At 39.7% G+C, this 120,836-nt stretch overlaps 20 protein-coding genes and 1 long non-coding RNA gene across 42 annotated transcripts in view; 11 read left to right on the top strand and 10 right to left on the bottom strand.

Annotated features, from left to right (window-relative positions):
* Positions 1–31,871: 31,871 nt before the first annotated feature.
* Positions 31,872–35,602, top strand: LOC100114871 (prostaglandin E synthase 3). 2 transcript variants are annotated; one of them, XM_031930397.2, is made up of 4 exons: positions 32,713–32,907; positions 34,391–34,423; positions 34,649–35,027; positions 35,107–35,602. In XM_031930397.2, the coding sequence occupies exons 2-4, from the start codon at positions 34,404–34,406 to the stop codon at positions 35,245–35,247; spliced, it is 540 nt and encodes a 179-aa protein (XP_031786257.1). In that variant the 5' UTR covers positions 32,713–32,907; positions 34,391–34,403; the 3' UTR covers positions 35,248–35,602. The 2 variants fall into 2 exon arrangements, with proteins under 2 accessions (XP_001600168.1, XP_031786257.1); XM_001600118.4 differs by lacking the exons at positions 32,713–32,907; positions 34,391–34,423 and adding an exon at positions 31,872–32,057.
* LOC116417415 lies at positions 32,691–34,446 on the bottom strand. The gene is made up of 2 exons (XR_004227676.2): positions 34,359–34,446; positions 32,691–32,873 (listed from the first exon to the last, which is right to left on the bottom strand). It is a non-coding gene; the product is annotated as an uncharacterized LOC116417415 (long non-coding RNA).
* LOC107982012 (INO80 complex subunit C) lies at positions 35,387–37,352 on the bottom strand. 9 transcript variants are annotated; one of them, XM_032595980.1, is made up of 5 exons: positions 37,201–37,352; positions 36,669–36,814; positions 36,182–36,375; positions 36,033–36,100; positions 35,387–35,919 (listed from the first exon to the last, which is right to left on the bottom strand). In XM_032595980.1, the coding sequence occupies exons 3-5, from the start codon at positions 36,357–36,359 to the stop codon at positions 35,791–35,793; spliced, it is 375 nt and encodes a 124-aa protein (XP_032451871.1). In that variant the 5' UTR covers positions 36,360–36,375; positions 36,669–36,814; positions 37,201–37,352; the 3' UTR covers positions 35,387–35,790. The 9 variants fall into 9 exon arrangements, with proteins under 9 accessions (XP_032451871.1, XP_032451872.1, XP_032451876.1 ...); XM_032595981.1 differs by having other exon boundaries at positions 37,238–37,289; XM_032595985.1 differs by lacking the exon at positions 37,201–37,352 and adding an exon at positions 36,961–37,151 and having other exon boundaries at positions 36,753–36,814.
* LOC100114064 (triosephosphate isomerase) lies at positions 36,758–39,489 on the top strand. The gene is made up of 3 exons (XM_016989095.3): positions 36,758–37,822; positions 38,479–38,732; positions 38,827–39,489. Exons 1-3 carry the CDS (start codon positions 37,714–37,716, stop codon positions 39,205–39,207), a joined length of 744 nt encoding a protein of 247 aa, XP_016844584.1. The 5' UTR covers positions 36,758–37,713; the 3' UTR covers positions 39,208–39,489.
* LOC100114752 (39S ribosomal protein L20, mitochondrial) lies at positions 39,280–40,348 on the bottom strand. The gene is made up of 3 exons (XM_001598979.6): positions 40,045–40,348; positions 39,859–39,969; positions 39,280–39,782 (listed from the first exon to the last, which is right to left on the bottom strand). The coding sequence occupies exons 1-3, from the start codon at positions 40,129–40,131 to the stop codon at positions 39,537–39,539; spliced, it is 444 nt and encodes a 147-aa protein (XP_001599029.1). The 5' UTR covers positions 40,132–40,348; the 3' UTR covers positions 39,280–39,536.
* LOC100114831 (something about silencing protein 10) lies at positions 40,291–42,997 on the top strand. Its single transcript, XM_031930369.2, has 4 exons — positions 40,291–40,474; positions 40,880–41,463; positions 41,540–42,204; positions 42,293–42,997. The coding sequence occupies exons 1-4, from the start codon at positions 40,458–40,460 to the stop codon at positions 42,380–42,382; spliced, it is 1,356 nt and encodes a 451-aa protein (XP_031786229.1). The 5' UTR covers positions 40,291–40,457; the 3' UTR covers positions 42,383–42,997.
* Positions 42,473–44,136, bottom strand: LOC100114790 (10 kDa heat shock protein, mitochondrial). The gene is made up of 3 exons (XM_001599942.6): positions 43,783–44,136; positions 42,928–43,095; positions 42,473–42,841 (listed from the first exon to the last, which is right to left on the bottom strand). Exons 1-3 carry the CDS (start codon positions 43,783–43,785, stop codon positions 42,698–42,700), a joined length of 315 nt encoding a protein of 104 aa, XP_001599992.1. The 5' UTR covers positions 43,786–44,136; the 3' UTR covers positions 42,473–42,697.
* A 1,196-nt stretch (positions 44,137–45,332) lies between these two features.
* On the top strand, positions 45,333–49,103 carry LOC100114031 (heat shock protein 60A). 2 transcript variants are annotated; one of them, XM_003427885.5, is made up of 5 exons: positions 45,333–45,495; positions 46,186–46,603; positions 46,695–47,281; positions 47,362–47,665; positions 47,745–49,103. In XM_003427885.5, exons 2-5 carry the CDS (start codon positions 46,186–46,188, stop codon positions 48,152–48,154), a joined length of 1,719 nt encoding a protein of 572 aa, XP_003427933.1. In that variant the 5' UTR covers positions 45,333–45,495; the 3' UTR covers positions 48,155–49,103. The 2 variants fall into 2 exon arrangements, with proteins under 2 accessions (XP_003427933.1, XP_001600045.1); XM_001599995.6 differs by lacking the exon at positions 45,333–45,495 and adding an exon at positions 45,635–45,766.
* A 1,254-nt stretch (positions 49,104–50,357) lies between these two features.
* Positions 50,358–61,075, bottom strand: LOC100114755 (RNA-binding protein 33). Of its 2 annotated transcripts, XM_008215650.4 has the most exons (12): positions 60,977–61,075; positions 60,376–60,475; positions 57,257–57,960; positions 55,633–56,365; positions 55,365–55,515; positions 55,180–55,286; positions 54,915–55,094; positions 54,217–54,540; positions 53,986–54,139; positions 53,784–53,899; positions 52,405–52,872; positions 50,358–51,009 (listed from the first exon to the last, which is right to left on the bottom strand). In XM_008215650.4, exons 1-12 carry the CDS (start codon positions 60,985–60,987, stop codon positions 50,827–50,829), a joined length of 3,231 nt encoding a protein of 1,076 aa, XP_008213872.1. In that variant the 5' UTR covers positions 60,988–61,075; the 3' UTR covers positions 50,358–50,826. The 2 variants fall into 2 exon arrangements, with proteins under 2 accessions (XP_008213872.1, XP_001599677.2); XM_001599627.6 differs by having other exon boundaries at positions 55,365–56,365.
* A 1,333-nt stretch (positions 61,076–62,408) lies between these two features.
* LOC100113998 (protein SGT1 homolog) lies at positions 62,409–63,841 on the top strand. 2 transcript variants are annotated; one of them, XM_008215648.3, is made up of 5 exons: positions 62,409–62,655; positions 62,766–62,876; positions 63,090–63,288; positions 63,363–63,562; positions 63,637–63,841. In XM_008215648.3, exons 1-5 carry the CDS (start codon positions 62,629–62,631, stop codon positions 63,742–63,744), a joined length of 645 nt encoding a protein of 214 aa, XP_008213870.1. In that variant the 5' UTR covers positions 62,409–62,628; the 3' UTR covers positions 63,745–63,841. The 2 variants fall into 2 exon arrangements, with proteins under 2 accessions (XP_008213870.1, XP_008213869.1); XM_008215647.4 differs by having other exon boundaries at positions 62,432–62,670.
* Positions 63,808–66,266, bottom strand: LOC100678603. The gene is made up of 2 exons (XM_008215649.4): positions 64,986–66,266; positions 63,808–64,907 (listed from the first exon to the last, which is right to left on the bottom strand). The coding sequence occupies exons 1-2, from the start codon at positions 65,151–65,153 to the stop codon at positions 64,092–64,094; spliced, it is 984 nt and encodes a 327-aa protein (XP_008213871.1). The 5' UTR covers positions 65,154–66,266; the 3' UTR covers positions 63,808–64,091.
* On the top strand, positions 65,397–71,327 carry LOC100114643 (serine/threonine-protein phosphatase 6 regulatory subunit 3). Of its 2 annotated transcripts, none has more exons than XM_032595974.1 (17): positions 65,397–65,602; positions 65,984–66,112; positions 66,519–66,598; positions 66,691–66,842; positions 66,923–67,044; positions 67,108–67,278; positions 67,362–67,525; positions 67,607–67,853; positions 67,936–68,088; positions 68,162–68,275; positions 68,361–68,428; positions 68,508–68,706; positions 68,784–68,870; positions 68,953–69,056; positions 69,141–69,376; positions 69,462–69,861; positions 69,933–71,327. In XM_032595974.1, exons 1-17 carry the CDS (start codon positions 65,570–65,572, stop codon positions 70,081–70,083), a joined length of 2,610 nt encoding a protein of 869 aa, XP_032451865.1. In that variant the 5' UTR covers positions 65,397–65,569; the 3' UTR covers positions 70,084–71,327. The 2 variants fall into 2 exon arrangements, with proteins under 2 accessions (XP_032451865.1, XP_016844579.1); XM_016989090.3 differs by lacking the exon at positions 65,397–65,602 and adding an exon at positions 65,685–65,885 and having other exon boundaries at positions 69,933–71,322.
* Positions 71,328–71,578: 251 nt separating this feature from the next.
* LOC100113961 (small ubiquitin-related modifier 3) lies at positions 71,579–72,642 on the top strand. The gene is made up of 3 exons (XM_001599597.6): positions 71,579–72,032; positions 72,125–72,247; positions 72,355–72,642. Exons 1-3 carry the CDS (start codon positions 72,015–72,017, stop codon positions 72,487–72,489), a joined length of 276 nt encoding a protein of 91 aa, XP_001599647.1. The 5' UTR covers positions 71,579–72,014; the 3' UTR covers positions 72,490–72,642.
* Positions 72,643–72,703: 61 nt separating this feature from the next.
* LOC100114606 (tumor susceptibility gene 101 protein) lies at positions 72,704–75,132 on the bottom strand. Its single transcript, XM_016989093.2, has 8 exons — positions 74,724–75,132; positions 74,494–74,578; positions 74,368–74,433; positions 74,120–74,283; positions 73,904–74,039; positions 73,651–73,832; positions 73,078–73,436; positions 72,704–73,003 (listed from the first exon to the last, which is right to left on the bottom strand). The coding sequence occupies exons 1-8, from the start codon at positions 74,775–74,777 to the stop codon at positions 72,817–72,819; spliced, it is 1,233 nt and encodes a 410-aa protein (XP_016844582.1). The 5' UTR covers positions 74,778–75,132; the 3' UTR covers positions 72,704–72,816.
* An 862-nt stretch (positions 75,133–75,994) lies between these two features.
* LOC100114569 (PHD finger protein rhinoceros) lies at positions 75,995–87,908 on the top strand. 4 transcript variants are annotated; one of them, XM_032595973.1, is made up of 13 exons: positions 75,995–76,667; positions 77,694–77,782; positions 77,980–78,156; positions 78,239–78,355; positions 78,427–78,777; positions 78,898–79,457; positions 79,560–79,705; positions 79,787–81,159; positions 81,904–82,604; positions 83,170–83,833; positions 83,971–84,394; positions 84,492–85,195; positions 85,344–87,908. In XM_032595973.1, exons 3-13 carry the CDS (start codon positions 78,121–78,123, stop codon positions 86,649–86,651), a joined length of 6,384 nt encoding a protein of 2,127 aa, XP_032451864.1. In that variant the 5' UTR covers positions 75,995–76,667; positions 77,694–77,782; positions 77,980–78,120; the 3' UTR covers positions 86,652–87,908. The 4 variants fall into 4 exon arrangements, with proteins under 4 accessions (XP_032451864.1, XP_001599540.1, XP_031786284.1 ...); XM_001599490.6 differs by having other exon boundaries at positions 75,995–77,024; XM_031930424.2 differs by lacking the exon at positions 77,694–77,782.
* Positions 87,909–88,094: 186 nt separating this feature from the next.
* On the top strand, positions 88,095–94,103 carry LOC103317487 (protein artichoke). Of its 3 annotated transcripts, none has more exons than XM_032595979.1 (4): positions 88,095–88,185; positions 89,128–92,269; positions 92,343–92,530; positions 92,588–94,103. In XM_032595979.1, exons 2-4 carry the CDS (start codon positions 91,325–91,327, stop codon positions 92,865–92,867), a joined length of 1,413 nt encoding a protein of 470 aa, XP_032451870.1. In that variant the 5' UTR covers positions 88,095–88,185; positions 89,128–91,324; the 3' UTR covers positions 92,868–94,103. The 3 variants fall into 3 exon arrangements, with proteins under 3 accessions (XP_032451870.1, XP_031786345.1, XP_001599516.2); XM_031930485.2 differs by lacking the exon at positions 88,095–88,185 and adding an exon at positions 88,435–88,896; XM_001599466.5 differs by lacking the exons at positions 88,095–88,185; positions 92,343–92,530; positions 92,588–94,103 and adding an exon at positions 88,481–88,896 and having other exon boundaries at positions 89,128–91,056.
* LOC100114462 (protein ABHD13) lies at positions 92,882–96,312 on the bottom strand. 3 transcript variants are annotated; one of them, XM_001599422.6, is made up of 6 exons: positions 95,859–96,312; positions 95,125–95,488; positions 94,810–95,041; positions 94,528–94,721; positions 94,222–94,382; positions 92,882–94,137 (listed from the first exon to the last, which is right to left on the bottom strand). In XM_001599422.6, exons 2-6 carry the CDS (start codon positions 95,294–95,296, stop codon positions 93,865–93,867), a joined length of 1,032 nt encoding a protein of 343 aa, XP_001599472.2. In that variant the 5' UTR covers positions 95,297–95,488; positions 95,859–96,312; the 3' UTR covers positions 92,882–93,864. The 3 variants fall into 3 exon arrangements, with proteins under 3 accessions (XP_001599472.2, XP_008213860.1, XP_008213859.1); XM_008215638.4 differs by having other exon boundaries at positions 95,125–95,428; positions 95,867–96,285; XM_008215637.4 differs by having other exon boundaries at positions 95,867–96,237.
* Positions 95,929–99,108, top strand: LOC100114421 (palmitoyltransferase ZDHHC3). 2 transcript variants are annotated; one of them, XM_008215639.4, is made up of 7 exons: positions 95,962–96,515; positions 96,742–96,916; positions 97,008–97,193; positions 97,273–97,494; positions 97,589–97,801; positions 97,881–97,960; positions 98,381–99,108. In XM_008215639.4, exons 2-7 carry the CDS (start codon positions 96,836–96,838, stop codon positions 98,466–98,468), a joined length of 870 nt encoding a protein of 289 aa, XP_008213861.1. In that variant the 5' UTR covers positions 95,962–96,515; positions 96,742–96,835; the 3' UTR covers positions 98,469–99,108. The 2 variants fall into 2 exon arrangements, with proteins under 2 accessions (XP_008213862.1, XP_008213861.1); XM_008215640.4 differs by having other exon boundaries at positions 95,929–96,515; positions 97,881–99,108.
* Positions 98,821–101,153, bottom strand: LOC103317482. The gene is made up of 4 exons (XM_008215635.4): positions 100,490–101,153; positions 99,805–100,076; positions 99,517–99,694; positions 98,821–99,446 (listed from the first exon to the last, which is right to left on the bottom strand). Exons 1-4 carry the CDS (start codon positions 100,713–100,715, stop codon positions 99,352–99,354), a joined length of 771 nt encoding a protein of 256 aa, XP_008213857.1. The 5' UTR covers positions 100,716–101,153; the 3' UTR covers positions 98,821–99,351.
* Positions 101,154–107,803: 6,650 nt separating this feature from the next.
* Positions 107,804–120,836, bottom strand: part of LOC100114347 (synapsin) — a 43,592-nt gene continuing 30,559 nt past the window's right edge. The window contains exons 8-11 of the mRNA XM_032595978.1: positions 109,888–110,093; positions 109,478–109,742; positions 109,125–109,398; positions 107,804–109,026 (exon numbers count right to left, since the gene is read on the bottom strand). Of these exons, the coding sequence (XP_032451869.1) occupies positions 108,833–109,026; positions 109,125–109,398; positions 109,478–109,742; positions 109,888–110,093 (939 nt within the window). The 3' untranslated portion in view covers positions 107,804–108,832. The remainder of the gene's footprint in view (positions 109,027–109,124; positions 109,399–109,477; positions 109,743–109,887; positions 110,094–120,836) is intronic.
* LOC100678225 (tissue inhibitor of metalloproteinase) overlaps positions 111,932–120,836 on the top strand; it is a 20,550-nt gene continuing 11,645 nt past the window's right edge. Inside the window, exon 1 of the mRNA XM_008215631.4 lies at positions 111,932–112,419. The gene's annotated coding sequence lies outside the window, so the exon portion shown is untranslated. The remainder of the gene's footprint in view (positions 112,420–120,836) is intronic.

The following is a 120,836-nucleotide window of genomic DNA, read 5'->3' as shown; positions in this document are numbered from 1 at the left end:
CGCGCTAGTATACGTTTTACCATCAGAGGATTGTTTCAAAATAGCAATGGTTCTATAATTGCAGAGTGGCAAAACTCCTTCGTGTATGAAGATATGCAAATGATAACTTACCAAGGAATTCTCTCATTGTGTAAAGTAAAGCGGAAACGGACTCACCTAGAACATAAAATATTTTCAGTTATTACATTGTACCAGAATTTGAAAACGACATAAAATAAAAGTTTGGTCAACAGAAAAGAAACCAACGGTTCTTTCAACTGATTAAACGCACGGATGAAAAGGTAATTTTCGTTAAACTCTTCGTACATTCATAGCTTTTCATCGCAGAAGTGCACATCTTTCGCGATTTAGTGCTCGATTTACATTCAATAGAAATTCCATTGCATAGAAAATTTTCGCGCAATAAACATAAAGTTTGAAGCATCATCTCCATAAACAAGCTTCTTCACTGCTCATGCAAACTAACGATTATTCAAGGCCGAAGGGGGAAAAAATCAGACGCAACCTGCTATAGGCCGGCGCATTATAAGAGTTTTTGAGCGCCGGTAAGACGGTGCGCAGCCCATTGACACCAGCACAGCCATAAGCACACAATCGCGTAACGGTCGAGCATGCTGAAAATACGAATTAGAATATACCGTTCTACCGTTCGCCTCGAGTCGCTCCTGCAGCTACTGCTCCGCGCGGTATGCACGCGCATCCCATTATTCGATTAATAGCATCCAGCTGCATGATCGACCTTCCGAACTCTTTTACTGGCTTTACACCGCAAGATTTTGCTCGTTAGCCGAGCATTTTAAATTTACGCGAGAAATCGCACAACGAAGGCCATTAGCGCGTTGAAATTACAATCGGCGCAGCGGGCGATTATGATCGACTCGGGCAAAAAAAGAAGCAGCTGCAGCGGATAAACGACGAAAAAGGATGCTACGACCCGCGCAGCATAGCGCGGATATAGAAGCGCGCACGGGCCGTAAATCCGCGCGAGCCGCAACGGAAGAGCATCAACCGGCATAAATCATATCCATCTCGAGCGGCGCCTGACCCCGATACTTTGACATTTTCCTTTCTCCCCGCGATGCAGGCGTATGAAACATGCGCACACACGTACACACGGGCTATTGGTCAATAACGGCTTGCCGCTCTGCACTGCTCCGATTACGCGGCGCGCGATTCTCGCATCCGCGCGAGCGTACGTAGCGGCCGAAATCGATTTTGCATATTACCCGGGCCCTCTCGCCGTGTAAGCCATTATGGCACGTAGCGGCGTGTGTGTGCGGTGTTGCGAGACTTTTTGCCGGGGATTTCAAAAAAGCAGCAGCTTGCGAGGGAATTGCGCGAGGGATTTTTTCATGATTGAGAGAAGCTATAGGCAATGTGTACCGGTTATTATGTACCTACTCGTGCATCCAACATTTCGTACGTTCGAGAGCTATGGCGAGGGGAAGGCTGTGCACGCGTGTGTTGCAACGAGTTATTTGCCGCGGAAAAATCTTTTAATTGTCCTGTTTATCCTTTCTCTCATTGCGAGCGTCGAGCGGCAGGTGTTGGAGCGACGTTGCGCAAAGCCCGTTAATTCGAATGGTTATTTTGGCGCTGCCGTCCGAATTTTCAAAGCCTCGATGGTCCCCCGATTTTACGGCCTCTTTACTTTAATTTTTGCCGACTTTTAATCGCCGCTCCTGCGCTTTAGATAATTGCACGCGCATGTAGCCGTGGTTTATGCTAAAGCGTTAAACTTTGCATTATGTCAAGCGAAAGTTTTGCACGGCTGCTTCGTCGGGGATAGGTTCAACCGAAAACGCATAAAAAGCATATGATTCTTCGCGATTATGAAGTTCCGCTATAAATGCGAGATGCTGTAAAGTTAGCAGGAATTCGGCGGCTGTAATGCTCAGCAATATAATTTGAGTTTTTTTTAGATAAATACTGCTCGTTAGCCGTGATTAATAATCGTGCATACAGCGCCATATTCATGCATCGTCGAAAGAAATTTCCGCAATTTCAGTCTTATACGCAAAATTTGAAAATAGCACTTATTGGAGCACGTAACTATTGAAACGAGACATTCTTGTTCATTGTCGTTGCCTAAATAACCACGAATCGTGCCCCCGTTTTCTCCGAGCGCATTAGCCAAGAAACTCTTTGACTTTTTGGCAATAGATTCAATCGCTTCATCCGGCAGAGTTGCGGACATGTAGCTCCCGTATAGTAATGTTTGACTTTTTGCTAAATTTTGAGCTTCATAATGCAGTGAACGTCTCCTCAACCAGACTTTCATTTTATTTATTAATCATTAAGATTACACTCCCCCTTGTTCAATTGCACAAGTGCGCTTCCTGATTCTTTGTACGAACGCGTCGGTGTAAAAACATACCACAATTCATTTTAATCTTCGCGTATACCTGCGCACATTGCAGGGAGACCGTCGCACAACTAGTCATTTTCGAATAACTGATTTATCGACTGCTTTGCGTAAGTGCAACGATTTGGTGCAATCATCTCTTTCGAAAATCGCTCGTGCTCTATCGGCTCCCGAGCTATCCTTCGCGGTATTATTTTTATGCGCAGCTATCGGCAGACGCATGCGTTTCGAAAAAGGGGAAAATATAATGAGTGAGTTTTGTTGCTCGCTTGACAAGCAGACCAAAAGAAGTCTGCACAGAATGTTAATATCTGGCACCGCCTCGTCATAAATATGCAATTTTAGTTGATTTTAGTTGATATCGTAACGGTTGCACGACCTGCCATTATTTCTCAACAAACGCATTACTTCTAAAAAGTGCGATAGTTTAAATAAATTACTATTTTGGCGTGCGTGAGAGCTGTGTGGGATAAAAAACGAATTTTCTAAAATTTACAAATATTGGCGGTCTGCAAAGCGGAATGAAAATCAAATCGTGATTAAACGCGCTTTCGAGCTGCAAAGCCAATGATCTCCCGAAGTGTAAAAATGCGTATATTATGCGAACAGCCGAGACTGCATAATAATTTTGCATAATGATGCTTTCCGCACATTCGCCCATAAATATGTTATTATGACACTCGGCAGCGTGTAAGCGAAAAGTTGGTCGAACCGCTTCGACCTATAGAGTATAAGCATCGGCTTATCTCGCGTTATTGATGAGCTTTTCGACTACGTGTAAGACGGCGACGACGCCGAGCCGCCGTAATCCGCGCCGCGGAGCGTTAAACGGCTTTGATTTATAACGCAGATAAGCCTGAATTGTGCGCGCCGAGCGACGCGCGAAACTGCACTCGTTTTGCATGCGTGTACCTATGATTACTCGGCTCTCATGAGATACTCTAGATCCTGTCGCTTGGCTTAATCAGCGCGCGCGCGGGAGTAATGATAACAATTCGCCCGATCGATGCGAGCATTAGTCAAGAACTGGCTCGCGAGATGCATGCAGAAATCTTGAAATGGTTTCATTAGCATCAGAGCTCACGAAAAGGCCACTTGGCTGACTCGCGAGGGCGACATAACATTCGGCATCGCGCGCACCGGCTGCAGTTTGAAAATTTGTAACTCAAACGAGCTAACGATGAAGCGCAAGCTTTCCCAGAGCTCCCCCTCGATACGCAGCAGCCGCGAGATGGATCGCCGGCCGAAAAAGCGGAAGCGAATCACAGGCGTTACGCAGCACAGCGCATCGGACGAACAATCGCGGCAGCGGAGCCGCTCGCCCGTCTGGAAACGCTCGTCGACGCGGTGTACATTTATAGAGAGTCGGCGTGTCAAAGGTCTCAGCGCTACTCGCGCCTGGCAGAACCAGAACACAGGGGATAATCGAGCGGCCGACGGATGGGAAAGCCGAAGAAGCCAGACAGCGCCAGGTCAATGAAACCCGCTGCCGCGCCGACAAAGGTGCTCCCGTACAGAGCGGAGCCGAGCTGGAAAGCCGGCGGCAGACGAGAGGCATTCAAATAAGAGCTAGATCGAAATCCCGCGCTCGCGCATTTTCCGAATTCGCTGAATTCAACGGGGCCGCCGTCTGCGTGCCGCACACTTTACCGAGGGCTCACTTCGCGCGCCTAAGATATTTGAGATGGATCGAATGATGCCTGGATTGCGGATTGAAAATTATAACAATTTTCAGAAAGTTATATTTTGTTTACCAAGCAGGTGCACCAAACCTTACTGCAAATAAAAATTATAACATCATAGTTTGGCATCCGACAGCAACTCGATCCTATACACGTATAGGTATCCCAGTTACTAATCTATTTTTGGTCCACATCGTATTCCAGGACACAGAGTGCATTGTCTTGAGTAGAAAAAGGCAAGCGCGGCAAGACTACCATCCAGGAAGCACGTCAAGAGCCTCGCGCGTACATCAGCGCATCTTGCGGAGAACGGCTTACGTATCCCATAACGATATATCAGAGCCGGTCAGAAACAATTAACTTTCACATCCCGACAGACGCAATATTTCAATTATCAAAGGCGACGTGTACGCGAGCGCGCCGTTACATGCCTGCCGATGCCGCCCGTATCGCTAATTTGATTTATGAATATTAAAAAGGAGGCGGCCGTGAAATCGGCTCGGATCGGCCGAAAGAAGGGCGGCGAGACGAAGAGCGAGAAATCTCTCGCGGACAATACGACTGAGAGAAGAGATCGCGTGGGACAGTAAGTAAATTATATCGCGCTCTCGCCGAGCACTTGGTCTTCCAACCTGTCGAACTGTTTGCGGCTCTCGACTTCTATATCCACAGCGCCGTATTAACCTACTGCCAGCTAAGTTGTTTCACTCAACCGCGAGAACTCGCCTCTCGCTCTTGTTTTATCCGTCGAGAGCTAAACCCGCGACTCGGACTCGTAAAGCATAAAGTCAACGACTCGCGCTGCGCTTTTTTGCTCTTAGCTCCGCTGCAGCAGGCTGTGGGAATCGGCCGATGGAGAAACGCCGTTGACGCTGCTGCCGCTGCCCTGAAATCGGCGGCTGTTAATTTTCCGTTTGCGCTATTATCCGCACTGGATATGCAGACTTCTACCGATCGTCGACGCTGGACTCGACGATTTTTGCACACGTTTTAGGATCACGATTTTCCGGATCCTGATAATTTTTCAATGATTACTTTTAGAAAGGACATAAAACGATTTTGACATTACTATATTAGAAAGTCACCCTGGTGTATGAGGCTCAGCGGCCAAACACGTTACGATCACTTGTCAGACTCAGTTCGAGAAAGGCATAAATCTAAATCGCTTCACTCCGCCGCACGTGAATGTCTGCGGTTAATGATTTTCTCGGACGACCTTTTCAATTGTCATTTAGCGACGATGGATTGGTAACTGCATCGTCTCCAGCATCGACTCATTAGAACGACGCGGCAAAACAATAGCCCCGTTGTGTACAAACAAACCTGGTCCGTTTCAATTAATCTCGCTCACTACGTTGTCGCGCAGATGATTTCGAAACAAAAGTTTACTGTACGCATCGAGTCTCGCGAAAACTGGGCGTTTATGGCCAGCCCGATAATTCCCCGAAAGCCATAAAAAGTATACGCGGGTACCATTGATTCTCAAATGCAAACCAATGGTAATTCCAGCCGCAATTGAATTCACAGAACTGCGCACGCACCGTAGATCATTAAATCTGTACTAGCATTTTTCCCTCAACTGTTGCCACAGCGAGAATATTGCGCGTTTCAAAAAATGAAATTCAAATGGGCAAATTCGATTATGACGTTCACAGCGTCGACGACAAGTGCGCCTGACGTCAGATTTTTTCCACCGCTTCTCTCAAATTAGCTTTGACGTCCGCGACTCGAAAATACGGATCTTCTTGGAGAGCAGATTCCAGGCGCACGTGTCCTGCATCCGGTTCGTATAAAGAACTCGCGAGCAGCCGCGAGTGCGCTCTCGTGACGCGTTCAAAGTGCTAAGGCATGTTGCTCACCTTGCATTTCCGAGCGATTCCGTGCGACCGAGAGAGAGAGAGAGAGAGAGAGGCGGCTTTCGTTCGCTTCGTATAAATCAAGATAGAGCAACGAGTTATGTTTCAGTAGAGACGCTCTTCAGTAGAGTCGAACGATTTTTCCTCGTAACGCTAAAAAGTTGGTAATAACGATTTTCTCGTTTCCCCGCGGCGGCGATCGATAAGAGCAGCAGCAGGCGGCGTCTAAAAACGGCAAGAATAATTGTTCTTTCCTGCGTATCGGCGGCCGAATCTTTCTCAGGAGTAATTGCGGGCCCCCCATCCGACACCGTCGCGTCGGATTTTCTCAGGCTCTAGGTCATGGAATCGCGAGGGGCAGATGCAGCCGGCGTTCTCGAATATTTGCATTTTTCAAGAGAAACACCTTTGATTTATCTGCGCGCTCGCGAGAGGTGCAACTTTCTTCTGCTCTCTGCGATGTGAAAATGCGAAAAAGTTATCTGTCGCCGTCTCGTTAGAAAAGTCGCATCGGAAATATAACTTTCATTTCAGGATTTTCCATTTTCAGGTAATTCCATTTTTGACGGACATCGCGCGAGCAGTACATGGAGCAAACGGAGCTTTCAAGTTTTCAAGCGGAGTTACGCAAACGGAATTAATGTTTCGCGATAAGACGTTTGTAGGTAGGTACGGCGAATGAATGCATGGCGGCCTGTGAACTTTGATTTTTGCGCTGCGTTATGCCTCGCTAATCAGTATAGGCCGGTGCAGGGAAAAGTGCCGAACAAGCTTATAGCGCCGATTCGGCGAGATAGCTCCCGCGCGCTGCTCAGGAAAATTTTCGATTCGAGTATGTGTAAAGTTCAGCCCTCGGCAACTTTCGCTGTAAACGTGCATGTGTGTATGCTCTTCGGATGAAAAATCGCGGCTGAACGCGTTACGTAAAAGCTGTACACCTCGCTGCGGAAAGCGAAATGTATTCATCGCGAGGGAGCTGTATCTTGCAGACTCTCGCTGAATTCTATCTCTGGATCGGAAGACAGCCTCGCAGCCTTTTATATATTAAGTAATATATCGCAAAGAAGGAAGCTCGAATATCGTGTACGGCGGCGGTGGAAAAATAATGAATCCCATAACGGGATATAGGAGCAGCGTCTATCTTTGCTCTTCTTATCTCTGGTACGAGGTACGAGCATTCGACGAAGCAAGTCGCGGAGTGCCAGAATTTCCCAAGTCGAGAGGCGTGCTGTATAAAAACAATATCATAGATATGAGGTATCCGATGCGTGAGCGAACATCTGTACTACACGACGTCGGGCATGTGCGCGCGAGCAGCTATATCGAGAACGAGAGAGCGCCGCTGCTCTCCCGCGGCTCGAGTACGCATCTCCAGGCCGCCGAAAAGAGGCACCCGCGGGGAAAGAGAGAGAGAGAGAGAGATCGGGTCGCGGATCCTCGTTCGGCTTTGGTACGGCAAGATCGTGTAAACAGTGTAAATGTCGCGAGATAAGAGGCCGCCGCGGAGCGAAGCACGTAACACGTGTTAGATTGCCGATATATCGCATAAATCGCGAGCGCGGGCCTTATACGGGCGACTCCGCGTGTATACATAAACGCGCCATACACCTTAAACCTTATATTTCGAGGATTATCCGCGCGGCTATGCGGACGTCGTCGCTCAATCAGATGCTACTTGCTCTGTTTAAAAAATTGACTGATTTACTGACTTTCTTCGGGCGATTGGAAAAACCCGTACTATTGTACTGTCCTAGCGAGATTCGGCGAGTCATTCCCCTCTCGTAACATCGTGATAAATTTAATGCATCGACAATTCATTACTCAGCAGAACCTTCTCTCCCGCTCGCTCGCACAATGGTCTCGCTGCTCCACCACGCTCCACTAATAGCCCGCCGATCAATGCCGGCAATTAATCGCCGCGATAGACGACCGCGCTGTTTCCAGAAAAGAAAAGCGCTGAGACGCGCGTACGCGTATTACTCTCGCGATCGGCAGGATAAACCGCCCGCTGCGACAGCCGGAGCCAGGTTAGATAAGGCGCAGACTGCATCGGATGATAAAAAGCAGCGGCAGCTGCTGCGTCGAGGTAAAAACGGACCGCTGACACTCGAAACACGAAAAGCCAATCGGAAAAAGCAAAGCTTATACAACTGCAGCGCACTTTCGCAGCGCACTCTAAGATAATAATTAGACATGAAGAAAATCGAAAGTCGGCTAACTGATGCCACTTTTTCCCCGAGAAAGTCGCGAATCGCAGCGAACGCATATTGTACATTGTGCGCTTTTCCGGCATTAATCCACGCCCGTGCGGACCGGCGACGAACGCTTCGCTGAAGAGAGTGGCATCATCGCGCAGGAGCCGCGCACGCCTGCGACGCGCGCCTACACTTTATACAAGTTCGCCGCGCTGCCTTGCCCTTTCGCGCAGGCCGCAAGCCTTGATTTTGCAGACGGCGATCGGTACTGTGTGCGTCACTGCGAAACGCACAATAACGCTGCGTGTGAGAAGCGAGAAGCTGCTGATTTTCGAGCTTCCAAAAGTCCCGCATGCATGATGCAAGCCGAGAGTCGAGTATAAAGATAAGGTGTATTAGAGCGCATTTAGCACTCGATCGTACGTGGCAGCGGCCGAATGCTCTTTTTAGCGTCCAAATGCATTTTACCTTTCACTTGTGTAAACAGAGAGGGCTGCTCTCCATAAAAAAAGTTTGCATTATGCTATTCGGCACGCGTCACTCCCACGCACTCTGTGCACTTATTACAGTGGTAATTAGCCCCAAATCAAGGCTCGCGTCAGAGATGTGGAGCTAAAAATATAATAGCGCGAGATATAAATCTAAAATTAAACAAGCGCAGCTCCCGCGGAAAAAGTTCAATTTACTATCGCGCAGAAAGTCGCGGTGCGGCAGTGCTCGGTAGCGGCGGCCAAGAATTCTATAACAACAACAACTTGCGCTGCGTTCAATAAGAGCGGGACATTAACCTTGTTTCGGAATTCCTCTCATTACTCGCCACAACTGCCGCCGCTTCTCCAGCTCGAGCCTCGGGACTCTCGGGAGCCGCGGCCACGTAGGCGGCGCTCGTCGTTAGTCGAGAACGCGAGCTTATATACGCTCTGCCTATAAGGACTGCACGCGAATCACTCGATCGATCCTTTTGCTCCGCTTTTCAAATCATCTCGCGCAACATTTTCATACTGGTTTTCGTTTTTTTTTTTCGATCGAGTCTCGGAACACAGCAAAATTCTCCGGAAGCTGTCGGTTCTTATTAGCGAGACGAGCCTGCATCGACGGGACGTCCATCTCTGACTCGCCTGATGCGCGCGATGTCGGACGGCGACGAGAGGATTAAACGGGATCGGTGCAGGAAAAGCCTTGGAGCAGCGGCCGTTCCAATTGCTTACAGCTACAACAGGTATGGTTACACAAGAGCCAGATGTATCTCTCTGTTACGGTGCAGGTCTGCTGTATACGTATATGTAAGTCTTATAGCCCCGGCAGCAGGCGTGGGCTGTGTAAGACCGACGCGCTAGAGCGAGATTGAAAGATGAGATCGATCGGATGGGAAATCAAAGGCCCTCTGAGCGAGCGAGAGAGAAAGAAAAAACGTCCCACTGCGTGTGTACGTATCGTGTTTATTATCTCGCACGTTCTAGCCGGGCTACCGGCATTTGCATGCACGGCCGCGAACGAGTGTTTGCGCCTAACTGTTTGTAACTGTCTCCGCTGAAAGGTATTCCAAGCATTTGCTCTCGCTGTGTAACCCGGTGCGGCGCGTGAATGACATCTCGATGAGACTTTTTTTCCGCTCGTCTCACGCAGCGATGACGTGCGCCTGTCAGATGGTGTAGAATTTTGAGTTCTCTGCGTTTCACCGACGCGAAGTACAGATTATACCGCGAGAATGATCGATTCTTGAAAATGCCTTACAGGAAATGAACTTGAACGGGGCCACGGGAAAGATGTTGGTTTTCTGCTGCTTGAAAATGAAAGGAACCCGCCCTTTTCAAAAGTCTTGGTTCTTTGTCTATTATGTAATTAATCGTGTACGTAAGTAAACATACGAGAATCAACTGAGACTTGAGAGTGGTTTCCTTCATTTTTCGCAGTTGAGCCACTCTCCTGGTAAGCGATGAGAGGACTTGGGTTTTCATGTAATGTATAGGAAAACATCGCATTAACCCAAAAACGTATCTTCATTAAAGTCAGGAGATACGGCGATGGTCGTTATTCACTTTCATGATTCCTCGTATATTTTAATCGCATTATGCTCGCGCTCTTTACATAACCGTCTATCGCTACATTCACTTCTGTACGATTTTTTAAATTCAAAATTCCTAGTGACATGCAACTATTTGATGGACAAAAATAGTTCGACGAGCTAAGAAAATATTTGTAAAGACGCGCAAGCCAAGTTTCGGGAAAAGCACAACAAACATGCTTCTATTTCCGTCGGGCAGTCATGGAGCTCTAGACACCCCACTTGCTCCATCCCGATTCCCGCTAGGCTGCGACGACAGATTTCATAAGTTCTCCAGTAGTGCTCTCGTAATCCACGATGATTATAACGCAGTGCGCGACTTGCAAAAACAAACTCGAAAAACACCGGCTTGATTACGTTCGGCAAAGACTGTGTTTAAACGTTGAGCGCGCGCAAACACCCCGAAGCAACGTAAACAAAGCGTCGAAGCCGAGCAGAAGTAAAAAGGTAGAGGTACGGAGCGAGGGAAAAAACAAAAGTGGCATGAAAAATCGGCGATAGAAAGTTCACGGGTAACGCACGGGTGAGCGCAGGAGCTGGGAGGGCCCGAGGCGTATGCGCGAGACCGCGACGGGCGGAGTATATGAGATAGGCGTGTAGCTGGGTTCCGGCGAGCTATTTCCGGTCCGGCCTTGTCGTCATACCTCGCGCCGCTGTTTAATAGCCTGTCGTGAATTACTCTAGCCTTACGTTTATATCATACGCAACGAGCTCTCAACTACCTCTCCACCGCCAGGCAGCTTCTTTGTTCGCTCGGCTCGCTCGCCTTTCATTGCTTTATCAATGCTTTACGAAAGTTTTATTGGATATGCTGAAAAAAGAGCATGAAAGAAGTTTCATTTGTTGTCGTGGTTCAGTGCGAAGAAAAGAATTCTCACAATTGAACTAGGATATTACAAAACTTAAACAACCGTTCATTCGAAATTGGTGCAGACTGTGTTCAGAGCTCCGGGTCACGATTACTCTCGGGTTCGTAGCACTCTCTGCGCCTTAATGGACCTTAATTACCGAGATGACACGGAAAAACAGTTGTTTTTTTTTGTTTTTTTTTTTTTTTTCTGCGTGAACGCAGGTTGCCGTCCTTGTTTTTAAGAAGATTATAACGGGGAGCTAATTCACGGCGTTCATACGAACGTAGTGCACTTATTTCATAATTGATGCAAGGTGGAACTTTTTCTAATCTTCAACGCGGAACTGATACACGATTACGACGCTTTTTTACTTCTCTGTGTTGATCCTCTTAATCACTCGTTGATCGAGTACTCCTAAATATGCTTTTCTTCCGAAATCTCGATACACTTTCGAACTTGTGAACAAATTTCAATCAATTAAAAGGACTGGTCTTACACACAGCGCTGCAATAATCGTGCTCAGACACTGCTCAGCTCCCAAGCGCGCGAGAGGAGGAGGAGCATGCAGGCATGGGAGCGCGCGAGCAAATAGCTTTCCGCGAGCCGCGCTTGTTCCAGAGTAATGAGATGCATGCACGCCGAGAGAAACTTTCACCCCTGGGGCGCCCCTTGGCCGGCTTATCCCGACCGCCGCTCAAAAAAGGGCGCGCAAGTTCGATTCTCACACCTGACGCTGCTGCCCACGAGCTGAGGGATCGGCATCCGTAAACGATTTAATTCTCTCCACAGGCGAGCGATTCGGATCATTTCGAAATAAGGACTGATGCGTAATTGGATATCACACGCCGTCGCCAGTTGTTGTGACGTTTATCGACCTACTGATCCAGAGCGCACGAATGCCAGGACGACTCGATGTATCCAGTGATTAAAATAGGCGATTCTTAGGCGTTTTCCATACGATTCCTAGAACGCAGCACGCCACACCAATCGAAGATCGGCATGCTGCGCTGAATAAGGTCTCGAGCGATGGGAGGATAACTGCATGCCTGCCACCGGCTGCAATTTCGATCGGCGCGATTTTTCAGGCTCCTTTTGCCGCGCGAGGTTTCGCAACTATGCAGACATCGCGAGAGAGAGAGAGAGAGAGAGAGAGAGGGACATTTATTATTTTTATCCAAAGTAGAGCGTCAACGGTTCGTAGCAGCAGCAGCGGTGAACCGCGAGCGAGCTCTTTAGGAATCGCCGTAAAAAATCAATTCGCGCATATAACACATATAACATCGTAAAAGTGTTCACGTTTGTGTTCGCGCGGAAAAATCGACTTTCCTTTTGGACTGGCTATACATATATACAGCAGCTTTGTTTGTACGCTGCATCTGATGACGGCCCGCTTGACGTTTGCTTGCGCACCGTTTGTTTACTTTGTGCAAGTCAATCGCAGTCGTTGCGCAACCAGCACTTAACGACTTGGATTTATAATTCAGACTGTGCATCGGTATAAATTAGCGCGCGAAAACGAAAATTGGAACATTGTGCCCTGGATGTCGAGACGAGGCGCACGTTGCCCAATGTTCGCTGCAGCAAATCCTAGAATAGATTGTTTTATCATCTGGCCCCCGCGGCCATCCTCCAATGGAAGAAATTACAAAATTCGATCTTCCACCGCGGCGGATAAGGAGCGAGAAGTGATTGCAGCCTCTGCAGGATAGTCGAATGCGCGCGCAGCTTACGCAACGCGGCGAAGCTTTTACGGAGAGCCAAAAAATGAAATTGCTGCGAGATCATCGTCCGCAGGTCATTCGCACAATTACGCAACGCGTAAGTGTATAACGAATCGTCCGTCGAAAGTTCAAAGAGCGCGCAAGCAATTAACAAGTCCGCGCGCTCATATTGAGACCCAAAAAAGGGTCGCTCTCACCTCGACCGTTGCGCAATCGAACTTTACTTAAATAAAGCATCTCGCGGAGGTGGCCGCACGTAACCATATAATACATAATAATACTCGCCGTAGTTGGAAATCGCTCTTCGCGCGTGAGAATTTATCAGCTTATTTTCGTCTCCTCCTAATGCGCGATCGCGCGAGCAGGAAAGAAACTGCTGCAGCCTGCAATAAATTCGAGTCGATAGCCAAAGATGAGGATCGATAAGAGCGCCTGTTTGCTCGTACGCGAATGTGCATTACCCTTCTGCGCATACACACTCGCCGTCGGTTCGCGGGCATCCTTCTATCCGGCTAATGGTGAGTTATGAGCGGTGCCACTTTTCGCTTCTTACGGCCGATTTTGATGTGCGATTACCTTCTATCGAGTGGCTGGGAAATTTATAAACGACCGCACGCTCTGATCGATCCTTTCATTCACTTCGCTTCCTGATTCGCGAGTCGACTCTGTCGGATATGCTATTGGACTTTCTACGCGTTTTCCTGAAAATTTGATACTCAATTGTACGGCAAAAATTTTATAGCGGAATTCAGGGGTTTCGACAACGTCTGGATCGCAGAAGCTCGCCATTTACGGGCCTGGCGCACATTAAAGGAAATAGAGGCTGGCCGTTGAAATCAATCATTCGTATTGCGCGAGGCAGTAAAGTGATCTTTTTCGAAAACAAATTCCGAGAAGTGCGGCACACGGACACTTCGTGGGAAAAAGCCGCGATAATTCGAGCCGATTTTTATAGACCAGCCGTACGAACAATATGGAAAACCGCGCTCGCTTTATATAAGCCGTAATTATAAACAGTATAATAGTGCCAAGCGTAATGCGTATAATTACACGGAGGTGTCGGAAAAAATGTAAATCGGCGCTTATATACGGCGCGGCGGTTTTGACGTGAAGGTAATTAACGGCTTCTATATATATTTTGTTTTTACTCTATGCGGGTCCCGCTTATTGGCGCACGACGTGTCGCGCAATGCATAGGAGCTGGCACTTTCTATGGACTGTAAAATCTGCGAAATGCGCAATAAACTGTAATTGGCTCTCGTAATTTTCACTTGGATCCGATTGTAATTTTTGCACGCGCGTATAATTTTCATTTTTATTGTAAACCCGTACTACAGCAACTTTCTTCGTTGGATATCCGCGCGAAATAATCAAATCGAAAATCATAACCGAAAACTCGGCGTACAAATCATAAAATCTCAGCAATGAAAAACACCGCGGGCCGCGTGCGCGATCAGCTCGCTCGCATCAGTTCTTTAATTCATGAGGCATTGTCGAGCCCATCATCGGCTCGCGACAATGTTCTCCCTGGCGTATTGTGTGTCGCGCGCTCGCGAGTAGAGTAACGGACCACATCTCGCGAGCGCGCGGGACAAAAAGAAAAACGGGTTCTCCCGCGTCCATTTTTCTCGCTCGACTTATATCCTCTCGCCTTACCTTACCTACGGCCGCGCCGTTAACGATATTCGTGTGCCTCGTACGTATGCTGCGCCGGCGAGGGAGGGCATGGAACGGGCCGATTAGATGTGGATCGCCGTAGGAGCGCTTTGATTTGTTGGGGAGTTGCTCTCGGTTTGATTGATCGTTGATTCGAAACGAAAACAAGCATGACGAGCGGCGCGTGCTCGGATTTCGGTCTATTAGGCGCGTTATTGATGCTGCTCTTTTTGCGATCATTAATTAGCATCGCGCGCGAGTTTTATTTTATTGCATTGGCGGCTGGTATTTTTAAATTCGCTATTTGTTATTTTGCCTGCTTCTGATTTGCATAAGTGAATCTCGCTCGAATTTTTCAACTTTATAGCGTTGACGAATCAGTTTATTAGTTTATTAGTTTATTAGTGATTTCAAGTATACCATTACGCTTCCAACAGTTCATTGGGATTGGAAATTATATCAGTATTCGTATCAGAATTTCAGAATTTCCCCGTGCACTCACGCGACATATACACACCTCCAGCACGTGCGTCCAGCATGTCGTGACCAGCGCCGGAATCATCTGTAATACACCGATCTCGGGCAACTGCAGAAAAAGCCACGTTAGTCAGCTCTTTTTCACTCGCGCAACATTTTTAACCATGACCAGGAATGGTTACGCGTACACATGCATGTCATTCAACTCGACGGCACACGTGCGGCGGACGAAAACGTCCCATAAGCGCATAAAAAACCTCGATATAACGCAATAGGTAGACCAGTACTGCGCCTAGCGGATCTGCTGCAATTCGAGCCAGCCCAGCAGTGCGCAACAGAGCGGCGTCGGCCCCCACTGCGCACACATCGCCACATAATGCGACGTATGCGCGGATGCATGGAAGAGTCGGAGAACGCAAATTTTTTCAATTCAAGCCGGCCGCTCTCTCTCTCTCTCTCTCTCTCTCTCTCTCTCTCTCTCTCTCTCGTGCGCGCGCGCGCGCGCGCTTGGGCGGTGGCGCGTCGCGGCTTTTCGTCATCCGAGAAGCCCGTCGCCAGCGCAGCCCGATGACGCTGTCCCGCGCTACGGGCGCTTGTATTACGCGCCGGGGGGCGGCTAATTTTTTGGGAAATGGGGAATGAGCGCACGGGCTTATTGTTGTGCGAATATTGGTGCCGCGCGCGCGCGCGCTGCGTATAATTAGACTTAATTGAGCGGCGCCACTGCTAGACGCGTGGTGTATACTTGGTATAACGCCGATGGTATGCGCGTAACAGTGGGCGACCCCGTTCGACGTTTTCCACCCACCGTCTGCGCGCGACTCGCGAGAACTGCCTACGTTGTCTTCTCGGAGGATGTGAGTAGCGGTGGCTCGAGTCGCGGGGAATCTTTGTTTGTCACGGCAGGCAGCTTTCCTGCGATCGCAAGAAAATACCGGATTTAACCGTTCTATGCTTCTCGGTATAGATGCGAAATCTCGTTTACTTTTGAAAGAAAAATATATATCCTTAGAAAATGCATTTGTGTAAGTAGATGATTAGGACGCAGGTCAGACATTGAGACCCAGTGCACAAAGGACGTTAGCCTTCTCAACATGATATTATTATATCGTATGATTTACGGCACAAACTAAGTGTCATCTAACTTGGAAATAGGGCAACTCTGTTGTTTCATCCACAGTCCTTGGGCATTTTAAAAAGCGAGACCACTAATGCCACCGACTCAGCGCGTATACTTTCGACGCGTATCACATAAACACCTATACATGCGACGAACACGACCACTGCTGAACGTCGTCCGCGACAATCTCGTTAAATTGAAGTCAAGTTCATAAACAGCTCCTGCACTTATAAAAAGTGTGTCGGCGCATAATTGCAGACTCAGTCTCGTGGATCATCGTAAAAGTGAAAATTTCATTGGCCAATTAGCGTTGGATAGCGCGTTGAATCGCGGCAGATGCACTGCCATGATCCGCGATCGGCGCGCGGCCTTGTAACGCATCGCGCATCGGCTTTATACATAGAAATTCGCATCGCATGAGTTTTCCATGAAACTCGCGCTCGTACGTGCGCGTCGAGGCATTGCGGTATACGCTGCGCCTGCAAAGTACTGCTATAATCGCGCGGCATGTATATATATATATATATATAAGTAACTATATGGTGCACCATCGCACGTGCGGATTTGTGCACTGTTCTTTTGCGATCAAACTAGCTACAACTTTCGGCCTGAAACTCATTGAAATTTTACGCGTTAATTAAATCGTCGTCTTACTTACGCGAACGGCGAACATCGAATTTCGTAGTCGCGCTCAAGTTGCATGCAGGCGGATCATCCGAGCTAAACCGCGCTATAATGGCTCTTAGGCTAATGTCGAACATGCACACGACTGTTCGTGAGAGAGTGAAATTCGATTGACAAGTTTTTCGTGTCGATGCATGCCTGTTACACTACCGCGGCTATAGCTATATGCGCATTTGCTGGAGCTCGACTTTATTCTCAGGAGATCGATACGCGATCTATATACCTATACCTATATATTATAATATTGTGCACATAACGCGCAGCGCTCCGGGGTACAGTATGTTGCGTAACGGTAGCCCGTACACGCGTTTCTCGTGTCTGAAAGGGTATGTTTTCGCCTGGGAAAAACGCCACGCGAAAATCGCACTTCTGCGAGCTTCGAACATCTCGCGCTAGCACTCCTCGATTGCGCAACCTCGCATACGACGATGCTGATGCGGTGAAAAATACTGCACACCTTCACCGAGCTGTGTGTATATACGCGTACGAGCATTATCGGCTTTTGCCTGTTTTCCTCGGGTCAAACGTGTAGGTATAATAGTATAGGCGAATTCAGGAAAAGCATAATAAAAATTGTCCTCGCTGTGTTATTACTCGGTGAGTGATTTCGGATTCGCGTAATTCCTGCACCTTTTAAATTTTTATACTTTTAACGCCCACAATGTCTTACGGCGAGCCGTCATTTTTATGGGAAGAAAGCATGGCTAAGTGTTGCCCGGAGCAGTATAGAGCATAGATTTCGGTGCCGGTGCATGCACATTATATGACGTAAGTTTATTCTGAATAAAGACATTTTAAGTGAATTCCCGCTCGTAATCGTCGTCCATCTATACATTAAATTATGTAAAATCGGGATACGTTCTTTTTATGCGTGGTTTATGACAGAAAGAAAAGGAATGATATTAATTCCGGTGTGCAATTTATGTGGGATTGGGAGTCGTTCGATCGGAATAATATACGCGACGATAAGAGCGATTAAGAGTGGAATAAGTAATGCTGCGGCGGCTCGCGACATAATAACGCTCTTCCTTATGGCTACTCGTGCGACAGATGCTCGATTACGTCCTTAAACCTTGTAAACCATATAGCCGGCTGCGTTTCTTAACGAACATCGCTCTCAACCGCAACGATCATTATAGTGGATATAGCACGAATTCTCAAAAATCATTCTGATTGATTTTCGTTACGTAAAGTGTCACTTTTGCGTTGCGTCACGTGACTTTCGAAAATCGACGTATTTTACACGTCCCAGCGCAGCTCGGAGGCCTTCACATTCACCTCGTAACTCGAAGCGGCGTAAAAGCGCGCGCGTGTAAAAAACAAAAAACAAAAACAAAAAACAAAAAACAAAAAACAAAAAACAAAAAACAAATCGACGAGGGCGTCGACCTTGGGGCTCGAATTCGACGAGCGCTCGCCTTGGACATTCCCGCGCGGCCTCCGAAAAACGAGAGGCTTAAAGCACCTGCGCGCCAAGGCGATCCGCGCACCGCACAGCGCCGGTGTGCAGAAGAGCCTCGCGGATACTCCTTCATTTTCACTCTCGCTTTCAACTCCAGCATCAGCGGCAGGCAGGTATAGGTGGGTACGGGCAGTGCCTCCTCTCGATTTCTTCGATCGCAGTCCCGCGGACGGCGGAGGAGAGCCGAACACGGCGGCGGCGTGTGCGCGGTCATGTGCAGGAAGGCGCGGTGTACATACACGAGTGTATACTGCAGTGAGAGGCAAGTCCGCGAGCGGCGCGCGATCGAGCGGCCGAAAAGTGAAATGGGTTTCGTAATTGATCGGATGCGGCAAGGCCGACGCTTTAATTAGCTGCGGAGCCCTACATACCTGCAGATATTTATCTGCGTCTATAGATTCATCTGTGCGTGTATTCCGGCTTCTTTCAGCCCTGTGTACGCAAACTTTTACATCGATTCGCAGAGCTATGCAAGCGCGCACTTGTTGCGCGCGCGAAACCTCGCGCTGGGCGTATACGTAACGCTTTGCATGCACACACGCGCGCGGATCGGTTTATTAGTAATGCGCGGCTAATGTTTATTTATGGCTTGATAATCAAAAGGAACCTCGAGCGAGAGATATGGTAATTGGCAGGGCCGGGGCATATCTCGATGCAGCGTATGAGTGTGAGCCGCACGTAAGTAGCGGATGATATAGCGGAGCTTTGCCGAACGCTTTTTCCAACTGTCGCTGTAATAGCAAGCTGGAAACAATGTGCTCCATTGTTGAAGCCGGGAACAACGGCTCGCGCCTGGTGCGATTGCTTTTATTTCGCGGAACGATACGCGTTTCCGGCTGCGCGCACTACACTGTGTACGTGTGACTGTGCCACAGTCTAGCGGCTCGATCGTCATTTTTTTCTACGTTCTGGATTGTACATATGGCTATCGCCGTATATATCCGCCGTAACTCTTTAGAACTGGAATCTGGTCAGAAATTATGATTGCTTACAATGGGAAACAGGCCAGTCCAAAAACATAAGAGACGCTCAAATAAATACAAAGTTACTGAAGTAAACTATGTTGCATTTGATCCGTATGAAGACCTTTTTATATATCTATACCTATAGCTCTGTGTACCGAATGCAGAGCGCTAAAAGAATGTGACGTCGAATAAACGAATTATATAATATAATATAATATGATCATTACATTAGTAGATGCATTTATATTTCAATGATTGTATTCCTCGCGACGTTCGTTCCATAACAAGTCCAAGGCACTTTCGTTAATCGATCCCGTTTCGCGCACAAGTCGAGGCCGAATTTGCCCCGCGTGCGAAAAGCGCAAGACCGAGACCGCGACCCGGTTTGCCCGACTCGGTACCTACACGGCGCATAATTCGTATACGCAAGCAAAAAATTCAAGTCCACGTCTATGCGAGTCGGGTTCGAGAAAGCGAGCCGGTCCACGGACTGACAATGGCGGGACGAGAGAAGGAAAGAATAGCTGGCCGATATCCAGTGCAATATGTGTGCATTCTGCATCGCCGACTGCCCGCTAGCAGCAGTCGAGGCACACGCGAGCGCTTGCCTGTAGTGGCGAGAAAGAGCGGCTTTTATTGTGCAGCATAACCGTTCCCGGGACGCATATAGCGACATAGCGCGCTATGCGTCAGATGCAGCAGCCACAGCCCTGCTGCTTTCTATCGGTGTACTCTTTTTCCCCTCGGAATAAAAGTAAGTCTTTCGAGTACCTGCTTCGAAGTTATATAACGGCGATACATTGGAATATTCGCCGCCAAATCTTCAAGCACGGCCGTTGCGAAACTTTGTATGGAAATTGCAGCGCCATGGGCGGCAAGAAGCTCGCTGCTAATCTGTTGCGGCGCGTGCGGCGGATGACCGCTTGATGTTACATGGCCAGCTGTGAGAAAAATCGATTAAAAATAGGCGTAGCCTCGAAAGTAGCGATTAATTTGAAAGAAAACAAGCAAAAGTCGACGTTGCTTGGCATTGCCTCCCCAGCGCCTCGGGAGATAAGAATGAAGCTATTTCACGTACGTGGAGATTAAAACAAACATCTCATACCGTTACCCCAGGGCCCGCGCAAGGCCTAGCATCCATTTCCAGAAAAGTCTCTCGTTTTTCGCATCGGCCGAGCGCGCGCATAATTATTACTCGCTAGTCGCTAGTCGCTAGAAGAATTTCCAATTGCGGGACTTTAACTGTTTTGCCGCAACCAGTCTTATTCGCTACCAGCACTTTCGATTACTTACAGATTTCTAAACTGCGCATTATCGTTTTGGTATAAACAATTAGCGCCAACTGGCCGAAGCTCTCGCATCTCTCGCAGACAGCAACGATACGGAACTATCGACTCTTTGGCGAAGCATTCGAAAGTTCCTCGCGAGAAATAAGGTGCATAATTACAGCTTATCTCGGATAGTTAGTAGTCAGCCGAAAAACTACTCCAGCGATAAAATAGGAATGCTCGGTTAAACGGAAGAATAAAGAATTTTTTGCGCATAAAGAAAGGCAAATGAGGCAGCGGGCAATCAATGAATCTCCAGCAGAGCCAGTGGGCAAATTCATCCGTGTACACGCGAGCCGCGGAAATGAGGCAATGAGCCGCTGATGGAGCGCATCCGCGCGCGAGACGACAGAGCCGCTGCACACGATCGTGCCGAAACAATTATCATTTATCCGCGGCGCACTAGTAAAAGCCTCTGCAGAGCAGAGACAAAGAAAGCGCTTTCTCGGCTGCTGCTGCTGCTGCTGCTGCTGCGGCGGCGGCGAGTAAGTAATGCTTTAGAAAGTGCGCGCGCGCGGCAAAAGGTGAAATCCCGACAGCGCGGAGTTATAAGTTCGCACTGTTGTCGATCATTAAATAGATACGATTCGCGCGTCAGATGGCTCTGCTAGCGCTGTTCGAGTTACGCGGACAACTCCATTTCCGATGCTTTTTGCCAGTACTCGTTTCGATTGTTATCCAATCCAGGCATGCAGAGACTGCGTATGCAAAGCGTTCACGTTCCGCCATGAATTATTTCGCGAGGCCCGCAAGGAAGTGCTTAATAACAGCCTCTGCCTCTGCTCTCGAGCTTTCCCAGTTTTTCTCTCGTTCTCTCGTTCGCAGCAAATGTCGATCGAAAGTACAGACTCGCGAGATAACGGATATAGAGGAATGGCGAAACTAATTATTCTGAACCCTCGGCTTCCTACTGTATCGAGAGGTATAGTTATAGTTATAATTAATCCATTTGCATATAGAGCACACGTTCAACGACGATATTTCCTTCAAAATGCGCAGAAACACGGCCGATTAACATCGAATTTATCAAAGTAGCAGCTGCACGCAATTTAATCATTCTGTATGCTGCAGGTGAACGAATTTGCTTTTCTCGCGGACATTTATCGCGCTCTAAAGAGATTTACGTCCCGATCGGCTTCCCAGCCGATAAACGCGGATGTGTGCACTGTATTAGGTGCCCGCAATCTTCGCGCAATCGAGGGGGATGCATCTATGCGTTGATTTTCACGTACCGCGTACAAAGGCATTCGGACTTCCGGTCGGTCGGCGGGGTCGTTCAGATTATCCTTTCGGAGAGGGAGAAAGAGAGAGAGAGAGAGAGAGAGAACGTCAAGACGCGCGGCGCGAGTAAAGGTTTCTCCGCTGAAAAAATGCGCGAGGTTTGAGTTTCTCGCTCGGCCGCTAGCGCAGGATTCCTGCTCGAGAAACTGGAATAAAGGTGAAATTGGTCGGCGTCTATCCACTCACCGAGAACTTATCCTTGTAGAAAATCGAGCTCGTCGACATGTCGTCGCTCGCGATCGGCCGCTTTTTCCCCTCTCGCCCGTGGACTCGAATCTGCAGCACGCGCACTTGTACACACTGACACCGGCGGAATCACATCCTCCTCGCGCCGGCACTGCTCGTCCGATCCAGCGATTTTCCGCGCCGCACCGCGAAAACTTGAGCGATCGCGCATGCGCGCGGCCTCACAACGGGTTACGAGTGTATATAGCGACGACAGGTGCAGCGAACGCCGGCAGGTCCGTTGGCAGAGGAGTCCCTGAAAACACTAGCAGCGGAGCGCCTCGGCCGCGGAGAGCGTAGGCCCAATGCGACGGGGAGAAATAAGAGACTGTCGGCTGCGGCTGCGGCGGCGGCGGCGGCGGCGGCGGCGGCGGCGACGGCGCTGCCGTGCGTGCGGTCTGCGTGTCCAGTTAGCTCGCGCTCGGCGGCCGCGGCGGAGTCTACGCCGTATAGTACGGTAAAACGGGCCCCACTCCGGATGACCTACAATCTCGAGAGCGCTCGCGAGCTGCCGCGTCTGTAGTGCCACTAGTGCCCCTACCTCGTCAGCTCGTCAGCTCGTCACGCACGCGCTCTCCCTTATACCTTCATTTCATACAGGCGCTGCTCTCTCCTTATCTCTAGCTCCGGAGCAGTTTTTCCGAAGGACGTCCGACGGATTCTGCGCGCGGTTTTGTTTGCGCTGTTGCGGGAAGCGGCGCTCGCCGATTGTTTCGTCGTCGTTCCTTTTGTGGAAAGTTTGTAATTGCTTGTCACGGGTCGCTGCTGCCGCAAAGATTGAAGCGAAGCTACTATACTTCGCGGTCGTTGCGCTATTTTGGTCCCGATATTCTGCAGCCGCGGCGATTGATATAACTTTTCTTATTGCGACCCCGCGACGCGCAGCGATTTCGAAATGAGCGGGCGATAACAAAAATATTCTTTGTCTCCGCGACTGAGCTGTACGAAACCGAAAGGTCTTTCCCAAAGACTAGAATCCTCGGCTGAATCGTCTTTTGCCGTTTTACGTAAGCTGCCCACAGCGTGAAATCGCCTACTTAACATAAGTGAGCAACAAGTGATTTTTCAATCGCTGCCTCTCTCCCTTTCGTTGGGATGCCGAGTTCTTACACCTGCTGTATTATACCTAGCTAATAATCCCTGGTAGAAATTCGAATATTTAAAATGGCCTGGAAACTATGAAATAGCTATGAGAAATAGCCTAGTCATAACTTGTGATGAAACGCTTTTTCTCCCATTTCTTGAGCATTTGTTGGAATGAACATAACCTTAAATCTTTCGTATTGATATTAGTCCTACCAGGGATACAATATGAGGATTATCACTGTGCTAATTCATGTTGATAAATGAACATCGGTACCGCTGGGTATATGGAGAAATCAGCCAATTAAACAAACTTCATTGTGATGGATGTGCGCGTTAACGCATGCATTGAGCCGTTTTTCTGCTTTTAGATTAAACTCCACACAATCAGTCTCCGAAATTTAAATAAATAAATAAAAGTCTCTAGTACAATTACATGAGATAAAAGAAGAGATATTGCAAAGACGATGCTAATAGTCTTGGAGATCAAATAGTATATTACGATACGTGTGACTTAAACGGCGTGTAATAATGGGTCGATTTGAGTCAAAAGTATCGTATACTATTTTATAGCATCTGCCTGCCATAAGACCGCTATGTCACAACTATCCCTGACATAAACAGTCCTGTACTGCACCGTGCAGTGAGCGTCCGAGCGTAGCGCTCTATATGCAATAAAGGACTGTTTAGGTCACGGATAGGCGTGACTTAAACGCGGACTTAGGTCACGCAGTGCTATAATAGTACATTACTATACGTGTGACTTAAATGGTTCTTTTTTACACGGCGCAGTTAGCACCCGAGCGTAGCGAGGGCGCTAAGCGCCGTGTAAAACTGAACCATTTATGTCAAGAGTATCGTATAAAATTTTATAGCACAGACTGCTAACATCCGCAACTCTCGCCTATTCGTGACTAAAGTAGTCCTTATTTGCACCGTGAGGTTAGCGCACGAGCGTAGTGAGTGTGATAAACACGGTGCAAAAAAGGACTACTTTAGTCACGTATAGGCGAGACTTAACAGCGGAGTTTAGCCACACTGTGCTATAAAGATTGTTTACAAGTAAGAGCATGATGTACAACTGCTTGAGACGCTCTCCACGAAAGAGAAATCTCGTAATGATTCCGTTAAAAGGCAACAACTTAGTTCCACCTCAAGCGCACTTAAAGTCATCAAGGTCCGTTAAGGCAAGCGCACCTGTAAATACGCGCAGTGGCATAAAACATACCAACGCGCACCATAAGTTTATTATTTCGATTCCCATCATCTCGAAATACAACGATACTTGAATCCTGCGGTCAGTCGCATCATCATCATCATCATCATCATCACGTCCATTGTGCCGTATACACAAAACACTTTTGTGATGCGGCGCGATGATTGTGCGCGCGCAAGGAGTAGCCAGAGGGCATTTCCTTAGCGCGTCAATCGCTCCTTGTATACGTAATTCGCGGCTGCATCCGCGCAACGTGTTGCACGTGGGAGGCTTTGAATAACTGAGGACGGCGGTGCTGACACGCATGAGCAAGTGAGCACCTTTAATCGCGCGTCCGTTGGCCGACCCTGTTTACCGACGCAGCTCGAACGCAATTTTGAATAATTTTGGGAATTTTTTATTTGACCCTGCTTTTTAGGCTCAAATAGTGGAGTTTCAGCAGAAAATGAAATAAAATACCACAGCAACTTAGGACGAAAGTAGATTTTCCTTCGGATGATTAACAATTTAAAAATGTTTGTAAAAAACTATTGTATTTGGGAAAACAATTTTGAATTCGGTAAAAAGCTGCGAATTATGAATATTTAAAAATGTTCATTAGGGCCAGTTTCGCAAAATTCGGGAAATTTTTATAGAAATTCGTTGTTTAAAGTTTGAGTTGTGCTAGTCTTCGCTGGAAATGTTGAGTTGTGCTAATCTAGCGTGCGCCAAATGAGTTATGCTACTTACGACGGAAAATTTGAACAGTGCTACTCTTCGTAGGGAGCGACGATGATATTGTGGGAATGCGTGCGTAGAGTATGTGTATGTGCGTGTAAGAGAGAGAGAGAGAGAGAGAGAGAGAGAGAGAGAGAGAGACTGCGCGATTGTGCGTAGGCGTGTATATGTGTGAGGGAAAGCCCGAGCGGCCCCCGTCGAACTACCGAGGGGGCTGAGGCGTCGCAACCAGCGTCGGAAGGCAGCAGTCCCAGCGTGACCTCGAACGAGAGAATAAAAGCCCTAGACAACGAGCGAAGCAGAAACCATTATACCTAAACTATTACTTCAAAGTGTACACGGAAATAATTTTTCAGTAAAAATTACCGGAATAGCACGGTAATCGTGGGCCGCCGGGTATTTCCGAAAGTTTTTATCTGACCCAAGATATTATTTATCTTGCTCCCCGTAAATTTTCCTGAACCGGCACTGTACATTTTTTGATGTCGAAAATGTTTACCGTGCTGCAAAGGAAATTCATGCGCGGCCATGTGCGTCATCTGCTTCCATAACCTCCAAATCTAACCCTGATGTACGCTCGTTGAATCCAACGAATTTCTTGGTTCAAAGTGTGTCATATACAAATAACCCTTTATATATCAATAATACGACGTTAAGAATGCGTCAGGAATATGTATACAACAAAATATTATAATATAGAGGATATGGAGAAAATAATAAAAAAGTACCGAAAATTTTACTGTGCCGATGCAGTAAAAGTGCTCTAGATGGCGGGGCGTCCCTACGATACTGTGCTAGCACGGTAATTTTGATCCTTAATTTCTATGTAATTTTTATTGTAAAATTCTTTCCGTGTATCATCATCAACTATTCTTCAATATATATATATATATATATATATATATTGTTTACTCTACCTTCTCTTTATTTAATACACCCTTTACACCACGAATCCCACAATATATTGTAGAGGATAGACGATAATATCGAATACAGTTTTATGACTTACGAACTGATACTTTATTCAACTTTCTCAATAAATTCTTAATTTTCTATAACGTATCCATCTATGCACTTTTAAAGTTTAATGCGACGCACGATAAACCTATGTACACACGTAAATAAGTACAATTAAGAAGCAAACAAAATCTCTTTGTTATGCAGTAGCTGGCGATCTGTGAAGCGGAAACAGGCATCCGCTTTGAGTGACCGAGAACTCATCAATTTCTACGGTCCCTTTACTTGACTCGATATAATGTATGAGAAACTCTACATAATCATATGGACAATTACAGGTATCCATTTTAAAAATCTCCTTTCGGTTTTTATATATAATTATCTATAGTGTATGCATTAACTCCAGCCCACAAGACAGACAATGCGAACGTTATGATAACTATGTCAAAAATCTCGACGACGATAAAGTGGATTTTGGGTAGAATTGACGTCAATCGATGTCAATTCAGGTGTTATTCGCCCGGAAATCTACTGGTGTCCCGAAATACCTTCGCGTAGTCGGCATTCTTTGATATCCGGGCGAATTATACCAATTGGCGTCGACCAACAAAAGACAAGAGCAAGAATAACGTACGCGTATGTCAGAGGAAAAATGACTACACTAACTCACGATGGCTACAAAATCACGCCGCATTTAGAAACCAGATACAGTTCATTCGCAAGAGCAAGTTGATGAACTACCATGGTTATTGCGCGAACCTACGCAAACTTACGTGCGAACGTACACGAATGTACGCATATGTACGGAAAAGTACACGAACGTCTGATTAAAATAATATTTAAAACCAAAAATTTTACGGATTGTTTGAAGAAATCTTCAACATACACTTGTACAATTTAACCTCCATTCTCGCTGCTATAATTAGTATAACCTAACCGGTCTGGATTTTACAAAAAAGTTGATTTTTCCGAGTGAACTTCGCCTACACGCGTCGTTATTAAAAAAAAAATGGTGATATTCGTATAACTGGTAATTATAAACCTACGTTGAATACACGTATAATAATAGATGAATGTCCTATTCCAAAACCTAGTGACATTTTCAACAAAGTAAAAGGAACCAAAATTTACGCACATCTTGATATTACAGATGCTTATACTCATCTTCCTGCTGACGAGTACAGTCATGCTTTAACCCTCAATACTCCTACACATGGGTTGGTTCGTCCTACACGAGCTGTTTACGATGCAGCTAACGTTCCTGCAGTTTGGCAACGTCGATTAAAAGAAATCTTACAAGGTCTAAAAAACGTTGAAAATTTTTTCGACGACATCATTGTATGGGCTGAAAATTTCGAAGAATTGTTGATTATTCTGGAAACATGTTTGATCCGTCTTCTTGAAAATGGTGTTCGTCTTAATCGACGTAAATGTGTTTTAGCTACAAATTCTGTAGAAGTTTTGGGTCATATACTAGATACACAAGGCATTCATAAATCTGATTCTCACATCAAGGCAATTCGTGATGCACCTAAACCGTTCTACACCTCAAGAATTAGAATTGTTTATTGGTAAAGTTACGTTCTGCAATTCATTGCTGATAAAGCATACGAAGAGCTTAAAAATACTCTCGAGCTCTCATACTCGCCACTGACGCAAGCAAAGTAGGACTCGGAGCTGTTTTATCACATAAACTTAGCAATGGAATTGAAAGGTCAATTGCTTATGCGAGCCGTACATTACACTGCTACTGAAAAACGCTATCCTCAAATCGACAAGGAAGCTTTAGCTATTGTATGGGCTTGTCAAAAACTTTTCAATTATTTATACGCTCGTCATTTTACGCTGTTTACAGATCACAAGCCATTGACACAGATTTTTCATCCTGAAAAATCACTTCCTATTCTGGATTTCTTCCTACCGCTCGGATCAAAAGTTATAAGGATTATAAAAATAAGAAAAATCGCTGATTTTCATAAAAAATAGAAAAATTGGTGATTTTTTTTTTTTGCCATTTTCAAGCCTAGACAACTTTTGACCTAAGCAGACATTTTTAACCCACCAGCCCTCATATTAATTCTTTTTTTTTAATACTTTGATTCTATTAAAACACATTTTTGGATTGCGCCTCCCGACAAAAAGTGGCAATTTTCTGATTTTCGGTTATTTTCCCCGTGTTAAATTCCCATAAGAGAATTTAAACTGCTCGGCAAAAAATAGGTATTTGTTAATCTTTGGAACCCAAGGTTTTTCGAGTTCTATATGACCTAAAAAACGAAAAAAAGTGATCAGGTAGGTGTGCTCCCAAATTTCAAATTTGTTCACTCAGACCCCCTGAAGTGTCCGGTTTTTTCTGGATTTGCACATATGAGTCATTCTACGAAAAGTCAGACACTTTGCGGTCTGCGGATTTGGATGAAAAATCGAGCTTTATAGCAATTTTGAGGGCACACGCACCAGACCAAGTTTTTTACATACGCTTATGGACATATCGAGTAACAATTTAAGAATGAACGATTTCTTTAATAACAATTAAAGAAATCGTTCATTATTCTTAAATTGTCACTCGGTACAATATGTAAAAAACGTGGGTGCCACCTCTAAACCCTATGCCAAAAAGAAGTTACGGGCCAATTACTAATTGCTAAAAATAGCCTTTATTGCGCCCCGGGTAATTCATTACCTGACCGAGCAAACATTATTTTTTCCGGCATTAAGTGACAGCTGGGTCCCAGATCTGGAATTTAAAAAAACCGTTGAAAATGACCGTCCCCATCAAAAGTTGCGAGCAATTTAAAATAGGATGAAAATCGTCAGAAATTCGAAAATCTATTTTAAATTGCGCGCAACTTTCGATAAGAACGGTCATTTTCGACAATTTCTTTTTAAATTCAAGATCTCGGGCTAAGCTGTTCAGTAATGCCAGAAAAAAATAATGTTCGCTCGGCCAAGTAATAAATTACCCGGGGCGCAATATAGGCTATTTTTTGGCAATTAGTAATTGACCCGTAACTTTTTGTTGGCATAGGGTTTGGAGGTGGCAACCATGTTTTTTACATATTGTATGTCCAAACGCATGTAAAAAACTTTTTTCTCCGCTAAGTAGTCTTTTCGACCTCGTGTATAGTTGCAGTACTCATCTGCGGCTTGCTAAAACGCACTCGCCGTCGACTCGTACTACAAACTCCTCACTCTGTCTAAAAAAGTTCAATTTTTGCCCTTGGTACACAATATTACATTATTTTGATATGCGTATTTTCTAACAATAATTGCCTACATAGTATAACTAATATAGATATTTAAATTTAAACAACGCATCTGAAAAAAGCATACTGACAAATATATAACAAGTTTTCAAAATTGAAAATGCTTAAATAAAGAACAGTCTAATAATATGTTGTAAATAAAGGTAAAAAACTTTTTTTCGAGTTTCGTTGCGCCAATAAGGTATTATTATACATAAATAAATCGTAAATATTATTTTTAGCGGAATTAAAATTAATCAATTTTTCGCTCTTTTAGATACACCATTGTTGAATATATTGTATAAATCAAAAAAATCGAAAAATAGCTATAATATGGCCATTGAATCGTCAGAAAATATACATGCACATCAAATTTTATTACGATCAGTTGCGTGGTTCCAGAATCATAACGGTATACGTATGTACGCACACACACACACACACACATCCATCCGCATGGACATTTTCTAAAAATCCATGATTCGAGCTCTAAACACCTCCAAATGCGTTTCTACGAAGTTTTGGCGGAACTGAAAATTTTCTAGGAGGAAGCAAAAGTAATAGTAATTATAATACATGTCTATATGCCCGTGCATATTATAATATGAGTTGTCGCATTGTCAGTTGGTCGCGCACCTGCACGTCTGATTGCTCAGTATCTATAATTAAGGATGGAATGCACATGAACTTCAAGCCAGACAAGCCCTGATAAGTGATAAATGATTGTAAATTACTGAACGAGAGAGAGAGAGAGAGAGAGAGAGGGGGGGGGAAGAGAGAGAGAGAGAGAGAGAGCAGCAGAGTGCGCATACGCTGCACGCGATTCTCTCATATTCAAATGCGACGCGACCGACACGACGAAGCGAGAAACTTCGAGAATAAACAGTGAGAGCGCGCCGCGCTAGAAAAAGAGAAGCATAAACACACTAGAGAATATGTATACATAATTATATCCGTACCTAGTCCACCTCGTGCTTTTCTGGCCGACGTCCACTGCACGCATCAGAATAATGGCTCTCGAAAACTCGCGGTTCTAGTTCTACAGGCTACAGGGGGGTTTTGCTCTCCGCTCATATACGATAAACGAGTTTATCGTGTACGTTCCGCGGTGACGATTGCAGTGCCACAGTATGCAAAATGGGTAGTAGTTTGCGCGGGAAATTCAAAAACTGGACAAAAAATTTTTTTAAATGCTGGAAAGAACTTGTTCTAAATGTATAATATTATTTTTAATTATAAAATTAAGGTTACAATGTGAAAAGAAAGTAATTCTGTAGGTAACTTATTTTTAGAACTTTTATTACAAAATACAATTTTGGTAATTAAACTTATGGCTTTGAGATGTTTTACCCGTTGCTAACTTGCTGTCTTTCCTCTCTGCTTTCTGGAAATGTGATCCAGTCATCAGCTATCCATGGTCAAAGAGAGTGATCTCATTATTTCAAATTTATCAACAGGATTACTCCAGTGCTTTCAAAATCAAAATGTAATCCTGGAAACAGGATTTGCACAAATTACAAGTGCAATGGAAAAGCTGTGTACTGATATCGCTGCTGCATTTATGCAGCTTAGAACAGGTCCACAAGTTGAAAATGCTACCGAAGATTAGATTAGATTAATTAGATTAATTGCTCTTTATTTTTGTACATTTTGTTGTACATATAACAAATATAGTGTATTATGATAAAGGAATAAATAAAATTTGTGTAAGGGTATATAGTATAAGGTGTGTGTGATGTTGAGAGATGACATGAGATGAAAGAGAATGTATGTATGTTTGTGCGATGTTTATGTGTTTTCCAAATTAAAGAAATAATTTTTGGCTGCTTGTTTGAAGTGTGATATGGATAGTGTGTCGCGAAGTTGAGATGGAAGGCTGTTCCAGAGGTAGGAGGCGCTGATGAAAAATGAATTCCTCAGCGTCTCCGTCTTGAAGGACGGGATGTCCAGTGGAGTCACCTCGCCCCTGACAGGCCTGAGTGCGACGTGGAAGTCAAAATAGGCTAGTAGATAAGCTGGTATTGAGGTGTTGAAAATTTTTCTAAGAAAACAGGCCATGAAGTACTTCCTACGTCCGGCGGTGGTGAGCCATTGCAACTCACGCCTGTAAGGGGAGATGTGCTCGTCCCTCTTTACACCATAGATGTATCGGATTCCCGTATTGACAAGCCTCTGCAGTTTTAAGTCAAGCTCTTGAGTCAGGTCGCAGTAAACAAGTGAGCAGTAGTCGATGAGGGGAAATAGGAGTGCTTGCACCAAATGTTGGCGCAACCTGAGGCTAACCTGAAGACTTAGAGATTGACAAAGATATCGAGTATAACACAGAGTATCTAGATCCTGAATATGAATAACTATTATTTTATAATAAGAGATTTTTAAGCTAACATTTTGGAGAAGCAGAGTTTGTATTTCGGTTGTACAAAATTATATTAAAATTGTATTTTGTACAAACTTGTACTCATTTATGAATAAAAGTTCTAAAAAATAATTATTTTCTTTAGGAATTACCTTTATTTTAACATAAGAATATTTAATAACAATGAAATAACTTTATATATTTTATAAAAATTCATTACATTCTTTCTAGCATTTTTTGACTATTTTTTTTGTCCAAATTTTGAATTTCCCGCGCAAACTACTACCCATTTCGCATACTGTGGCACTGCAATCGTCATCGCGGAACGTACACGATAAATAAACTTGCATCGTATATGCAGAGCGGAGAGCAACCCCCCAGCGGCGCCGTCGAGACGTCGAGTGGAGCAGCGATTCCGAGGCGAGCCACGAGAGAGCGCGTTCGGCAGTCTCAGAGAGCGTGCAGTCTGTACTTCTGTAGTGTGTGCGCCTGTTTGTTTCCCTCACGCGCTAAACCGGATCAGCTGCCGCAAAATGACCCAGGAAGGACAGTAAGTATCCTTGGAATTGTTAAAAAGCCGCGAGGATCGTGTGCCGGAAGGTCCGGGCCACGCGTCGGCTGCCTTCCGATTTCAAAACAAGCCTCCGTTGCGTCGGGCCAAGCGAAAGATGCTCGGGCTGCGCTCGGAAGGGCCTGCCCGCGCGCCATGTTGATGGCATGGATATTATTGATTCTCGAAATTTCCGAGCCTCGGAAAAGCCGGCGCCGCTTCTTCGTCAATCGCGCGCATCCGAGCTCAGCCGAGGAAGCGCTCGACGCGTTTTCGCTTCTCTCGAGTTTCACCTCCTCGTGCGTGCAGCGTCTTCTCTTGGCCGCCCATCTACTATCTTTCTCTCTCTCTCTCTCTCTCTCTCTACAGTACATACAGGCTACACTCGCTCCGTCTCTTTCGCTCCCGCGTACGGCTCAACTTGATTCCCTAGTCCCGACTCCCGACGTTCCTCGCGCGACCGCGTGCGCGTAATGCGATATATTGCCATCTCGACGGATCCGATTTCCGCCTGTACCCGCGGCGACGTCTCCCCATGAAGCGAAGCGATCGATTAACCGATAGCCCGCGACGGTGACGACGGTGCTTCCCCGTCCTCGCGACTCGCTCCGTCTTTGTTCGATGCGCTTTTGTATGCCAATTGCCAAGCACTGCTAGTCCGATTCCTCGTGCGCTCGCTGCTCGTTCGCGTGTTTTTTTTACGTGGCCGAGTTGTGCTCACCGGCTACTTAAGTAGCGGCCTCTCATAATACTCACGCGCTGACTGGCGATTTTTCGTCGCGACTCGCGAGCCCCCGTGTCGCAGAGTACAGCTACCTATCAACGAATATAGACTTCATATAGAAGAACGGTTCGTATAGCGGCGAGGGGACGGAAAGCGATAGTTCGGTACGCTCCGCGAGATGGCGGCAGCCATCAATTTCTATCGTGCTGTCTCTCTCACTCTCACGGCGCCATTCAAATTTTAAGCTTGCAGTCGTCAAGTCAGCCGAATGTCAATCTCCTTGCTACATGAATGTTATAAAATTAAATAATAGCAGCGTAGATGTAAATAATAAATAAATATTATATGTGACGCACTATGAAAATTGTAATAGTGTATAATAGTTTAATTATTACGTGATACTTAAAATTCTTTATCGTAAAAAACTCAAATCACAAAACTGAAAAATCACTATAAAAAAAAACGAGTAGACAAAAGGTAAAAACGGACACACACACGCATCCGTACGGACATTTTCCAAAAAGACCATTTCTCGACTCAGAATGCATCAAAACACACTTCCCACACGTTTTTAGACAAACTCAAAAAATCACTATTACAAGGCTTCCTAGGAAGGAATAAATTATATCTAAATAAAATATCACTTGCTCATCAAAACCAAAAACCAATAAATGCAAAATTGAAATCCAAAACCATCACTATTTTTGGTACAAAAAAACCAAATTTCTCGTTAAAAATGTTTTGTATAGACTTTTTACCTTGATAATCATCAAATTATTTGTTTATTTCTGCAATTTTCCTTTAATTTATCTACATCTGAAACTTTTACTAATGTATAAAGATTTTCATGAATTTCGGACGTTATTATAACCTCTGATTACTGAATTTTCACATTTATTTACTCTAATAACACTCGTGATAAACAGATTTACCGTATCTCATCACTGGGAAATCTGTGAAAGGTCAAATCAGGATTTTTTGCCTTCGATGTTCCACAATCGGTGTAGACACAAAGTGCACGTGGAGGCGACATGCTGACCACGAAATCTTCTTCGCTAAACACGATAAACCTATCCAAAAAAATCTCACGAAACTAGAACGATGTACTTCCCTATTCACTACTATTATTTATCGCTATTTGTTGCAAAAAAAATCTGTAAACTGTCGACTACAATGACCAACAAACACAGAGACTGCGGTAAAGCTCTCTTCGCGCTGTTTACACAGCAGGATCGAGCGGGAAACTGACAGGAGCTGCGTTTTCGCGGTTTTTTCCTAGTCAGAAAAATATGGTTGTCGCAACCAATACTTTTGTAAAACCTCCTTACACACTCATTATTCATTTTCTTGTCATTTATTTACTTTCATTATTGTTAAAAAGTATATTTTACATAATATACTGCATGAATGATGAATCGTCTGCTTGTGCGTGCTCATATGCGCGCCAAGCTGTAGGAAACTCATAGGTGGCGCCGCCGAGCGGTTGGGTAACAGAACTAACGGCCTGTTACCCAAGCTTTCGTCCCCCCATTTTAACCCAGAACCGTTCTTCTATAGGAAGTCTATATTCGTTGTACCTATAGTTGTTTCTTAACCCTATTTCTTCCAGGAAAACTGCGAAAATGGGCGACCAAGCCGACGTGTAGGTGTTTATTCGTACATAACATGATTCATACTTTTACAACTCCAATCAAACGAACTGGATAATCTGTGCTTGTGTTAAAAATAGTAGGAGTAGCAATATTCCTACTGCTTCAACAAATTCCATTTTACACTGTTATCTCTTTGACAACTGAAACTAGAAAACCTTGTCTCATCTTTGATTTAAAAAATGAACAAGTTGGAACTGATTTTTCCATCTTTTCAGAGTTACACCACCCCCCGTCATGTGGGCTCAGAGGAGTAATCTTCTCTTTGTTACCATTTGCCTCGAGGACTGCAAAAACCCGACCATCAGAATCGAGGCGGACAAAGTGTATTTCAAAGGTGTTGGTGGAACAGAAAAGAAGGAACACGAAGTCACCATAAACTTGTACAAAGAAATCGACTCAGACAAGGCAGTACAGAGTCCAAAAGGCAGGAACTTTGAATTGGTTCTGTACAAAAAAGAAAGTGGACCTTTCTGGCCACGACTGACCAAGGAAAACAAAAAGTTCCACTGGCTGAAGAGCGACTTTAACAAATGGCAAGATGAGGATGACAGTGAAGAAGAAGGTGGAAACATGGATCCCAATAGTTTGGAAGAGGTATAGATTATTCTTCTTGTAAAATTGATTTTTCCATGTGCAAATGTATATTTATAATCAAACAAATCACCCCTTTTAGATGATGCGCCAAATGGGAGGCCTTGGTGGTGGTGGTGTAGGTGGCGGTCTTGACGGTAAACCAAACTTTGATGACCTGGACATGGGAGAGGATGCCGATGAACCTGACAGTGACGACGATGAAATGCCAGACTTGGAATGAAGACTTTAATAACATTAAAAGTTTAATCCCATCAAAAGAAGTCGGGGCCTATGAGAAATTGTTGCATCGCGAGATCGGGAATTTAAATTAGGCCATGTTGTTTGAATTTTCGATTGCAAATAATTTTTGCAATTGCGCGATAGCCAAGTCGGCACCAGTGAGCGAGCCCCGAAAAAAGCATATTGATAAACTTACTGATGTAAACGTACATCGATGGCAAGCTGACAGTAAACACGCTCTGTAAAGGTCCATCCCTCATACCCTTGTAATTCCCGTTAGCCTTTAGTTTATAAACTAAGTTATATGATGAAGAAGAAGCTTTTTTAATGATGATTGATTAAATGTGTAAAATGAACTCGTGTCTATTTATTTAAAAGTCATAACCTTTGTTATATACATGATTATAAAATCTACAACTTTCTACGAAATACACAATCCAGTTATAAATAATTATAATTAAAGAATGATGATAATGATGTTGAAGTAATATACATAATACGATATGAATGGTGTATACATATTGTAACGAATCTCCTATCTCAATCAAACAATGCTTGGTGCACCACGGAGCGCTAGATATCCCGCTGTTATGTCCATTGGCAAACTTCGTACTGTCATAAATTCATCTGCAGTTGCGTAATACAGCTTAGTCTGTGGATCTGTATAATGTGCCTGTAAAATTATTCAATTGTCATCTCATGTTCATAAATTGTGTCACAACTACTTAATAACTTTTTTAATTTTGTAAAAAAACAACCAGCATGCATGTCAACTTTTTTACTTACTGGCAAGCCTGATATATCAGAATATTTCTTAGCAGGTTTGAAACTAGGTGGTGCATTTATAGAGCTGTCTAAAATTGTAAAACAAAGTATAGCAATAAATATGTGAATTTAAAAATTTGGTTTTCACTACACATAATATGACAACTTACAGTGAATTGCATCTGAAGGCCAAGGTAGAGCACGTTCTTGAGCCAAAACCTGCTTTAAAGATCTCCAAATCCTTTTCTTCCCAGAACTAGTGATTGGTCGAAACTTTTGTTGAAACATTGAATTTTTAAAAATAGCTAGTGGTTTTTTGTTTGCTTCAGAAACTTCGTCATTCACCATTATGTTTATTTATGCCCTGAAATGAAAGTATAATCGAATTATTAAATCTTGTAAAACTTTTTGTTTGGTACATCATATTTTTTACTGCTTGAGTTTTAATTGAAATTTAAATAAAATAAAACAAACAAAATACGAAGAAGAAAGGTTATGAAACTTTGCAGAGTTTACTGAAATAAGTATACATATTAATTGAATTAGCACTTTACTTCAAGATTTGCTGGATACTTTATGTCAGCTATCATAAATTTAATAATTTTTTCAATAAATATATAAATTTTCACAATTTATTTTTTTGACCTTTATACCTACGTTGGTTCGCGTTATATGTTGACAAGCAGAAAACGCTACAGCAAACGCGATATTGCGATAATTCAAATGGCCACCTTGACTTACGTAGTAAAAGTAGGATCCGCACAGATCACACGGCGATATTATACACTGCTGTAGTCAATAGTCTTGAACACGAACAAATTTTTAAATTTATAAAAAGGAAAGTGTAGTTACATACTTTTGTTTGTAAATATTATAGAATTCTCTTTCATTTTAACAATCCGAAAAAATAGAATTTTTTTTGTGTCACAAAAACATGAAATTAACTAACCAATATATGAACGTATCGATTCATTGTTTTCAAAGGTTAAACGTGCCTCAAATGCTGCGAATTGTTATGTAAAATCAACTAAGAAGTAGCAGTTACTGACTTCTTTTCGAAAATGAGACTTAGTTTTATTCGAGTTGGATCTGAAGTTGCGAAAACAACATTTCCACCTTGCAGTAGTTTGCAAAAATGTACGAGTAAAGTATTGCGTAACCATTGAACTTGTTTTCTTTAGCTAGCTACCTATATATATATTATATACTTGTGGGGTGATAAGTACGTTGGATAATATCGCAGATGAGACGTAACGTAAAATCAAGTTTTTGTCGTAAATGAAAAATAGAAGACATCATCATCAATACTACTGATAGGCATATGTCAATATGTGAGACTACAGATGTACCTATATATGTATACACATATACATGCATCATGCTATTATGATGGGCGGCGGACGCACATAGGCACATATGATGTGATGTGACTGTGAGGAACAAGTAGGCAACAGCGCAAATAGTGGGGGGTCTCTCGCTCGTATACGTGGGAGGGGACGAGAGAACGATCTGGGGTTGGTCGCGAATCGAGATTTGGATTTCACCTTAGAGACGGTGTGAAGGTCGCAAGGGCAACTGGGCTCTAGTTCACATCAGCAGATACTTACTACTCAGCTCTTTTCGTGGCTCTTCTTTTGCAGATCGCACAGTAGCATCTATTCGTTTATCAATACTCGCAAGGCACCAGTCAACCCCTGCAAAAATGGCACGCAAATTTGTAGTTGGTGGCAACTGGAAGATGAACGGCACGAAAAAAGAAATTGACGATATCGTCGCGTTCTTGAAAGCCGGCCCCCTTGATCCAAATGTTGGTAAGTACTTATACGAGATATTTTCATCCACCACGATTCTCGGGACTGCTAATTTTATTCATTCGTGCTCATATTACTTATTACGAATGAACACTTACTTTTTCCGAACCATATTCCAAAATACATATCGAAATTCTCTAAGCAACAATAAGTAGCCATGTCAGCTTGACTCAAATTGTTGATTTTTTTCAATATAATTTGTCTATATTGACCTGAGACATATTTTGTCTCTTGCATCAACCCATTTTGATCTTATTTAGAAACAATGTCACAATTATAGAGGTCTGCCAGAAAAATTTGGCTTCGATTTAATTTTTATCATTTCTCTACATAAATCAATTAAAATTACATCAAGTCAATTTGTAAATAGATAAATTTTTCGAAATAAACAAATTTTTGACTAATTTTTGTATGTGATTTCGTCATACACTTCGAAAACTTGATTCATCATTTGTAGGTACTAAAATTTTTAATTTTTTGTACACTACTTTTTGCAAGAATAATACTTTTGAATGATAATACTTATTGTTTCTATTGAAGGTCATAAGTAATTTTTGTGTTAAATCATACATTGATTATAAATATATCAAGTCCATACTTTAATAGAAAATTTTGAAATAATAAGTAACAAATTTTTTCCTTACATCTTTGTTCAGAGGTAGTTGTTGGAGTTCCCTCAATTTACCTGACATACACAAAAGGCATTCTGCCCAGCAACGTAAGCATTAGTGCTCAGAACTGTTACAAAGTTCCAAAGGGAGCATTTACTGGAGAAATCAGTCCTGCCATGCTTGTTGATAATGGCATTCCGTGGGTTATTATTGGTCACTCAGAAAGAAGAAATGTTTTTGGAGAATCAGATGAACTGATTGCTGAAAAAGTGGCTCATGCCTTGGAAGCTGGTTTAAAAGTAAGCTATCGTAAAAAAAAAAGTAAAATACTATTTGATTGTGAATTTAAGTTGCACTGTTAAATAATATGTTATAAATTGATTGGTTGCCTAGGTCATTGCTTGTATTGGAGAAAAATTAGAAGAGCGTGAGGCTGGAAAGACAGAAGAAGTTGTCTACAGGCAAACAAAAGCTATTGCAGACAAAATTAAATCTTGGGACAATGTTGTTGTTGCATACGAGCCTGTTTGGGCTATTGGAACCGGTAAAACTGCTACTCCTCAGCAAGCACAAGAAGTCCATGAAAAACTTCGCTCTTGGTTTGCCAAAAATATTAGTCCAGCAGTTGCCGAATCCATTAGAATTCAATATGGAGGTTCAGTCACAGCAGATAATGCCAAGGAATTGGCCAAGGAAAAAGATATTGATGGCTTCCTTGTAGGAGGTGCTTCTCTGAAACCTGACTTTGTAAAGATTGTTAATGCTAAACAGTGAATCATTAAAACATCGTGTTAATTTGCATTAATTATTGTATTGTAATATGTACAAAAACAAAATTTCACATTCTTTTTTTTAAGATAAGATATTTATGAGGTAACTTTCTTCAAGATCTTTTATGTTCGTGTATAATTTTCTTAAAAAGAATATGTGTACAGAAAGTTAATAATGAAGAGAATAATAAAACATTGTTAATGATATTACAGTTTATTTTTTAAGATTGTAAATGTTATCCAAACGTGAAACAAAAAGTAACAATAAAAATATGTTAAATACTATGCAAACAGGAGCAGTTTACAAATTAGCCTACTTTGTACAATAAAGTTTCATTTTATCAATCCTCTTGTAATAACACCTTCAGCTTTTTGCAAATTAAGAATTTTCAATCCATCTTGTTTAAGTCTAGCGCATGCAATTTTAACTAAAGATTTAAAAGTACGTGGTTCCCAAACTGCCAATTCTGCTAAACTTTTGCGATCAAGTAAAATTTCACACCTTGTTAAGCCTTCTTTTAATATTTTGTAATTCAGACCATGTTCTATGCTACCTGCTTCAATTCTAGTTTGCCAAATCTGAAATCATACATTAACAATACAAATTTCAATTTTAAATTAAGCTTGTGATGCAACAAAAATATTTCTAAGGTACCTCTCTAATCCATTTTCTTTTGGGATCTCTATGTTTGGTTGAAAATTGCAAAGATCTGTGAACTGCTCGAACAGCTAGACTGTAACAATTTCTGTAACGATTTCTAAAATGCTGTAAAATTGAAGTTTTTTATCATTGTAAATAATCGAAATAATGCATATTATTGTTGTCTTTATAATATCTTACAGCGCTTAATCTAAAGATCTTTCTCTTGCGCCAAAATTCATCAGGTCCTCTGCTTCTCGCGAATAAAGTTACTGACTGAAATACCATTTTAGATTATTTTATTTTACGTTCACCTGATAGATAGAATTATGCTTTCAATGTGATCGACATTCTGACTAAAATTTCTAGGTTAGAAACTCGAAAGTAGCGAGATCAAGACCTATCTGCATCAGCTGCGGCCGGCGAACAGCCAATTGCAGTAGAGAACTCTAAACTTAGCGCTGTGGCTCCTGACATTGCACACCCTAACACGCGTTTAGATTGGAAATTGGAATGTTGGATGCGGTGCACGTGTATATATCGGGAAATAAATAAAAATTTCTGGGATATAATAAATATTTATTTGATAGCTTATAATTTTCAACAACACAATCATGCTTAAAAGAAAAAGGTATTTATTAATAAATAAATATAACAATATTTTTTAATCTTAGATTGTTTGAATTTGACAAAGTTATTCATTTTCCTATGGAGTAATGAATATAATAACTCTTTAATGTTTGACAGAAATGGGATTATTTTATTTGAATAATTTATATTAATTTAAATTTGAATTCTTCGATACATTATTTTATTGAAAATAAAAGAAGAAACATTTCTAGCATGATTTAGAGGTTATATTTATAAAAACAAACAGGCTGCAAACATGAGTAAAAATCAGTTTTCTCCATAAATACTTACTACTAAGGGAAAAAAAATCCTCTTAACTTTCTTAATATTGTTTATTAATAGTTTGAAGCTGTAAGTGTCTTCGTCGTAAGTGATTGTTTAATTAATTTATTTACTCAATTTTCAGAAATCAAGAAGATGATTCTTCTGGTGGCGAAATGGATGATATAAATATGGATGAAATGTTGGACTCTGAAGAGGAATTTTCAGAGAATGAAAGAAATTTATTAGAGAAAGTTCGCCAAAAAAGAAAACCTGAAAATTATGACAGTGAGGATGAAGTTATGGGATTTAATAATGAAGAATACGATGAAGATGAAGATGAAGAAGAAAAAGATTCCATGGAATCTGATATAGAAGGTTTAGGAGATGACTATGATTTACCTAATGAAAAAGCTTGGGGTAAAAAGAAGAAAGATTTTTATTCAACTGATTATGTTGATGCTGACTATGCATCTACAAGTCAAAAAGAAATTGCTGATGCTGAATTAGAAGAACAAGAAGCTAGAAATTTGCAAAAAAGATTAGTAGAACAACTTGATGAAGCAGATTTTGGTCTTGAGTTAGTTGTGTCAAAGGAAGATGCTTCTGAATGTAATCAAGATGGAGAACACATAAAAACTGACTTGAGTAAATTAAGTAAAAGACAAAAACACGAACTTTTTGAAAAAGAGAGTCCTGAGTTTTTGCCTTTGATTACAGATTTTCAAGGTAAAAATCAATTATTACATTTTTTTCATGTCCAACTTGTACAGTCTCTAAAAAAGTTTATTTATTTTATTTACAGATCGCTTAACTGAAGCAAGAACTGTACTAGGTCCGTATTTAGATCTTGTAGAAAGAGCAAATTGTAAAGATTGTGCAGCTACTAATTTTGTAAAAGCAAAGTATGATTTATTGTTACATTACTGTACAAATATCTCATTTTATCTAATGCTGAAAGCTAAAAAAGAACCTGTGGCATCTCATCCTGTCATTAAGCGATTAGCGCAATATAGGCAATTGTTAGCTCAACTCGAAGAATGCCAAGGAGATATTTTAGATGAAATAAAAGAATTATTAGAAGCTAATGAAAATGGCGAAACTTTGTACAATTCTGGAGATTTTAGTGAAGTAAATATTGAAAAGAAGAAAGTGGAAACTGTCAAGCATTCTGCGAACAAACATAAAAAGCTTGAACATATTGAAAAGGCGGATAAGAATAGGGTTGTATATGAAGGAGATTCTAGTATGGATGAGGACGAAAAATATGACCAAGAAATTTCAGGAGACTCGGATGAAGGAAATAACGAGGAAAATGAAGATCAGGAAGATACTGAGGAGAAAAGAGCAATCACTTATCAAATTGCCAAGAATAGAGGTCTTACTCCCCATAGGAAAAAAGAACAACGTAATCCAAGAGTTAAACACAGAAATAAGTATCGCAAAGCTAAAATACGCAGAAGAGGAGCTGTAAGTTCTTCTATATATAAATATATATATATGTTTTTGTAATATTTACATTTTAGCTGTTACTTATACAATTATTTCATATTTTTAGGTCCGAGAAGTTAGAAAGGAAACCACTAGATATGGAGGTGAAATATCTGGTATTAAGGCTACTGTTAAAAAGAGTATCAAACTCAAGTAGAATTATTTTATTATCTTTTTACAATAGAGATGTAAAAGTGTTGATATTTTCAATGCCTAATTATTATAATAGAAATAAAATAAAACTAGGTACAATGAATAAATTTTTTATTGAGTGGAATAAGTATGAAACAATGACGCCTAAATACTAGCAGACTTTAAAAAAACGTAATTCAAGTAACAAGTGTCTGTAAGACAACATGGGCTATCAAGTCCATTAATGCGCTGACATGTGACTCCAAGATTTCTGTCATCGATATAACATTTGCTTCATGACATTAATCACGAAAATTAACCTATTGTAAACTAAAGTTCCTTATGCCTCCAACTTGGCTAGAATATCAGATTCACGGAACAAGTGGAATTCTTTGTTCTCTTCAAGCTCTACTTTAGTTCCGCCATACTCGGGCAGCAAAACAACATCTCCAACCTTGATGCTTGGTGGAATGTGTTCTCCTTTCTGAAAATTAAAGAAAAAGATAATCATTTAATTTTATCCAATGTTTTAAATTATGATATGATGAACTTGAATGCAGATGTACGTACGTCGTTCCTTGATCCAGGTCCAATCGCCACGACAGTTCCTCTGAGAACTTTGCCTTGTGCTTTCTCGGGGATAACAATACCACCCTTGGTTTTGGTAAGAGCTTCTGCTCTCTGAATGAGTACTCTGTCGAACAGAGGAATTAGCCTCTTAACAGCAGCTGCAGCAGCCTAAACAAAAACAACAAGACTTGTGTAGCAAAAATAATGTTTATATTTGATTGAGCAATAAGCACAATGCAATAAATGTAATATCTTGGTTAATCAGCAGAAATCTTGAAGGTATATAATCGAATCTCTCATTTTGTATGATTACATATTAAAAACAAACTTTTGAACTGAATATTCAAAATATATTGAAACACGCAACAATTCTAGCTTATAAACTCTCAGAATTTGTACGCAGGTGGCACTAGCATAATGTCAATGAAAATCTCAAGAATGCAAGTTTTATTCCAGTTATGCAAATCAGTAGAAATTCGTAGTTTCCTGCCTTGAAAAATAAACTATACATGAACAGACTTCTTTAAACACACAATTAGTAGCTATCAAATTACGAAACAAAAATTGGAGCTATGTACGCAATCATTGGGCAATCCTTGGAAAAAATATTTTCGAGCGGCTTCACTGTTCGTAAAAACCTCGAATTTCCGTAATTACGTAATTTATCTAGAAGATTAAACAAGTCTCGGCTCGGTGGCCGTCAGACCTCAATCACCAATGGCTCAAGCTCGAAAACTAGCAACGTTCTATGTCCCTTCGAAAATGGCAATTTAAGCAGAATTTGTCTTAAATTGCATAGCGCATCATGCCCCAAACGAAGAGAATATCAAACATAAAAACCCTTTTCAGACTCACCATGACTGTAGACTCGTGTGTGAAGGATCGCAAAGGCAAGAGAATTACGGAGGAACGAAAACCTCGTGCACGCGCTGCGCGTAACCTAAAAAACCTCTGCCGGTGTCTGATGTCGCTCTGACCAAGAGTGCGATTTCTCTGTCTCTCTCAGTCTCTCTCGTCTCTGCTGTCCCCTTTCTCGAATCTTCCTTCGGCTCGTGTGCGTGTATTATGACTATACATATACGCTTTCCCCTCTTTCTCCCCACTTCTTTCTCGCTCTCCCTATATACGATATATACAGGCCTGTGTGCGCATGTATAGAAGCTTGTGATTACGTAATGCATTCAATAAGAGCGATAACGATTAATCCCTTCGATCTGAAAAACAAACGAAATTACAGTCGAAAAGTGACTTTTCGAGATCGTGAGCGGATGTTCGAATTTCTCAGAAAAGAAGAATCTTGAAGTTATTTCAGTTTCGAGTTAATTTCGAATTTTCATTCATCATACGACGAAGGGCATTGCAGCAGAAGTGCGCCGTGCGCGACCACGTGGTCAAGCCTCGATCAGCGCACTCCTGCTGCGCCGATTCCGCAAAACCGCAAAACCGCATAAGTACTTAGGTACTTAGCTAGCTGTATGCACGCTCCAGAGATCCTTGCGACTCTTGCGCGTATATAAGTAGAATTCTATATTTAAAAAGGCTAGACTCGCGCTTCATGTTTTTTTGTATCGACAGATGTAAAATAAACGTCGTATTACTTATAACTTGCGGGGATAAACGCGCAAGCAGACAACGGCAAGATCTTGCATATACAGGATCGTTATTTCTTTACATGTATTTCAGCGTTCGATGGCTAACAGTTGCAGAGTTATGCTTCACAGGTTCGACTATAGTATAGTAGAAAAATGTTATCTGTAAGTTCAACGTTCGATCGCCCCTCTGGATATATTTATCAGAAAGAAGTGTTTTTTTTATCGCCGAATGAAAAGTTGGACAAATAAGTATTGGAAAACTGGCGTCTTCCGTGCTCCAAAATTTATTGTATCGCATGAATATGCTGAGAAAAACAGCGGAGTCTATAGAAAAATACTCTTAAAAGACATGTACTTTTACAGCTGCTCCCCTTGCCTCTCTCTCTCTCTCTCTCTCTCTCTCTCTCTCTCTCTCTCTCTCTCTCAAAAGAGGCAAAGAGCAACGTCAAGTGATGATTGGCGCTAGCCTGGTAGTTGCGTCATTCTACGCGTGCTATAGTATGTTCTAGAAGTCGGCCAAACGCCGGCTTAACGTTTCTTCTTCCCTCTCTCTCTTTCTCTCGTGCCTCTTGCTAAAATACCGGTGAATGAAAACCCACCGGCCCTGACCCCACCTGCATGCGACGAGCCCTAAAACCCGACTCTGCGGATTGTCTCAAATGGTTATGGAGATTCTGGATTTTTCGAAATAGGCGTACGATCGCGGCAGGTTACCCGCGGGATATCTTGGCGCCTATAGCGCGCGCATACAGAGAAAGAGGGGAAGGAGAGAGAGAGAGAGAGAGAGAGAGAAACGCGCCCCATCCATGTGATATCGTCTCGCTCGCTCTCCTGCGTATACTTCTCTCGCTGGTCGCCGTCGCCGCTTTTCGTCTCCTCTCATTCCGCTCGCGCTCGACGTGCAACTCGCGCACACACACCGAGGATTTTTCAGGCTACTCGGCTCAGGCAGTGTCTCGAAAGCTCGGCAATCAAGGTAGGATCAACCAAGCTCATTTTGACCCTTGACTAGTACCGATTTTTCTATCAACCCACACGAGCCGGTGCTTGGATTTTTCCCTTATCATCGTTCGACTTGGCTTTGAGGCGCAAGTTCTCGCGGTCAAACCAGGGCAAACCCGCATGCCAGCGTTCGATTCCCGAACCGTTCGTTTGTTGTTTTTTTTCTCGCCCTTGCAGAACCCAAGATTATAATTCTCCTCCTTGTCGTCCCGGTTCTTCTGCCCCACAGGACTTTTGAGAAAAAGGTTCGGAAATCGAGCTCGCGCGACGACGTACATCTCGCCACGCGGTGCGCGCTTTACATAACCGCGCTTCGTGCTCGCGGCTCGCCACCGGCATCGAGCTGCCAGCGGGTCAGCGACGAGCACCTTCCTCTCGTATTTTTTCTCGATATTTCTCTATAATTCGCGCACATTTTTCTCAACTACTTGCAACCTCAACTAATGACATTTTTGCGATCTGTCATTCTTGTTTATTAAAACGATATTTGAACGGCGTTTTATCGTCGTACGTGGGGCAAAATTGCAAGACTTGATTATGTAAACTATATTAATATTTCTCGTTTATCTTGGTGAACATTAACGCGAGTTCTTGAAAATAAGCCTAGCCACTAATTTTCTACAAATTTCATTCGTTCTCTCACGTTGTATCCTAATAATTTCAGATGTTCAGACTACCAACAGTTCTCCGCAGCGCTGCTCTGCGTCAGATGCAGCTTCAGTCACGCAGCTATGCCAAAGACGTTCGCTTTGGAGCTGAAGTGCGGGCACTCATGCTCCAAGGAGTAGATGTATTGGCTGATGCGGTTGCTGTCACTATGGGCCCCAAGGGACGCAATGTCATTTTGGAGCAGAGCTGGGGTAGCCCAAAGATCACCAAGGATGGTGTTACTGTAGCCAAGGGTGTGGAACTGAAGGACAAGTTCCAGAACATTGGAGCAAAATTGGTGCAAGATGTTGCCAACAACACCAACGAAGAAGCTGGAGATGGAACAACCACTGCCACTGTTCTGGCCAGAGCCATCGCCAAGGAAGGCTTTGAAAAGATCAGCAAGGGTGCCAATCCTGTTGAGATTAGGCGTGGTATGTATTTGGCATGAGTCAGTCAAAATAAATTTAAAAGTTCATCACTTAAGTGAAAATGACATTTTGTTTTTAATAACTTTTTAAATAGGTGTAATGATGGCTGTTGACAAAGTCAAGGAAGAGCTCAAGGCTTTGAGCAAACCTGTTACTACACCGGAAGAAATTGCACAGGTCGCAACTATTTCTGCTAATGGCGACACTGCTATTGGCAACCTTATTTCTGATGCAATGAAGAAAGTTGGAAAGGAGGGAGTCATCACTGTTAAAGATGGCAAGACTTTGATCGATGAATTGGAAGTTATCGAGGGTATGAAGTTTGACCGTGGATACATCTCGCCTTACTTCATCAACTCTTCCAAGGGAGCTAAAGTAGAATTCCAGGATGCTCTGATCTTGTTCAGTGAGAAAAAGATTTCATCTGTTCAGAGCATCATCCCTGCTTTGGAGCTCGCCAACTCCCAACGTAAACCACTTGTCATTGTTGCCGAGGACATTGATGGTGAAGCTCTTTCAACCTTGGTTGTGAACCGTTTGAAGATTGGATTGCAAGTAGCCGCTGTGAAGGCACCAGGTTTTGGTGACAACAGGAAAGCTACCCTGCAAGATATGGCAATCGCTACTGGCGGTATTGTTTTCGGAGATGACGCTAACTTGATCAAAATCGAAGACGTCCAGGTATGACAATATTCGACATGTCTGCATGTACATTAAATATAGTGTAATAATTGAAATTGAATCTAATCCTTTTGTTACAGCCTAGTGATTTGGGACAAGTTGGAGAAGTGCTTATCACGAAAGACGACACATTGCTTCTGAAAGGCAAAGGAAAGAAGACCGATATCGACAGAAGAGCCGACCAACTCAGAGATCAGATCGAAAATACGACATCAGATTATGAAAAGGAGAAATTGCAAGAACGATTGGCTAGGCTTGCATCTGGGGTAGCAGTTCTCAGAGTAGGAGGAAGCAGCGAGGTCGAAGTGAACGAGAAGAAAGACCGAGTCCACGATGCCCTCAATGCTACTCGCGCTGCCGTTGAAGAGGGCATTGTTCCCGGAGGTAACATCTCGAATTGTATTGAATAATTGATAAATAATTGATAAAACATTATTGAATATGAATTTTTGTATTTTATCAGGTGGTACTGCTCTCTTGAGGTGTGCTCCATCCCTGAAATCTCTGCATCCAGCAAATGAAGATCAGAAGACTGGTATCAACATCGTAGCTAATGCTCTTCGCATGCCATGCCTGCAAATTGCCCAGAACGCTGGGGTTGATGGCAGTGTCGTTGTCGCCAAGGTCTCTGAAGGCAAACTTGGGTATGACGCTATGAACAACGAGTACGTAGATATGATCGAGAAGGGTATCATCGACCCGACTAAAGTCGTCCGCACAGCTCTCACCGATGCCGCTGGAGTCGCCTCGCTCTTGACGACCGCCGAAGCAGTGGTTACTGAGCTGCCAAAGGAGGACCCACCAATGCCAGGTGGTGGTATGGGTGGAATGGGTGGCATGGGAGGAATGGGTGGCATGGGCGGTATGATGTAAGCGAGCCGTGTTTCTATAGTGTGCTCAAAGACTGACATTTAACAAAAGTCGCCGTCGTCGCCATTTCAACGCGAACAACACACACCGGATATATCAGCCAGGGCCAAGCGAATATTTGGTTTACCATGGACATTAGCATCCTCTAGATTTTTATAATTGAGTAAATCCCTTTCGAGTTTTTCCCTTGCACGAGTTTTTCCTTTGAATCGATTGGTTTTGTAAATAAAAAACTCCTTTCTTCTTATTGAATAAAGCAGAGTAATGCAATGAATATGCAGGAAATCTTTTGTAATGCGGTTATAAAAGTTACCATAAGGTATCTTATTCTACTTGACTAAAGGATGCTAATGTTTGTGCCAGCATCAAGTTAAAGAGTTAACATTGTACAAGTTTAACGGCAGCATTGTTAATGCAAGTACGTAAAAATGCTACTTTACCTTGTGTTCAAACAATCTTTTTTTACATCCTTTTGACACAATGGTAGATGCGTGATTACTTTTATTAATTACGTAAAAACAAACATAACGAACAAGTTGGCCATAATATTAGCACAAAACGCATTGCATTTTGAATCTGTCATATAAACTAATGCGTACCAGTGTTCAATGGTCTTCAAAATACTACGGCTTGAAAAAATTCAAATTTAAAATTTATCATTTCTGTCGATAAGCTCTACATATTTTATGAATTGGTTACAGCCAAATCGAGATAGTTGAATAAAGATACAAATAAAAAGTGACGTACTTTTTATAATATTAATTAAAATTATGAGTATCTCACGCCGTGCATTTGAAAAACGTTGCCTCAACCAGTGAACGAGTGAATCATCCTGTTAAGAATGCAAGAGTGTAAAAATGTTGAAGTGTGCTAGAGTTCTGTTACTTTTTGTAAACAATAATGTTTATTTTCACTTTTAGTCTAAATAAAAATATGTTTAAATTAAACGAAATCTGTGGTCATTTTCTAATTTTCGAAGAGGTCCGAAAGTCTATCTAAATCTTGATATCGCGCCACAACACAGCAGACGACAAACAAACTAATGATCTTATAACAAATAATAAAGACTATAGTATACATTTGCATTTCTCACAGCGAAGTCTGGTACTTTCGCATTTCTCGCGTTGAAGACTAACACTCCCGCCGCGGAAACTAGTACATTTGGCTTTCCAGCATCGTAGAAAAATACAAAATTTTAATAAAAATTTTAAACTTAAAAATTGGAAGTTTTAAAATTTTAAAATTTGATAATTTTCAAAATTTTGATGGATTTTGGAATTCTTTATGATGTTGGAAAGCCTAGTTGAAAATGTACGAGAAAATCCACGCTAACGTGCCAAATGTTCTGTATCCTCCGACGCAAAAGTACGAAATGTGCTAGTCTTTGCGGCGAATCTTAAACGTACGACTCTTGGTAGAGAAATTCAAATGTACTAGTTTTCGTTATAAGAGCGACGATATAGTTTCCCCGTAATGTAATTATCTATCATTTTACAAAGTTTGTATATAAGCTATTCTACGAGAAATCGGACACTTTACGTCGCACCTTCAAACCGTATGCTAACAAAAAGTTACAGGCCAATTACTAATTACCAAAAATAGCCTTTATTGCGTCCCGGGTAATTTACTGCTATAAATGCCTGAAAAGCCAGAATATTTACTTTTTGTCAGATTTTCGCATTATCGACGATTTTTACCCTATTTTAAATTGCTTGCAACTTTTGATAGAGATGGTTGTTTTCAACGATTTTTTTTAAATTCAAGATCTCGGGTTAAGCTGTCTATTCCTGCCGGTAAAAGTACTTAACGCTCGCTCGACCAGGTAATAAATTACCCAGGGCGCAATAAAGGCTATGTTTTGGCAATTAGTATAAATGGCGCGTAACTTTTTGTTGGCATAGGGTTCGGAGGTGCTACCAGCCATGTTTTTTACATTCTGTATGTCAGAAACGCATGTAAAAAACTTGGTCTGATTCGCGTGCCCTCAAAATTGCAAGAGCTCGATTTTTCAACCATAAAGTTCCGACTTTTCGTAGAATGACTCATATATTTGTATGACAGATTCATAGGAAGGGATCTTAACAATATGCAAATAATAATTTACGCAAAAAATGAATAGTAATAATTACTAAAAAAAAAAAGATTTTTTAATTAGAAATTATCTTGGTAATTGGAGTGCTTAGGATACATTAATCAGGCAGTCAAATATATTCTCAGTTAATTTTTTATTATAGTCATTTTTTAAAATAAAATGATAAATTATAAAAAAAGAATGTACATTGTATTACAATAATTCACATACAGTTGCATTCATGTATGAAAGAATCCTATGCTAGGTTTATAAGGCATATGAAAATTGCACATGCCATAATTTGTGAATTTTTACAACAGCCGCGTTACAGCTCGTTTTGTTTTTTATTTTACAGATCATTACAATATATATATATATAATTATTTATTTTACGTATTTTCTCTTGAACGAAAAAAGTATTACTAGTGCCTTTTTAGCACATGCTTAAATTAATAATAGCAATTGTTATGTAATAATATATACAAACATACTTAAATATATTTTAAGGAAATTGTGTTTATCCTTAACAGAACTAATTACACTTTATTTGTCAGCTCATTCACCACTAATGTTTTTCACATTACATTTGGGGCTCAATTTTTTTTTAATCCTTTGTTATATTCTTGACAAGCGCCGTTGATACTTTGGCAGCTGCAGTTTGAGGTACCAGCTGAACTTTGATGAGCGATAGATCCAGCATTTTACGCTGATACTTTTTGTGAAAGACCATCGCAGCGGACTGTGTCTTAAAGACGATCGTGGCATTACCATCGCCCATTTTTATACTCTACAACATGAACAACAGACAAAAAACACATATTACCACTTGACTCCATCACTCGTTTATTCAAACTCATTTAATGCATATAAAATTAGAAACAATCTACAAATGAAATGGTCAGTTAAATATTAACAGATTATATGTACAAAATCGAAACTTCAATGTCTACAAACAGCAATTTTTAATTGTTCCGCAGGCATTAGATAAAACGCGTATAGTAAGCTGCATATAAAGCAATAAATATCAAGATAGTAAGATATTTTTTGATGAGTTACATTGATCCTACGATATTATTGCATATCGCCGAGAATTTTTGTGCAACCCAAAATTCAATTTAAACAAACTTGTGGAAAGATTTTTTTTTAATATCTTCAATTACAATAAGATAATCGGCAATAGTAAAATTTACATGTATTCGCAAATAAAAATATGTATGAGATAATAATCGTTTTTTTTTCTTTGAAAAACATGTACAATCAAGAAAGTAGAAAAGTAAAAATTATGCATGCATAGTACAATCACTACAATGAACAGTAAAAAGTGTCTATCAATAATTAAATAAGCTATAAAATGCAATCACTATTAATAATAACCACAAAGAACAAATCAAATGCTATTAATATTTTATATATATATATATATATATATATATATATATATATATATATATATATATATATATATATATATATACGCGCGCACACACACACTCACACACACATTTAAACATGCAACTACTGTTAAAACAAAATTAACATATCTCTATAGATAGCATACAAAATATTTTGGCATAAAATTAATACATGCTTTGAGCATTTTAGACTTGATAAAGTATTATTACACGAAATTAATTAGATGTAAAAACATTCAAGACTATACACCAATAAACAATCATGCTGATAAATTATTTAAAAAATGTTGCAAAGGTTCAAATAATCTTATAAAAATAAATTCAAACATGGAATTTTCACATGAATTATTATTTAAACAAATTTCAAGCTTCACAAACTTGGTATAAAAGCATGACTTAGTTGTTTGTAAATGGTAACTTCTAGTTTAATTGACTCGACAAATATTTTTATCTTTATTTTTAATATTAACAATAAAATAGAGAAGTAAATCATTGTCTACAAAAGATTTTTGATGTATTGATGAAATTCAATGAATAACAACGCAATGAAGCGATCGCTTTTTGTAAAAAACAAGCAAAGAAAATACTGAAAAGCTCAATTCTACGCTTTTGCATTTGTAGATTCACAAGAACCCTGTAGTACTAAATGAGTAGCGTAAAGCGGATGCAATAGATACAATAAAGCAACTCGACATGAAAGTGCGCATATATCGTTTCTAACGATTATAATGTTGCGATACAAGTTCATTTTTTTATGTAAAGATAGTCACCTCGATACTGCCGATTCCTTGGCACATACGACGTATCTGCGCTTCAGTGGTACTGGCGGCCAGATTATCGACTTTGACGATGTTAGATTTAACAATCTTCTTGACTTCTTGCACTGGTACCTTGTGTACTACGATCCTCTGACATTGCTGTTGCTGCTGTTGTTCTTGGGAACCAATCTGCTTATGTTGTTGCGTGCTTTGAACGACGATTCTCTGGGAATTAGTAAGTAACTGTCTTATTTGACCGAGTTGACGATTGGCAGTTGCTGCCTGAACCATTGAAGCTTTCTGAGAATTTTGTGCGCTGCTACTTTTTTGAAGCACAGACTTCTGAGCGTTTTTCGTTTTATTCAGAACAATTCGCGATAAAAGTTCCCTCTTGCCTCCATCATCGTCATCATCGTCGTCGATGAGTTTTGGCTGTTTAGCTGGCAATGCTCTGACCACCCGCACAGCAGGTACTTTTTCCTATAACAAATGGAATAATATTCGTATATATTTTTTCCTAGAAAAGAAAATAAGGATTCGAAACAGAATTAGCTGAATTCATATTTGAAAAAATCAAACAACAAATAGCCAAGAAAATATATTGCGTTTTTACCTAAATATATGAAGGTATTAAGTGTGTATTTAAAATACACGATAAACACTTTCCCAGTACTAATCCAATTCAATTACTAATATAATTCAACTAATTCTGATTTTATATACATGGTGTAATCATTGAATAACATGGCCTAAATTCACCAATACCAAATACACAAATACACAAAAAAACTTCTAATACAATCTAAATAATAAAAACTTATGCCAAATTCATGAGTACAATTATAACTATTTACGTCGAGTATTTTAAATAAATAATTGCCTAAAGGAAAAAAGGGGGAAACAAAATTTATTTAAAAACACAAGTTTTATTCAAATAAATAAAAAATATACAATTAAAATCAACTTGGTGCAAAAATGCGCGTCATAACTTTAAAGTTATATTTCATTCGTAGGTACGGGAGTAGGAATTTAAGGAACAATCGCAAATGTATAACAATCACTTTGTTTTTCAGTTAAAAACAGGATCACACTCAGTGTACAAAAACACTTTTTTCAAAGGATAAAATGGCAGTGAAAATATACGCTAGGTAAAATAAATTCTAATTAATAAAGCTCTATTTATAAATCTATTAGAATATATAGCGTAAATTTTGCAAAATATACAAGAAAATATAAACTTTATAAAATTCCTTTAAAAATGTTGAATATAATGACTAATTTTAGTCATTTAAAACAAAATTCAACTAGTAAAAACTTTTGGGTTCCCAGCAATGGAACCCAATTTGCAGATCTACAGAAGTTAGAGAAGTAAGAGATACTTTTTGCTATACCTCTGTAGACTGCATATTTATTAGTCTGCCACGTCCTCTAACACTTGCAAGACTAATTTTCCCTTTAGTATTTTCCTTTACAATCGTAGCAAGTGGCGTTTCCTGCTTTGGATTTTCTGCAAATAATAATATTTTTGTTTAGTAAAAGATTTTTTTTCCTTTAAATTTCTATATTTTTTAAATTTTGTATATATTCTCATACCTGCACTACTATCAACTGGAGTTTGTAAATTTTGTTTCTCCATTGCAGCCAATTTTCGACGATTTTCCTTTTCCCTGAGGATCTTTTCTCGAAGCCGTTTTTGTTCCTCCATCTTCTTTCTATATTCTCTCATTTCTGGATCTATATCTTCTTCCTAGAATACCAAAATTTTGTAAAACTAGAGTAGTTGATTAAAATTTATTAAGAAAGCGGATATAATTATTTATGTACCTTTTTTGCAGGTTTTTCAACTGGTTTTTCAACACTTTGAATATGCTTTACACTTGGCCTTAGTCGCTTTGGACTACATTCTTTTGTACTCCTCTCTATGACCTCATCAACTCGCCTTTTTTGCAATATTCCATGTGATTCTCGACTTGGTGAGCTGACACATTTAGAATTTTCTGCCTTTTGAGAGCCCAATTTTGATGTACCATGGTCATGATTTTCATTTCGATGACCATGATTTGGTGAAGAAGCATAATTCTTTTGTTCATTTCGCAACCTCGGAGATGAATCTCTTTCCCGATATGAATCACGGGAATTTCGGTGATCCTGTTTCGCAATTCCGATTCATTAAATTATACAAGCTTGAATTTATATCTAAAAGGATTCTATTTCGCGTTCTTGTACCATTATTTTTAATTATTATCCAGGTACACTATTTTTATTTAATAACAAATTTTTAAAATAACATTGAAAATCATGGTACATTGAGTGGTTATTCATACAAACAAAATAAAAATGCGTGTTTTTATTAAACTCAATAAAATATTTAGATCGTGAACTGCATTTTAATAAACTTACAGCGTGATAATTCTTTGTATATTATATATTTTGCTTACTGTTTTTCTTAAAATTGTGTTAAAACAAACAGCTTTTTATTTTGTCATTGAATAATTAATTTGATTTGATTTTAAGTAACTTACCTCTGAATGACTTTCCCTATGGGACCACTGACTGTCTGATTTATATTTATTGTCGTAACTGTTATATTTACTATCTTTAGAATAACTATTATCTGGAGAGTATGATCTGCGAGAATTTGAATTTTGAGATCTCTGTGTTTTAGTTTCTTGCCAAACATCAGAAAAGTACGAATATGGATCCTGCATAAAAAAAATTGTATTTTAATAATAATATATTTTTATTCTAATGCATAATTGATTCAAAAGAAGGAAAGAAAATACTCACATCGCTCTTTGCTTGCTGATTATTGGAGCGACTTTCGCGAGAAGAAGCACTTGTAGCATTTCTCAATGCTTCAACAAATTTGTCCGCTGGATCTTGAGAGGTTTTTGCTAAAAATAATGCGATAGTTTATTATGAATGATAGAAAGCAAAATTAGAGATTAATAAACCGAAAAATTCTTATTTACCTTCGGATTTTGACTGGTTCCCTCTAAAATGAGGATTGATCAATATTTTATGTCCGGTTGGTAGAGCTGGAACATTAGGGATGCTTGGAACACCCGGAACATTCGTAATAAGAATCTGCTGCGACGTAGTCTGCGTGAGGGGTCGTGTGATCTGAGGTACATTATTGTTAAATTGACTAACTGGTGGATTGTTGTATGAATTTCTAGCATCAAACGGAGGATGTCCTTCAAATTGCGGATCCGGAAATGGTATCCTATTTTCGTATACCTGTTGACTAGGAGTAGCGTTCGGATGATTTTGATGAGGTGCGGGTTGACTGGGAGCTGGAGGTCGTCCAAAGCCTGGAGTTGGAGGCATTCCTTGACTAACAGGTATCATGGGACCTTGATTTCCTCCTTGACCAGATATCATTGGTAGTGGTGGGCCCTGGTTGCCTGGATGCGGCCCTCTTTCAGGCATATGCATCACGTGGTTCGGAAACATTCCTTGGTTTGGTCCAAATGGAGGCTGATTAGGCGGGCAGTTATAGGCAGGGCCAGGACCAGGTGGACCCGATAGATTAGGTGGGCCAGGCATACCAGGAGGATGTCCTGATGGACCTGGATGACCTGGTGGATGACCAGGTATACCTGGAGGGCCAGGAGGGTGAGCTGGAGCCCCTGGGTGACCTGGAGGTCCAGTCGGTGGACCTCGTGGCCCATAATCTACTCTAGGAGGATTCATCCTTGGACCCTGTGGTCTCATTGGCTCTTGAAACTGGTTAGGTAGCATAGGTAGCCGAGGATCAGCAAAGTGAGGATGTCCTGGCATAGGACCATTTGGCATAGGATGGTGATATTGAGGTTGAACTTGAGTATTGTGGTGCTGATACATTTGATGATGTTGTTGAATTGGTACATTATTAGATGGTCCTGGTTGAAATGAGGGCCGGTTTTCCAGTAGGGGTGCTCTGAATGGTGACTGCTGATTTGATGATGAAGAAGGATGTCCATGATGATATCTAGAAAAACAAATTTTTAAATAATATTGAAGGGCAAGAAAAAATAGATTAAATCATAATTCAGTATGCAAACTAAGGGTGTGCGAGATCGTATCGAGACAAGATCTTGACCCAAAGCGACATTTCTCAACAAGGACCATAATTTTAATAAAAGTTGTTTAACAAAAGAAATTAGGAAAAAATACTACTCTTATGACACTTTTGAGAAATAAACATGGTACTTATAATTTACTTAAACAAACATTTTTATTCATGCCTCAACTATAATAGTCACTTTATTGACTTGAAAAACAAGACTTAAGTGTCTTCCTATTCTTCTGTATATATTACTCTTACAAATAAAGGAATAAATAAAGAACTATTTCCTTGATAACTCAATAGGTGTATAACAATGTGGCAACAATTAAGTCGTGAATAAAATTCTATACAAGAGTAAAGTTGATTATTCCATCGTAAATAGTAAACCCACTCGCGGAAATAATCTATGTCTTTACTCCTTTGTTGCATATATTTGTACTATTCTTGTACGTTGACCGTATAAATGTATTGGATGCCGAGAAAGTATTTAGCAGAAATCACCTGAAGTCTTTTGATACTATCACGCTTGACATTTATGTATTTCGCGTTGTGATCCGATCAAAATATGCAACAAGCGTATCAATGTATTTAAAGGCCAAGAAACAAGATTTGAGCTGAAAATACATTTTATCGTTAAAAAGTGAGATTTCGATTCTGAGACAAGATTTTGGTCCGAGTTCTTTTCCTCGAGATGAGATCGAGATTTTTCGATTCGATTCGCTGTCTTGCACCCCCGTAATATAAACTATTCTAATATATAATAATAATTCATCATAAAATAAAAATATTTTTTAAAAAAGATAAATATTGTACCTTCCAGATTGATGTGAATCATATCTTCCACCGTTTCTGCCTCTGAGATTTCTTCTATCACCTCTCTCACTTCGGTCACCTCTATCACCTCTATCGCCTCTATCACCTCGATCTCCTCTTTCACTTCGGTCTCTATCACCTCTATCACTCCTTTCTCTATCACATCGATCACTTCTGTCCCCTCTTTCACTTCTATCACGACCTCTATAATGAGTTCTATGCTGTTCCGCTGTTACAACATTTTCAAGAGAATCTGGTATATCATGATTCATTTTTGGTGGAATCATGACTCTCTCGCTCTGAAATCGGTTTCTTCGTTCCTTGGCTTCTTCACAATCATCATCTTCCATTCCTTGGCCATTTCTAACAAAAGAGTCTCGGTGGCTATTTGACTTCTCCCTGAGTTTTTCCCGTAAATCAACTTTTGGTCGAGTAACAGGTATATCAGGCTCTTCTTCTGAATGGTGTTCTGAATGATGATCTTGACTCTCGTGAGTAACAACTTGTTTTGTTTGTTCATGTGCAGATACACTCTCTTTATATTCCTTTGGGTGCAACTCAACTTCCTGAGGCCTGTCATTTTTGCTCTTGGACTGTACATTTTCTTCTTCTGCTTCCAAATCATCAAGTGCATCGGTAACTCCCAGGTCCAGTACATCATCTGTTTCTTCTTCTCCTTTATTTATAGACGGCTGCTGGGGTAACTAAATTGCGAACATTGGTATGAAAATATCGTATGCAATACGGGCATCGATTTTAAGTTATCCTTAATAGCTATAATTACATTCTAAATCTATAAAACCATTAGAATTTACTGGGTTCATAAGAACACAAACCCTGTACTCTGATCTTATACCAAAGAATAAAATTATTTGGATTTTATTTTTGTCATGAACTAATATTTTTTACTATAATGCAGCAAAGTGATCGATAACATATTGATGTATAAGTACTCAGTATATTTTAAAACAGCTCATTAATTATTCCCACTTCATTTGTAACACCACACAGCATTTTTCTCAAAATACAACAAAAAATTAAATTTTAATTTTTTTTACACTTGAACAATTAATTTTGAAATATTGTAGCCAAGTTAATAAAAAAACTATTTGCAATGTATAATAAGATTTGCATAATGTGAAATTAAATAATCACAAATTAGAAAATTGTTTACTTAATTAAATAAGTATTTCTATGAACCCCATTAAAAGTTTTTATATTATTAAAACACAAATACTATTGTATCGACATTTGGCTATTACAAGCTAACGCATTGATATATAATATCAGTACTTATTTAATTTAAAATTTGGTTCAGTAGCAATATTTTAACTTCTTTAATAGCAATAGAATAATTTGAATGGAAATTAAGTTATTGTTTGCATTATTTACAATAAAATTGGCAATCTTTTAGAAAACTATTCATACATTTTTATAATCAGGCATACATTTTTAGAAAACTAATATTAATATTATAATAAAATAAAAAAATGTTCCAATTAGGATTTTTTATAATTATAAAAATTAATAATCACAATTTTGTTTCATATTGCTATAGAACAAAATGATAAACAGATCGCAAATCACACAACTCTGTTATGCTAGTTGCTTGGAAATAGTAAAAATGTACCTAAATCGCTTCATACAATAAACAGATGCTAGAAGAGAATATCACTAATACCTATGCTGATTTACAAAGTATGCATTATGATAGTGAAATTGTAAGCATACAGCATCGGAATTACAAATGTGATAGTTAAATGACTTGTTGTACTTTTTAAAATTTAATAATTAAAATAAAAAAATATTATGTATAGTTGAGCTTATTTTAATAATAAACAACATACTTGTTTATAAACATTCAATTTGCATGTTAGAATTCAAGAAAATTATTAAAAAATAAGAAAATGACTGCTATGTAACAATATAATACCTAGCAGAATAAATAATTATTTCATAATATTATTGGATGATTAAATGAATGAGTAATTTGCTAGCAAATGTTACAACAAACCATTTAGCAATATTTACAATAATATTATCCAGTAGCTATGTAACAAAGTACATTGCACAAAAAATAAAAACAGCTGTATATAAAGAATTAAAATATGGTCACCAGATCTAAATACATTTCAAAATTTTGTAATTTTATAAAACTACTGAAGTTTATAGTGAAAATAAAATATATTAACACTGTTTAAAAGTAAAGATTTTGTTACGCTTATGCAAAGGAAAGAAAATTTATCAATAAAAAATTTCTTATCACCAAGTTTAAAGTAAAGTAACAAGTTTTTTTTTAAAAAAGTTCATATGCAACAAGCATAATTAAAGTGGATTTAAAAAAAATTGGTTTGATTTTCATTGGACAAAACAACTTATTTAATAATTTTCTTTCCTCTGTGATTCCATCTTTTTCTCCTCTCAAATACTATTTCATATCACGCTTGGTGGTAACGCATGATCTACTAATTTCGTTATAAAGGCTCACAGTATTTAGGAATACTTTTTCAGGTTTGTTGAAATTCCTGATACCTTGTAGGATAGGGCTTGAGCAACTGGAACTCGTAAACTGGTTTCATATGTATTTTTTTCTTTTTTTTTAATTTTTTTTTGTATATTTTTTTTTTTTTTATAGTTTTATTATTTAATAACCAGTTTTAAGAGCGACATTATCTGAAGTTTGTTCATAAAAATAGTAATGTTTTTGTGACAGATCAGACCAGTCATGGATCAGCATGTAGGTCTATGCAACCTTGAACTCAAAAAATAACGTTTGAACAATGTAATCAGCAATTACAGCACGAGGGACAAAATTTCAACCTACATCGAAATTGAACAAGTGATTTAGTTTTCGTGCACCTAATCGACAAGGAGTCGACTTCGCAACAAGACACAAAGTTAGGAAAATTGGAATCATGCTCGAAAAATATATGTATATTAATATATGTGTATATATATATATATATATATATAGACTTATAACTAGTTGAGGTGATCGGATAGTATTTATCGTACGCTTACGCTAGAAATCATGGATTTTGTCAATAATAATTTATAAAAAGATTACAAATGTGCGGCATTAAGCGAACAAAAAAGTAATATGCCGCTTATACGCTCACCCTCTCGAATTCATAGTCATCGGCTAAAAGCGCTTCTTCCTCGTCGTTACCCAAGTCGTACTCTTCGTCTCCAAGATCTTCGTCCAACAAGGTATCGTCACTGCGCAAAAATCCGGAAAGATGCATTTTACAGATGAACACGGCAAAGGTACATTAATGAAAGGTGGTGGACGGGGGGAGGGGGGGGCAGTCGTGACAAGCGGAAGTATCGTGTTACAGATTTCTACAGGGGAAGGAATATAAGAGCAAAAAAGCTATCGCGGCAACTCGTCACTCACGCGTTAAATATCTGAGCATTCACGGATGCAAACTCAGAATAAACATACGTTTGTGATCGACGAGGACTAGCATCAGCTACTGTGTGTCTCCAAGTATGTATTGTACGCACAGATGCTAACTACGTCATCGTCCCCAAAGCGACTACTTCGCTAACCTTCACTCAGCACACAACAAACGCGGAGACCCAATTTTGGTTATTACGGACGAGCTGCCGCACAAATTATGCCACCAAATCATATTTCGACACTTCCAGATTGTTTTTAATCAAGCTTATCAGATCGGGATGCTAATTTTATTTGTTAAAAGCCAAAAAAATACTCACTGATCTGACATCGTTCCAATCTACTTCGTCCCTCGCTTGCGTCTAAGCCTCGCTGGAGGGGGGAGTGGAGGGGATAGGGTCAAATCGATAACTCGACTCGGCACATTCCGTCATGCGTCGAGAGTTATATATCGATAATTCAAATTAGAGGCGGCAAGTGTGAATGTACATACCTATAATTCGTCGCTCCCTACAAAGACTAGCACAGTTAAAATTTTTAAACAAAAACTAGCACAACTCACGGTTTGCCGCGAAGACTAGCATTATATCACTTAAAATGTGAGTATTTTACGTTTTTATTAGCTTATTGGGTTAGTTAAGTTTATGAAAACCTTGGACGAAGACAGACAAACCTCAATAAGTTTTAAAAAGTTTCGGAAATTTCGAAAAAAGTGAACAATTTAAAAAAAAGTTTGTAAAAAACTATTGTATTTGGGAAAACAATTTTAAATTTGGTAAAAAGTTGTTAATTGTGAATATTTAAAAAATGTTCATTAGGGACATTTTCGCAAAAATCGGGAAATTTTTATAGAAATTCGTTGTTTAAAGTTTGAGTTGTGCTAGCCTTCGCGGGAAATTTTGAGTTGTGCTGGTCTAGCGTGCGTCAAAAATGAGTTGTGCTACTTATGACGGGAAATTTGAACAGTAGTGCTACTCTTCGTAGGGAGCGACGATATCAATTTTACAGCGAAAAGTAGCACAATTCAGATTTGCCGCGAAGACTAGCACAATTCAGGTTCTTTTTATAGGAAAAGATTCGTTATTTTTCAAATAAAAACAAATATTATTAAGGCAAAACTAATAAAATGGCAAGATTAATTAAATTGCCAAAATATTTTTTTAAATTTTAATATTTTAAACATTTTTATAGGAAGTTTAAATTAATTAAAAAATTGTATTTCCTATAAAAATGTTTGAAATGTTAAAATTAAAAAATATTTCGATATGTACTACTCAGTTGGAAAAATTTGATCGCATATACTTTATCATGAGTACTTATATTGTATATGAATAGTTCATTTTCCAAAATTAAACATTTTTCGTAAAAAAATTTGAGGTTCGTTTGTATAGGAATTAATATAAATTTCAAATTTCTGTACTTCTTTGTCAATTTATAACGCTTATAATTGATAAGTATATACTTATATTTTGTTTTTTCGTCTTAGCTCTTTCTATACTTATCCATAATATATTTTAGTTTGAGAATATTTGTATCCACATTAACAAAACATTTACCAATAAAGGCCTATACTACTAAGTTTTGTTTTATCGATTCGAAAATTGAAATACTTATAAACATTTTGTTGACAAAATCGAACTATATTATATCTATATTATAGTCAACTTCTTAGATGTTTTGATATTATAACATAGATATATAATGTGCACAATCCACCACATGTTTATAGTATTATAATATATTAAAGGCGACGTTGCTGCCATCATCGCAAGAATTCCGAAGTACTTATAAGTACTGACTATACGCGATTTTTCGAGAATAAGAAGTGTATATATGTGTAGACCGCGACGATGAAAAGATTAACTAAAAGCGATTCAAAGAAAAGGGATTTTTAAAGGCTGACTCGTAAAAGCGATTACAAAGGTGTATTCTTGTTATATTCTGACTGAAAAATTGCAGGAGATTGGTAAAAATGGCGGATGAACCAGCAAAAAACGAGGTTCAAGATAATCAAGTACTTTTAGTGTTAAAATATAAATAACCATTGATTGTTAATATCCTAAATTATAACCTTATATACTAATTAGACATTTTTGTAATATTGTATAGATGCCTGCGCCAAAAATAAAGCATGATTGGTATCAAACTGAGACTCATGTTATTGTTACTGTTTTGGCAAAAAATACGGACAATGTGAAGGTCGTTTATGGCGAGACAACAGTAAGTAACTATTAATAAAAATTTAATCTTTCCTTGATTTTTTTATTTTATACAATTGACAAAATTTTGTAAACTTTAAACTTGCAACAATCACCAATGTATTATTTCAAAACATTTTCAAGCTTCTTGTATCTTAACCACTTAAATTCTACATTTAAGTATTAAAATTTTGTTGTTCATCAATAAAGTAAAGTATTCAATGTTGCATTTTAGCTGAGTGTTTCTGCAAAATTACCAACGGCTAGCGATTACAGTTTAGAATTAGACTTGGCCCACCACGTTGTACCTGATCAATGTTTGTATAAAGTAATGCCATCTAAAATAGAGATTAAACTCAAGAAGCGTGATGGTCATAGATGGACTGTTCTGGAAGGTAATCCAGTAAGCCAAGATGTACAACCAATTCCTCAAGGTATTATTTTCATATGATAAAAAACTTGCTTTTTACAACTATTGCTTCAAGCTAAATATGTATTGACTTTTTAGAAATATTGCAAGCTGGAACTCAACCTCCTAAGTATCCAAGCTCTTCCAAAAAATCAAAAGACTGGGATAAAGTAGAAAAAGAGATTGAAAAGCAAGAAGCTGAAGAAAAGCCGGAAGGAGAAGCTGCCCTGAATTCACTCTTCCAACAAATTTATGGAAAAGGATCAGATGAAGTTAGACGTGCCATGAACAAATCATTTGTATGTAGAAACTTGATTACTATTTTTAAATTTTTTCTAGTTATTGACGAAAAAAAAATTATTTTTCATAACAGCAAGAGTCTGGTGGAACTGTGTTAAGTACCAATTGGAATGAAGTAGGCCAGGGAACGGTTGAAAGAAAACCCCCAGATGGTATGGAATGGAAGAACTGGGATTCCTAAACAACAAAGACTAAGAAGTTTTATTTATATAAAAAAAAAAACATTAAAAGTAAAAAAAAGAAATACTCGAAATAAAAATTTTTCATGTTATTAACAATCAAGTGTTATTATTTTTACATTCTAATTACTTGTAAGATAAATATTGTATTTATTACTGTAAATAATAATCACATGCGGTTGTGTACCTTATATATTATATATTACATTATAATAATTACATATATTACAAATGTTATCACCATGTTACATTTTAGACAATTAAATGCTTTTGCAAGGCAAGTATATTCCACATTGCTACATTTCTACAAAGTTTGTCATTATTCTTAAAAGCTTGTTCATTGGCAGTTTCAGCTTCTAAAAATTTGTTGTAAAATATATAAAGTGCAAACAGCAATTCCCAAATAATAACCAGTCTGTTTAATTTTTTCTATATCTGGTAATGGAAGATCATCTTCTACAGTATTATGATCAAGTATATGTTCAGCTGATGCAGCACTTATTCTAGTTAAACCTGGTATGGCAAGAGCTGATGTGATATTTTTTTCCTGTTTTTCTATTCGTTTTAATATTGCTGCAAATTTTTCATTTAAATTAGTTTCCATTGAACTTTGGGCTTGAGTAATGACATTTCTTACATCTATAATTCTTTTATTATTATAAACCATAGAACCTGTTAAGGAAACTATAGCTAAAAGCGCTGATGCCAAAATTGAAAGGTATTTATATTTTTGAGCATTCATAGCTTGACTATCATGATACTCTTTAATAGCGGTTGCCAATTGTGTGAAATGATCCCGTTCTTCTCCTTCCAAAAGTGTAAGTTGCCCTGTAATTCTTGTCTGTTCTTGCAAACCTTTGTTTTCTAGGATTGTCAGTTGTACATATTTGGGATCATCTCTTTTTGTTTGAATTAGTTCACTATAAATTTCTTTTAACTTTTCATTGACAGAAGTTGCTTGACGTGTTAATTCTCGACGTTGATCTTGACATTTGAAAAGCTTGTCTTGAACCATTATTACTTGTTGCTTGGCAAGTTCAACTTTATCCATTCCTGTCAATTGCTGGTACCATTGCCAATAATTGACTAGTCGCTTTGGTAAAGGAGTCGATGGTTGCAGGGCAGCAGTATTAAAATCTTGTATGATAGTAGAATCATTTACTTGCTAAAATAACGGAAAATTACGATAAAGTGCGAAAATTTGGAAGAAGCTAAAGAAGTGAAATTAAATACAAAGTATCACCTTGACAATATTGACATATTTTTCAGAGGCTGCGTTTTGCAAATTGGAAATTTTTTGTTGTGCTCTTTCAGTTGCATTTCCAATTGCAGTACTAGCGTTAAATAACAATGGTGATTTGTTTATCTGTTCCGTTAAAGATTTTAGAACTCTTCTCGAGTTCCCTGCCATTTCACAATCTTGTCAGCAGTTAATCTTTACATGAATTATTTTTTATCATCTGTACTGTATTATAACTATACGTAAACTTAATCGAGTAACCTAAAAACTCTCAGATTTTTGCAATGTTCTGCTGCGGCGGGGAGCGATAAGATCACGTGACAAGCGACCATTCGCTGTGTGTATATATATATATATATATACACACTCACACACACATGCACATATATATACATATACTTTATTTTATTAGCTATACCTATACCATAATCTTTCTGACTAGTCCTGTCATCTTGTTTAAAATTTAATGATTGGTATATTAAGTGTAATAAAAATTTGTTACTATGAATATTGCATGAATTTCCTCGTGCATTTTATTAGAATTTACATTTATAGCTAAAATTCACGTATGGCATCAAATAGTAACTATGCTATTCAGTGTATTTTTTTTATCACTTACGGTAGGTGCCTTTCAATTATCTAATAATAATATTACTATATGTAGAATATACATTTAAAAAAAGTATTTACTATGCATGACAGACAAATTTTTCATCGTTCGCGCTCTTATTTGTGATGTCGCGAGAGCTCGCTATTCGATATTTCAAATTAAAATACCCAAATCGAGATACAGTCGCAAAATCACGGTGATTTTGCCCTCTTGTGTAGCCGACGTCAGGTCCTGCATGTTGTCTTTCTGCTTGCGAAAAAAGTGACGTCTTGGAGTTTACAGTAGTTAATGAAGTAAATGTTACTATTACGATGTTTAATTTTACTTGAGAAAGCTTGGCCGAAAATCAGTGATATATCGCGATAGAGCTCAACGTCATTTCTTGTTTCAGTGTGCCTCGAATGCCTTCACTGTGATTTCCTTTGAAACGTGTTGCACGTACATTTCTATGATGTCCGGGATGTTTTGGCACAATAATTATGCACCGTCGGTTCAGATCGACTCGCTTCTTAGCGAAGAGGTAAGCGCTACCTTCACCTATGCGTTATTATCTGTCTTGGACGAAACTGCTTTAGGAAAGTGAAATGTAATTCTTATCTTGTATGTACACGCAAAAAACTTGTTAACCCAACAAATGCTGAGCCTGGCTCTTTCTTTCCACAGTCCACTTACACACTACTGCAACAGCAGAGTATCAATATATAATTATAGTTCCTCACATAATAATTCATATATTTTAAGCTTATGTTCTGGCTCTAGCTATAGCCAATATCTTAAAGCAGCAAATCTGTAGCAACCTGCAGTTACCTATAATAAAATGCATGTTACTAAACTTGTTCACATTATTAAATGCTTTTTAGCAAGTAGTTGAGAAACTCGATGTACACATCAAAAACAAATATGTGAATGATTGCATATAATTTCAGGATGTAACACTTCAGAAATTAATGGATGCTGAAGACATCTTACAAGAATGCAAGAGTCAAAATAAAAAATTGATCGAATAGTAAGCGTAAAATAAAAATTAATTGAAAAATAATGTAAAATGCAAATTACTAACTTTGATGACATGTGCCGTGTAACTTTCATTTATTGCAGTCTAACAAGACCAGATATTTTGGAAGAATTGGTCAACTTAATAACAGAAGAACCATCCTCGGAATTAGAAGAACGTTGGCGTTATAAATACTCCAATGTTGCTTGTGAATTACTTACATGTGATGTTCCAATATTCACTGAAAAATTAGCTGGTAATGTTATACTTCTTTTGTACTAATAATAATTTTTATATTCTTGGTAATTATGTTGTAAAATTAAATTTTGATTTTAGCTAATGAAATGTTGTTATCAAAATTGTATTCTTTTATCGACAAAGACCAGCCACTGAATCCATTATTAGCATCATTTTTTAGTAAAACTTTACATGCACTTTTAAGGAGAGCTTCTGATCAGGTATGTCATTCAGATTTGTTTAAAAATTGTATGGAGATTAAAAATGAATGATTGATATTCTAGAATTGGTTTTCGCACCAATATGTGTGTCTTCAAGTTTTGGAATCATTAAAAAGTCGTAAGAATTGTGTTGATTTACTGTTGCAACACATACAAACTTCAGCAATCATGGATTTAATATTGATTCTTCTTACAAAAATTGAGGGAGATGAGATGCGTCAGAATATATTGAATGTAAGTTGTTAACCTTTTTATTCATAAAAAATATAATAAATTATGTAATAAATATAATATAAATCGAATGGGTATTTTTTTAGTGGTTGGATGATCAACAACTAGTTCCAAGATTAGTAAAACTTTTGTCCCCTTCTTCAGATCCTGAAAAACACACAAACGCCTCACAGCTTCTCTGTGATATAGTCAAGTCTCCACGAATGGAGCCTGAAAAGCGGCCCGATCCCATTTTACAATCTCTACAATCGTAAAAAACCTTCATTTTGATTAAACCTCTTTTTAATTTTTCTCAATTTTAAATAAATAATATTTAAATTCTTTTTCATAGAGAGGAAACTACTAAATTGATATTAGATACAATATTGTGTGGAGAGAAGCTTGAAAGTAGTATTGTTGGTGGTGTAAGGATATTGATAAATTTGCTTGGTCAAAGGGAAAATAAAAAAGCAGAAAGCAGTGAAACTTATGGAGTTCCTTTCAATAATATTGTGGAAGATGAACAACGTGATAAATTTGCATTAGTTATCATACCATATTTAGATAAATTTAATCACTTATTACTCGACCCTCCAGAAGTACATTTCTCTGAATTAAACATGCATTATGAATTTAAATTCTCAATAATTATGGTAATACATTATGATATATCTTTTGCAGAAACCCTCTGTTAAAACTACAGCAGGATTTTTAGAAAAACCATTTGGACGTTCTCGTTTGTACATTTTAAAATTATATGTTAGCCTTTTGTCAACTGAGAACTCAAAAGTGTTTGAGAAATTCGCTGAGCTAAACACATTTAATATTTTATTTGTATGTATATGTTATTTATTAGTATTTGTATATAATTCATTGCTAAACCTTTTGTAATGCATTTTTGTTTTAGGATTTATTTTTCCAATTTGCATGGAACAACTTTTTACATACTCAAGTACAACAGTGCTTATCATTAGTAATAAACTGTGATTGTCCTAATGTTAATGAAATTATGTATTCTCATGTAAGTGCTATTTCAAATTATTAGTGTTTTATAATTATACAGTATACAAAGTTTTAAAATAATTTATTAAATTTTATTTGTTTAGATATTTATAAAATGTAAATTAATCAATAGAATTCTGGAAGCTTGGGAAACTAATGATAACAATACACTGTAAGTGGAGCAGCAACTATTCTGTGACAATAAATATTTATTAAAAATTGGTTATTTCTGTTTTCTGTCTATTCTCTAGGAATGAAAAGAATGGCGTTAGGCAAGGATACATGGGTCATCTTATTATAATGGCCAATGAAATTGTAACACAATGTGAGGAAAGTAATGTTCTGTCAAGCTACTTAAAAAGTAACTTGGATGAAGAAAGTATGCAAAAGTGGGAGAATTTCGTATCATCAAAATTAGACGAAATTAATAAAAAACAACAACTTACACTGGTTAGTTATTTGAGACATTAATTATTTATTTCAGAAAAACAATTTGGCAACAGGTAAAAAACATTTAAAATTTATAGGGAGAACCCCCAGAGGCCTATATGATGTCATCAAGTGGCAACTCAGATGAATATGCTTCTTTCCCACAAGATGCATATGGGCAAGAAGTTAGTGATTATTTTTTTTTTACATAACTATTCGCGATACTTTTACAAATGAAATAAGTATAAAATTATGGATTGTTTGTAGTTATGTAACAATTACGCTGAACAATCTACGGTACCTGCATATGTCGATGGTGATTATAACTTTCGAATGGAGAAATATCATCATGATGGAGACGATAACTGGCAGTAAGAGTTTAGATTTATATTTATCAAAAATACAATAGTTTAAAATTAACCTCAATACAAATCCACTTTTACCGTTTATTTCAGAAATGAATTCAATTACGATGCATTTGATCTCTCAGATGATAGTTATGAAAAAAGACAGGAAATGTTCAATAAAATTTGCGATGAAAAAAAAGAACTTTCTGATGAATCTACTAAGAAAACGGATGAAGATAAATCGGATTGGCTAAATAAAAAAAAACATGATAATTCAAGTTCTTCTGATGAAGAAGATTTAGATGATATTCCTGATATGGGTTTGGAAGAGGAACCAACTGATCGTAAGACATTTATAGATAAAAAATATATAGGTACTTAAACTTGGGTGATGAAATATAGATTAATAATTATGCTATTTTATTTAAGCTTGGAATTCCATGAAACCATTATCAGCAATACCTGGTACAGCAACAATTAATCTTTGGAATACTGATGTTCCAGAACCTGTAGAACAGACAGGTTGGGCTAATTTTGACAATTTTAATAGTGCATTCGGCACTGATATCAGTTTTCAAAGTAAGCCTTGCAATGAAGCAAAAGCTGAACTGCCTGAAGTGCCAATTGTAAATGAAAATATATCTTTGCCTGAAAGTGATGCTGGCAGCAATTTAAAGAATAGCGAAAACCAACAACACGTCAACAAGGCCCAAGATATTGAATCCAAGACTGAAGAAATTAACGTATTTAGTATACCAAAATCAGATTGTATAGAAACTCCTGTAAATATACCTGACAGTAATGCAAATCTGACTATTGTAGAAAATAGGTAATTTTTATTTATATTTTTATTACTTTGTGTATTCTATATATTCTTATACTTGTTTTAATTCTTTCTAGAACATCTGAATCTAAAGCTGATGTTATCACGATCTTAGAAGCAAGTTCTCTTAATATATCAGCAGAAACATCTTCAGAGAATCTAACAAACATTGAAACGAGTGCCACAGACAATGAATGTCCAGTTGCGACTGCTGAGTCGTCACAGTAAAAACATCATTAAGCATCAAGTGTCAAATAGCAATAGGATACACCATATCAAATGACCTTACTATTTTCCCAGAGTACTTTACATTTGTACACTTGCTAAAATTGGCCTTACATCCCTAAAGTGAGAGGTTCATTAATACTTGAAACTTGATACTTGAGTGTATTCATTTTGCCTACAATCTGCAAAAAACTTCTCAATCACAAGAACTATCTCTATTTTTGGGCAATGTTCTCAAGTACAAATGTTTCTTTCCTCCTTGTGTATTACGCTAATCGTTAAAAGCTCTTAAATTTTAACTTATACGTAATTACTTGACACAAGGGCAATCTTTTTAAACGGTATGATGCTTTTCGACGGCGTTTCCTCTTTACAAGATAATCTATTTTGTTATGCCAATCGCAAAGGGAACTTCAATGATTCTCTAGTGTACACATAGGTCAAAGAAGATGAAAAATGCTCAAGAGATTTGCATTGAAATTTATCGAGGAAGCGCCTTGTTTAGAAGGTGAGGGTGTATGTATTATATTATATAATATAACACATCGTTAAACACGTGTTAAGAAGATAGTCAAAGTACAAGAATTCAAGAATTAAAGAGCAAAAGCGTCTCATATGGACGAGAGCCAAGATCTCTCTACATCTCCAATCACTGTATTTGAACTGACTCACGGTATTTCATTTTACACGAGTAATCAAGTATTACGCAGCATTGTATACTGCAACAATGTTAGGTAAACATATTATACGCGAGGCTATTTGAGGAAATATCACTATAGTCCGATATATTACACAATGAATTAGTGCTTTTGCTTTTTCGAAAGACAAAACAGAAGTACTTAGGTACAGTGCCTACAAATTGCTTAAAACTTATTCCTATATATATGCCGTGGTATGGTATAAAAAAAGATCATGAGTATTTTTATTATGTTGTAAATTTATATTATTGGGTTGATGACATCTAAAAGTTTTTGCATTCCAACAGAAACTCAGACAAAAAAAACCATTATATATATTGAGAAAAGAAAAGAAAATCTTGTAGTACTTCAACCTTCGTCTCGTTTTCATTTGAGTAATTCAAAGATTTTTTAAAAATATAGGAAGCCAATCTCCTGGAAAGTGTTAATACACATATGGTGGTAGTTTTTAGAAATTTCGTTAAACTTGGCCGATTATAAAATAATTTGTGTTAATCAATTTTATAATTGTTAAATATTTTAAGAAATAAATATTATTTAAGTGAAAAAGTAGTGCGTTTAAATCCTAGTTTCAGCTATAATCAATATGATTATACTATATACCTATATGATATATTCCAAGAAATTTATTGTTCCCGGAAAACATACGCGAACTGCGAAGACGACGAAGACAAAGGAAAAAATCGTAAACCATCTCCGTACGCTGCGTGTACGCAGCGCCACTCCGCTCACGACCCGCTTTTTCATGAAAACATAATCTACAATTGGTATCACTGACTGATTAGTGCTTGTGGCGCGCGCAGCGTCCCGTGGGCCGTGGCATTTTGCTTACCTATAGTCGTAGTTTTGGCTTGGCGAATGCTGGATTGCTGGTTTCTCCCTCTCCGCGCGACTGTACCAGCTATATATGCATCAGATCAGTAGTGTATAGTAGCCTAGGCAGACCTACGGCACGGAAGATTATATCCAAAAATTTCCCCGGAATTCACTTCATAGTTCATATACCTTTCATACCAGCAGAGTAAAGTCAGTGCAGAACCAGAAGCCGAGACAAGTGGTAACGCGTATCACGCATAGGCCAGGGCTACACGACGCACACAGTTTGCATCTAGTTCTCGAAATAACTTGAATTTTACGTTAATTCTTCAAAATTGTGCTTCACGAATAGAAGAAGGTGCTAAAGACTCAACGATATAAGCAGTGAACATTAAGTTTTTATCAAAACAAACGTGAAAAATGTCGGACGAAAAGAAGGTAGCGTTTTCTAACCTCAAATTCGGCACTTTGTTGTGCGTTCTTTCTCGTAATGTAGTCAGTTATTCATTCTTTTTTATTATCTTTTGCAGGATTCGAAAGAATCGGAACATATAAACTTGAAGGTCCTAGGACAGGACAACGGCGTAGTACAATTCAAAATAAAGAAACACACGCCTCTCAGGAAATTGATGAACGCGTATTGTGACAGAGCGGTATGTTTACATTTCGATTCTTTGTTTTATAACTAAAAATTGTAGCCAATGCTTATGCAGGCGTTAATTTGCCTCGAGCGCTTTATGAACGATTAATGTTTTTGCAGGGACTTGCAATTGCTGCAGTGCGATTCCGGTTTGATGGTCAACCTATTCATGAACTGGATACACCTTCGACGTTAGAGATGGAAGAGGGCGATACAATAGAAGTGTATCAGCAACAAACAGGCGGTGGACTATGATTTAATATTTCATTATTTTTATAAAGATTACAATATAAAATCCTTAATTTCCAAACTTCGATACTTTCACTAAGTAGATAAGTTTTTTATCTTTCCATCGTAGTGTAGAATTAAGATTTAAGATTAAATAAAATCAGATTTTCTATAGTTTTATTGGATTTGCTGTTTTCAAAGTCAAACATTTTATAGGTTTCCAAGAAATTAGCAACTAAAGCTCAAAACATTCATTATTTTTATTTATAGCTTATAGATACATAAGAGTCATTTTTGTTGCACTAAATACATTTTTAAAAATAAAATATGATATTGTGAAAGAAGAACATTTTTTTAACTTGCTAATCCAGCTTTCTGCCGACAAAGCGACATGAGTGCCCTGAGCATGAATTGTCTTCTCGATAGTTGCCTGACTTGTTTGAGAAAAGCATCCAAGTCAATTATACTGCTTCGCAATCCCTCAGCAAGATAATAAATTGCATCCTCAATAGCAGCTTCCTCCACAAAAGCATTCAGCATTCTAGAAAAAAAAATATATTCATCACATTAAGCAGTACATGAATCAATTTTTTGAATTTAGATTAGAATACATACTGCTTGTATAACGGAGCGACTGTAGTAACAGCTTCATCAACCTCAATAGATTGATTATCAGCAAGTTTTTCTATTTCCTTTTCTAATTCTGATTCCTTGTCCTGCAGGATTTTTATATTCTTCTCAAGCTCTGATTTTTCTTTTTGGAACTTGGTAAACAGTTCTGTTAAACGAGCCGATCCACTTGATAATTCTTGTTGAGTGCGACGTAATGTTTCAAGCTCTGCATGCAGTTGAGAAGATTGTTCACGTAGTCGGCGTCGTAATTTATCTCCTATGGCTGACAAGAGGGATGCTCTTATATGCTCTTCTGTTATTGTTCCAGTACCACCACTCGAACTTGCAGGTACAGCTGGTGACTAGAAATAGTTGAAAACGGTATAATACCATAATGTAATATTATTCAGATGTTATTCAAGTATGCATTATTTGTACTAAAGGGTTCAATTATGAAAAATTTATTTAAAAATATTGATGATCCCAGTATCATGACTCATAGATGTTGTGACTCATCTAGTAGCAATTAATTTATCAACACTTTTTTTATATTTGTGATCAAAATGAAATGCTTACTGCTGCTGCTGGGTATGGTGGGTAAGGCCCAGTATATCCAGGCATTGGGTAATTCGGAGTCGAACCTGAAAATTGATAATGTGGATACGGAGCCTCGTTTGGAGGAGGGTATATGTTAGGCATCATGTGTGAGGCCTGTGGGAATCCCCCTTGTGGCATCATTGGCATTGAGGGCATGATGGCTGTAAGAAAAAAGTAATCAGCAATAACAGATGTATCAACAACTTGTCATTTATTTCAAAATGCTTCTTACGTTGTTTTGGATAAGGCGTTGAATTCATAAGGTTATGAGGTAGAACAGGTTCAGTTTTTGGTTTTGCATAAACGGGTGGATGTTCACCAAAAATAATAATCATAACCTGAATCAAGCTATGTAAATCTGATTTATGCTGTAAATAAAAACAGTACACATTTAACAAGTTAAACAAATGTAAAACACAAAGAAATATTTACTGCCTGATAAACTTACTGGAATCCATTCATGCAAGTATGGCAAGTAAATTTTACCATTGTGATCAACAAAATTGCCAACTTTTATATTCATATCTGGTGTTGGTGTAACATAACACATTGGAGCATTGTTTGGATGCGTATCCATAACCCATATACATATTGGAATATGATAAGTATTGCCTACATAAGAAATAATAAATTTTTATCTCATTAGTTGTGCAAGTAGAATGTTTAAACAAATAATTTTCTGTAAAAAAAGCTTACCTTTAAAATTCACAGGAATAGTTCCTTGTAAATTAATAAGTTCCTTACGAGTCCCATCGTTGAACACTAAAATCAAAAGCATGTGTAAGCAGCTTTTATAAATATTTTATTAATTTACCAACCCACCGAAAGGTTCTATTTTCCAATGTAAACTACGATAGTGGTTCAGTACTCGGATAACATCTTTACGTGTAATATCTGGATTATGATACTGGAACAGAGAAAGAAAAGAGAAATATTAGAACTTGATATAAAACTGGAAAATTGCTTAAGGAGGTAGCAATTTGTACTCGCATACACTTATAGAGTATGGTGCAATCCACAGTCTAGATAAGTATTAATATACTGATACTCACTTGAGCTAGAAATTGTTTTATCTTGGACTCGTCTATGATATTCATTTTAACCATCCAGTCCTGAACGAAAAAACCAACAATAAACTATATACAGGTAGGTGATTAATAGGGGGGTTAAATGGCGACTGTTTCCTTTGTAGCATGAAGAATGAATGTGAAAAATTGGGCGACTTTCGTGAGAGCCTGCAGCCAGAGGCTGCTTTTATAAATTGCGAAGCGCGATTATTTGAGACGCATAACTTGGACTAGGTGCACGTATAAAAATGACTCCCTGACAATCGCGTCGATAAAGGCTGATACTTATACGTGATAATGCTACTGAGAAAGTTTTAAAACCAGTGCCTGTGAGACTGTGTGTCAAGTATCACTTGAAGTGCACAACGAAAGCCATTGTACACGAAATCAGCTGGGACTGGGACTGTTGAATAGGAACTTTTGGGGAAAAAATTTTCTTTGCCGTACCAGTGTGACCAACCTAGTTAAAAATGGCGCCACTTTGAAATGCATTATGCAACCCAAGAGTATGTTAGTATGTATAACATACATATAATAGACGGTATATATGATAAGAATTCTCTGCATCTCAAAGCAACTTTTCTTTTCAACGGGGCTGAGTTTTAGTAAAATTTTAGAAAACGAACGCAAACAATCGAAAATACTATACCTATTGTCGTTTATTGGTTTCGTGAGACATTCAATTTAAATTTTTTAAACGAAGAGCCAAAATTTGCATTTTCTAATTTACAGCGTTATCAGCCGAAAGAAGAGTTCAAATAAAAAAATACGCTTTCGCCCGGTCTAACGTGCTAAAGTGCAACACGACGGGTCGACGGCGAGAGCAGCTATACATTTATGTATAGGGACATTGCTGAAAGCATAGCGGACTGGCCGCTCAGTTTCTTTTGCCCCCGTATAGGTCTGCTGCAACCTACAGAATGGAACGCGCAGCAATGCTCTTGCAATACTAGGTCCAGTCATCAAGTCATGTATGTATGTTATACCTATAGACTTATTCCTGCATGACGCAGGCCTACTAGCTCAGCTCAGCTCAGGCTCGGTTCGGTTCGGCTACTATCCGCAATCGGCCGTCGGCCTGCACTCTAGCTGGCGTGCCGTCGTCTCGTCGTGGAGCTGAACTGGATCGATCCCCATCGACGCGCTGCCGCGCAGCCAGCCAAGAGCCGCCGCCGCCACCGCGCCGTGTCCAAGCAAAACACGAATACGCGCCGCCGCGCCACCGCGACAGCGCCAGCTAGCCGCCGGGAGGGGGTGGGAGGAGAGGAGGGCTTCGACTCGAGAGCGCGCGCGACTTTTGGAGCACAGTACAGACAGCACACAGTACGAGCTGCCTACTTGCCAGCCGCGGACGTGCCGCTGTGTTCCGCTTTTTCGCCGCCGCCGCCGCCGCCGCCGCCGCCTCCGTTTTCCTCTCCGCGGCGTAAGTACGATTCTCACGGAAATCCTACACGGCCATCCAGCAGCAGCAAGAGACGAAGCCAAGTCGTGGCGCGCTCGACCCCCCAATGCTGACGAGTGTCCCTCGGCGCCGCTTGCAGCTGCGAGCGGCTGCCACCGCCTCCTCCTGCGGGCCAAAATAAACCCGAGAACAGCAGTGCGGGCACCGTCCAGACTCGACCCGACACCCAGTTCCGCGATTGTGCGCTGTCGTCCAACGGCAGTTCATCGGTGCAGTGAGTGCTTGCGTGCGCGGGAAGGCTGCGAGAGGATGCAGCAGCAGCAGCAGTGGGCGAACGCCGCCTCCGTGATCGGAGAATGAGCGCCCGATCATGAGCTGCATCAGAGGCTAGCGACCGCAAGCAGCCAGCCAACAGGCAAGCGAAAGCGGGAGCGAGAGAGAGAGAGAGAGAGAGAGAGAGAGAGAGAGAGGCGAGAAGAGAAGAGAGACCAAGCGAGGAAAGGGCCGCAGCAGCAGCATACAGCCGAGTGAGTGAGCGAGCGAGCGAGAACGGAGAAACGGAGCTAGATAGATATATAGTAGAGAGAGAGAGCGAGAGAGAGAGAGAGAGAGAAAGAGAAAGAGGGAGCGCGCCGCTGCAGGAGGCGCCGAGTGGCGGAGAGCGCGCCGCGGCTGCGATGAGTTCACGCGCCGCTGGCCGCTGCTGCTCCTGCTTCTGGCAGCGACGAGAGCACTACTTCCGTACGAACCGGGGAGCCTCTCCCTCGCCGATTAGTACTCTCCGTCGGCTGCTACTCCCTGCTACTTCTGTCGTCGACTTTTCTCCGCTCGGATAAGCGCACACCTTCGACGGGTTATGTTTCCCACTTTCATCGGGATCCTAGGTGAGTTACCTCAGTTATACACCTAATATTTCATTTGGGCCGTGTCTCCACCTCGACTCCTCTGCACGACATGTACCACATCACGAGGAGGTCGTTCCTGCTGCGAGTTGATCGCAGCTCTGCCGAGAGTCCGAGTTATTTAGGGCATTATGTCTTGTTTCTCTCTCTCTCTTTCTCTCCCTCTCTCTCTCTCTCTCTCTCTCTCTCTCGGTATATTGCGTTATTCATGTACTGGACTGTTTTTTAACAGAGCCCCCTGCAATTTAAAATCAGCCAGATTTATTATATACCAGTATCAACATGGTATACAGGAACAATGCCACATACAGCCAAGAGAAAAATCAAAACACTGAATGCATTGCACCAACATGCAAATACTCTACTCTGTGCAATCATTTGCCTGCATATTTTCTTGACTGACTCTGAGAGACTGGGAATTCATTGACCATTTTTAGTTGATAGGAACAGACTCACACATGCACACACACATACTCAAAGAAAAATTAAATTAGAGTGGCAAATCGAGCATATTTAGTAAAATTCAATTTTGGAAATGAGATTTTTACACTCAGTTTTATACAATTAAATATTATGCATTTTGGTATAGAAGATGAATCAAGTATAAAATTAAATGCTGAACAAACTTAGGCTCCCTTAATATTTTTGTAGACATTCAATCGTGGTGGGAGGTGCCGAGTATAGCGCACTTTTGCTCCTTATTCAGAGACGCCTTCAATCTTCTGGATTTTGATATTGAGGTATCTAATATAGATACAAAATGGCTTTTGCTCAATTAGGCACTACCCACGCAAGCTTGTTGCATGACTTTTATTTTGCAAAACAAAAAAAAAACAAATTTACCTGCTGCTTAGCTTATGTTCTATCCTTTTATGTATTTGCTATGGGCTGGTTTGCATATTTAGAATATAAATTAACTCATACAAAACTGTTTTAGGATTTGGAGCAAGCTCTTTTGACAGATCCGAGTAGCACTGGCACTGACGGTCAGGATTTATTGCAGGAACTCATTGTTAGGTTACTGGAAGGCTGTTTGCCTGATGACACTCGCAATGACATCTCTACGTTTAATTACCAGATGTTTCTTAGAAGACTCTTTCGTAAAAAGTGTCAAGTATGTATGCAGTAGTACTTTGGTGGTAATTTGTATAGGTGAAATTGCAGACCCTTCTCAAGCCAATAATGATTATTTTTAGGAATACCAGTGTGACAATCCATTCAATACAGATGTAGACTTTGAATTGTTACCTCTACGTCAAAAAGTAGAAATCTTGAGGTCTCTCTGTGATTTCCGACTTGATGCTGCAGGCGTTGTAAGTATACCATGGTTTGTTTGATAACATTAATTCGAAAGATGAAATAATAAAAAGGTTTTTTTGCACAGGAGGAGTCACTAAGTGACTTGGACTCTGATAGTCTACGCGTTGAACCATTAGGTCATGACCGTAAGAATTCTGCCTATTGGTACTTTTACGGAACTCGACTGTATAGGGAGGACTACATTGATATTTCAAACACTGTTCTGTCCCCGAAACAAAAACAGAACAGGCCAAGAGACAAAAGACGTAAAAGGTGTCGGAGTAGATTGGCAAAGGAGGAAGAGGAGGAAGAAGAGAAGGAGGAAGACTGTCTAGTTTCAGCTGATAGTGAAGATTGTGAAAGAGAAAGTATTTGGCAAGTAGTCTGCTTTACCCTTCAGGATTGGAGCCGTTTAGTTGAAAAATTCAAAGATTCTGTAAGCTTATATTGTTAAATTGAATGAAAATACTATTATTAAAATTAATTATTAAATTAAAAAATTATTAAAATACTATTATTATATAAATTTTGAAGATTAATAAAATTAAATTTACAGAAACACGCAACTGAACGCAAACTCTACAAAACGCTCTCACAGGATTTTATGCCTGAAATTCCAAAACTTTTTGACCTGAAGGAGAAACAGCAAAGGCGCAAGATTTTGCAGCGTAGCCGCGCTCGAACCGTCCAAAGTCTGCACGAAAACGACGAAGTCGACGAACAATCAATCATGGTTAAGAGCAAGATCAAAACAAAAACGAACAAAACAACAAAGAAAAGCACAAACCAAACATCGAAAAATGCGAAAACCGAGGTGGAGGTCGTACCGCCTCCGGTGCAAAAGAAAGGACGGCAGACCAATAATTCGTTGGCTTCTGCCGTTGGACAAATCCTCATCGATACACGCGACGAAGTAACGGACGTGGAGCAGAGTAAGAAAGGCTCTGGTGGAAAGCATGGAGGTAGTGTATCATCTGGATATGGGTATGGCTTTAACAGCATTGGTATCGAAGAGGAAGAACAGCAAGTTGGAATGCATAAAGTGCTTAATATATTGAAAGACCACGAAGACGCGTGGCCTTTTACAGATCCTGTCGACGAACAGTATGCACCAAGGTAAATAATAGAACCTGGAGATCTACTTAAATATCGCTATTTAAGCCAATCAAGAAATTTATTTCACTAATTTACTTACTAATACTAATTACTTACTAATAGGTATTATAGTGTTATTCGACGACCAATGGACCTTAGTAAAATGGAAGAAAAGTTGGAGGAAGGTTCTTACAAGACAATAGGCCAATTTAAACGAGATTTTCGACTCATAATTGACAACTGTAAGCAGTATAATGGTTCTGACAATGGTAAGAGTTTGATTTTGTCTTGATCATTGACTTATTCTAATATAATATGAGCATGTAGTAATCTTTTTTTAAATTCTTTAGAATATACAGAAATGGCAATGAACCTAAAGGATGTTTTCGATCGAGCGGTAGATCGATATTTGGAATCAGAAGAGTCTTGTGATGATTCGTTGTCTTGTGGTTCTGCTGCTAGTGTTAATTCCCCAGGTTACAAAAGTAAAAACTCTTCGCCATCCGCTATTCGTCACAGTCAAAGGCATAAACATTCACGAAATAAAAAGAATAAGTTAGGTAATAAATCGAGTAAAAAAAAGACGAGACGAGTTTATGACGATGCGTCTACGAAAGAGGAGAGTGAAGCAGAAACAAAAGCAGTTAAAGTTAAGGATAAGAAGACTAAGAAAAAAACGAAAAAGTCTAAAAGCGAAGTGAAAGAAGAACTGATTGACGAAGAGCAAGAAAATGAAGGTGCAATAAGTGACACAAATGTGATAAAATCAAAAAAGAAAAAGTCTAGTGATACCGATCAGCGGACAGTTACTAAAAATAGTAAAAAAGTATTGGTGAAAGAAGAACTGATTGCAGATGAAGAGCCAGCAGCCGTAAAACCAAGTAAAAAAGTTAAAAAGGAAAAAGAAATACGGCAAGGAAATGTGGAATCGCGTTCTCCAAAAGAATTAAAAGAGAATAGAAAAAGGAAAGATGATTTTGAAGAAGATTATGATGTGGCTTCCATTCCCAAAAGTAAAAGTAGAAAAATTGAAAAGAAGGAAAGTAAGGAATTGGATGTCTTGATAGACCGGGTAAGAAAAAGTAAAGTTAAGAAAGAATCTCCAGATAGATCAGTTGAAGAAGGTGAAAAACTGTCTTCTCCTACTGCTGTTAAGAAAAATCGTAAAGCTAATAAAGAAAAGCCAGAATCGCCCACTAAACATAACGATAAAGAAAAGGAGAAAAAATCCAAGAAAAAAAGTCATGAGCTTCTGAAAAATGGTGAATTAAAAAAGGAATGTGAAGTGAAAAGTATTGAGCGTACGACAAACGCGAATAAAAGTCCCGCGAAAAAAATAGAATCTTCGGTGAAGAATGATACCGAATCTCTTGATAGTCTTAAAGACAGAATTAGCGAAAGGCGACGAGAGGAGAAATTAAAGTTGGAACAAGAAAAGAAAAAGAAGCAGTCTCTTAAAAGTGATGGTTTTCACGGAACTTCTAAAAAAGTGCCTTCTAATGGTAGTACCTATCATAACGATGTTGATCTGAAATTAGGTAGTAAAAAGGTAAAATCTAAAAAAACAAATAAAGATGAAAAGAATTGCGAGAGCAAGAGTCAAAATCAAGAAGTGAGTGAGCCAAAGAAAATCAAAACCTCTTATAGCAAGCATACCAAAGGATCCGGAAGAGGAGATCCGGCTATTCAAGCACTCAATCAGGCCACAGAACAAACTCTTAATGTGAGTGAATATATATGTTTTTTTTTAACTGGCATGAAATAATTTTTATAATCATATCATTTATCAGTGTCTTTTTTTTAATATTTTTCTTAATAAATCTTGACCAAATTTAATTACATTCGTACAAGTCGTTAAGCTGGTTCATCTGGTATGTCGCTAGTCAAAATGTAGATATTTTTCTGAAATTCTTATTTCGTTTTAGTACAAGAGATCTGACTCATTTAAGACTTATAAAAAGTTAGTTTATAACAAATAATGGTTTTTGATAAAGAAATCGAACTTTTTATATGAAAAAATTCAATATAGACGACTTGCGGTCAAGTACGCATATTTTTTATTAAACTAATTAAATATTCATGCATAGAGGTACCCATTGATCGTTTTCAAAATCTATATAAATTCGTCAAATATTAGTTTTCTCGTACAAAAATTTATAACAGAAACGGCATGATATACAATGAATATTTGCAAATTAAAACCAGGAAAATGTTATTCTCCAAAAGACTTCGTGGAAATTTTTATTAATAATCGTCAGTAGGGTATCCAAATGACTCAAAATTTTGTACAAACTTTTTGTTTATATTTATCCACGCGTGTGATTTTTCTTACTGAATCTGTTTATTTCTAAATCAGATGAACAACCTCAAATTTACGTTGTAAATTTGAGGTTGTTCAAAAACTCGTGTATTTCGATGAAAATCATTTAATTTTTTTCATACCTTTACTGTTCTTTGTTCTATATAGGATATAAACAAATGGTTAGATGACGCACCGAAGTTATCTGGGTTTTCATCGGGCAACGATTCGCCCGTATTTCATGCGACGACGAGCAGTGATTCGTCACGAGTCACTCAAAGCAAACACCAGCAGCAATCCTCAGCAGCAGGCAGTACCGGTATGGCAAGCCTATCGTCAACAGGTGCAGAGCAGGTTTTGTCGCGCAAGCGGCCAAGCTCTATGAAACTCCTAGGACCACACGCTCCTCTTCCGCTTAGACCCAAGAAAGTCCAGAGGACAATCGATCGGTTGCAGCCCGGTAAGAGTAAAGGCAACCTGCTGTCGAAGAAACCGCCATCAAACGATAGTGCGCCTACGAATGATGCCGCCAACAGTCAGTCCGCCAGCGCTGACAGCGAGCAGACTAGTCGTGAATCTGGGGATGGACCCAAGCTCAGCCTGGGCACGGTTCTGAAGAACGTCGACTCTATCCAGCTTATATGCAAGAGTCTTGTTTCTTCGCCAAATCCTAATCTTTCTAACGATGAGGACGCGGAGGAAGCTACGAGTAAACCCGCAACGCCCCAAGGCAGTTTTGCAGAGGAACAACCACCAACTGGTAAAAAGACCTTGATGACTGCTGTTGCCAAGGACGAGCAAGCTGACAAGAAAGCTGACAGTGAGGAAAATCAGAAACCTAAATCAGCAACACCCAATTTGAGCGCTTGGTACGCCCTTTTCACCACTATATATTAAGTTTGATTGATTATACGATTTGCGATTGATTCGCTACATATCTCTTGGTCCTTTCAAATGTTTGTACATCTTGGACAGTTTTTTCCAAATCTTTTTCTACTAAACTAACCAGTAGATAGCACTTGTATAAGTAATATCATGAATGAAAATACAGTGTTGGTTATAAGATAATTTGAATATAAGTCTAATATACTGCTTCAAGTAAAGAAATAGTGACCTATTATGCCACGCTTAACTGATGCGGTATAAGTAGTTCATTATTTACCTGGCATATCGGCCTCGCTACGTTCGGGAGCAAACCTCACGGTACGAGAATCTACTGTTTATGCCACGCATAGGCCTGACCGCAGATTTATGCTAGGTTGAGCTATGAAATACTATACGATACTCATATAAGTAGACCATCACACCACCGCGTTAAGCACCTCGCTTATACATACGGTGTCGTGAAGGGCTATTTATGCCACTAAAATTCTAATGTACCAATCACGCATACCTTATCAAAAACATGATTTTAACATCTGTCTCATAAACCAGGTTCAAAGCGTTTGGGGCGCCAAAATCCAAAAAGAAAGATGAAGAAGAAGAGGTAATAGCAACCGTTAATACGAAGAAAGATGAACAAGTTCCAGAGAGTAGTGGTCTTGGCATTGGTGGCAGTCGACAGAGGCGTATGAGTACAGGTGGTAGCAGTGTGAGCGAATCTGTTTCATCGTTTTCCCAAGAATCGCCACCAAGTGCTGGTACCGGTCGCTCACCGCATCAAAGTCAGCAGCAAGCACTGCCGTCTGTAATGCCGTCACCTGCTGCTGCTATCGAGCCCCAAATACGGGGAGCAGGGTTCTATCAGGATGCGCTGTCGACGGGTAGCAGTCCTTACAATAGTCCGTATTACACAACGCCGCCACGATACAGTGCCCAGCTGCCACCTACGCCTTCACCTCAAAATCATCCACTTTCACCGGCATACCCGTCTTCGGCTGCATTTGATCAAGCCGCGGCGGCCCAGGCTTCTCAACAACCAACGCCACCGAGTATCTACTCTCAAATTAGCCCGCAAACGTCACACCAGTCCTTCCAGAAACCTTCGCCACAGTCTCAATCGCCTACTACCTTCTCGCAACAATCGCCTCAGAGTGAGCCTCAGCCGTACACCGCGCCGGCACTGGCGTCGTCCCAATCTCCAGTGTATCCACAACAGGTGCGTAAATGTTGTATTTTAATATCAGCAAGTATTTTTATGATGTTTGAACAAATTTTCATATTATAAATTACAAATAGCTTACTTTTTAAAAATAATTAAAATTCACTAAAATCATCTTTGTTATCTGTTAATAGTCACCACAGTCGCTGCAATCTTCTCCGTATCCCCAACCGTCACCCCAGCCAGCCAACTACTCGCAGTCATCCCCGCAAACACAACCGCCAACTCCAGGCTACTCCCAGCCATCACCACAAACTCCGGCTAGCAATTATTCACAGCCTTCGCCCTCGCAAGCGGCGACGCTAAATTTTTCGCAGCCTTCGCCGCAGCAACAACATTCGCCGTACTCGCAGTCATCACCTCAGCCACCCCCAAGCTACTCGCAGCCGTCGCCACAATCGCAACAACATTCGCCGTATTCACAGCCGTCGCCACAGCAGCCTAACTATTCGCAGGTTTCACCGAGGCCGCCGTCTTCAACTTCGTATTCACAGCCATCTCCTCAGCCACCCGGTTACAACGCTCAGACGCCCAGCCCATATTCTCAACCAGATTTAGGTACATAGATTATTCGTTTTGTAATTACAGGAGCATAAGATTAAAAAATACTCAATTGAGAAATTTTTTTGATTCAATGAAAATACGTTATCTCTAGTCATAGCGCAGCCGTCACCGCAACCACGAGGTTATTCGCAGACGTCACCACAGCAGCCACCACCAAGCTATTCGCAACCGTCACCTCAAACGCCTTCTCCGTACTCAGCACAACCATCACCTCAACAACAACCCGCAACATATTCGCAACCATCACCGCAAACGCCGCCCAGCTATTCGCAACCTTCGCCTCAGCAACCTAGAGCGTATTCACTCCCATCACCTCAACAGCCGCCAACGCAACAACAGTCAGTCAGCAGTGTGCAGCAGCAACAGCAAATTTCTAGCTATTCTCAGCCTTCACCTCAAAGTCAGACACAGCAGCGGCAACAGATTCAGGCTGTTTTTGCAAAAAGCACTGAAGACTACACTCAAAATTTGTCGACATTGCCTACGTTTAGTCAGCAAGTTAAATCTGCATATTTGCAATCATCTGCAGCCTCGACACCAATAGTTAAACCTGCGGCTACTAAGGACAAGCAAGTGCAACAACAGCAATCGACAGCTGAACAACATTTGGCAGTTTTAAATCAACAGGTGTATCAATCGGCTACAAGTACACAATATCCTCCGAATTATCCTGGAAACGTATTCCCATCCACTGACAGGATGAGCAGCCAACTGAGTACGGAGCCGACCGGTAGGTCCACTACTTCCAGACTGACAAACCATGAAGCGCAGCAACATCTAGCTCAACAGAGACAGGTACGTTCCATTTTATTTTTACCAGTTTATAACAAATTTTTCGGCTGGTTAGAAAAATGTTCCATTGCCATCCGTGTTTAACAACTGGAAAAGATTATTGATTGATATTTATTGAAAAATTACTTCATAAAAGATTGTATGTCCACAGGTAGCAGCAAATCGTTTGCAATCTCAACAGAGTCAAGATCAGCAGTCACAGCTGCTAAGCTTTCAACAAAATCTGGCGAGCCACGAATCTCTTTACTCGAGCGGGTTTCAAACGACGCCGTACCCTATGCCGAATGCTGCCTGTCGACCTGTATATCCTGGTTACTTTGACACTAGTGCAAAAAGTACGCCTAGTGCTTCTAGTTCTGGTGGCAGCTTGGCTCCAGTGAAAAAGCGTATGTATAATGAGCCTTCCACTGCCCCAGATGCAGCGGCACAGCGCGCGCCTGGTCAAGATCAGTTTGGCTTTGACTCACTTATGGCCCTCGCACATTCACAGTCCGACGTACCTAATCAGTTCGACAGTAGTTTTGCTAGCAGTCTCGCCGATTCAGTCAATTCGAATTCGCCTTATGCAAGGCTGCAACTAGGTTTGGTTGCTAGAAGTGCTAAGGAAACTCAGCAACTGCTCTCCATACCGCGACCAAGTGGCAAAAATGACCCTCTTGCTGCTTATGCAAGAAGCTCTGCCCCCGGTCAGTCTGAGCTTGATCTCAATCTTCTACAAAGTTTACAAAACGCTGCGGCTAAGAACTCGGGTATGTTATCTATGTCGAGACGCGTAACAGAACAGCCAACACCGGCACAACCCACTCCTGCCCCAAAAGCCAGCAAGAGGAGCAAGAAGAGTAAGGCACAGCAACAGCAGCAACAGCAACAACAACAGCAACAGCTTAACGTAGGCATTGACCAGCAGACAGGCATTCCTGGTTTTCCACAGTATGGTTCTGTTGGAACTGATCCCATTGGCAGTCTTAAACAGTCGGCCGTAGGTGGTAGCGCTTTTAATTTTGCCACCTCTGCTGGAACTGCCAACAGTTCACCTTTCTATGACAAAGAAGCCACGGCTTCAGCAGCTGCAGCCGCCTACGCATTTCTTGACGATTTCCGAAATCCTAACCTACCGAATTATTATAATATGCTACGCCAACAGCAACAAGCGGCCCAAGCTCAACAGCATCAAGCTCAGCAGCAAGCAGCTCAGCAACAGCAGCAGCAGGTGACACCAGTGTCGGATGCGGCACAACAGGCTTGTAATAAATTGACAAGTCAAACAGCAGCACGGAATTATTCAAGTCATCCATTCCTGCATTCGGCCCAAAGGCCGACACCGTACGGGCCAACGCCAGTTCCTTATGTCACACCTCATGGAGCCAATTTGAGTGTTGATCCTGCGGCTTACCAACAGTACCTACATTCTTTGTACGCGCTACAACCACCACCTCAACACAGGCCTACCTGGCTCTAGCCGTGAGAGTTGCTGAGACTTGCTTAGCATAAATGTCGCGAAAGTGAGGACGTAACTGCAGTTCGGCCCCGGTAGGACAGACGAGTTGTTTCCGTGCAATGACTGTGCATTGTATCTTAGCTGTAGATCATTGGAAATATTTGTTCAACGTTCTTTTGTGTATTTTTATTAATATTTTATTTTAATTTTTTATTTTTTTAAACTTATCGATTCAATTGACCTAATCGTTATTTTATTCATTTTACTTTTGTTTTGTTATACGAGATGTGAAAGTAAAAAGAAAAAAGCTTCTTTTATCACTGTCTCGAAGGAATAGCTAAAAGTGTCCATTAGTGCATGGAAACTCCTCGTTATTTTGATACAGTATTGCATTTTAGTTTTTACAACTGTTTGGTTGTTTATTGGTTTCTCCTTTCTTTTTTCTAAAGATACTTAGTCCTAAACTTGTCATTTGAATACGGAGATGCATTAAATTAGTAAGCTCTCTACCAAGTCTGCATTGTTCTGCACTGATGAAACAAAGCGCATTCATCGTTCACTTATGTATTAAATTCATTATTTGACACATGACATTATGCGAAAAGTAAGTGGTTAGCGTTACCCCCTTTTTTTAAAGCGGACTACGTAAAGCATAAAAAAAGCGAATTCGATACCGAAGTTTTATACATTTTGTCAACACACTAGTTTTTAACTTAAGTGATGTAGTGATATGTAAATAAAGTCAGAAACGTTTACTAAAACGTCTAATGTTACAAGACGCAATGTACTTTGTTACACTGTACCAATTGCTGTAATTATCAATGGACAATGCTAAAAGTCACTATGTCGCGCGATTTTTAAGCATATTAACATAAAAAAGTGGTCCATTGAAATAGCTAAGCGTGCCTAGAAGACTAAGGTACAATTTTTTTGTACGAAATCACTCTACCAACTTCGTACGACGGCATACACTTTAAAGTTATCTTAAACTGTAAGGTAGAATCCCTCTTTGTACATAAGATACATATCCGGAAAGATGTAATTTGGTGTAAAAAAATAGAGGTTCGCAAACTTACGATCGATAAGATGAAAAAAGAGAAATGTTATTATAAAAAGTAAATACGTTCAAAGCGAAAATATGCGAAATCTATAAGTTGCCCCACCTATATATAATAAAACTAGAGAAAAAAAATATATTAAGATCTATAAATATATGAATATATGTATATTGTAAATGTGTAACGAAGACAGAAATTAAAAAGCGGTTTGTTACAAAAACAGTTTCTTTATTTTACCTATTTTTTTTTTTAATTTTCTTTCGATATGATTAATTGTTTTTAAGTTCCTTTTTTATATAGTTATTGATAAATCATCTGATGTTTTATGGACATAAAAACAGAATAACAGATACGTAATATTGCTGATAATAGTGCTGATGGTGACTGTCAGGTCAGGATACGGTGCATATGGTAAATTATTTTCCCGCCTTCTTAGTTCCTGCGCGCGGACGTTTCGCGCGCCTCGAAATATATAACGCAGCTATATAAAGTATAAGGTAAAATGCCCAGTACCTGGACAGATTTTACGAACTTTTTAGAAAATCGTGTTTATATAAATAGAACTATGAAAAAAATCTTTGGTACCGACGTGAAGCTTAGATAATTTTCTATCGATAGACACCAAAATTTCTTTAAATTATAAACTTTTTTTCTATTTAAAAAGTCGGTTTTAATTAATGCTAAAATACCAGGGTGGTTGGACAGCCGTTTGCGATTACTGTAGTACTAGGACAGTTTTTAAACCATAAGTTGGACTATCATCGCGGTACATGAACAATGCCTAATCGGAGTAGTTGGACAGCAGATTTATATGTACTTCCTAGTTGGCAATTGATCTAATAATAATTGCTTAGCGATTTATAAAAGTAATACCTGATAGGGCTTGTAAATTATGCAAATTGATTTAATTTAATTTCATTATTCATTTAGAAAAACTATGCACTTTGTCTAGTTTAAGCGGTAAAGTTCCACTCTTTAGTACGGTTAGGTTGTCTCCCTATATATATATAGTATACATATATATACTATATATATAAACAGCAATTTAGCTACTGGTTAGCTGCACCAGGCCACCATCAGCGCTTTCATATAGAATATTTATATTTGTTTTTTTTAAAATCAATGTTGGTGTTTTTTGAGATTAAAAGATGGCTTTAAGTGATTATGAAGATGCCTTAAAATCTTATATTCTCGACGATGACAAACTGGTACACTTTTTTCTGTCAATTTATTTTGCTTAGAGTTGTATAACCTAATTGATGAGACTAAATTTGTTTCGTATGCATTATTTTGTCCGTAAAATGTACATACGTGCGAAAATTTATTTAATTTTAAATCGACATTATAAAAGACAGTGTTTTGATAAAAGTTTGACCAATATATTATCGGCACGTGAAACCATTCGCTATCACATATATTCTCAAAAACTTTTTTTTTAGGTAACTTATAAATGGCTAAGTAAGGAATTCGAAGTACACGTTAACATTGCTAAAGATTTATTAAAACAATATTGGGAAAAGAATAAGGATGAAGAGGATATTACTGCTACATTCCTTTTGGTTGGTCAATTAAAGGATGGTTCAATTCGCATAGAAGTAGTAAAAGAAGAAAATTTGTCTGCAGTAAGAGAAAAGTTTGTTAAAATTGATTGTGAACATTTGTACAGTTTACAAAAGTCCTTGGAAGAGATCGAGCTATTAGCATTAACTGAAGATGGAGACCTCCGTTTTAGTGCGATAAAATGTAATGAAGAATATTTAAGAAGTAATACAGAAATTAATAGTTTACGATACATTGGAAATACAAGAAAAGAAGAAAATAAATCTGCTAATAAAGTTCCAGAAAAACAAGTACCCAAACAAGTGGATTTCTCTTCAAAAGATAAAACCAATAATTTGATAAATAATAAAGCTGAAAAAGATGAGGCACCAAAAGCTGAAAGGAAGTCTATAGAATCCAAAACAGAAGCTGAGAGAAGTCAAAGTATAGAAAAGAAAGTTTCTCCTAAAAACAATGCTAAAGATACTTCAAAAATTAATAATAAAGTATCAAAAAAGCCAGTACAATCAAAGAAGTCAGGTTTTAACAATCTTTTTGGAAAAGTTCAAAGTAAACCTCAACCATTGGAGAATTTGAAAGAAGATTCTGATGATAGTAAAAGTGAAAACAAAGAAGCGTTGCAGCTTTCAAACAAAAAAGATGATACAAAAAATGAGCAAGAGAAAGAGAAGAGCCAAGGAACTGAAAGTTCAGAGAAAGAAAATGAAATTCAGCAGTCTGAGGTGAAATCTAAAGAAAATAAAATTCAGCAATTTGAGGTGAAATCTAAAGCTATGATCAAGACTAAAATTGAAGAAACCAAGTCAAGAAGTAAGAAAGATGCACGAGGGAAAAAAAGAAATAGAAGTCAAGAAAAAGATACAGCCTCTAAGCGAAAAAGGATTGTTGTAATGGATTCTAGCGAAGATGAATCTGACAAAAGTATAGATGATGAAGAGGAGGAACCAATGGAAGTTGTGGAAGAACCAGTTAATGTTACTAGAAAAAGATCTCCTTCTCCTCCAGTTGAAAAACGAGAAAACGGTAAACGAATGGTATCAAAATACATTGATAAAACTTATAAGGATGAAGATGGTTTTCTAGTTACTAAAAGAGTACAAGTTTATGAAGCTGTTAGTGATAATGAAGAACCAGAAGTAGTGAAGACAGAAGAACTTAAAAAGGCAAAACCTGCAGATACTAAAGCTAAAAAGAAACAAACAACATTAACAAATTTCTTCAAAAAGTCTTGATGTTTTATTTAATTATTTTTAATATCGTCAAAACATTTTAAAATATCGAATTTGTAACATATATTGTTTTTTACTGAATGACAACTCCCATTTCTAAGTATAAATCTATATTTCACATAGTGAGATTTCTGATATAATACTGGGAGTGCCAGATAGATAAGAAACCAATGAAATTCAGTGTGATCACCTGGATGACATCATCATCTGATATGTTATCAGGAGAGGCTGAGTGAGCTTCTAAAAGTACTGCCCACATTCTCTATTAGACTTGCAGTACTGTCAAATATGGATATTCGCAACGTATCAATTTGCCTGTTAATTTGCTTCATAAATACAGTTCAGTTTAAAATTTCAAAAGCAGATGTTTGTCAAATATGTATATGTTCTATACAAGGTACTAAATCATGTTTATAAAACAATACTATGTAACATATTTTTTATACTAAAATTCCATATACTTTTTAATTTATTCATGGTTTTTACTTAACTACAAATTCAAAAGTTAATTTAAGTGTAATGGTATCATGATGAAATTATGTATATTTTTTAAAATTTGGAATAAAACTATTACACATACTTTTTTTATGTTTCATTGAATTAACAATAAATTTATCCTGCATCAAGATAACATAAAGGATTTTTTTTTAATCTTGTAGTAATTTAAATAAGTATTATCAAGAATTTTTTTTTTATTTCAGAAGATGCAACTATTTTTGTTGATTGCCACAAAACAAAATTTTCTTCTATTAATATAATTCGCTTTGGTCTTATATCGGTTGAGTACAATAGAACACTTGCAGCTTTTGATCTATCAGAAAACAATGTCACATATTTACCTCCAGACATGTTTGAAAGTTCACAAAGACTGAGAATAATAAATTTATCAAACAATCTTCTTCAAGAAATTCATGTAAATGTATTTAAAAACTTAAAGGGCTTGGAAATGCTCAATTTATCCAATAATAAAATTAAAACTCTAGATTCAGCCATTTTACCATCACTTAAAAGTTTAGATTTGAGTAACAACAGTATTTCAGATTTAGATTTCCAGTTTCATAAAGCTTATCCAAAATTAACTGAATTAAATTTGTCTTATAATAAATTAGATGATTCTATCAATGGTACACTCACTTTACTTAGACAATTAAAACATTTGGATCTTTCTCATAATAACTTCACTTTATTGGATAATGAAGACTTCAACGTTCTGACAAACTTAATTTCTTTAAATTTAAGTCACAATTCCATTAAATTTTTAACAAGACAAAAATTTCCAGAAAGCTTAATAGTTTTGAATGTAGGTTTTAATTATTTGAGCACCTTTCCTGCAACTAATTTATCTAAGGTGAAAATACTAAATATTGAGTTTAACCAAATAAGTGAAATGCCCACTATTACCAACAATGAATTGTGTGACATGAAGTTTTTAAATATAAGTGGAAATAAACTAGTAAATTGGCCTAATTTAAAGGCAACAAATTTGCAAATTTTAGATTTATCTTATAATAAATTTTCAAGTATACCTGTAACTTTGAATAAAGAAAATTATCCTACTTTAGAAAATTTAATATTTGATGGCAATTTAATAACTAAAATCGAGTTTCCTTCATTATTAAATTTGCATTCATTGATAATGCGTAATATGACTTATGTAGAAAGTATCGATAGAAATTCGTTTGAAAAATTGAGTACTTCAGCTGAAAAAGATTGTTTGAATCTCACTTTGACTGACAATAAAAAACTAAGATATCTTGATGCTAAAGCTTTTGATGGGCTTAATTTATGCATGGTAAGTCAACAAATAATTTGAATAAATGTTATTCTTTTCTTAACTCTTATTATATTTAAATGTTTGATTGCAGTTGAATTTAAAAAATAATCAGTTCACATATTTTAATCCGATGCTTTCCAAGTCTGGGTTTATGAGGACAAAATTTGGAGTTGACTTGGAGGGCAACCCATTACACTGCAATTGTTCATTGCAATGGATGATTGATGACTTGGTTCCATGGTTATACTTGATAAATCCGGATTTGTTAAATAATTTGAGGTTAATATCTACTTAAAAAAAAAAAAAAACTATATTATAAAGAATATTTTCTTGCAGATGCATGACACCAGAAAGTTTAAAAGGTAAAAGAATGGTGCATTGGTACATGTGGAAAGAACAAGTTTTGTGCAACAATACAAGGCTATATTCTTCAAGAATGACTGCTGAAACATTACAAGTATTAAGCAGAAATAATCCAATTACTTTGCAAACGAGTAATGGCATGCTTATAGTTCTTGTATTAGCAGTGATTACATTGTTAGTGTTGGTAGTAGTTGGAATTATTTATGCGAAAAAAATATCGTCAAGGCGTTCAAGAATGAATCGAAGGTTTTAAAATAATGGAATACATTAGTACAGAGTAGTTTATAGGTTTTACATGTAAAAGTATTATAAAAAAATAGAACAAGTTTTTTTATTTTTGTACAAGATCTTTTTATGGTAAAAAATTGATTTTTGTAATCTAATCTAGTTTGAGTCATTTGGTAACTCAACCTTTTAGTTAAAATTTACCCTAAAAATACAAGTGACAGGCTATATGCATTATTTATAATAGTAGTCGAATATTACCCGACCAAATAAACGTATGACGCTTGTTAAATGTATACGTAAAGTATTGAATCAAGTTTTGATATTTATATAAAAATAAATTAAGACATTCAAGTTCATTATAATACAATAAAATTAAAAAGTACTAGATTTACATAACTTGCTTGCTGACATTATTCAAGTGAATTTTATGACCAGTCATACGAAAGTGACGTAGAAAAACCATTATTTGAGTTATTTGGAAGAAAATGTTCTTCTCTTAGTTACCCTTTTTACAATTGTGCTAACTAAATCACAGTGGTTTTATACATGTATACAGAAGTATACATTCACTCTACATATTATTTGACATAGCGCGCTAGTTACATTGGCCTCGAAGAGGATTTTAACTAAGGTATTAAATTAGTACGTTGGACGTAATCACTGTATTTTTGTACAACTATATCGAAACTAGAATATTGTTTGACGTGTTTGTCTTTGTGTTACAGCTTTTCTTATTGTACAGTACTTTTTTTTTTTATAAATATAGCTAAGAAAAAAATATCAATTCTAACTATATTACATCTGTTAGACTCACTGATAATATATAACATTTGCTTTCCATGTTTGGAACTGAAAGAAGGTTTACAAAATAAATCATGAAATAAAAACTGAGTTTTTACCTAAAAACTTTATACTGAAATTGTAGAAAAATTAAAATATTGAACGAGTTTTCCTTAGCTGCATTTTAACAGATTTCTTCTAGCCTTTAGTTTTAAATGAACTTTTTGTATTGAAAAATTAATTTAAACCTCATCAATGCGCCATGGTTTAGAAGCAGTTCGTGTAGGAGGATTCCTCCTGATTTCTTCAAGGAATACCAACATTTGTTGATAATATCCTGATTTATTCCAAGTTTCGTTATGTGTGCCATCAAGTATTTGAATTTTCCTTTTAAAAGAGCTGCCACATGCTTCAAAAAGTTCATCCATCATTTTTGGGGGAACTAATTTGTCTTGTCTTCCAGAAATAAAAAGTGTAGGTACAGATAGAGACCGAACTTTATTTAATGTCAAGTACTAAAAAAAAAGACCAATCAGTATTCTAATTTTGTAGATTCCCAATTTACACTTTCTGAGAGTAAACAATGTAATTCTTTTTACCTTATTTTTATAACAAAACAGTGGAAGATATTGTAATATTTTAAATTTAATCAGAATGGCCGCCATATCTGGTATACTAGTAAATGTATTTTCGACAATAAGGCACCAGATTCGTTGAGAAATTTCATCTCTAATAGCTATGTCGATCGCAACAGCGCCACCTTTAAGATTAATAATAAATATCTACATCTTATGTGAATTTCAATTTACAATGTATTTATATTAAACGAAAAAAGCGGCATTAATTGCTATATACTTATAAATTTGTAATGAACCTGTAATAAGTATTGTTTTAATGAGTATTACCTAAAGATCGCCCAAAAAGAATTATTTCATTTGTATTTATATCATTGCGAGAATGAAGATATTCTATCCCAGCACGAGCATCCATATAAAGTCCTTCTTCCGATGGAGAACCTTGTGACAGTCCATATCCTCTATACTCTATCATAAGTATGTTGCAATGAATATTATTGTACAGCCCCTTAACATTTTCTAGCCTGGAAACAGAAGCATTATTGTCTATATTTATAAGCAATTTTGAATGCTTTATACATGTACCTATATGACTACGCACTACTATTTTACCTGTGTCCCATGTTTCCTGCATTGCCATGAAGAAATAGTAATGTTGGTGCCTTTTTGATCAAGTCTCCAGATTGAGGAATGAAAAACATATGAAGTGTTGTTCCATCTAAGGATTTTGTATATATGCTTTGGTATGGTAAATTATGCAGAGAAGGAGGAGGTACATAAATTCGTGAGTTAATAGGCAATCTTGGATAATATAAAAGTTGGTCTTCTGCGTTATACAGCACACCTAAAAAAGTGAATGAAACTAAATCAATAAAACAGTCAAATATTAGAAATGTCAAAAAAATTATGTAAATAAAGTATGACTACCTAGAGTGGCAAAACATAGTAACAAAAATGCAAAAAGACTTCCATACAACCAATACAAAAGGAAGCACAATAATAGGTATGCTCCAGATAATGCCCAAAACTTTAGAGCAATACCCTGAACTAATCTAATGGCAGGCCTTGTTCTTGCTAAACGAAGTCGAAAGGACATCATGGAACAATTCTTTGATAATTTGATGAAAAATTAAATTTTCATTTACTGTTAGCTGCAGACTGTTAATTAATATCTTGATTTTATTCATGACACCTTCAGTTTTGTAGTTTTTATAAATGATGAAAAAAATATCTGGAAATTGATTGGAGTGCTTATTTTGATCATTCTTCAATGACGATACTATTTACTTGGCTGGAATGCATATAAATAAATTTTTATAGAAAGTGCATACTACAACTTACTCATTTTTGTATTGCTGTAACAATACTACTATATTTAGCGAGAAAGTTTAGACAGAAAATGAATAATGAGTAAAATCAATAATTGTACATAGAATATATTTGTTTACACAATTAACCTCGAAAATGAAAAATCATAAATTGCTTGGGCATAAAGAGTCTGATTCGGACTTTAAAATTGATGAGCAGTTTGACACATTATAAGAGCAATAAGTTATTCAATTAGATAAGACATTCGAGGCATCGACTTTGACGTCTTCTCTTTTATATTTTGTTCGAATACTTATTACCTATGCATAAACAAAAGAAAAACTTGCTCTCACCTATATACCTAATGTAGTGGCGACTGCCTCCTCTTGATGGCTCCCGGTGTTAGCAATAGCAATTATAATCGACGTATACGATTATGCGTGGGCGTGTGTGCGGTGGGGATGTTGTATGTAGTATGTAGCGACTAGTAAGCATACGGTCTGGAGGAAAAATATGAGATAGACTCGCGAAACAAGTGTCAGCGAGGAAGAAGCTGGGAAAAACAACTTTTGTTTTCGTCGGAGCGGCATGCGATCGATCTCCGAGTCCTCTGACGCTGGCACGATTCCTTATAAGCAATATACCGTAGGACAGATACGAGAGGGAAAACAACGGACGTCAAGTCGACGGAAAGCAAGTCGAATACAATTGTACTTTAAGCCTCCGTTTTGTTCTGCGGTCGGCAGTCGCGAGAGAGCGGATCGTATTAAAAGGTCGAGTGTCGACGTGAACAGCTGATTCGTTGATGTGTTGCGACTCTGGAATCTGGATTCTGGATGGTTGCTACAGCTGCAGGTCGCGCGCCGCGCTCGTATTGTCGACGTCGCTGCTTTGCGCGAGGGGAAGGGTTCGTCCTGAAGGATAGCTGATACCTATAATGGAGAGTCGGCGAACACGGGAATTCTTTTTATTGTACGAGAGAGGCTCTGGAAGTTTTGGAGTCAAGAAAAGTGAGTGAAAAATGCTTGATGGCACACATTAAAAGATGTGTTGTGTAGGTTAGGACTCGTCGGAGGCTCGAGGTCGCCGATCATACTCTTCTTATTGGCACGCGGCGTTTAGTTTTTCTTATACTTACTTACTTATAGCTGATGCACGTTGTGAAAACATACTCGGATCGGATCACCTGATACCTTTATTGATGATTCTATTCACATCTTGGTTATGTTTTTGCAGATTGAGGGTCGGCTGCTTTGACAAAATGACAACATTTTGTTTGCTCTGAAATAAAAGGTCTGATTCAAGGAAGCTGAAAATAATTTTTGAAACAATGGATTATGAGTATACCCCGTTTCATAGAGAGAAGGATATCCATAATCGTTGCTGCGGGGGAAAACTTTGGTGCATTAAGGTACAATTTTACAAATAACTTGTGCAACTATTACATATATGCTCAGACCGACCCAACTCTGTAAATTGTAAATATTGTTCTTTACTCATAGGATATATGTGGAATCATTTGCGCTGTTCTCACATGGCTTTTAATAATTTACGCCGAATTTGTTGTTATGGCAGTGATTCTTATTCCTACGATTAATACACTCTATTCTAGTCTGAACATGGCAATATTTCAGACATTAGCTTTTTTAGCGTTTACGTCACACTTAAGGACAATGTTTACAGATCCAGTAAGTAGAAACAATCAAACAGTTGGCTGTTCTAAATTTAAACATCAACTCTAATCTATTCATTGCTTTGGATGCAAAGGGTGCAGTACCAAAAGGAAATGCAACAAAAGAGATGATACAGCAAATGGGCTTTAGGGAAGGTCAAGTAATTTTTAAGTGTCCAAAATGTTGTTCTATCAAACCTGATAGAGCCCATCATTGCTCTGTATGTCAACGATGCATTAGGAAAATGGATCATCACTGTCCTTGGGTAAATAATTGTGTAGGAGAAAACAATCAAAAATACTTTGTTCTTTTTACTGTAAGTAATCAACTTAATACCAACTATAATTTACTCTTGAATACAAATACAGGTATTCAGATTTTCATAGCTATTTTTTTGTTCTGTATTTTAGTTTTATATTGCTGGAATATCATTGCAGTCTTTATTCCTATGTATTCAACAATTCACCACTTGCGTTAGACAAGAATGGCGAGACTGCACAACTTTTAGCCCACCCGCCACAGTTGTCCTATTACTATTTTTAACATTTGAAGCTCTTCTTTTTGCTATTTTTACTGCTGTAATGTTAGGTACTCAATTGCAAGCTATTTGGAATGATGAAACGGTGGGTTGTTTGCGTTTGTATATTCATCCAATAAATTTCTAGTTTAATTACAATTTTTAATACGAAAATAACATTACAGGGTATAGAACAATTGAAGAAGGAAGAAGCTCGATGGGTTAGGAACAGTCGTTGGAAATCCATTCAAGCCGTTTTTGGAAGGTTTTCTATTGCATGGTTTTCACCTTTCACATCACCACCAAATGCCAAAACAAAATTAGATTCATATTTATATTCCGTCTAATAGAGTTAAATTGAAGCATGCTCTACATATTGGCAAACTTTAAAGAAACAAGAACAAGAAACATCTGCCAAAGTTAATGAATTTGCTACAAAAACACTAATTATTTCAAGACTGTTTTTCAAGTTTGTTTCTTAGTTTTTCTCTGATTTTCGGAGTGATTACGAGGCACACATAAATAATTGTATATATTTATACATAATATTGCATTATATGTAGTTTTCTTGAAAGCATTTTATTTAATGTTCATCAACAAGGCATACTTCATTGACTTGAATAAAACCAATTTTTTTTCTCAGGAACTAAATGACATCAAGTTTGTATCAATTTGTTTGTCATAGATGTGCTGGTTGCCTTTTACTACGATTCAGCGGACTGATGTTGAACAGTTTTACAAGCACATGCTTTTCCTTTCGAAGGAATTTATAAATAACGGTTTGCATTGATGTCAAGTCGAATCATAATGCGCAGACCACGTTTATATATTCATGTAATGAGTATCTGTGACAGAGGATATTCATAGAAAACAATGAAATGTATGTGGATCTTACTATAACTCTGTACAGCTGATAATACATGCACAGTCATTGTGATACATACATATTCTATATATAATTGACATAAATTTTGTACGTTTCTAATATTTTTATTTTTTCTATAAAACTAAAAATTGTTTGATACAAATGCAATTTATTATTTAGAAATCAAGAATATCGTGTTATCGTCAACCATTCTTGGAGTAAAAATGACATATATTTTTCACCTAGTTAACATATTTTTCTACAAGAGAATATGAATTGTATTTATACTTAATTAACTACTTGATTATTTTCTTTTTTAACAAGAATTCTATCCCATGGTAAAAATTTTATTTCACTCCAAGGTACCTGTGTGATTGCAGATTAAATATAGTAAAAAATCGTGTAATATCAATTTATAAATATTTTGTATGAAATTATTTCCATGTAACAACAAGATGATTATGCACATTATAATTTTAAACTGTCGAAAAGGAAAATTGGTTATGAGGATTATTAGCATAACTTAAATAAAATTTTTATAAAACTTATTTTATTAGTTTTCTTACAATTCTTACAATACAATTTTTTGTATCACATTTGATCAGTAAAAATTATTTTTACAATATATAAGCATGCTATTATAAATTATTAATTCATTTAATGTTATAATCATAATTGACTGTATCAAATAAACTTAAAATATGTATGGCCTTTTTCAGTAACAAAGTAAGTGCAGTCTTTTTGTGATTTGACTATTGAGCTTAGTTCTGATTTGTAAAATGAATCTTGAATTAAAAATTGTAGTTTCTTGTACTGAACCAACGACAGACTTTATCCTTTATCTTTAATTCTATTGTTGATTTTTCATACTTTTCGGTGAGTAAATCTATAAAAATATAAAATTATAAAAATATATTATTTTAATAATTGTTATTAAATATTTTAATTGAACTCACCCTCCATGCAGTGGTAAACATTTGTTATACTGAAGTTTTCTTTTTTTATACCACCATATGTTCTACCTGCTCCAGAGTAATTAAAACGAGCTTTCTGAGTTATGGTAGAATGCATTATCGTGTTGATATCATGATCTATGTGATGGCTCCCAGCAGTTATGCATGTGATTAAATTTCTCTGAAAAATAAATTAAAAAAGTTATTTAGTATTTTATTAATGTAAAAGTACCAACAATATTTCTGCACTCAATGATATAAGTAAAAGTTACTATACAATTTTGAACTTACAAAGGCATTAAATTTTTTTTTATCATCTCCAAGGGATTGGTCAAACTCCATGAATAGTTCTAGATCAAATATTGGCAGTTTTACTTTTAAAATTTGTTTGTTATGTTCTATCTCTTTACTAAAAAATAATGTTCTAGAATTTTCATCAGCTTGTATGGTACAAAACTTTTGTTTTAAAAAAGTGTACAAATTTTCTTCAATAGTTTCTAGATGGTCTATTATGTTGTTCTGTATTTCTCCGAGAATTTGTATGAAACCTGAATTAAGATTCTCTGAAAATGGAAAATTAAGAGTACGTAAAAATAATAATAATGGTATACAAGTTTCAATTCTTAAAAATTGTTATGGCTTGCTAAAAATGATATTTCCACTCAACGTAGGACAGTATCACATGAACCAAAAGTACAAAATAATAAGTTGATGAAAACAAAAGAAAGTTAAGCGTTTCTTTTGATAATGTGCTTATTGCACGATTTGAATGAGGCGCTATTTTGGTACATGAATTAAAACACAAATAATTCGCACGCATGCGAGGTGAAAAAACATCTAAACATTCTAATTTGATAAACCCTGAAATTTCTGATCTTTGTTTTTTAATATAATAAGTCAGTGTATATTTTATATATTTGTACCTATAGGGCGTAATCGAAACGAACGTAAAAAAGACCGAGTTTAAAAGAGTTACCAGATTCTTGGAGCTTCTTAATCCATCGATCAACGGAAGAGCGTTTAAGTTCGACTTGCTTCGTTTTTTGCTTTTGCAGTTTAGACCCGCAGGGTTGTCTCAGCATGTGACTCGCACGGGATTTGCTTGACATCCGAGATGATGAAGGTTCTGAATTGTATCCGGTCTCCGAATCCGCGCCTCTGTCATCGGCTTTTTGCGAAGTGGTGGGCTTTATTTTCGGCATGTTGCTGATTGGTTCAGGATCGATTGGTAGCGCAAAATCCGGAGTGTCACGCCAATTATAAGTGCCCACAAAACAAAACCACTTGTCCAAGCGGCTCGTACTGCCTCGCTCTGTCAGACGGTAACGGCCAGGAAGAACTGAGCGAACTGAGGGACTCTGAGGAAATGACACCGTGTAGAGGGGAGGACCTCATCAGAGACGAGAACTGGCTGAGGTAGAACCTTGAGCTGCAGCGATTGGCCGGGTCAAGTATAAGTTGCAGCAGTGGGGGAGGCAAGCCGCGTGTTTTTAGCTTTTTCTAAGAACCTTAGACAACCGTTGCGTAAAGTGGATTTTCTAGAATTCCATGATCAAGCTCACGCGAGATGTACATGCAATATACATAAACTAGTATTTTTTCAAAAATTCTTCTAATCTTTTATATTATAACATACAATATGCGGACTAAAAACTTTTGAAAATAAAATTAATGCGTACCCTAGTGGAAATAATTGGGTGTGCCAAAGTGTTCCAAAGTATGCTAAAGTGTGTCAAAGTGTGCCAAAGTGTTCCAAAGTGTGCTAAAGTGTACCACACTGTGCCAAAGTGTGCCAAAGTGTTCAAATTCGGAAATTTGCTGCACTTTGGCACACTTTGGCACACTTTGACACAAATGGGTTTTTCGGAAACAAACATTTCTTTTTTGACAAAGTATGGCACAGTATAGCACAGTTTGGCACGGTATGACACAGCATGGCACACTATGGCACATTTTGGCACACTTTGGCACACTTTGGCACACTTTGGCACACTTCGGTACAGTGAGATATATCCCGCCGCCCGTGCGCCAAAACATTGCCACTGCACGATGCCGTCATATCGACGGCACGCGTGGAGCTTGAAGTCCCAGTTATAGAACGTAACAATAAATAATTTATTAAAAAAAAAAAAAAAATTCTAGCGTCGGTAAGACTTGAACCCGGATCCTTTGGGTTAGTAAACTGAAGGTCTACCACTGAGCCACAAGTACTCGTTACAGTTAATACAAAAATTTAAACTCATGTACTACAAGCAGCTTTAAATACTTAGTACTTTTACAATATTAATTAAGAATTGCCCACAATTGCCTTAAAGCTGCTGTCCGCCGTAAATTTTGGAAAAACATGCCTCAACAGAGGAATCCGTCGGGAATACAAGTTTCCCAAATTTCGAGCAAAAAGTCCTCAATTTCCGAAAAACCCATGTGTGTCAAAATGTGCCAAAGTGTGCCAGAGTGTGCCAAAGTATACCAAGGTATGCCAAAGTGTAATAAATTTCCGAATTTGAACACTTTGGAGCATTATGGCACACTATGGCACACTTTGGCACACAATTCATTTCCACTAGGGTAGCATAAAAAATAACGAATATAGCGTTGTCCCTTTTGATATTTAAAAGATTAAAAATTTCCAATCATAATAGTGGCGGGCTTCGTTGCGATGAATACAATGAAAACACACAGAAACTTGGCTTACTTATATGCGTTTATTGTTACAGGTTTGAATACATCATGTGTGTGTGTGTGTGTGTGTGTGTGTTAACCATATTTCAACAGATGCAGCCTACTACAGGACACTTGGAGTATACATCGTGCCACGGGATATACTATAAACGTCGGCAAAGGGGTACGTTGTTCTTTTCACATTCATCGAATTTCGTACAATACACCGGGCATCGATAACCTGCAAGCAAGTCCCAGAAAATGCTCTCATTATCTTATATTTCACCCCCCCACCAACCTCCTATAAAGTTAATAGAACAGAATAATGAAAAACAGTTTCTATAATTATTCTTAATCTCGTGTGCTTTTTCGACTGTTTGCATTCTTCTTTAAAAATTCACAAAAATCGACTTTATTTTTATTTTTATTCATTCATTTATTTATTTTTTTTTATAGCTTTTAAAATTTTTTCTTTTATTTTTTTTATAATACGTTCACGTAATAAAGACGTCCCGCGACATTGCAACGAATGCCACGTTTTTATATCGTCGTACGTCATACAAATTTTGCTCTTCATCATCGGTAAACTCAGCACTATAATTATATCGGATGTCTGAAGTGAATGAATCGTCGCCTTCGCTCTATAGAGTTGTAAAACATATAAATCAAATAATGAGGTAGCAATAACGGCAACTTAAGTAATATTGAAAAATCAAAGAACAAACGTAATGCACGTTGACAAAAAAATGTTATAGCATCTACTGGTCAATGTATATCTATAAATGTTGGTTCATAAATCTATAAAAGAACATTCAATGCAAACAGATACATATTATATAGTACATCATATTATTCATATATAACTGAGAAGTGTAAGACAAAACTGTTGAAATTATTTCTAGCACAAGTATACTTCTATCGCGACTTTTTCCGCGCAGATTCATCCAGCGAGAGAAGCAGTTACAGTCGCGTACTTTCGGTCAAAACGTTTGAATTCTCGTCAGTAGCGTATTATGTTTCGTCTATATAATATATAACGTCGTTAACAGTTAAACGATAAATATATCATGACAATATAATATGACTGCATAATAATATACACATTGCACGCGTTATTTATTTTATGATGCAGTGCAGTTCTGTACATTATTTGTCTCTTACAGGTAGTACAGGCTGATGACTACTAGCACTGACGACATTCTTTTCGCACAATGCAGGCAAGTGTGAACAATCTGTTGTCCGCGCTGCAGAAGCTGGAAACAAGTGACAGATTTTCTTCTTCTCTTTAGCTTTTTTGTAGCTCTCTTAACTTTGTTGGCAAAAACTTTTCATTGTTTATCATATCCGTACACAACCGCGTTCATACAAATCATATCAGTATCACAAAATCATCAACGCAACAATATATTTAATCAACAGTTTTAACTAAATTTTTCTCAACTTCTGAATTAAAATATTCAAGAGTTTTGTGCAGATACATGTACTATTACTAATTCTTCCATCACAACATTCGTGTTATCACAGAAGAAAGAAAATTTATTAAAAATGGAAACACCTTATCGCCGTGTGCTATTAGAAAAGTTTCAACGAATATAATAATATTGTTCATTGTTGAAAAAGGCTGTGGCTGAAAAAAGAGTACAGTTTTGTCAGATTTCCGATTTTCAATAATTTCTTTCATCTATCAATATTAAATGTTCGTTTATTAGGGTGCTTGTGCTTATGTATAATGTGCAATTTCACTACCTGCAGTTCTGCTCTAACTTGTGCTTGCTTCTCTTACAATGTCTTTTTTTTTTATTTGCATTCTCATTATCCTTAGACGCGTATAATGTATTATATAATATTTCTTCGTGATCGCTCTCACAATGTATTATTCGCGACACGCAGCATCCTCTTATTACACTTAAAAGCTAAAATCCATATCGGCGGAAATCCACCACTGCCCCTCATCTCCACCTTAATAATCTGATAAATGTATAACAACGATGACAGAGATAGAACTCGCATTTTATAGACGCAATTTTAGATGCATACATAGATATAATAGAAGATCTTTTTTGAACGCCTCGTGATATCGTATCCCGCGGTGTCTTTTCATCTCGCATAATTTTGCGGCGCGCAATTCTGCAATGCTTCCTTTTCCCTGCTGCTTTTTCTTTTGTTTCAGCAGTACTTTTTTATTGGATAAAAACGACGCGATAACAACAATAATGACGCTTGCATTTGTTCAGCTTCTTTACATAATTTCCCCTTGTCCCTCTCTGCATTCCTCTCAATATGAATTCGTTGTAGTTTTTCAAACGCTACTCTCTTTCTATATATTGTTATATATATATATATATATATATATATATATATATATATATATATATATATATATAATTTTTCGTCTGTTCATTTATGTATAGGTTTATTTATTAATTTTATCATTCACATTTTTCTGTTGAAACAATCGATATATAGGCACCTACATTTACATCTAATGACGTACATGATTTCTGTAATTGAAGAGAACTCGTACAATTATTCAATTTAATATATATTTTGTCAGGCGATCGCTATATTATGCTGGGTATCGTGTATGACTGGAAATTGCATTTTGAATACAGTGTATTATTTTTCAAATACTATTCAGCTCTTCGCTGGTGTTAAATTTTCAAAGTCACATTGGAAACATAGGTATACATTATAGGTTTACATTTTTATTTCTCCGATAACAGCTGCAATTCGAACTATCTTTTCACATATATAAGTACACTGTGCGATTTGAAGGAAGAATAGAGGTATATTTTTCTGGATAATATATTTGATAGTGTCCGTTACGTTGACATAATTGACAGAGCACTCGAAACAAAATGCCAGGCACGCCGATTCGCAAAACAGGTATGGGTAACTAATCGAAGGCTCGCCGGAATAAGAAGTAAGCAGTGCGTCGACCGTGTGCGCAAGCAGAGTAAACTGTATGGGTGCAGTTGAGTTTAAGCAATATAGGCTTCTGCAACAGCAGCAGAAATAATCGCAAATATATATATATATATATATACACACACATACATGATCCTTATCGGCTTGAATCGCATCAAAGACCCTCGAGTGCGAACTTTATACGCAGACATTGTCAAACTGCCCTTTATCTATACATACTCGCGTGCGAATTTACATACGAGAATATAAGTGCAGCATAATGCAGAGGCAAATTGTGTGTACGACGTACGTGTTATAAATCACGTCGAAAAACGTTACATCAGTCAGCTCTCCTCTAACCTCTAACATTATCCCCGGAACCATTGACACATCAGACGGCGACGTTTACAACATGCGTAGTACAATATATAACCAGCATACTTCTCGTCGTACGCATGCGCGTACGGAATGCATTATACAATTTATATTTATACATGGTATATCGCTCGCGCGTTATTAAGTATAGATATTTATAGCTGAGTGTGTCTGCGTGTATAACGTGTGCGGATGTCTGCCGATCGGTGAGTCTTTGTGTACGTATACATATATGTTTTTCTATATGCATATAGATATTTGTATTAATAATAAGTGGCCAGCACGCGTTGAAATCAAGAAGGTGTAGCGCGCGCGCGCGATTAGAAACGTGACCTCGCGCCTCCGCACGCCTACGTTTTATTTCATATTCTTTCTATATTATTTTCTCTTGTCCTTTCTCTGCATTCTTTATATTCGATTTTCTCTCTATCGTTCGCTTCCATTGAACTGTAAATATATGCACAAGACATATAGACTGTATATTGAGAATAGACACACATATAGGTACACGTGGAGAAGTTTCTTTGTTATATACTGTTGCGAAAAATACGTATACTGCATTTTGCAATACCTATTCCAGCTTCTGGTCGTTTTACCCCGCGCCCAGCTTTCTTTTTTCCATGTTCGAACGAACATATATACGTTTTTTCCCGCAACAATTTTTTACACTCAAAATTGATTACGTGAATACATAATATCATTGAAGACCATAGGTATTATAATGATGTGATAGAAGCAAGCGCCGCGCGTGGTTCTTATTAAGTTTCAAGCTTTTTCTGTCCTGTTTCACGACGTTAGGCTGCAGTGATTGCGATATGCTAAGAAAAAGTTTGTTTGAAATTAGAAAATTGACGGGAAATTTCAGTTGTTTATCTCGTCGATTCATTTCGCATAGCGTTACATTGGAGTAGCTTGATTTACCACGAATTGAATAAATTTTATACAATATTAAATTGCGAGTTCGAATGGAACAGTTTTAGCAGCTGTATTAATTGTAGATTAACTATAGTAATCGAGAGAAAAATGATGCACATTTCATTCATCGATATTTTATATATTTATATATAAATATATCATTATTGCTGTTCATTTTAACAACAATGTTTCTTTTTGCACTCATTTAAACGTTTCTTTTTTCTTTCAAGTTTTAATTTTCTAATTTCAACTATATTTTTTTCTTTTTATACAGCGCCTTAAAAATTGTTGTAAATATATTCTTTTTTTAAACATTACTAATATTATATAGGCTCTGCGAGTATTTCAAAAGTTTCGATGGGTTTTAATCAGGTAATTGCGGGGATATGTGAAACTTACATTTTGTTGAATCATCAATAACTATATTTGTAAATAATGGGACTACGATCTATCTCGATTAAAAAATAAATCTCTTTTTATTGTACAAGTGCACGATAAGTTGTATTAATCCTTTAAAATATTCAACAATGGAACGTATAATACACGGTATATACTATGCAATGATAATTTGAATATATTTATACACAATAGTTCAAACTAGACGAAATGAACGTTTCCACTGCGCTCACTTAAAAATGCATGATATCTTATGGGATAATCTCGTTTGACATTAAGCCATTCAGTGCCGTATTTTATAGATTCTGCAATGCCGATCGTTTTTTTATTGCTTTGTGTTTAATTTCGTGGTCGCAAATCCACGAACCTCAATTAAGGCTGAGCCTTTTCCATTTGCTTTGCATCACTATTAACGCGAAATTGATTTTCATTCGTATCAATTAAAGAGAGTGATGATTTTAAAGTTGACCAAAAGTGAAGATGAAGTTTCGATGAACTTTCACGGCACCGAATACTTACTGCAACTGCAACCAACAAATGTCTGCATATATGCGAATCATCGTCCTGCCGCTATATTCATTATATGCGTATTAACTACAGTGCTCTGAAGGCACCCCTGAGAGTTTGTCTTTATTATTTTTAACCGAATCATTATTTCCTTATATCAGGACGCGCTTTCATTATTATTATTATCCGCGTTTTTATTTCAGCATTGTGGTCATTTTCTATGCATACCCATTGCCGTCATTGCAATAAGAAACCAGCAATTATACCCAGCTTCGGTGTCACTATTATACTGCGTATAGATTATGGGCCCAGCCATGAGATTTTTATAATAAAATGGGCGAGATATATATGTTTGTATTGTATGTTTATGTATGTGTGTGGCAATCATGCGTGTATCTGGTGTATGCGCCTTACGCATGATTCTCAATGATGTGATACATCTCACGAGCTCCCGTGTCTGAGTTTAATCTACAACAACAAGACCTCTCTTCAAAATTACTCTCGAAAAAACGTGTGTTTGCTTCTTTCATTTTTTTTTTTTTTTTTTTTTTTTGTTTGTTTGCATCAACTTTACGATCACGTACTAATCAATATGTAATAACGTCTCTTGTTTGTTCAATTCGCAGCGCGTGCTCGCATACATGGTTGAGCAAATAACAGTTTTGTTCAATTTTTTTTTCTCTCCATTTTATTCGTGTATACGAATAAAACATCGACTTTTCCAATGAACAATGAACAACAAATGGGTTATAGCTTTTACAAACGAAAAGTGAGCTTCAAATGAAAAAATGCGTAAAATTCGCTCGAAAATTCTTAATTATAAAATCCGTCGATCAAAATTTCAAAAGTCACGATTGGCCTAAGACTCGCGAGGAATCAAGATTATTGCTATTATCATTCAGAAAACTAGAGTCCGTTGCAAAGCAAATAGTGAAAATCCGTTTCCTTAAATTATTCGTACATTCGACTAGAATCGTTGAAGCTTTGGCGAACCTAAAATTGCATAGATATATAACTACGACGGCGGGTTTCCGCAGGAAACCACACAGACTGCAGAAATACAAGTATATATATAGTACTGAATGTTTCGATACTCTCATACTCATTTGGTCGTGCGATTCGCGGAAATAATAATATATGGTATACGCGTTAAAAAAAAGTATAAACGTAAAAGTGTCAGCTGCCTCGCGAGGAGGGTGCAAAAGTTCCTATACGCAGGAAAGGGGGAAAGGGAGTCGCGTCTCCCTCCGAGTCTTTTGTGTGCTAGTTCACCGTAATAGATAGATGATTACAAAGAAATGTAAAAACGTTTGAGCCTATCAGTCTCAGCATGGCTATTACATCGTGTGTATTACACCCTTCGGCCCTTAATAAAACTGCTCGACGACGTATATCGTGCGCGTAGGAATATTGAATGTGGGAAAAGGAAAACTTCACTGTCCTCTTCTGGCATCAGCGTCGAACGGGAAAAAGGAAGGACGAAGAAAGTCTGAAAAAAGGTGGTGCACAGTCGCCCGAACGTGCGTAATTCCCTCTGGGGCAGCTTAGCAGTTGGTGTTTACATGTCGCCGAAGATGCCGGCGAAGGTCTTCCTGAGGTTCTTCATGGTGTCCTCGGTGTCCTCGCCGGTGGCCTGGGACTGGCTGCCCTGGCGATGGAACGGCATGCGCGACGTCGGCGGCACCGGCGGCGGCTCGTCCTGGCGCCGGCCCACCGATGGCGCGCTGCTGCTCACCGAGCTCGACTGCGAGGCTGCGCGAGAACGACCAGAGACATTGAATGCGTTGCCTCACACAACTAGGCTAACTCGCAGTGCAATTTTTATAGAGAGCCAGCGAAGAACAACGAACCTTGGGAGTCGCGGCGCTGGAGCTGCTGGTGATGGTCGACCGCAGCGGTGGCCGAGGAGGCGCTGGTCACCTCGGCGGAGCCGATGCCGCTGGTGATGGAGCTGATGCTGCCGTGGGAGCCGGCCACGGCGGGCGGCACGCCGGCCATGCCCGCGCCGGCGGCGACACCGGGCCCGGCTGGCCTGTCCTCCGATGGGCTCGTCACCTGCGACGAGCTGGACATGGAGCCGCGAGACGCTGTCTTCGTCAGCACAGCAGGCGGTCGGCAGTAGGCCTGCAACGCGGATCGCCGATGTGGCAATATAGGCATGCCGCACGGAGGCTCGCAATAATGGGCAAATTCGACAGCTCACCTGCATCTTGGCGGTGACGAGGTCGGCGATGTGGCGACGATCCTCCTCCTGGGAGTCGCCCATGAGAGAGAGGGCGCTGTCGTTGACCTCGATGATGTACTCCTTGCCGTCCTTGCCGACCAGCAGCTCTATGGCGCAGATGTCCAGGCCGCCGAACAACTGGGCCACGTGGTCGACCCACGAGCGGTGTCTCTCCGTCACCGCGAGCTGCTCCAGCATCGCCGAGCCAGTGTTCGACTTCCAGTTGCCGCTGATGCTCTTGCGCCTGCAGGTTCGTTAATTTTATCGAATATATAACGACGCGGGCCACAATTAATTACTTAACATCTTTGCTTTTCCATCAAGTAAATCGAGCTTTTTCGGGCCGACTTTAATCCGATAAATCTCCGCAAGCACATGGTCAAACTCACATGAAAGCCTTGTAGTTGTTGCCGATCTTCTGCACGTGGACGTCGTACTTGGTGTCGATGTAGGGCTCGGCGGTGCAGTAATTGTCGGTCAGCGCGGCGAGCGAGGCCAGATCCAGAAACTCCTGGCTGTTCTCAGCCCTGGCCTTGCCGGTGCCGCCGTGCGCGTGGCCCAGTTTCACCACCACGGGGTACCTCGGTGCGCTCACCTGTAACAAAGAGGAGAGACCGTCGCTTACATTTACGAAAATTTTGAATTGTTTTTTTTTCACATTTCGAGAAATCGCTGTATTGGTGTATTCGCCTGTTCATTTTGTTGAAGCTATCTGAAGATCTCTGTCCTAATCTTTTATAGCCAGTGTCCAGTCGAGTGAAATACGTATACGGCCACTTTTTTAAATGTGTATGATTTTTACGCAGCCAAACAATGTACGGCCTTAATTTTCATCGTTCTTGGTATTAATTGCAGGCACATGATCGCGCACTGATAGAACGTGTTCGAACTTGGCACAATGTACAGTGGCAATAACAGTCGTGATTCCAATTGTAAGCGCACAGACAAGAATTTGTCAAAAATTTACGATCAGCGAGTTCAGAGCTGAAATCGTAAAAGAAGTTTGTCTCGGCAATTGTCCTCCGCTGCATCTCCCCGCGATAAAACATAACTTGTGCCATATAAAATCGCGACGTATAGTCGTTGTCCCAGTAGAGAGTGCAGAAATAAATGAGGATCCGGCGTAACATGTTTATACCGAGTTTGGTGAAAATACTTTTACACTCGCTTACGCGCCAAGTAGCACTGCCCTTAATTCGTTGACATTTTCAAGCTGTAAAGTTCTCTTTGTTTTTCTCTCGTTTCAAGAAAAATTCTCTCCTTATTCGACTCTGTTATGCGTCTTTTATATTTAGCGCGGAGTGTGAAAAATAGAGTTCGAAATAAATTTTGATCAAGCCTGTACAGCGAGTGTAAATGCGACGCAGGTGATCCGCGGTAAATTGTTTCCGCGCAAGGCCTCGTGGCAGGGATGTGCCCACATATAGGTGTTGCATACGTCGGGGGACGGGCTGGCAAAAGTTCCCGCAGCGAGAGCCGCGCCGCAGGATATGCGCGGATAAGCGCGGATATGCGCATTATATAGCGGAGGACGATAGATATACCCGCGTGAGAAAGGGAAAAGACAGTCCGCCGAGGATATCACGTGTGCGGCGAAATTAAATTTACTGTGTGCCGAGCGTGCGAGAGAGCCAAGATTCGACGTGCAGCTATATACATGTAGCTCCGCTGCTTTGTAAAAGCGACTCGTCGGGAAACGGGAATTCAGAGCCGCATGTGCAGCTGGCTAGTAAAAAAGCCCTAGACTTCGGTTTGGCGAATTTTAGTGGCGCAGTGTCGTCCAGCTCGCATCTGCGCGGGCCTCGCTTCGCGTAGGTGCTGGTCCGTCTGGAGTTTTATCGAAAAATGGAATGGATTTCACTTTCCAGCCCACGTGCGACGATCGCGCAAAACAACGCAAGTCACATATAGCTGTGCTTTCGAATATCATTATTAGCACGCGGGGCGCATGGCAACATTCCAATAGCGGCGGCAATCTATTACGTGCGCTATTATAATTACCGCGGCGGAGACTGTTTAGCGGGTATTCATCTCTCGCCGTTGGGCGCGGGGGAAGAGTGATTAAATCGGCTATAATACGAAAGACAATGGCGAGCAGCATCGAAGCTGCATCGCGCGAAAGAGCGGGAGATACGATCGAGGCTGCTATAAGCAGGCGGGAGAGCAGCGAGTAGGGAAGGGAAGTGAAGGGAGATAAGGAAGTAGCGAGATTAAGGATGAGCGATAGAAACATCGAGGCACGAGCCTACTCGCCGGAGAGAGGAAGGAATATCGGGAAGAGAGGGAGAGAAGGAGAGACAGGCGCTGGAATGCGCGCGGCAGAGAGAGAGAGAGAGAGAGAGGGACGGGAGGAGGTGGGGAAAAAAGAGAAACTTGAGAGCGAGTACTCGCAAAGCCGGAGATCGCTAAGGAGGGAAGGTGAGTTCGCAGTGTTGTTCGCGCCTTACACGCGGAGGGACCATCTGAAAATTTCTCTTCGAGTCTACCTACACACTTATCTCATACGGAAGCCGCGCGTTGCTCGAACGCGCGCGCTCAGGGGCTTTTTCGTTACTGCGTCCCACTTCGGGCAGTCTCCTAATATATAACGGTTCGCTCGCACTGTTCTCCTCTCAATAGCCTGCAGTGCACGTGATCTGGTTTGTGCGCGCGACGATTGTTCATATCCATAATTCATTTTCGCGCTGATGACGCTGAGTGGTGCGCGTGCCTTTTCAAACAGATAGTCATCCCGCACTTTTGTTTAATCCTCTACGTGTCAGCAGAGTAATTGCGGGGCAAACATTTGTGGGCCAAGTTTGCGCGCGTTGACGTTGCGTTTGATCCTCTCGCGTATAGCGAGCCGCGAGCCGAGATTTCGCGAGTGAATCCTGCTGCATCAGCCTTCATCACCGAGTGTGTAATCCTTATACATAAAAAAGGTCAGCAAACACTGCGCTTTCACACAGCTTGTTGCGTCGATAGCGGCGATATGATTTGCCGCGCTTCTCTTTCACTCTCTCTCTCTCTCTCAAACTGCTCTAATTTTCGCTCTCTGGCTACGATCGATCGCGGTGCGCAAAGTCGATTTTAATAAATTACCGCGAACGCGCGCGTCCATACCGAGCCATCAATCCATTAACCGATGCGCGCGTGCTTTTAAATTAGCAAACATTCTCTCTCCGTTACGCATTAAACCGGTGGGGACCTTGTTTATCGCGGCTCAAATATAAAACCTAGATTTATCGAAAAAGCCGGCAACAAGGAGAGACAGCTTTTATTTTGATATTTTTGTCGATCGCGCTTGGATTTAAAATCGGCACCGCGATATCTCGCGAGGGAAAGAGACAAAAAAGCCTCGTAAAGCCGTCTCATAGCGAATATCGCGGAAGGGCTGGGCGCGCAGACGGAAATAGGACGAGATTGTCGGCCGGCGTTCAAGTGAAAAGCTCGGGAATAGATGGGGGATATATATCGTATTACGGGAAAGCTCTATTTTCGTGCTTGCACTTCATCATAGCGCGATCGCGATGCGTCTTTTCTCGTGCGTGAGAGCCCCCGGCGCGAGCGGGACAGCTTCTTTAATGCAAACTGATTCATCGCCGCCGAATCGCATCCTCGCGATTATACCCGTGCGATTGCGTAAGGAGAGTCGAAACTCTGTTTCCCTCGATTATAACCTGCGCGCGACGTCGTCACTGTCGCGGTTCATTAGTTCGACTTAGCTCGTCGCGAGCGAAGCTTATTTATATGATTTATTTGTTTATTTATTTAAATATTTATCAAATACCATATATACACATGCCTCTGAAAGGCATCCTATATAGAGGCAAACACAGTTGCCTGTACATAGGGATGGCATACATAAACATTAATACTACAAAACTTATTTTACTTAAATTCCTTTGAAAATAATTTCAGCTCCGAAATGCGCGCGGTCAGTAATCAAACGCGCGCAGCGCTAATTTCCCGAGCCTAATTTCATTTTCCATAAAAAGTCGCTCGTGATGCAATGCCGGGGCGCGGCGTCATTAATTTTTTCGACCTAACCTGGTTAAATACGCACCTACAATTACGAATCGATGAAATCTCGACGTAATGACGAGAACAATGCCCCATCCAGCGCGACTGTAAAAATCTAACTCGAGCGAGATCGAAGTGAGCCCGGCGGATAAGAAGGGCCTTTCGCAAAATCTCTAATAACTACCTGCGCGCGTATACGATTCCGCGAAACTGTAACGTGCGAACGTGAACTTGCGCGCTCGAGGTAAGTACGGGAAAAGAGGCGAGTAGGAGCCAGTAGAAAAACGCTGACTGGCAGCTCGTTACCGCTCGGCTATTACCGACCTAATGGAAGGCTCGTTTTTTCTTAATGCCGCAGCGGTGTATAAAAAGATTCCAATGCAAAAATCGTCGCGGAAAGCTTCGCAGCGCACTCGCCCAGGCGTCAGTGTCAGCGTCCGCGGAGTCGTTCATTAGAGTTTCAAAGCCAACATTAGAATTAGCGCATAGTTTGTAAGTGCCAAAGTGATTGCATAGCTGGTTACACAATAGACACCGAATGTGTGCGCACATGCACATGCAGTGCGATTACCCGCGCGCGTTGCGTGCTCTTTCGGCCGACTATAGAGCGCGCGCTCAGCGTGAAAGTGCAGCGTCTATAAATGCAGAGGCCTGCATCTGTTCGGGCTGAAATTATAGTGGCGCCAAGGAGCCAGTGTCGACTGCCCACGCGCGTTCCGCCACACGGTTTCATAACAGGCTCTCTGCGCGCGACAGTATATTTATAATACAGTATATTTATATAGCGATTTCTCGCCGGCGAGTGCGATGGGCTATCGGCGATGATCGAGCCGAGTGGGCTCCGTTTGTTTGATGACTTAATCCTTCTGCAATATAGAGTCCCTGACGGCTGATGTCGGATTCACAACAAATCTGCTCCACTTTTTCTGCACCGTCATCGTGCTATAAGGAACTCTCGGCGCGAGACGATGCGTACTGCAGGAGCGAGGTGATGCGCGCAGGAAACGAAAGGAATCAGCGAACTTTCCGCCGGCTGCGAGAACAACAACAGCCTGCGAAAGAGGTACGCGGGACGCCGCGCAGTCGATAAACAACGCAGGCGCGCCGCCAATTGTCATCCGATATCTGGCCCGTAATTTACGCGGCACTCACGTCTCTCTGCTTATGAGCTTGAAAATCTAGAGAGTATATGCATGCAGAAGTACACGGCCTGTCTCTCTGTGTCTCAGTCGTGACTGGTGACTCATCGCTCGGCAATCCCATTGAGCCTGCAGCAGCAGCAGCAGCGAAGCTCGCCTTCTCCGTGTCCCGCGCGCCGCTGGCCTATCGGCTTCTTTTTCCTTTTCGCGCGGACGTTGAACGTCGCCCCGAGTAAGAGAGCTGCGGATCCGCGTGTGGCGGCGCGCTTCTTCTTCTCCGCGGCTGGCTTTTTCCCTTTCCAACTCGCGGCGCGCGGATAGACACAACGGGCTGATTCACGTTTGTTGTGGAACGCGCAGTTAGTAGCTTTGCACTCGCGGAAAATCAGATCGACCGCAGAGCTGCGCGCTTCCGCGCGGCGGCATTTGCTGCTCCGGTGCTTCTCTCGGGCGGCGATGCGAAAATAAAATTGAAATTGCGCCGCTGCCGTTCTCGGGATCGATGATTTAATTTAATTTAATTTAGTGCTCTGCTTTTCCGGCTACCTCGAAGTCGTGTTCGTTCTCGGAAAAACGCCCGCGGTACGTAAATAAAAACGTAAATCAACTCGGTTTTCCGATTCGCCGAAAAATTTCTAGCTCTAATACGCCGGGCTTCGCAAATCCGGAATCTTATTTTTCACCGTATGGCACAATCTAAAACGTCCAATCAAGCCGCCCGAGCTCGTAAATCATTCTCGCCGCGCGCACTTAAACGGCCTGTAACAAAGTACAAAGTGTATCTGCAAGTGAGCATGAGTAAGTGCTCGTCTCGCGATCGCGCTAAATACGTTCTCTTCGCGCAATGTTTACTCTGGGATGCGTTGAACCGAGCCGCGTTGATTTCCGCAGCTTTTTTCTCATTCGCGCCTCGTTTTTCACCAAGCCGACTTTCGGGGATTCCTGTGCCCAGAGCGCGAAGAATCTGACGGGGACCCGAAAAGAACGAATCGTGCAAACAGCGAAAGCAAGCAATGTCGAGGGTATTTTCTGAGTAAATCAGTCCGCAAAAAATGGCTCGCTGCGGGCAGACTCGGATTCTCGGCTTGTGCGCTTGTTTTATTATTTTAACATTGATCTGCTTCATGGAATCAGCAGCTTGCGCGAACCTCACGGTGCCGATCTCTCGAGTTTGCGAGCTGCGTGTGCTCGACTGCTCGCAAACAGAGGCCGCAACCGCGAAGAAAACCAAGACCAGCGTCAGCGTGGCGTGTAGGCCGCGAGCGAGTCCAGCGAGGCGCGGGCGGCGCGCGCGAATATTTTATTTCCATCCGCCTCTTATACAGGCGCTATTTGTTTACTCGCTGAAGTCATATACACACGCATACGACGGTACGGCCGTCTATTTTCGATTTCGCTTTAAACGCCCCCGCAGCTGTGCGACGCCGACACATCCGCGAGACGGTGGCCATACGTAAGGAGGTGACGAGTGTCGGCTGCTAATAGGCGTGATTTCATCCGCTTAATGGGACTATCATATAGCGCAGCTGGTGCGCGGCCTTACTTTTCATCAGCCGCGCCATCAGAGCTGCTTCTCTCATGCGCCTCGTCACTTTGATTCATTATAAGTGCAGGCTCTACGCGGAAAATGCACCTTGACTAGACTCGCGCGAAGCGGATTTGTCTAACCTGCTCCGATTCGGGCTCGCGGATTCGAGCGAAGTGAGGCGTATTAATAGGAATGACCCTACTCGAGTGCGCATCGGGGAATCGTCCGATATCGAAAACAAAATAAATTGCGCGATCACTCTCGGTATTTTCGAGGCGCCCATTGTACGGCGATAAACACCGATTGTTTGGAGCTTTAAATTTGCAAAGTAAAAGCCGGTCTTCTTTTATCGCGTTATTCGTGGTTCGGCTTTTAGGAGCCTTGCGATTTTGGCATGCGAACCGGTGTCGATTCGAAACAGCACACGCGTTATGCGCTTTTCGAAGCTGGAGAAAGCGGGCCTCTCGTGCCGATCGCTGCGCTTATTTCAAAGATAAGATAAGGCCTGCGGCAAATAATTAGTCGAGAAAATCAGCGATCGGTCTATGTTTCCTAGACTTTATCGTTAGATCGGCGATTTCTTGGGTAAACATGCGTGCGAAACACGTGCAAGGCGTGGGAACACGAGTGAATGAAAATCCGAGAATAGAAATCAATCATAATCAAGTGTCCGCGCATTACAATCAGTGGAAATAACATCTCTAGCTAGAAAAATAACCACATTTTTCACTCTCGAGCTCAAGAGAAACAAGCAGGCGTCATCGTAAAATTCGAAGAAAACGGAAACGCCGGTACTTAAAAGCAAACGCGAGAAAAAAATGTTTACAGCCACTAAAAAGCAGCCCGCATCGCGCGAGCCAATCGCGAGATTTAGCGTTTATTGCAAGTGCGCCCAGGGCTCGCGCGCGCGGCGCGAAAATCCATCGAGCGTTTCCGCGTCCGGCAAGTCCGTTGCGTCGACGATAAGGGCTTATCGTTATCGGCGTAACGGCCGATAGTGCTTGCACAGCGCCGAACGAGGAGAGTGACCCGCTTCGCGCGTTTACTGCCGTGAGCGGCGCTGCAAAAACGCGACGGACCTCGCTGCGGGCCAAGTTACGCGATGGCTTTCATTGTTTTTCGCGCATCGACAATCACTCAATTAGGCGCCTTGCCCTTCGCTCTTTACGAGCTCGCCATTTGTAGGCGAGAGTCGTAAAAGCTCGAGGTTCGTTTTTTCGAGGCACTGCTCGCTAGGGATCGGTCGCCACCGCCGGTTATTGTTTTCTCTCGCGCCCGCGTAAGCGAACGCCGAAGAGGAAAAGTTAGATACGCGAGTGTGTATACCCTATCGGCGGCCTATATAATTTCATTGCTGCGTAAAGTTTTATGCCTGATGACTTGTGTAACGACGCATGTGTCGCTGGTAGTCTAGTTTTATAAGATGCTTGCGCTCGGCGTCTCGAGAGTTACGGAAAAATTATTTCAATGGCCTATGCAAATTTGACAGAGACATTACTCAAATTTACGACTGCACAGTGTTCTGTAAATTTAGCTTGAATCACGATTGCCGTACGTGTTGGGCATAGCAAAGAGCGCAGGCTGATGTGCAGTCAGGCGAGTTTTCCGAATGCGAAAACATTTGAAGATTGTGGAAACAACAGAGCCATAAAAATTTCGCTAGTATTTGGGAAATGGGCGATCTATTCTTTTATAGCACAAAGCGCTAAAAATGAATTTCTCAAGTTTTATGCTTCCGGTGCAGAAAGTCCAAGTCGATAGTACCTCCATTTGCATGGGTAAGTAGAAAAGTGCTAAAAACGAAGAGCAAAGAATTCCGCGGAAAAGCAATAAATCCGAGCTATTGTCATTTCGATCAGTACAACTGAAATTTGATTGTTCATTTTATTTTTCGTCTAAATGAAAACCGCAACTCTCTCGCGGGTGATTTATACGCAAGCATATTACGCTCGTAATTAATTGGCCCAAAAAACCCATTAAAGCGTCGCTATAAAGTTATCTCAATCACGGTTTATCATCTGAAGCAATTTCCTCGTTAATCATGGAAGTTTCTTTTTCTTTTTCAACGAGGACACCTCGCTCTTCCAGTTTCATTGAATCTTTGCACTTTATCGTCGAACGCAAAAGTTGCAAGAGAAAATTTCATTTGGCACGTCTCGAATCACGACGTTTATTTTCCGATTCTTATATCTGAGAATATAAAATTATTCATTTCCAAGTTCGTAACACGTTATATTATGAGCGACGCGTCCCGTACTGGACAATTCATCGTCTACTGATCTCACCAGAATAATTAGAAATACGTTATTATGTCATCGAGCCGTTTTGTCATGTAAATCGGTACGAAATGATCCTTTGCAATTCAAAGTTCATATGCTATAATGGACGCAAATTACTTAATACAGCGATACAGATCAGCGTCGTCGAACGAATAATCATAATTTACGCACGAGAGCAGGGTATCAAGTTTTCAATTCAAAGATGATATTTTGAAACGTCGCCGCTCTCGGCTGTAATGTCCGAGCGATCATTCAAATTACGTATCTGCGGGTATTCGCGTCGATGCGGTGTGGTCGTTGGCCTGAACTATATTCGCGGGCTTCTTCGTAAAACCGCCAATTAAAAAGTTCGTTACGAGCTGTAGACAGAAGTTTTCCGAGAAAAATGCGGAGTCGATAGCTCGATCGGCAGGAAAAGCAAAAGTGCCGCGCAAGCATAAACCAAGCATGAGGATCTCGAATCCAAGGCGCGACATTAAAGGCCGGCGTTAAAGATCCGAACGCTCAAGCTCTTATCTCCCTTACCTCTTGCCAGCCGCACACGAGGTCCGAAACGCGACGCGATACGTCCTCAACTATACTATATCAACTATCCCTGCAGCAATGTCTCATAAACGAGGGCGCGCGCACGTATTCGTCCCCGAGACTCGCGCAGGAGACAATTTGCATGAAAATTCAATTACCCAGTCCGCCAACTGGATAAGAGTTAATCTGCGCGCGCGCTCGCGAGATTGTGTCCAGAGAGAGCTGACGTAATTGTAAACACGCAGCGAGCGCGGCGACACGCCGCTCGGTATAATTGGCCCCGCACGATTGCCTTTCCAACGCCGTTTTATTATCGCGCTACGCTCGCGGTGTCGGGGAATTCCCGAGATCCGCTCGCGCTGCTCCCGAGAGTACGCAGCGATCGATCGCGTTTAGAAAACTTTGCTTTTTTAATGGCAAGCGGAAAAACCGATCGGACGCGGGCCAGCACAATAACGAGCGGTTCTATAATTGAAATACGCTCGCGCTCGCGCTCGCGCTGTGATGAGCCTCAATGCCGCGACCATGGAAGCTTATCGGCTGTCGCGCTCGAGACTCGACTCTCTGAATTAAACATCCGGTCGCGCGAGATCGATTGTGCCAACTGCTTTTTTTATTTTTAATTGCGCCCGGCGTTTAATTTGGTTATCGCGGCTGCGACGAGATATGCGCTCGTTTATTCGCCTTTATTTTAACGCCGGTTATTCTGCGAAATAAACCTGCCGCGCAAGAGATTATAAACTCTGAATTTACGGCGGGCATTAGGAGCCGATCGGATCAACTCGCTCGCAGATTTACTTTTGCGAGTATATGCACGAGCAAACCTTAACGCGCTCGGCGGCGGGCAAATAAACGATTGCTAAAACGCCGCACACTCGAGTTATTCATCGTCGCGGCGCAGCGGCGCTCTCGCGCATGTTTATGACATAACATCATAATTCGCAGCCGGCTCTAATCCATTCCGAGCTCACTCGCAATGTTTATTTATGAATTACCGTGTAATGCACGCATTATTATATAAAGTACCATAACAGAATCGTCTTTCTCGCTGTAATTGCCTAATTTTGTAGATCGCCGCGCAACAGGCGCAGCAGCGCAATAAAGCCTCATTGAGCCGCATATCGCATCCTCCTCTCGTCGCCGCTCGCAGCTTATTATTTGATCAATTTCGCCGGCCCTTTCATCCGGAGCGAAAGTTACTTCGTTCGCCGTACGATTCCAACGTGAAATCTCGCCGGAATAAAAAAGAAGGGAAGCTAAGCAGCTGTAAATCCACGAAATAAGCACCTACGCACACCGGCCGCAATCTCTCTCTCTCTCTCTCTCTCTCTCTACAAAGCCATCCGCCTGATACACCAAGAGCGCAATTACCGGGGCGGCCGCAGCTTGCACATAACTATACAATGCACAAGGTACACACACAGCGTAGCCGTACAATAAACCCGGCAAATAAACGCCCCGGCAAAACGCGAATTAAGCGGGTATCTAAGTAAAAGCTGCGCTCCGCAGCCGACATCGATTATCGAGTTATATACGCCGGACGGGGACGTATACATAATAGTTCCGGCAGCGGCCCCGCAGAGTAGATTCGCCGACGCGGTTAGAGGCTCGTTGACCCTACGGTACACGCTCGCGCAGGAAAAAGCTCATCCTCCCATACACTTCGCTGGCGGCAGCCATAGTGCCGCTGGAGTTGCGGATTAAAATGCTCTCTGTACCTGTCGGCTCGTAAAGCGCCCGCCGCGACGTCGATTATTAATCAGCGGTCGATTAATTGATACGTGTACGCAGGAGGAGCATTGCCTGTGTGTACATGTGGCGTCGCGGCAAGTCGGCAGAGATTAATTTTTGCGTCGAGGCGGTTT

This window comes from Nasonia vitripennis, chromosome 1, assembly GCF_009193385.2.
Source record: "Nasonia vitripennis strain AsymCx chromosome 1, Nvit_psr_1.1, whole genome shotgun sequence".
NCBI classification, from domain to species: domain Eukaryota; kingdom Metazoa; phylum Arthropoda; class Insecta; order Hymenoptera; family Pteromalidae; genus Nasonia; species Nasonia vitripennis.
Note: the sequence above shows the minus strand (reverse complement) of the source record. Positions and strands in the feature narration are given on the sequence as shown.

What these genes read in the sequence shown, in the direction of transcription:
- LOC100114871 (XM_031930397.2), top strand. Translation starts at nt 34,404, where the DNA reads ATGGGCGACCAAGCCGACGT. An exon ending in ATGGGCGACCAAGCCGACGT is followed by an intron (nt 34,424 to 34,648) that starts GTAGGTGTTTAT and finishes CCATCTTTTCAG; the next exon opens with AGTTACACCACCCCCCGTCA. An exon ending in ATCCCAATAGTTTGGAAGAG is followed by an intron (nt 35,028 to 35,106) that starts GTATAGATTATT and finishes CACCCCTTTTAG; the next exon opens with ATGATGCGCCAAATGGGAGG.
- LOC107982012 (XM_032595980.1), bottom strand. Translation starts at nt 36,359, where the DNA reads ATGGTGAATGACGAAGTTTCTGAAGCAAACAAAAAACCACTAGCTATT. An exon ending in GCCTTCAGATGCAATTCACT is followed by an intron (nt 36,101 to 36,181) that starts GTAAGTTGTCAT and finishes TTACAATTTTAG; the next exon opens with ACAGCTCTATAAATGCACCA. An exon ending in CTGATATATCAGGCTTGCCA is followed by an intron (nt 35,920 to 36,032) that starts GTAAGTAAAAAA and finishes ATAATTTTACAG; the next exon opens with GCACATTATACAGATCCACA.
- LOC100114064 (XM_016989095.3), top strand. Translation starts at nt 37,714, where the DNA reads ATGGCACGCAAATTTGTAGTTGGTGGCAACTGGAAGATGAACGGCACG. An exon ending in CCCCCTTGATCCAAATGTTG is followed by an intron (nt 37,823 to 38,478) that starts GTAAGTACTTAT and finishes ATCTTTGTTCAG; the next exon opens with AGGTAGTTGTTGGAGTTCCC. An exon ending in CCTTGGAAGCTGGTTTAAAA is followed by an intron (nt 38,733 to 38,826) that starts GTAAGCTATCGT and finishes TTGGTTGCCTAG; the next exon opens with GTCATTGCTTGTATTGGAGA.
- LOC100114752 (XM_001598979.6), bottom strand. Translation starts at nt 40,131, where the DNA reads ATGGTATTTCAGTCAGTAACTTTATTCGCGAGAAGCAGAGGACCTGAT. An exon ending in AGATCTTTAGATTAAGCGCT is followed by an intron (nt 39,970 to 40,044) that starts GTAAGATATTAT and finishes TCAATTTTACAG; the next exon opens with CATTTTAGAAATCGTTACAG. An exon ending in AAAGAAAATGGATTAGAGAG is followed by an intron (nt 39,783 to 39,858) that starts GTACCTTAGAAA and finishes GTATGATTTCAG; the next exon opens with ATTTGGCAAACTAGAATTGA.
- LOC100114831 (XM_031930369.2), top strand. An exon ending in TTTGATTACAGATTTTCAAG is followed by an intron (nt 41,464 to 41,539) that starts GTAAAAATCAAT and finishes TTTTATTTACAG; the next exon opens with ATCGCTTAACTGAAGCAAGA. An exon ending in AAATACGCAGAAGAGGAGCT is followed by an intron (nt 42,205 to 42,292) that starts GTAAGTTCTTCT and finishes TCATATTTTTAG; the next exon opens with GTCCGAGAAGTTAGAAAGGA.
- LOC100114790 (XM_001599942.6), bottom strand. An exon ending in GACCTGGATCAAGGAACGAC is followed by an intron (nt 42,842 to 42,927) that starts GTACGTACATCT and finishes TTTAATTTTCAG; the next exon opens with AAAGGAGAACACATTCCACC.
- LOC100114031 (XM_003427885.5), top strand. Translation starts at nt 46,186, where the DNA reads ATGTTCAGACTACCAACAGTTCTCCGCAGCGCTGCTCTGCGTCAGATG. An exon ending in TCCTGTTGAGATTAGGCGTG is followed by an intron (nt 46,604 to 46,694) that starts GTATGTATTTGG and finishes CTTTTTAAATAG; the next exon opens with GTGTAATGATGGCTGTTGAC. An exon ending in AGAGGGCATTGTTCCCGGAG is followed by an intron (nt 47,666 to 47,744) that starts GTAACATCTCGA and finishes GTATTTTATCAG; the next exon opens with GTGGTACTGCTCTCTTGAGG.
- LOC100114755 (XM_001599627.6), bottom strand. An exon ending in GATTCACATCAATCTGGAAG is followed by an intron (nt 56,366 to 57,256) that starts GTACAATATTTA and finishes TTGTTTTTCTAG; the next exon opens with ATATCATCATGGACATCCTT. An exon ending in TAAATATGCAGTCTACAGAG is followed by an intron (nt 52,873 to 53,783) that starts GTATAGCAAAAA and finishes CATTTGTTATAG; the next exon opens with GAAAAAGTACCTGCTGTGCG.
- LOC100113998 (XM_008215647.4), top strand. Translation starts at nt 62,629, where the DNA reads ATGGCGGATGAACCAGCAAAAAACGAGGTTCAAGATAATCAA. An exon ending in ACGAGGTTCAAGATAATCAA is followed by an intron (nt 62,671 to 62,765) that starts GTACTTTTAGTG and finishes AATATTGTATAG; the next exon opens with ATGCCTGCGCCAAAAATAAA. An exon ending in GTGCCATGAACAAATCATTT is followed by an intron (nt 63,563 to 63,636) that starts GTATGTAGAAAC and finishes TTTTCATAACAG; the next exon opens with CAAGAGTCTGGTGGAACTGT.
- LOC100678603 (XM_008215649.4), bottom strand. Translation starts at nt 65,153, where the DNA reads ATGGCAGGGAACTCGAGAAGAGTTCTAAAATCTTTAACGGAACAGATA. An exon ending in AATATGTCAATATTGTCAAG is followed by an intron (nt 64,908 to 64,985) that starts GTGATACTTTGT and finishes CCGTTATTTTAG; the next exon opens with CAAGTAAATGATTCTACTAT.
- LOC100114643 (XM_032595974.1), top strand. Translation starts at nt 65,570, where the DNA reads ATGCTATTCAGTGTATTTTTTTTATCACTTACG. An exon ending in AATAAAAAATTGATCGAATA is followed by an intron (nt 66,599 to 66,690) that starts GTAAGCGTAAAA and finishes CATTTATTGCAG; the next exon opens with TCTAACAAGACCAGATATTT. An exon ending in TATTACTCGACCCTCCAGAA is followed by an intron (nt 67,854 to 67,935) that starts GTACATTTCTCT and finishes TATCTTTTGCAG; the next exon opens with AAACCCTCTGTTAAAACTAC.
- LOC100113961 (XM_001599597.6), top strand. An exon ending in ACGCGTATTGTGACAGAGCG is followed by an intron (nt 72,248 to 72,354) that starts GTATGTTTACAT and finishes ATGTTTTTGCAG; the next exon opens with GGACTTGCAATTGCTGCAGT.
- LOC100114606 (XM_016989093.2), bottom strand. Translation starts at nt 74,777, where the DNA reads ATGGTTAAAATGAATATCATAGACGAGTCCAAGATAAAACAATTTCTA. An exon ending in TATTCCTGTGAATTTTAAAG is followed by an intron (nt 74,284 to 74,367) that starts GTAAGCTTTTTT and finishes TTTCTTATGTAG; the next exon opens with GCAATACTTATCATATTCCA. An exon ending in CACCATACCCAGCAGCAGCA is followed by an intron (nt 73,437 to 73,650) that starts GTAAGCATTTCA and finishes AACTATTTCTAG; the next exon opens with TCACCAGCTGTACCTGCAAG.
- LOC100114569 (XM_001599490.6), top strand. Translation starts at nt 76,997, where the DNA reads ATGTTTCCCACTTTCATCGGGATCCTAG. An exon ending in GTATAATGGTTCTGACAATG is followed by an intron (nt 79,706 to 79,786) that starts GTAAGAGTTTGA and finishes TAAATTCTTTAG; the next exon opens with AATATACAGAAATGGCAATG. An exon ending in CTCCAGTGTATCCACAACAG is followed by an intron (nt 83,834 to 83,970) that starts GTGCGTAAATGT and finishes ATCTGTTAATAG; the next exon opens with TCACCACAGTCGCTGCAATC.
- LOC103317487 (XM_032595979.1), top strand. Translation starts at nt 91,325, where the DNA reads ATGTTTGAAAGTTCACAAAGACTGAGAATAATAAATTTATCAAACAAT. An exon ending in ATGGGCTTAATTTATGCATG is followed by an intron (nt 92,270 to 92,342) that starts GTAAGTCAACAA and finishes GTTTGATTGCAG; the next exon opens with TTGAATTTAAAAAATAATCA. An exon ending in GATTTGTTAAATAATTTGAG is followed by an intron (nt 92,531 to 92,587) that starts GTTAATATCTAC and finishes ATTTTCTTGCAG; the next exon opens with ATGCATGACACCAGAAAGTT.
- LOC100114462 (XM_001599422.6), bottom strand. Translation starts at nt 95,296, where the DNA reads ATGATGTCCTTTCGACTTCGTTTAGCAAGAACAAGGCCTGCCATTAGA. An exon ending in ACTATGTTTTGCCACTCTAG is followed by an intron (nt 95,042 to 95,124) that starts GTAGTCATACTT and finishes TCACTTTTTTAG; the next exon opens with GTGTGCTGTATAACGCAGAA. An exon ending in TCTTTTTGGGCGATCTTTAG is followed by an intron (nt 94,383 to 94,527) that starts GTAATACTCATT and finishes TTAATCTTAAAG; the next exon opens with GTGGCGCTGTTGCGATCGAC.
- LOC100114421 (XM_008215639.4), top strand. Translation starts at nt 96,836, where the DNA reads ATGGATTATGAGTATACCCCGTTTCATAGAGAGAAGGATATCCATAAT. An exon ending in AATACTTTGTTCTTTTTACT is followed by an intron (nt 97,495 to 97,588) that starts GTAAGTAATCAA and finishes TCTGTATTTTAG; the next exon opens with TTTTATATTGCTGGAATATC. An exon ending in CTATTTGGAATGATGAAACG is followed by an intron (nt 97,802 to 97,880) that starts GTGGGTTGTTTG and finishes ATAACATTACAG; the next exon opens with GGTATAGAACAATTGAAGAA.
- LOC103317482 (XM_008215635.4), bottom strand. Translation starts at nt 100,715, where the DNA reads ATGCCGAAAATAAAGCCCACCACTTCGCAAAAAGCCGATGACAGAGGC. An exon ending in AAAAAAAATTTAATGCCTTT is followed by an intron (nt 99,695 to 99,804) that starts GTAAGTTCAAAA and finishes TTTATTTTTCAG; the next exon opens with AGAAATTTAATCACATGCAT. An exon ending in TGTTTACCACTGCATGGAGG is followed by an intron (nt 99,447 to 99,516) that starts GTGAGTTCAATT and finishes ATATTTTTATAG; the next exon opens with ATTTACTCACCGAAAAGTAT.